The 144,179-nt window shown below is 34.8% G+C and overlaps 1 long non-coding RNA gene and 1 pseudogene across 1 annotated transcript; both read right to left on the minus strand.

Moving 5' to 3' along the window:
- Positions 1-15,972: 15,972 nt before the first annotated feature.
- Positions 15,973-16,702, minus strand: LOC122124777 (annotated as a pseudogene).
- A 23,833-nt stretch (positions 16,703-40,535) lies between these two features.
- Positions 40,536-80,392, minus strand: LOC122124779. The gene is made up of 3 exons (XR_006150650.1): positions 80,344-80,392; positions 57,670-57,813; positions 40,536-40,598 (listed from the first exon to the last, which is right to left on the minus strand). It is a non-coding gene; the product is annotated as an uncharacterized LOC122124779 (long non-coding RNA).
- Positions 80,393-144,179: the final 63,787 nt, after the last annotated feature.

Consider the following 144,179-nt stretch of genomic DNA (forward strand, 5'->3'; position numbering starts at 1 on the left):
TTTTCCACCTAATGAAAATTTTTTTTCAATTTTTTTTCTTTTCATTTTTATTTCAGTTGTGTGGTATTTTTAAAATTCTTTTTACTCTTTTTTCTTTTGATCTTTTTGGTTTTTTATGCATGACATAATGTCTTTTGTATTGATCCGCAGATATATACCATCTTTTATTATTAGGTCTTATCCTTCATTGTGTGGATACTTAATTCAGATACAGTAACTCAATTCACAAACCCTTGGTTTTATTTTTTTACACACATAATTTTTAACTGTATAATTTTTAGAGTTTGTATAATTGTCATGTTTCCTTTTTCTTTCTCTACCTATATAATTTCCTCTATTGAATCCCTCACACCATCCCTGTCCCCGTATTTCCCTAATCTTATTTTCTCACAATTCTCCCTAAACCTATTAATTTTGGTCTGCTGATTCCTTTGATTTTCTTAGACCCTTGATTCATACTTGTTTGTGGTTGAGATAGATTGTACCTGTTGAACTAGAACGCATTTATATTCATTTTGACTGTATCAATCAATCTCTGCAACTATGGAATTTTAGTTGATACTTGTCTTAAAATATGGTACTAGAACATAATTAGTTTTCTTTTCATATCTATATGTAGTATGTGATTTTTTTTGTTTATATTTTATACACTTATCCATTGTGTAACCCCAGTTTTCACTGTATTTGATTCTGGTGCCCTGTATCTTCTGTATACATTTTCTAATTTGGGGAAAGGAAAGGAGATAACAAAATGATTAAATAAGGATACAGGTTGACCCATTGTACCAATGGCATGTACAATTCACCATGTTGAAAAGGAACTTTACAACCTCGGGAGTGGGGAGGTGTGCAAAGAAGATATGTTAGAGGGGGAAAAAAGGAGGTGGTAACAATGCTCAATAGGAAATCTTCTCATTGCCTTATTCATGGAAATGTAACCCGTGTGTAGAGAATTTTTATGACATACCCTAAAAGAGGATACGTATATACAGATATATGTGTGTGTGTGTATGTGTGTGTGTGTGTGTGTGTGTGTGTGAGTGTGTGTGTGTAATTGAAATAGGAATTTGTACTTCACTAATCTTACTTCCCAGCAACTGTTTGTACCCAAGATTTTTCGGGTGGTGTGTGTATGGATGGATAAATTGACTTGGCTGAAACAGTAGGCTTGCATGTTCAGATATATAGTGGAATTTATTAAAGGGAAGAAGGGAGGAAGGAAGGGAGAGAGGAAGGAATGAAGGCTAAAGGATGGAAGGAAGGAAAGAAGAAAGAGAAGCAAGAGAGCACGATCCATATGCAATGGCCCACATATATGTTAGGTAAAGGTAACAACAATAACAACAGCAAAAATAAAAACCAGGGATTGTTACACAGGAGAATATTGAGTTTAAGGAAATCTGGGCTACTTGAAAAGTTGCAGATAAACCTGGCCTATGAATAAGACCTTATTAACCGCAAATTATAATTGAATACCACTGACTGGCACATATAATCCAATTTCTTTGGAAGCCTTAGAATGGAAGGATGAAAGTACAATGCCAACCCAGACAGAAAAGTCTATGAAACACGATCTTGTCCAAGAGAAACTGGAATTAAGGGCTTGTGAATATCATCCCAGCAACAAAAAGGAAGCCTATAACATATGATATTGTGGTCACTAGGCATATGCTTGGATATCAAGCAGAATGCTCTCAAAAATAAATAGAGTATTGGTCCATCACATTATAGAGAGTTTGGCCAAAGAGGGAAAATTTAGACACCTTGGTTATGGAGAAAGATATGAGCACTTGCGGGTGTCCATAGTACAGCAGCAGCAGAAGTGCTGTGGCCACCATATCAACAGAGAGAGCCTGGAACAAAGAAAAGAGACCAGGTGTGCAAGCAGAATCTACTCACTGCCAGCAAGAACTGACAAGGAGCAGAAAACTACATTCTGATTATTGAAAACCATGGATGGCTCAGGAATCATGTGACTGGTGTGAGTAACCCCAAGACATTCTCATTCCTTCTCAGGTAGCAGCTGTGGGAATGTAACCCTCCCCAACTAACGGAGAACTCCATCTTTGATAGTGACAAAAGCCTGGTCTAACTCAGGCCTTGGAAGAAAATGAAAGGGGCTATTCAACAGGTCACAGGAACTTGATTTGCTCTTCTCAGGGGAAGTTGCCCTTCCCAGGCAGATCCACCCTCAGAGGAGTAATTTTCTTCACTGGTCAATCAGAAGTAGAGGCTGCGCCTCCACAATGCAGCCTAGGGCCACAGATTCAGCAGGAGGGGTAAAGGAGAAAAAATTAAAATCAGTGCACACAATTCCTAAGAATGGCTCCAAGCTAAACACTTTGAGTGCCTCTGGAGCTAGCCCCTCAGGAAAAGCTACTGAGTGCTGAGAGGCCTCAACACTTCCCTCACCACAGCTACTCCAAGTTAGAGGAAACAGCCATCTACCTCTTTCGTGATACCCAGTACATCTCTCTTCCATTGAGCTTGCCTGGGATGATTATCAGAAAGTCTTTAGAAAGGCAGAGCTGTCTACCTTCTCAACGAAACCTAGTTAGGAAACCAATCAAGCCACACTAAATCCAAACAACACAAGCAAACCAGAGACTCCCCCAAGACACTGATTAGAGACAAAGCAGAGATACATGATCTCCTTACCCGCTCCCTGCAAATAAACTCAAAGAACTTTTTTTGCACCTAATTGTTTTATGTATTTTTAAAGAAATGTTTTCTATGTTTTTCTTTCACAAAGGTTACTTTAGGTGTCTCTGTGTGAGATTTTGGTTTTGTTTTTGATTTTTAAATTCTCATTTAAAATTTTACTCCTTTTTTGTGACTGTTCTGCTCACCACTAATTGTATCAATTTTTAGAACTTATTCTTCATTGTGTCCATACTTATTTCAGAAATTGATTACTGAATTTACAACTTCTTAGGCTTAACTCCTTCAATAGATGTAGAATTTCTTTATGCTTTTACATTTTTAAGTGTTCCATTTTAAACTTTTTATTCTTCATTTTTTCAGTTAATTTCTGTCCTCTCATTCTATCCTCTACTTCTATCATTATAATTTCTGTATACTTACATAATTATGTGTTTCATTTTTAATTTTGTTTTTTATGGTTATTGTTTCTTTTTCTTTCTCTCCTCCTTTCATTCAGTTATGCCCTTTTCATCTCTGAAATTAAACATTGGTTAAATCCACTCTTTCCTTTTATCTCTACACATTCCTCTAATCCTATTTTTCCACACAATTCTCCCTAACCCTATTAATATCGACTGTGCTGAATTGCTCTTTGACATTCTTAGACAATTAATTCTTTGATGTTGAATTAGGTTGTATATGTTGAAACAGATTGTATCTTCAGCCATTTTGAGTGCAACAGTCAATCTGCACAACTACAGGACGCTAGTTGATGCTGGCCTTAACATTGTTTTGTAGCATGAAATTGGTGTTACTTTCACACCAAATGGGCAAGACAAGTCTGAGAAACACAAGGAAATTGGCAAACCCAGGTATCTCAATTCCCACTCAAGATAATCATGTGACAGAACAGTTAATAAATGTTCCAGGCAAGAATTCCCCAAAAGCTCTACAAAGACTGGTGAATATGGTGAATGATAAGGAGAGATACAAGGCTATCCAAAGATTAACACAGGAATTTTTCGAGTATAATGAGGATAACCAAAAATTAATACAGAAATCTCCTGATTGTGAGGTAGCTATTGAAAGATTAATACAGGAATTTTGTGAGGAGACTGAGAATGCCGAATGAGTAATAAAGGAATTTTATGAGACTGAGTAATCTAACCAAATGCTAATACAGGAATTGTGCCAGGTATGAGAATAGACAAAGATCAATGGAGGCTTTCATCCATAAAGAAGAGCTGAAGGAATCCAGGGAGTTCATAAAGGGAATGAATGCTGAATAGAGCTGGGCAGAAGGCAAGGGAGCCCAAGGAAACCATAACCAATCAATTAAATGATGTGAGGATAAAACTAAACACCAAATTAAGGAACTAAAAAGTTCATATACAATGTAAACAAAAGCTGCAACGAAGATTTTGAAGCCACCAAAGCCAAGCAATTAAAAGAAAAGGAAACTAAAAACAAAGTAGAAGTCTTGACAGTAGGCTAAACCATGAAAAAGATCAAATCTCTGGGATTGAAGGCAGCCTAGACATTATAGAGAGAAACACAAAACAATCCAAGAAATATCAAGAAATACGGTAAATCTACTCAATATTTAGAAGACCCTGTCAGAAGGCCTAATATGAAGATAATGGCTGTAGAGGAGCACCTAGATACAGAACCTGATAAAAACCAAGACCTATTCAGATAAAAGAAGCTTTTAGAATGCCAATTAGACCAGAACAGAAAGGATATCCCACTATCACATTATAATCCACACAGGATCAATTCAGACCAAGGAATGTATCCTAAAAATTATCAAGGAGAAAAAAAATGAACCAACTAAACAAGGAAAACAATTAGAATAACCTCAGATTTCTCAGCAGAGACAAGAAAAGGAAGCAGAGCCTAGAATGATGTATGCTACCAACTAAAGACAAACAACTATCAACCAAAAATACTGAGCCGAGTTAAAGTCTCCTTCATAATGGAAGGTCCCATAAAAACCTTCCATAGCAAGGAAAACAGAAACAATATATATGCACCAAACCAGCCTTATAAAGGATAATTAAAGATGTCTTAAAAATAGAAAACCAATAAAAGCACAATAAAAGCCAACAAACAGCACGTAAACTGCGAATCCAAAAGCCATAGAAAGACCTCAGTTTTAACAGTCCCCAAGAGGGTGAATTATATGGCAGGAACAACCAAACCCTGTCTTCTTACCCTCAATATTAACAATCTTTACTCTCCAATTCAGTGACCTAGACTGGCTAGTAGGATTAAAAATCACGATCCTTTTATTTTCTGCTTTCAAGAGTCACACATTGCCCTTAAAAACAAACGTATTCTGAAAGTGAAAGACTGGAATAAAATTTACGAAGCAAATAGACCCAATAAACAGCTGTGAGTTCTAATCCTAATATCAGATAGACTTCAAATTAAAAATAGCGAGAAAACATAAAGAACGTCACTACATATTAATTTAGGGATCTCGCCTTCAGCAGGACATGACCATTCAAATTACGCAGCAAACAACGGACCACCCAAATTGATTCTGGTAATATACATGTCCCTGAAATCGCATAGATACAAAGATATTAATTATTGGGGACTTTCACACACCACTATCAACACTAGATATACCATCTTGGCAAAAACTCAAGAGAAAAACCACAGATATAAACAACTGCAGGGATCAATTAGATTTAAAACTTGTACCAAATATTTCACCCAGCAGCATCAGAATACTCGTTCTTCTCAGCAGCACATGGAACATTTTAAAAAATAGACATATTTGATGTCACAAAGCAAATGTCAAAATTCAGAAACATTGAAAATATGTCCTGCATTCTCTCAAACAACAAGGGAATAAAATTAGAATTCATCACCAAAAGCCAGAAAATAAAGCAATGTAACACAGGGGGCTGAACCACTCAGTGTTGAACCAACATTGGATTATGGAAGAGTTTAGAAAGGAAATTGAAATGGTTATGATATTCACCAAAAATTAACACAAAAATTATCAGCTCCGTTGTGACACAGCAAAGGCAGTACTCAGAAACAAGTTTATAGCTCTATGGTCCTACATCAAAAAATTGGAGCAATATGAAACAAACAATTTAGCCAGACATCTGAAGCTCCTTCAAAATGAGCATCAAGCTAAATGCCAATCCTGTGGATGGAAAGAAATAAGTACAGTTAACCATTATCGAATGAATTCAAATCTAAAAAGAATGAACAAATGAAAGAGTTGATTCCTCAAAAAAAATAATTAATTCATAGACCCTCAGCAAATATTATTAGGAAAAGAAGAGAATTCACCGAAGGAAACAAATTCAGAGATGAGAATGGAAAATCACCACAGAAAAAAACAAGATACAGAACATAAAAGCGAGTACTTCTAAAATATTATTGAGAATTTGAGAAGGAATAGACCTTTCCTAGCAAGTATCGACATGCCGAAACTAACCAAGATGAAGTAAAAGAAAAAAAAACCAGAACACACTAATATCAATCATCAAAATAGAAACAACACTAAGACACCTCCCACCTATGAAAACCACAGGACTGGATGGATTTATAACAGAATTCTAAAAGGCCTTCAAAGCAGAACTCACACCAATACTTCTCCAATTCTCCAATGAAATTTTAAGAGAAAGACCACTACCAAACTCTTTCTATGAAGCCATCATAACCCTCATCCCAAATCCAGACATCATCAGACCCATCAAATCCAGACTCATCAAAGAAAGAGACCCATTTCTTTGATGAGTATGTATGCAAAATTTCTCAAATACATTTTGGGCAATCGATGTCAACTACTCATGAAAAAAAATCATATATCTTGATCAAACAGGAATCATTCCAGGAATGCAAACCTGGTTCAATATACCCAAATCAAACAATATAATTCATCAAATTAACAACAACAAAGATAAGAACAACATGATTATCTCAAGAGATGCAGAAAAAGCATTTGACGAGATCCAACACCCCTGTATGATGAAGGCTCTGGAAAAATTAGTAATCTATGGAACATTCCTCAAAATAATAAAAGATGTATATGACAAACCTACAGCCAACATTATACACAATGGTGAAAAGTTGAAGCAATTTCCTCTAAACTGAGGAAAAAAAACAAGGAAGTCCATTCTCTCCAATTCTCTTCAATTTGTATAAGAGTGCCCAGGGACAGTAATAAGACAACATGCAAACATTATCAGGATCCAAATTGGGAAAAAGAAAGTCAAACTCTCCCTCTGTGCAGATGACATGATCTTGTTATTAGAGAATCTCTGGGTACTTTGACCAAATTCTTCAGCTGATTTGAAATTTGGGCAAAAGAAGGGTTTAAAATTAACCCTCAATAGTCAATGGATTTTCTCTATGCCTACAATGAGAAGAGTGCACCTAAAATCAGGAAAGCAACTCCTTTTCTAATAGCCACACAAAAATTAAAATAACTAAGAGTTAACTGAATAAATGAAGGACATTTAAGATGAAAAATTTTAAATCCTGAAAAAGGAAATCAATGCAGAAATTAGGAATTAGAAAACCTCCCATACTCTTGAATAGAAAGGATCAACATTGTGAAAATGGCAATACTTCCCCAGGCTATGTACATATTAAATGTGATACCTATCAATAATCCAAACTCATTCTTCAATGAAATAGAGGAGGCAATCCAAAAATTCATGGGGAACAAAAGAAGACCCCAAATAGCAAAAATGATCCTTAACATAAAGAACATGCTGGAGGAAATTCAATACCAAATTTCAAACTCTATTATAAAACCATATAAGCAAAAGAGCTTGGTCCTTGCTCAAAAACAGATATGAGGACCAATGGAATAGAACTGAAAACCCAGAAAAGAACCTGAAGATCAAAAGCCACATAATCTTCTATAAGTGAGCTAAAAAATATAGAATGGAAGAAAGATAGCCTCTTCAGTAAATAGTGCTGGCAATTTGGTAATCACCGGTAGAAAACTTAAGCTAGATCCTCATGTGTCACCCTGCAACAGCATCAAATCCAAACCGATCAAAGATCTTGGAGGCAAAGCAGACACCCTGAGAACATTACAGGAAGAAACAGTAGAAACTCTAGGGCTCCGTGAAACGAGGCAAAATTTTCTTAATGTAGACCCAGAAACACAACAAATCAAAGAAAGTTTGGGCAAATGGGATTGCATGAAGCCGCAGAGCTTCTGCAGGGCAAAGGACATAGCTAGCAAGATCAAAAGAAAGCCCAAGAAGTGAAAGAAGATCGTTACTCCATACAATGGACATGGGTCTCATAACTAAAATATATTTGGAACGCCAAAAAGTAAATCCCCCCAACAAGTCCTAAATGAAACGACTGCATGATAAACAAATGAGCTGCTAAAAACTTACAGAGAAACTTCTCTGAAGAGGATATAAGAATGGACAATAGATACAAGAAGAAATGCTCAATCTCTCTAGACACGAAAGAAATGCAAATCAAAACATCGAGATTCCCCCTGACCCCCATTAGGATAGGTATAATCAAGAAATCCAATATCAACAAATACTGGAGGGGTGTGGCACAAAGGGAAGCCTACTGCATAGTTGTTGGGAGTGGAAACTTGTTCAACCACTTTGGAAAACAGTAGGTAGTTTCCTCCAAAGGATTACTAGTATAAATTTTTGTCTTTCTATTTCCTATAGACTTTTTCCCAATAGACTCTATGTAGCACTCTCCTATGACCCAGAAATCCCACTTTTGGGCATTTACCCAAACAACCACAAACAAGGCCATACTAAGGCTAACAACACAGCTATGATTATTGCAGCATTTTTTTTTTTTACCATAGCTAAGATACAGAATCAACCTAGATGCCGTCAGTAGACGAATGGATAAAAAAATGTGGAATATATGTAAAACATGCAATTGTATGCAGCCATCAGGAAAAATTGCATTGTTCCATTTGTTAGGAAATGGAATTACTTGGAAAAAATTATATTAAGTGAATTAAGCTATGCTCTAAGAATCATAGGTCCCATGGTTTTCCTTATTTACAATAACTAGTATTTGTTTAGGACAAGCAGAAAATGACAAAAGCTATGTACATATAACCATATAAGATGATGTTAAGCTAAATGAACTCCAAATAGGTACACAAATATGTTTTTCATTCTTGTTATTGTTTCTATCGTATTTATAATATACTATGCAAATTTTGTCGTTTTGTTTTTTCCTCCCCCATGGCACAACCCCTATTTTCACTCTAAATGATGATGTTGTCCTACATCTTGTATATACACTTCTCTAATACTGGAGGAGATAGAAAAAAATGTTTAAGTAGGATACAGGATGACCCATCGTAACAACAAGATGTACAAATCACTATGTTAAAAACGAACTTTACAAGTTTAGCAGGATGAGGTTGGAAGCGTGGGGGGGGGTAGTTGTGGAGTTAGGAAGGAAGGGATAGTAGGGGAAAAACAAATGAGGGGGCAACAATGCTCTAAAAGAAATATACTCATTACATTGCTCATGCACCTGTAACTCCTCTGTATAGTATTTCTTAGAATAATGTAGGTACCAAACAAAAATTAGAAAAGCATAGAATGTGAGCTACCTCAAAAATAAGCAGTTGAAAAAGATGTTTACGACATGACTGAGCATATACCTTGAGAGAGTGGTAGACTACTAACGAATTAAGTGTGAGGCTTTAATTCCAGACCACAGAAGCACCAAAACCAAATAAAAGAAATCAGAGACACGCTGTAGAATATCTTACAAATTTGATGAATTTCACCATTTCACATTATAGTATAATTTTTTATATTGCTAGTTTCAATAGACTTTTAAACAATCATGTCATTAAGTTGTTCAGCATGTCTTCCATTTTTATGTAGGTCCTTCAAGATGAGTAACTACTAGAAAATAAACCCATCATACAACTTGTCAAATTATGCAATGATCACCACTTAGCAAATAATACTGTCAAAAACCTGGACAATATTGTATACATGTCTAAAAATTTTAGAGAACACGTTCATTCAATTTTGTGTTCATCTTGTGTTTACACTATATATATATATATATATATATATATATATACACATATATGAAATGTGTATTACTCTCTCTCTAAATGTATATATATGTTCATACATATATATGTGTATATATGCATATGTGTATAACAGTATATAACATATGCGTATATGTATATATGTATATATATATGTTTATATATGTATATAAATATAAGTATATATACATGGAAACACTAGAGGATGTTAAATATTATAATGATTTATTTGGTATTAAAATGTAATACGTAAATTGAAGTATACTAATAACTGGTAAAAGCTAATCTCGTGACAACACTATGATGATGTTTAACGTACAGCAGAGCATACATATATTGCACTGATTTTATTTTATTCTATTTTGCCCTAATTTTATTAAAGGTCCTTTACTCTTACATTACAATTCCTATTAACAATGAATTGTTATTCTGAGAAAAAACAAAAGAAGCTTGGCTATTGCTTTGGAGAAATTTTGAAGTACTTTCTCTGGTTCATTGAAAATGAGAAGTATGCTCTTTCAAGCAGTTCTTCAGATTTACCAGGTGGAAAAAAAATATTCTGGTTTTAGTCATCACCTATTTATTAAAACTCAGTTTTGTAAATGCAAAATGCTTGTAAATCATGTGCAACTTTTGGACTGGAGTGGTTTTTGGAAAGAAATACGACAAAAGAGTATGTATATATTTTCTTTGAAAAAGACCTTAACATACCTCCAGTAAGCTGGAAATAACTAACAAGGATACTCATAGAGATATCCGAATTTTAAAGATAGCATTTAGCTAAGTAGACTAGAATTCTTATTTTTCTTATTTTTTAATTTTATTGTGAAAATACTATACAGAGGGGTTACAATTACGTAGGCAAGATAATGATTACATTTCTTGTCAATCATTGTCGTCTCCTTCTTTGTTTCTCCTTCCCATGTCTTCCATCCTCCCTCAGTCCCCCGACCCAATTCCTCGCCACCAAAGTTGTAAAGTTCATTCTCAACATAACGAATGGTACATCTTATTGCTGCAATGGGTCCACCTGTACCCCTATTTAACTGATTTATTTTTTTCGTTCTCGCTTTGTCTTGTATATCAAAAAAGGTGCTAATTGCAAAATTAGTACTCAAAGAAATATTAATGGATATTATAAATCTCATCCATTTCAAAATGAGTTGAATATGTGAAATGGAACACTAGTCATTCCACCATTTTTATAATTTAGGTCTACCTCTTATTTTTTATTTTTATATTATTGCCATGGTGAGATAGAGAGTGGGAATAGTTAAATAAGAAAGATAAAGAGTAACACTTGAGAAACATGTTACTCCTTCATTTGTATTTCTCTTTCCCATCCATAATACCCTTCTCATATATTACAGGAGTCATGGTTTCAATCTACTTTTTCCAATTTAATGTTATGGTGAAGACGCAGTCTTTGCAAATTTTTATAACACTTTTGAAAATATAACTCATTCATCTCTCATACATTGCATACCTCTCATAAATATTTCCAAAATTATATATATATTCAAAAAACTTCAAATTTCATATGTTCAAAAACATTCAAAACTTATGACAGGATGTGATACAAAAATACAGTAAAATTTACTAACTTTGGAAGTAATTAATTCTTGATTTTATACATATTCATTAAATACAGTTCCATTGCTCCTTTCCTAATCTCTTGCTTATCTCAGTGTGATGTGATTTGCATTGTTTTATTGAGAAGACTAATATGAATTAATTCAAGAATTAAACTCACCTTTGCAAAACATTAAATTAATGTAATAAAAAATCTTCAATTCAATAACTAAAGAAGTGTCATTCATAATGTTGCCCCTATGTTCAAACCAAGATAACTTTGATTCCATTAGAAAATGTGAAAAATGCAAATGTTTGGGAAGTAATAATAGTCACAGAGTGTAGTGTCATTAGGGAAAGTTTCAGAACAATCCCAAATAACTAGCTATATTTCATAAATATATGAGTGTCACATGTCTGTGTGAATAGTTCAATTCTACAGGGCAATCATAGTATTTTCCGGACTGGCTCCTTTTGAAAAATGTTTTATCCTATCTGTATCTTGACAACTCTTGTGAATGGGGACATCGATATTTTCCAAACGCGCAGATGATGAGCACTTAGTGGTTATCGATGAGGTGATGGGAAGGCCATCGTGTAGGCTGTAGTCTTGTAAATAATCCTTTATTGTAGATATTATCACAAGGTTCCATATGCATTTACCTGTTTTTGGGTTAAAGCCATTAAAATCGTCCATGATTCCCTAATTAATATAAGAAAAGTTTTTGTTTTGCAAGTAAGGAGGTATAAGTTGAAGCAAGATTGCACTGTATCAAAACAAATATTTCAGACACAAGCATAAGACAGATTTACATAAATAAATTGGCATAAACATAAAAAGGTTTAGTATACAAACATTTACACAGTTCATCACTAAGAAGCAAAATACTGATTTAAGCAGTATTTAAACAGAAAACAGACAGGATTGATTTGACCTCTATCTTTTCAAATGTTCTCTCAACACAAATCTCTAGATTACTCTTATTCTTCCCTCACAGCAAATTATTTTCAGTTTGAGGTTTAAAGCTTTGTGTTATCATGGAGTAATTAAATGGTGTTGGCTAAGTTTATAACTTGGAAATTTCCTATTTTGACATGAACAAACCTGGAATGTTATCTGAGGATACAGTATATGAGTATAACTATTAATTATTTGAAGTTCTATTTTAGATATGAAGATTTCCCAAAATTTCTGGAATATACATTTTGACCTTAAAAGTCAGTACTGTTTCCAGAATTAATTCCATGCTGTTAATTGGGTATATGAAGGAGAAGCAGACAAATTCAGATAAATATACAGATGACATTTACAATCAACATTTTTAATAAAAATTCACTTCAATCTATGTATTACTGTATATCACAGTAAAAAATTATGCCTGAACATTCTCTTGAAGCCTCTGAAAATGCATTATAACCATGCATTTTCTTTTTTTTTTTTAATTTAATTTTATTTTATTTGAGAACATACTGTACAGAGGGGTTACAATTACATGGGCAGGATAATGCATACATTTCTTACCAAGCATTGCAGCCTCCTCCTTTGTTTACCCTTCACCTCCCTTCCCAGCCTCTCCCCTCCCTCCCACCCAATCCTTCTCCCCCTCCCCCCCCCACACCGACATTGTAAAGCTCGTTTTTGACATGACATTTTGTACTTCTCATTGTTGCAACAGGTCCACCTGAATCCTTAAACGACTTGTTTGTCCCCATCTCCTCCACAAGTTATACTGACATCAAATATAGTGAAAGCGGGGGTTACACTGTGGGGGAGAGACATACAAAGCAACAAAGAAATAATCTTATAAATGCGTTAGAAACACATGATAACCATGCATTTTCAGATTGACAGATAATGTCAATTTTCCAAAGTATAATTTAATAATTACCTATATTAATCACTGCTAGGGAACATGGCTAAAGAGCTTCCTAGCAAATATTACAGTGTAAATTTGGGGAGATCATGGAATATTGGGATAGAAAATTAGTGTTTCATGCTATCATTCCATGATTGTAACAATGCTTCAGAGTGTAGTGTTCTGGCACTTCAATTAAACTTAGAAAATATGACATGACCAAAACTTGTAGGAAGACATCCACTGATATTTGGAAAAGCTCTGAATAGGAGTATTGTTTAGATCTAAGAATAAAAAGAATAGCAAACGTTTAGAGTCGGGAAGGGTAAAAAGTAATGTGTGCACATTAAGGTATTTGCTGAAGTTAAGTAGACTCCCAAAAGACAACAGGAAACCTTTCCATCAAATAAACATCTCATTTGCAATATCTCCTCTGTTTGGGACCATACTTAATGTAACACTGACATAATAATTTCGCATGAAGGAGTTCGGGTACTTCATCACCACATGAGTTGTGTCAGTTGAAATGCTGCTTCAGACCCAAAGACTGAATGGAAGATTCTATTCTTGAGTGGAATGATTTTCATCCTACAATTCACTGGAATTTTGATAGGCTTTGGTAAAAGTGTGCTGCGGTGACTTCTTTGCATCTAACACCAGAACTACATTGGCACTATTTATAACTACATAGAAATTACATTTTATCTCTCTTGTTTCGATGGTCTGTTTTATCTAGGAAATTAAAATTTATCTCTTCAGTGAAAATAATCCCAGCAAATAATAATCACTGAATTATATTTCACCTACTGAAATGGGGTTAATGGAGGGCAGAGTACTTTTATCCTTAATGAAATTTATCTAGCAAGAAATGGCACAATTTCTATCAAATAGAAATATCTTAATAAACTAATCTTCGCTTAACAAGTATTTTACACCGTGTAATATATGAAACAAAGTATATAAAACCTGTGTCTTAGAATATGACATGAGAAAAATGATATCAGATTGTGGATGTAAAACTCTGTTCTGAAACATCGCTAATCCCTCGGGGATTTTCTGAAAGCTACTAAGGAATTAGAATATTTAAAAACATCAAAATGTATGAAGTTCTAATTATAGATTTTTAAATTATAGTAAATTGAACAAAATAGATATATTATGGCAGTTACTTTTCATATATTTCCACGTCTAGAATGTATCACCATATTCTTTAGACCTTCCCTTGATAACATGTTACAGAAGGAATTAATTCACAATCATATCTCAAATTGTTGGAAACACATTTTCTCAAATATTTACTGATGTGTGATAACGGTTAGCAGTTAATGTCATCTTTTATTATTCCTGTTTTTGCAACTGGCAAATGCTGATAAATCCTAGAAAAAAATTTGGATATGTCATTTTGTGTGAACTCATGGCCCTTTCTATATCTCTAAATCTTTTGTTCATTTCTATTAATTTTAACCACTGTAATGTTTCTGGTGTTCTAATGGTTAATTGCAGAGAAGATTTTAAAATACTTTAATTCCCTTGGTGGATTTGGCCAAGCATCCTACAGTCTCAGCCACCTATGTAACTAGGATTGGAGGTTTCAGGCACCAACACTCAGCGACGAAATTTTGCACAAGAATATCTTAATGGAAATTTTTCAAGGAACAAAAAGAAAATTTGGGAACAGTAACAGTGGAAACAGTTCTTAGAACTCTATGTTAAATGGAATCAAAAATTCCTAATACACATGTGCAGTGATTCTGAACCATAAAAGTAAGAAATATGAATATTTGTGTGTTCAAAACGATGACAGGAATATCAGTGACTTTTGTATTTAAAGTTGCTTGATAATGTAGTGTTCTAAACTGATAGGAACAGAGCATGCTGATGCTGCTGCACGACGAAACTTTCAATTTTGAGAAAATATGAGGAAAGCATGGAAAAAGACATGGAAAATTGAGACAAAATGAAAATATATGTTCATTATTGCATAATCTAGAAATATCCAAAAGCGGAAGGTGGAAAAATATGGTATATCTTGGTTGATATCTCATAAAGCAAATCAGAGTCCTGAAAGTAAAGCAGAGCTCTTCCATAAGAAGGAAGAAATCATCCTCACTAGTTGAGTTTTTAACCAAAACTTGTCACCTTTTAGACTGTCTCCCTTGACAGAGGTCTTTGTTATTGTTATAGGGCAAAAAATGCGCAATTTTTGTTCCTGACACCAGGACTCTCAGACCAACTCAAGCTAGTGTCAACTGAAACAGATAATAATGGCACAGATTACGTGACAGGATTTAATATCCTTCTACTATACTTTCATGTAAAAAATTTTATGATAATTATGGTAGTATTTGGAATACTTGTTCCTTGGTGCAATTTTCTGTATTCTGCAAACTCTCCAAATGGATATTTTATATTTCTTCTGATTATTCATATCTTTTTTTAATAAAAGAAATTGTATTTACTTAGAAGCATTCAGAATGTCAACAAAACAGCTGCAACTTTTTTTTTTTTGCAATTACAGAGTGGTATTCAGTTAACAGAACAATTATTTCGTATAAGCTGCATCAGACAACTGAAGATGAAAAAACTACCATCCCCATATATAACTAATTTGTGCTGTGCACCAACAAGAACCTGCTTTAAATTTCCATGCCAATTACAATCCCCATACCATATCAGGCAAGGTTAGTGGCTATTGAAAATACCACCAGGACAGGGCTATCTAAAGACACATTAGGTAGTGTGTAAGCTATACAAAAAAAGACACTGTACAGTTTAAAAACAAGTGTTACACAGCCATAAATTTCAAATTTTTTTCTTTAAAAGGAGTCAGTTGTGTACAGGGTTGTTAAATGCTTTATAGACAAGAAAAAAAACTGTGCTAGAACCAACTTATTCATCATTATCCTCTTCATCTTCATCCTCATCCTCGTCATCTTCCTCCTCTTCTTCATCCTCTTCATCTTCCTCATCTTCCTCCTCTTCCTTCTTCTTCTTGCTCTTTTCAGCCTTCACAACTCCTTTTTTTTGCTGCATCAGGCTTTCCTTTAGCTCGGTAGGCAGCAATATCCTTTTCATATTTTTCCTTCAGCTTCGCAGCCTTCTTTTCATAAGGCTGCTAGTCATCTGCAGCAGTGTTGTTCCACATCTCTCCCAGTTGTTTTTGCAACATCACCAATAGACAGGCCAGGATGTTCCCCTTTGATTTTAGGGCGATACTCAGAACAGAACAAGAAGAAAGCCGAAGGAGGCCTCTTGGGTGCATTGGGATCCTTGAACTTCTTTTTTGTTTCCCCTTTAGGAGGGATGTAGGTTTTCATTTCTCTTTCATAACAGGCCTTGTCTGCCTTGGACATATCTTCAAATTTCCCTTTCTCTTTAGCAGACATAGTCTTCCACCTCTCTGAACACTTCTTATCAAACTCTGAGAAGTTGATGGAAGCATCCGGATGTTTCTTGTGCTCCTCCCGGCAAGTTTGCACAAAGAATGCATATGATGACATTTTGCCTCTCGGCTTCTTAGGATCTCCTTTGCCCATGTTTAGTTTTTCCTCCGTGAGGCACAAAGTCGCTCAGTGCCCGTCCGGCTCTCACTTGCCCCTGCGCTGTCTCTGTGGAGCTCAATGTATTGCAATGGCTGTGAGAGCGGGAGCCAGACACAGCCTCCTCTGATTATTCATTTCTTATGGGCATATAACACTCTTTCATTCTCTTCCATTTTATGTGTAGTAATAAAAAAGGAAGAAATTTTTCAATGTGTATTTCTCATAGCCACAAATATAAAATAAGTATGAACATATAGTTTGGACTCCAAAAAATGTATGGAGATTGACAATCAATAGACAGGTCTGTTGACGAGAATTGCCAAATGACAGTGTCAATATTCAATAGGCCCTAAAGTTTTAGTAACTCTGGATGCTGTTTGAAGTCGTGAAATTCTCTTATGTGAATTCAAGTCTGATTGGTCCAAAACCAATTGACTAAGGGACAAAAACATTGTTTCATTCATTGCAGTAAGAAATAATGAAATCTACAATGAATGAAAAAATGTAAGTGTAACAGAAAAGCAGAGTAATTGCTTTTTCTTATTATAGATTCATAGGCAGGAATTTGAATGTATCTATACTAGTGTTTCAAATTCTCCTTTCAGATATTCTTCTTTTTTTTGCTTTTTATAAAACAAATTTTTAATGAGAAAATATAATAAGAAAAAGCAATTACTCTGCTTTTCTGTTACACTTACATTTTTTAAGAACTCAATTTTTACATAAAATGAAAGATTCACAAGATAAAGGAACTGTCAATAAATTTTCTGCCATAGAAGGGATATTCTAATATGCCATTTAAATGCTCCATTCTAGTCATTGGGTTTAAGCCAATCACTGTCTGCTAGGCACAACGAAGAAGTCCCTTTGAGTTTTCCCTTTTGGGTTTTGTTTTTATTTGCTCATTGTGTGCTAGAGTTGAGAAAACATGCATTTAAAGAATTTGTTAGCTCACTAAACTTAGACTGTTCTTGTAAATCAGAGTCACGGATCTTTATATATAAAACCCTCAGAGCCATAAATACATTAGAACCTTAGGAAATTCACTTTATGTATATATCTTTGTTTCCAATAGAATCTAATATGATGTCTTAATTTAAAAACGTGATTCTACTGTAATTGCTATAGAAATATTTGAGCAGAGACTTAAAAAAAACAGAAGATTAATCTGTGTCCAGAAATGACTTTTAAAACTAGTTAAAGGACCCTTGGGATATCTAATTTCATCTATTTGGTGAGTTTAACTGGGTAGTGGCTATTTTGAAATATAATATATTAGATATATAATTAATATATATTATAATATATTATTCAATATATAATATCAAATATAATATATTAGAGTGAGGACACAAGTCAGTAAACAGAAGACTGTACAATGTGATAGTTGCTTTCTAACACTGTCCTAAAAAAAGAAAAGTAGCCTAAGAGGCAAACCTAATTTTAGATTCACACATTGTTGAAATATAGTAACAACTAATTAACAACAATGACTACCACAGCTTAAATTCCTTTAGAGGAGTAATGGAGTAAAGGAAGTATTAGGTTAAGTATAACAATATTAATTTTATTTTTAAGTGACTTTATTTTCCTATTCATTTCTAAAAGAGATTCTTCTTTTTTTTTCTTTTTGCTTAATTAGAGGTCACAGTCATCAGGGCCAATACTCTGAAATATTTGTGAACATAGTAATTAAATCATAAAGAAAGAATGGAAATTGTTTATTGAATATTAACAAAATATGCCAACACAAAAAAGGATGACATATCAAGAAGAAAGGGAGTCAGGGAAGATTCTATCATTCTATGCATTTTAGAGTGGGACAAGAAACAAATATATATATGATTTTATTTCAAATAAATGCATTGATGCATTTCCAAATATCTTTCTTCAGCAGACATTTTTTTTGGGTCAATTTATCAATAGAAATGAAAAAAATAAACTTCTTTCTTATAATTTCTACATTTTTTTCCAAAAGTGTACATTGCAGGAAAATAGGAAGCTATATATCATGAGTAGAAGAATTATCAATAAAAACACTTTGTGACTCTATACTACGTCTTGTTCAGGAACAAAACTACAAGAATCTGAATGTCAGTAGAGTCATTGAGAATTATATGCACACCTCCATTTTAGAGGCACCATCATTTCTTTATCATCAATCAATTCATGGATGTTTACCTCAGAATACTGTGATTAGTGAGAATAGTTTTTGACAGTGTCATAGAGTTTCCTGTCATTCTCAGTATGGTGTTGCCATGAAGGAAAATGTTCATTAAATTATTGTCCCCGTTTCTAGGCTTGTGTGCACATTTTGACCGAATGTTCATTGTTCAAATTGTAAATATTCATAAATGTTTAAATGTCACCTTCTAGAATACAACTTCCAGTTAAAGTCTACTCCCTCGTTCTAAGTACTTAATTCCTTCATATCTTGTTTCTAAACTTATCTCGATTACTTGTACTTAAATATGTTGTTAGAAAAAGTATCTTGTATATAGTAGCCTACTTGAACTCAATGGAAGGCAGAGTAAACACTGCTCTTTTTATATAATGAATGTGAATCTGGAGCAGTATGCATGCTGAGGAATAACAGGAAAATTTCCAAGTAGAAATCAAGTGTACTGAATGTTAGTATAATTGAAATGAATTGTAGTTCATTTAGGTGTCAGAAGGAGTTGGATAGTATACTATAGTTTGATTAAATTGACAGAAACACAAGAGTCCTAAGAGTCCTAAGGTCACTATTCTTACATGAGCACTTTTTGTCATATACCACGCATGATGAGCACACATATAATAGATACTTGGAAAAGTTGATCATTACTTTTCAGAAGCCTTCTGAAGGGAATCGTTTCTACTACTTCAGAGAGGTTTCCTGCTCTGCTTTGGTGTGCCTAATTAACTTCATGAGATATCACGCACTCCCATATTATAGTATATTTTTTATCTGTACCTGTGTCCATTTTCTCCTTTTCACTTGGAGACATTGCCAGATACTCCATTTAAAGACAAATTATATATTTTTATTTGTTCTTTTCCATGTCAGTTTGATGCAAATTTCTCAAACCACGTTATATTATTCTACCCATGGAAATATTAAACTGCTTCAGCTCCTCAGGAGTCATAAATCAGCAAATGTAATGACCAATTTGTAAACCAAGTATCCTGTGCCTCATTGCTGTATCACCAAATGCTGTAATTTCCACTCTATTGTTCTTATACACTAGTGATATAAGAAGAATGTTCCCACAGAGATTACATAATTTCAGCATCCTTAGTTATGTCTCAATCCTCTCAAAGTTTCCTGAATATATACCCAAAATCTTTGGAATGTTCCTAATTTATTTTGATTTTGGAAAATAATGATATGCACTGTACATAATACTAGAAAAGTGACAGATACTATGCACCACATTTTATATATCAGTACATGCCAATTCAGCTTTTTAAAAGTTTGTGTAATTACTTCATATTTTTTCAAACGTAACTGAATTTCATATTCTAGGATTTCTCAAAGCATCTAGTCGCAAACATAAAATAAAAAGAGCAAAAGGGAGACAACTGCCCTGAAGGATTTTTTAACATTCATATATCATACATTTCTACTGATACATAAACTTGTCAGACTCTTGAGTTGAAAATTATATAATCATATTATATTCCAGGAAATTTGCACATATTTTATATTTGCACATGTCTGTATCATTACGTAATGCATATATTTATGTATATGAACCGACAGACATTTCTCTCTATCTTTAATGATTGTATTTTATAAGATATCATAATGTTAATATTTGTAGCAATAGAAATGTATGATATGTGAATGTTAAAAAATCCTTCAGGGAAGTTGTCTCCCTTTTGCTCTTTTTATTTTATGTTTGCGACTAGATGCTTTGAGAAATCCTAGAATATATTTAATCTTACTTTATATGACATTAATAGAAAAAGATTTAAAAGATATATACAAAGATCAAGAATGTCTACAAGCAAAGCGAAGTTTCATTTTGGCAGAAGGTGAATAAGTTCTAGAAATGTCTTTGTTAAACACTATCCTAATCTAAACACTGATGAGTAAGGAAACTAAACAAGTGAATAAAGAATCATAATACTTAAAGATTGAATTATTTGACTATAGAGACCATAGAAAGTGTCTGGTTGACTAGGGAGAACAATTTACAAACAATCAGTAATTGGTGACAATATGAAAAATATGAGACATCCATTCACATTCTTCCCCTACTTAAGATTTGCACTTTTCTAATATTGTGTCAATCACCATTTCTATGTGTATATAATTCGATATAAGTAATCCATGTTTGAGTAAACATAGACCAAAATTAAGTATATGTGTACCTTACTAAAGTTTGATATAAACTTTTATGGAGAATGGCGGTGGTTCCTCATGAATCAATTCATGTCAAACCAAGAGTTTGAGACCTGTGTATTACTTTTTGATACCAGTCCAGGCAGGGAATCACAGAGACCTTTAACTTCATTCTCAAAGGAGAACAGAGAGGAGATGCTATAGCTAAAATTTTAGAAGTCTAGTGCTCTGCAAAAGCAAGCAAACCGTGGTGAAAAGCCCTACAATAGACATCGTGCCCAAAGTAGTGTAAAAAAATAAAATTTGAAAATATTTTTTACATTTGAAATTTTGTTACACAGAATCATCCTGATATTGCTTCCAAATTTTCCACATGTTCCTTTAATGCTCGCCACCTGGTTCCACAAGAGCAACTCTGTAAACATATCAAAACTTGTATGGACAAAACTTCCCTTGAAGATGATGTGGGTAAGCCTGATATCTAAGATACAATCTATATCAATGTAGGCCAGTTGCATTAGAATTGTACTCTGATCGTAGATTTCTGTTTGCTTATAGTGAACATCACTTGGAACCAGAGAGAAGACAAGAGTTCTGAAAATGTGTGGCAATGTTTCTTCTGAGGAAGACTGGGATAAAAGTAAAGAGGGTGTTGATTTTTCTGTATTTTCTGTGATTGAATCTCAACTAATCTACAGCTAATGTATGATTTCTTCCTTAAGAAGGAAATTAAAAATCTGTGTTCAACTTGAATTTTTTTGCTATTCTAATATCAATAACATATATGAACAAATGCAACCCTAAATGATTAAAAACCAAGTCAAACATCAAAATGATTTGGGGTTTTTTGGAACAATTGGTAAGAATCCAATTTTTCAATGTTTACTACCCACCTAAATCATTCTTGTAAGACTCTTTAGTCCTTGAAACTTATTATTATTCTTTTTTAATGTATAATTTTAGAGACCATCAAATGTAGAATGCCAACCACATATGTGTTTCCCCTTTGGCAGAATCGTTGGAACATCCTAGCCCAAGTTTGGTTTGGGGCACAATCAAATCACCTGGAAACAATAGATAAAGAATATGCTGTTTTTCTTCTCAACAAAATTTTGGCCAACCGACTTCAACAATTCATCCAAAAAATCATACACCCCGATCAAACAGGATTCATTTCAGGGATGCAAATCTGGTTCAATATACGCAAATCATTTAATATTATTCATCACATCAACAGGAGCAAGAATAAGAACCACATGGTTATCTCAATATATGCAGAAAAAGCATTCGACAAGATCCAACACCCCTTTATGATGAAGGTTTTGTAAAAATTAGGAATCCACGGAACATTCCTCAATACAATAAAGGCTGTATATGACAAACCTACAGCCAGCATTATACTTAATGGTGAAAAAACTAAAGCCATTTCCTCTTAACTCAAGAACAAGACAAGGATGTCCATTCTCTCCACTTCTCTTCAATATAGTATTAGAATGCCTAGCTACAGCAATAAGGCAAGATGCAGACATAAAGGGGATCCAAATAGGGAAAGAAGAAATAAAATTCTCCCTCTTTGCAGACGACATGATCTTGTATTTAAAGAATCCCATAGACTCCACTCCCAAATTACTCAAGCTGATTCAAAACTTTGGCAAAGTAGCAGGTTATAAAATTAACCCCCCAAAATCAATGGCTTTTCTGTATGCCAACAATGAGAAAAGTGTGGTTGAAATTAGGAAAGCAACTCCATTTGTAATAGCCCCACAAAAAATAAAATACCTAGGAATTAACTTAACCAAAGAAGTGAAGGACTTCTATGATGAAAACTTTAAAATCTTGAAAAAGGAAATCAACAAAGAACTTAAAAAATGGCAAAACTTCCCATGCTTCTTGATTGGAATGATTAACATCGTGAAAATGGCAATACTTCCCAAGGTTATCTACAAATTCGCCGCGATACCTATCAAAATTCCAGCCTCATCCTTCAAGGAAATAGAAGAGGCAATCCAAAAATTCATATGGAACAATAAAAGAGCACGAATAGCAAAAATGCTCCTCAACGGAAAGAACACTGCTGGAGGAATATCAATACCCAATTTCAAACTCTACTATAAAGCCATAGTAATCAAAACAGCTTTGTGTTGGCATAAGAACAGACCTCAGGACCAATGGAATAGAATTGAAAACCCAGAAATGAACCTGCAGATCTATAGCCATCTAATCTTTGATAAGGGAGCTAAAACAATAGAATGGAAGAAAGACAACCTCTTCAGTAAATGGTGCTGGCAAAATTGGTTAACTACTTGTAGAAAACTAAAGCTAGATCCTTATATATCACCTGCACCAGAATCAACTCTAAATGGATCAAAGACCTCGAAGTCAAAGCAGACACTCGGAAAACATTACAGGATGGAATAGGAGAAACCCTAGGTCTCCTTGGCTCAGGCCGAAATTTTCTGAATAGAGACCCGGAAACACAACAAATCAAAGAAAGGTTGGACAAATGGGATTGCATAAAGTTGCAGAGCTTCTGCATGACAAAGGACATAGCTAGCAACATCAATAGAAAACCCACTGACTGGGAGAAGATCTTTACTAGCCATACAACGGACAAGGGTCTCATATCTAAAATATACTTGGAACTCAAAAAATTAAATCCCCCAACAACAAATCCTCAAAGAAACAACTGCCCAATAAATAAGTGGGCAAATAACCTAAAGAGAAACTTCTCTGAAGAAGAAAGAAGGATGGCCAATAGACACATGAAGAAATGCTCAACATCGCTAGCCATAAAAGAAATGCAAATCAAAACAACATTGAGATACCACCTCACTCCATTTAGAATGGCAAAAATCAAGAACTCTAACAACAACAGATGATGGAGGGGATGTGGACAGAAGGGAGGCTTACTTCATTGTTGGTGGGAATGTAAACTTGTTCAACCACTTTGGAAAGCAGTATGGAGGTTCCACAAAAGACTTCACATAGAACTCCCCTATGACCCAGCAATCCCACTATTGGGCATTTACCCAAATGATTACAAAAAAGGCCACACTAAACCTACCAGCACAACTATGTTTATTGCAGCATTATTTACCAAAGCTAAGATATGGAACCAACCCAGATGCCCCTCAGTAGATGAATGGATCAAGAAAATGTGGTATATATACACAATGGAATTCTATGCCTCCATCAGAAAGAATGACATTGCCCCATTTGTTAGGAAATGGAAAAACTTGGAATAAATTATATTAAGTGAAGTAAGCCAAGCCCAAAGAAACATAGGTCCCATGGTTTCCCTTGTTTGCAATATCTAGTATATGTATCAGTCAGCGGAAAAGGTCAGATAATGTGATGTTAGGAAAATGAACCCTTAGATATGTATTTTAATGTTTTTTTTCTTTTATGCATGTTTTTCTAATGCATGTATAAGATTATTTCTTTGTTGCTTCGTATGTCCCTCCTCCACAGTATAACCCCTGCTTTCACTATATTTGATGTCAGTATAACTTGTAGAGGAGATGGGGACAAACAAGTCGTTTAAGGATACAGGTGGACCTGTTGCAACAATGAGAAGTACAAGTTGTCATGTCCAAAACGAGCTTTACAACGTCGGTCGGGGGGAGGGCGGGGAGAAGGATTGGGATTGGGGGGGAAGGGGGCGGCTGGGAAGGGATGTGAAGGGTAAACAAAGGAGGAGGCTGCAATGCTTGGTAAGAAATGTATGCATTATCCTGCCCATGTAATTTTAACCCCTCTGTACAGTATGTTCACAAATAAAATTAAAAAAAAAAAAGAATATGCTGTTTTCTTATGATGTACTCTGGTGTGTCAAAATTGAAAGTAAAGAATAAGAATTAATGAATAGCCATCTTTCTGTTCTATATACATATAATTTCTTAGCTAAAAATGAAGTTTGGATTGTACACTGACCTGGTGACCCTTTGATTGGTGGTAAAAGTCAAGTAGAGTTTCCTTAGGACAAATGATATTTGCAATCACCTAAACCACTTCAAATCATAATTCCTCATCTAAATGTTATTCTCATTCTTTTATGATCAATTTAAATCACGGAATACATACATAATAGTGTTTTGGTAGACCAATCCTTTAATTTCTGTTTTCAGTGTTTCAGGATTTACTTGTCTCATCAGTTATTATAGTGTAAATGGGAGTATCTTCTACTAATACTTGATAAATTTATACACTTTTGGGTGGGTATCATATCTTCATTCTGAAATTGATAAATGAATATTGCAGGAATACTTCCTGGTTTGAATTGTCTCCCTTTATTAATCTAAAATGTTTGAGGAGATCCTTTAGATGAATTATACTTTGCATTTGGGGAAAATATATATTAATGAAATGTATTTCTCCTATATTTCAACCAGCAATACATACATGGATTACATGGATTTCAAATTTCACATTCTTGTATAAAGTAGGAAAACATATTAGATATGGTATAGATAGGAAAAGGAAAATATGTAACTACAAAATTTGTAACTACAAAAGTTATTGTATACCATAGTGAGTGTTTATGAGATTCATGAAAGAATTGTATGAATTTGTCCTTCTATCATCACAAAAGAGTTTGTACTTTTGATTTTATGGAATGGGAAACCAACAAGTCTCTCTTAGTGACATTCTAAAGTGGCAAATAAGAGAACAAATGAACAGCAATGGGGCTTCCTTGGAATTGTTCCTAAGCATTTAATCCATTTGGAATCATGTAATTTGTTTCTTGGTAATATGGACTTCATTCGTTTTAAAAGTGAGACAAATGATTCTAGATGTATCGATATTTTCAAGTATTTACCTTACTGATCAGTCCTGACAAAAACAAGCTCATTTAACACAAGACCAAGTTGTATTTACGGAGCCTCTCATCACAGTCCATCCTCATATATTCTTCTTGTGAAAAGGCTGTAAGCATACTGGAAATTTAATGGTATGTGGAGGATGTATAGGCAGTTTATATAGTGAAGATAGTCTGATGTCAATTTTCTAATTCATGATGATTATAGAGAGGACCAAAACTCATACTGATTTCAAACTGATCAGTATTTGATCAACAGAATACGTTTATTCTTGTGGTTAGGGAGTTTCTCATCCTCTGTCATGCAGAAGAAATTTCATAGGTCATATTGATTTTGGGGGATGGAAAGCACACTTGAACCAGGCCAGGTGATAATGCTGTTAATTCTAGCATAACACACATTTCACAGATGAGGATCTCATTACAGATTAATGAAGTCAATTATTTTTCTCAGATTCATTTCTGCAATTAATCCCTCAAAATGAATAGTATTGAGGAATATCTTTAGTGTAAATAATAGTTACTCAGAGACCTTAAATGTGCATGAATGTCAGGAATAAAACCACAGAAAAATCATCAACAAATTCTGGATAACAGAAAAGAATCTTGGTACATGTCGCTTAGGAACTTGTTGGAGGCTGAGATCTGAGGAAAAGGTTCAAGGCAGCGCAAGAGAAGCCATTGTCACACTCTCTTCACCAAATAACCTCGTGAAAACGAGAAGAAGCAGTGTTGATTAAGTGATAGAGAATTAGAGCTCTGAAGTGTGTATGGACTGTGTCTAAACCCAGAGTTCAAGCCCAATGACAAACAACAATAACCAAAGACAAGGATGTAATGCAATATTCATCAATATTGTCCCATACACACAGGTATTTTCAAAATCTCTGAACTATTTTCATTCACATAATAGCCAGTTAGATTTTATTAACCCCTAACTGGTACTATCTTCCATATTCTCTTTGATATTCAGAGACTAAAGTTTGATGGGGCAGTGACATTTTCCTAACTTCATCGGTCCTTAGAAGACTTAATGTGATTCCATGGTATTAGTAATCCTTTTCCTTTATGCTGTTAAGATTTATTTATGGAGTCAAAATTTTTCTAGCTTCTAAATAAAGACAGTAGCAGAGAACCTGTGAATTGATGAGAGAATCTTTGACAAAGTAGGATGCCAGGTTACTTGCTGATTTGTCTCCAAATTTATCCAACCTATCTTTCTCATTCTCTTTCTCTCTTTCTCTCTCTCTATGTGTGTGTGTGAGAGAGAGATAGAAAGCAGATTCTCATGTGAATAGGTATTTCTGTTACCTTTCCACTTGTAGATGCAAGTTTTGTGTGTGTGTATGTGTACAAACTGTAGTGGTATTACAATTTTTTCCCTAAAGTGTTTCAACATACCTAATGTGAATCAGGGCATATTACTATTATTTTTGGAATGTAAAACTGAGATTTGTGCCTGCTTTCAATTCTTGATTTTACTGTATCATGATAAACATTAATCACAGGTCTTCCTTGGTAATGAGGATTGAATGACTGATTGGATCATTGATTGCCAATTCTGTTACCCTGGGCTTGATCCTAGACATGTATTCCAAAAGTTTGTGTGTCTTTGGTATAGAATTATCATAACCATACATATTTGAGAAAGTAAGTTAGTGGCAATTTTCAGTGTTCATTTAAAGTCAAATATTTCAATGTTCTTACTGAAAGGTGACATGCATAAATTTCTAAAATTTTAATTATTTCCCCAGACTGCTGAATACATTTAGCAGGGACCACTTCACAATATGACTCTCACTACAAAACAGCATTTGTTATATGCACACATAAAAGAGAAAAATGTTTAATTGTTTGAGCCATGGCACAGGTCTTGTAATTGTACTTGAAGGATTTTGCATTTTATACCTTCATATTTTACTTCCTTACTATTAGGCATGTATCCTTTGGTTGGATACATTTTATGAAATATGTACTCTGTGCTTTTTATGAATCCCTTCACAAATTTTGAAATGGAGATAAAATTATCCTGTTGATTTAAGCTGATTGCAATAATGTTATGAACTAATTCCACTATAGATTTTTTCTTTACAACTATATGACCTATTTCATCTTATTATACTGGATGCATGGTATAACCATAAGTAGTGTATAAGAGACAAATTTCATAACTTGTGCCCATACATAACTAAGACTGACTGGGTGACATTAGATTAAGATTTGCAGAACTGTACCATAATTGTTAATGCAATAGACTGATTAGAGTCACATTTCAATGTTCAATGAACTTTGAATGTGTTAAGAGAATGTCCAAGCATAATTTGTGGGAAGGTTTTTATACAATGATCAAGTTTGAATGGAACTAGAAGTGGAAGCAAGCATGAAAAATGTTTAAAATTACTGATGATATTCTTTTGTTAGTTTTTGCATATCTCATGAAATACTGGTGAAGTTTCTTATTCATAAGCAGAATACAGAAAAAATATATTTGGGTCTTTTCCAGAGAAAGTAAAATAATATTGTTTTCTCTTATTTCTTTGCAGGAATTATTAGTGAACAAATCATGAGTTCAAATAATTTCTTATTGTTTTAGATGCATCTTACATTTATAAATGTATTGTGACAATTCATTTTGATTTCTACTACCTGTTCACATTTACCTTGAACCCAGAAGTAAACCCAGGTGTTTATGTCTTCATTGGAATTCACCATGTCACTATCCAGATAGACCTGGTAAACTTGGAGTATGAAAATTTTCGTCATCACATTTACATTTGTTTCCCTTCCTAGAAAAAAATCATATATCTGTTTTTACTGTCCATTTTATGTTGTTCTAAGTTTAGAGCCTAATAAATACATAACAAAATTGCACCATTAGATTTCGTAAACAAATCCTATATCAGCTATCTATTCCATACATAATAGTCTTGAAAATTTCAAAAGAATTTTTTAACCAATATTCTGACATATATTTCTTACTATATAGGGCTTATCCATGTCAATGATTTCCATGTGTATTCTCATCTGAAGAAATTATGAGAGTTTTTTCCAAAAATCTGTGGCAAGGCAAAACCAGGTTATTCTGTGTGTACACAAAATAACAGTCCAAACGTATGCTTTTGAGAGGGGGAAATGCAATTTCTGAGGATAGAATAATTTTGTGTCTCATTATAATTACTGTATAAATCACCTTGACAATAAGATTCAAATAGGGTATTGATACAAATACTTATTTTAAATTTCCTATATTTACACATCGATATGACATGTGTTTATAAATATGTTCTCTTTACATCCATACAGGACTACATTTTGAAGAAAGGTCTTCTACTGCCTCATATTCACCCTGTTTTGGGTCTAAATTAGAATACATGAATTTCTAATTTCCTGTTCTTACGCAAACTGTCATTTAAAAATAAAAAATTGCACTGATCATTAGTGCACCAATCAAAGAAGAGAGAAGCATCGATACAAGCAAATTGATATAATCATTAGGATATATAATCAGAAGTATATATGAATTCAAAAGGGTAAAAAATCCACCAAGTTTTCAATTCTATTGAAACATAACATAGATCTCAGGAAATCTAAAAGGGAAAATATAGAACATGCTAATCTGGAAGCAAGTGACCATTGTCATTGAAATACCTACTTGACGTTATCCCTTCTCTTTCCAGCGGGTAAGGTTTCCTGCTCTGCTTGGTGTGTACTTTCTTTGACAAACATCCAAGAGTCTCCATTTATTTTCAATCTTCTATCATGTACTAGCTTATGCTCTTCATCACTTTCTTATACATATATACCATACTTTATACTCAGTTTCTCTAAAGTCAGTGGTTTGTCATACCACAAGTTCAGTTTCCTGTACTATTTCCTATACGTAACTCCAAGCCAGAATACACTTAAGATATTTTCCACCTGTGGAACTACAGTTGAAATCTCTGCAAGTGATTCTCAATATTCCCTCAGTTCTCCCACACTTATAATTTAAATCTCTTGTAAGAAACATATAACAAGTCATTCTTCTATCTATTAATCAAGTTACAAGTCTGTGGTATAATTTGGGTAAATGACATGATACTGTTAAAAGCACCTTCATAGATGTACTGATCCACAGTGGGTAATTGAGAATTGGGGGGAGGGGTGCTGTAATTTTCAGTTGTTTAATGCTTTCATCCTTAACCTAGAAATGTTCTACAAACTTCTGTTATCAAAATGTAAAGTGTTCAGTTTTTCATTTGAATGAGAAAATCAGTTGCATTGAATCATGTTGACATTTCTATCCATATAGCTGTTTGTTCTCTCAGTATTCACCAATGAGTTCCATGGAATGAAACAAATAAGCATACAATATATTCTATGAAAGATTGTAATTAGGAAAGTATAGGTAAGCTTCATTTGTAGCACAAGGCCTACAACAAGGTCAGCTCTTTAGACCGTTTTAATACTTGATGTATTCTCATTGCTCATGTAGTCAACAGTACAGGGAACTATGACAATGTGTTTTCTCTTAGGATGTCTGAGTTTAGAATAAACAATTCCTTTAGTTTTCCATTTTTTTCATGCATAAAACTCACTTCAATAAAGATGACATCTTTTTCTGTCATTGTCAACCATCAGATACTTTACTCAAAAGTTTTATCCATATAAGTGCAGTTATTTGAATCCTATCCAGCCTATTACTTGAAGTCTGGATATTCAAAACAAAGTGAACAAAACATGTCTAAAAGAGTCAGTTTTTCTTCTTCTTGATGCATCCCAATTTGTAATTATTTATACTTTGATATTTAATTTCTTTAATATATCTCTTTATATATTGTTGAAAATAAAATATGACAGTGAAGATCAGGAACTCAGACCTCATCTAACACTTAAAATTTGTATCTGCAACTCACATAAGAATTATGGTTGGGTATATTCTAGACCCCAAATTTGGGGACACAATCAAATACTGTCCCAACAGGCACCGGAAATACAGTTTTCATCTCGAATTGATTTACTATCTGAAAAAATAATAAACAAAGGATATTCACTATCTAACAAGCATACTATTCACAATAAGGGGCTTCCTTCCTATCTATAAACACCATATTGTATGGAATTCTGATATTAATTGAAGAAAAATTACAAATGGGGTGATAATCACTACCATCAGAAGCTTTTAAATGGAATGAGTAGACCAAATATCCGTCTCATTCTGGTTTGAACAATTTCTGTTATGAACAGGGAATATGGATATAGTCTTACATTTTAAACTCTACACTTTTAAATTTTACTCAATCAACTCATGCTTTACACAAAATGTGTATACCCAAGTAAACATGGAAATATTTTTTGATGAATACTTTTACTTTATCAGAATCAATGCAATATTGGTCATATAAATTTTGACATGAATTACTGTATATTTCAATTAACAAATTTCAATGCCTTCAAATGTAAATGATAAAAGAATTGCATTGAATGAGAAAATTTTCACATGAACATGATCATCTCAAAGGAATATACACTTTTCATTTTGTAATGTAAAGATTCTAAGTGGAAGTATATTATAGAAACATTGGAAGAAACACCCTGGAGATTGTGGAGGAAGATAATGTCTGAGGATTACTCTTCATTTTCTCATTTGGCGATTATCAACCTTTCATGGATCAGTAAGTTGAGCATAGCACATAATTCTTTGAGGATATTTGTCAGTGTCATTTTCAAATTTCACATTTCTTTGGATTTACCCATAAATATTTGGGTTATTTATTTCCAACTAGAGAAATGTATTTGACATTATTGTAGCAAAAAACTTAAAGTAGGACATAATTGAATTACTTTCTGGAAAGGCAGCCATTTGAAAATTTTACCACTGATTTTAATGTGTTTCTAATTGCCTCAAATACAATTTAAATAAGTTTATGCTGAATACAATCAGGGGAATTGTTTTTTTTTTCATTTTTACTAATAACTCTATCCAATTTATAATGAACATCTATCATTTTATATGTAAGTATATAGTTAATTATTCTTTAATTGTTCCTATAGGCACAAACACCTGCAGATATTTCTTTATCAAAATCATCCGTTTCAGCTTTTCATTCATAGTTTAATATGTTAGGAATTACTAACAAAATTATCAAAACGTATGCCTGATTTGTTATATGGTAAACTCCATCCCATTTATTTTATTAAGTTTTGTCCATGATAAGGATGCTTAATTTTGTGTATGCATCCATCCTAGAGCATGAAATAAATAATTAGGATATTTGATAACTCATTAGAATTTCATATGGATCTATATGTTCCATAGATAAAGATGTACAGTGGCTGTTGCATGGTAATTTTCAAAACAAGTTCTTTTGTGCAAAATTAATTTAACAAAATGATAAGAGAACTGATGTATGTTTGCTAATGGTTGTCTACACTGATCAATTACACCATGACACCTCTGAAACCCGGCCTGACCTAAAGCAAAATTCTTTCAAGTCTACAGTGGTTTTGGAATACAGTAAGATTGCATGGTCTTAAATATATGTCCAATTTTATTAGGTCAAAATTTTACAACAGCTCGAATGGAATCAAGGTGTATCCTTTTATTTCATTGTTCTTGTTGTACTAGAGTGGAGTAAGTTTAGTGTAAAATATTCAAAGTACAAGAGGATGTTAGGGAGTGAATAAAATACTCTTCAAGGTCAGATTCCTTCCTGGAGAAACGTGTTAGTAACACCCTGCATAGTCTATTCATTGGTTTAGTGTGTTTTTTGGGTGGGGCAATGTGAGTGTGTGTGTGTGTGTATGTGTGTGCGTGCACTCATGTGTGCATGTTTGCACACCAGTGTGTATGACTATCATATTCCAATCAGAAAATAGGTGGTGAAACTATACTAAAATCTGTGAACAGCATAATTGATCATTTGGTATAATTTTTATAGGTTGGCCTTAAGAATAGACATTTGTGACTGGAAAGATGACTCAGTAGTTCAGTGCTTGCCAAGAATGCATGAAGCTCTGCTTCTGATTCCTTACACCACAGAAGCCGAAAAGCTGAAAGTGTGGTGCTGTGTCTCAAGTACTAGAGCACAAGCTTTAAGCTGAAGAACTGAGGGACAGTGCACAGGCCCATAATTCAGGCCCAATGACAGGCAAATATTATTTTTAAGAAGGAAAAATCTGTCAAATTCTACCATTAAGTACTGGTCTTTTTAATAACTTCCTCATTATCATTACCCACTCTAATTAATTTGGCATCAGGTAGCTTTATCCAGTTTCCAAGATGTAAAATTTTTTATACATGGTACTATGGACTATGCCAAAATGTACTTACCTAGCAGGGTTGGTTCCATAACTTAGCTAGAGTAAATAATGAGGCAAGCATCATAGTCATGTTGGTAGGTTTATTGTGCTCTATAATGTGATCTTTGGGGTCAATGCAAAGGAAGTGGATTACGAGATGATAGAAGAGCACTCTTTTAAATATATTGGAACTTGAGAGTTTTTTCAGAGGTGGTTGAAACATGTTGACATTCATACTGCAGCCTAGCAATATTCCCATTTGGTCACATACATGCCAGCTTCTCATATCATTTCTTATCAAAATATGTCCTATTTTAACAAGAGTAAGTAGGAATCTCAGTGTAGTTTTCATTTGCATTCCTTTCCTCCATGCAAATTCTTTCAAATTTGCAGACAAAATGGATGTTATTACAAGGAAGCTCCTTTATACTTTATTAGCAATCGTTGCCGTTTTGCATGATTCATCTGCTACATGAGCAAGCTAATATATTACCAATGCTACTAGAAACATTGATTCTTTTTTCCTTATTAGTCATTTGTATATTAAGAGCCACATTTAAGAAAACAGAATATATCAACAAATAGGATCACACATTAAAAACTTAAAAGACAATATTAATATTAAAAATATAAATTTCAAAAATGACACATCAAATAGGACACATAAAATGTATTCAGAAAGCATCAACTATGAGGATCGAATATTTGTCAGCCATTTTATTCCAGAAAATGCCCTGGAATATTGGGTTGAACAAATAGATTAGCAAAATTCAAAGAAAATTATTCAAAGAGACTAGAAGATGCCTCACTATAGCCATGTGTCTTAAAGCCTTAAAACAAGCTCATATTTCTTCTCAGTTTTTCTGTATAGAAATTCATGCTGCTGATAAATATAAAGCTTTTGATGTGCACAGGAGTTATGTTCATTACTATTATGACTAGAAATATTGAATATTTCTTCATACAGGTATTGATTATTCTTATTTCATACCCAGAGGAATCAGTTGTATAATGTAGCACTCATATAAATGGAGTGGTTGTTTCCTGGAGAATTTGATTTTGTGGTGATTTAATTTTGTGAGCTCTGGGGCCCTTGCATGTAGTATTGTTATATCATCAATACATGGTCTCCCAAACTTGGTTTTTTACTTTTATTTATCTTCCTTTCTCTGACTATTGCCAATCAAAGTTCTCTCATTGAAAGCAATCCCATATATTCAGCCCTCCTTTGATTCATTGTGACTTGATATTTATTATTTATTTAGTAAGTTTTCCCCTCAGACTCCAAGATGATAGGGCACCCCTTATTTTATAAAATCATATTTCATGATACTTACACCTACTTTGAGGTCTTTAATCCGTATGGACTTGGTTCTGGCCCAAGTACAAATATAATAATCTCTATTAATCATACACACATAGCTATTGTTATATGCAACATTTTGAAGAGTCTTCCTTTCCTCTATCTTATGATTTTAGCACCTTTATCAAAATTCAGGTGGCCATATGTCGCAAGGATCATTTATGTTTTCAAATGCTTTTCCTTCTAGCATTAGACCTATGCATGTGCGTGTACTAAGTAACTGATTAATAATCTAACTTACTGTGTGTTTGTGTGTGTGTGATTGTGTTTGTATTGCCTTGTTTCTGTGTTTTTTAAAAATCAATTTTCCACCTAAAATACATCTTTTTTTATTGTGAAAATACCGTAGAGACGGGTTACAATTACCTGGGCAAGATAATGAGTTTGTAGTGCAGTATTACATTTTCCCTATGTTTTCCCTGCTATAGGTTGCTTTCTGGTTCTTCTATATTTTCGTGTGACTTTTTAAATTACTTTTTATCTTTCATTAAATAATGTTTTAGGGATATTGATCAGTACCGCTTGAATTTACACGTAGCTCTGGGTACTATTCCAATTTCTCGATATCAATAATTAGAATTCAGCAGCGTGTGCTGGATTAAATTTAATTAAATTAAAGTATTTTTTAATTTCTACTTTCCGATGGTAAATATGTTCCTGGTAGAGTTTCTTCACTTCTTATGTGAAATCCTGGTATTTTCTTTTGAAGGGTATCAGGAAAGAAGTTGTTTTTGTGGTTTAATCATCATTCTTCTTATTTTGGGAATAAAATGCTGCTGATTTCTCTGAGATCATTGTAAACTGTTATTTACCAAAAGTTTAGAACAGCTACAGGGAATTACGATTGCAGCTTTTCAATACAGGATCAAATTCTTTGAAAAGAAGTAGATATTCATTTCTTCTTTCCCTATTTTCTATCATTTTGGTTAGACTTACAATATTAATTCAGCTAGCAATTCCAATTCTATAATGAAGATAAATACAGAGCAGGAATTCATTCTCTCCTCTCTAATTGTAGTGGAAATGGCTTTCTTTGTTCAGCATTGTGTAAGGAAACTGTAGGATTGTCACATGCAATCTTTATTTTATTGAGGACTATTCTGTGGGTTTCTATTTTCTCCATAGTTGATGTAATGGGCATGGATCTTGTGTGATTAATGTGCTTCTTCCTATTGACGTATTGAATTACATGGATTGACTTGCATATATTGAACCAACTTTACCCTCTGGTATGATTCCCCTTTGGTGAGAGTTTGTGGTTATTTTATTAACTTTTTATATCAGCGCTCCAGAAATTATTGAAAAGTTTGCACGGATGGTCAAGCAAGAAATGTTTCTACAGCTCTTTCATTGATGAATCCATGGTAAGTTTGGCTTGGACAAAATGATGAACTCGTACAGCAAGTTCACTGTGAGCATTTCTTGTATGTTTCATTAAAGATTTAAGTATTATTACAGAGGGTTGTGCTTTGAAGGACTTCCAGAAATCACCTATGAGCCCTTGTTTTCCTGGACTTTATTTGTTGGGATTTCCTAACATTCCCTTATCCTCATGAATTTTGACTCTGTCATGAGATTAAATATCTCATCTCTAGTTTCACTCATTTGGGTACATTCACTCTCTGTCTCTATTCTACAACTCTCTCTCTTTTCTCAGATTAGCTAAGGATCTATCAATTAATGTTTATATTTTCACATAACCAATAGATTGTTTATTAAATCCATGTTTGTTTTTAGGCTTTCGTTTTTAATTCTAATTTAATTATTGTCGCTTCTATCCAAGAAAAATTTGGTGTATGTATTTCCTGTCCTATTGCTTTTAATCTAGACCAGAGTACTTGAGTATATATAAACAAGGATCATTCTAAAATTTCGTTCAATTTCTTCTCTGTAAACTTTATTACACTTTGCTATTGCATATTGCCTCCCATAAAACAAATTATTTCTTTTGCTATGACTGAACGGTGCTGCAATTGTCCACTGGGCACAAGAAAGAGTTGGTTGACCTCAAAGAAACAACTGCCCAATAAATAAGTTGGGTAATGACTTAAAGAGAAACTTTCTTAAGAGGAAAGAAGGATAGCCAACAGTCACATGAAGAAATGCTCAACCTCCCTAGCCATAAAAGAAATGCAAATCAAAACAACATTGAGATAACACCTCACTCTAGTTAGAATGGCAAAAATCAAGAACTCTAATAAAAAATAGAGGCTGGAGGGGATGTGGACAGAAGGGAACCTTACTGCATTGTTGGTGGGATTGTAAACTTCTTCAACCACTTTTGAAAGGGTTTTCCTTTTTCTTTTCTTTTCTTTCTTTTTTTTTTTTTTTTGGTCATGGGGCTTGAACACTGGGCTTCGACGCTCTCCCTTAGCTCTCCAGCTCATGGCGACTCTAACGCTTGAGGCACACTTTAAATCCCTAATTTTGAATTTGTGCCAGTTATTACATTTTCAAATTCATTATTTCATATTACAAGGAATCAAACACTTTTGTGTCGATTTAGTCAATTGGTTTTGAACCAAAGAGATTTGAACAAACGTTCAAGTCTTTATTTTAATGATTACCAAAGAATAGGAAACAACGTATATCAAAATCCGTAAAATTACGTAAAATGAATGATCTTTCAATCTTCACCCAACCTACATGATGGTTGTAATTGGGCAGGTAATAATTTTATGTGAAGTAATTATGCCTGAGCAGCATATACTGAATGCATTTCTTGAAGCTGGTTTTCACTGATCTTAGTGGACTGCTGTAGTAAGTTTCCAAATACTCTCTGTGTCCCTTTTGTTCAGATTATTTGGAGTGTGGCTTCTCAACCATCCAGAAAATCCTTATCATTTATTTGCAAAAATTAGTATGTGTTTAAGATAACCTGTCAGATGAACAGAAAAGTGCTAAAGCTCTACATACCTATTTATGTACATATATGCATATATGTATAGTACTATATAGTAGTACATATTAATGTACATACATGTATAAATATATAAGTATGACATATGCTGGTAAGTGAAATTAACCCAAAGATGTTGATTCAAGAGGGTTACCGTTATTGTTCTTGCTTTCACTGTGCTATGTGAGTTTTTTTGTTTCTATTTCATTTTCCTCCTCATATGTTTGATCCCTGATGTCACTGTATTTGATTTTGATATCTGTCACCTTGTATAAATATTTTCTTTACTTTGGGGAGTGGAAAGGAAATAACAAAATCCAGAAAGAACACCCGATGACCCATTGAATGTTATGAGGCACTGTATTGGAAATGTACTTTAGAACTTTATGGTTGAAGAAATATGTTTAGATGGAAGAAGGAAAGAATAGTGGGAGAAAAACAAAAGAAGGCATAACAATGTTTGACAAGCATTTTACACATTACATTAATGTTTCAATTGTAACTCCTCTACATAGTATATATACAAGAAAACATATTTTTAAGAAGGGACTAAAAATCAGAAGAGAACCCCACAGAACTGATCATGGTATCCAAATGTCCTATAAATAAGTATGTGGTAGAGGTATGTGCAGCACAAATATTTTTTGCATCGTGATTTATTTCTCTTTTCAAGTTCTCAAAAAGAAAATAACATTTCATGAAAGATATTTAAAATATGAATAGGATATAAGAATTGATATATACAATATACTCTTTGACTTTAGACTCTATTACTTCCTAAATGCCAATTCAAACACACTTTTTTAAAGAATAATGAATTTTTTTTGCTCTCAAGGGTGAAATTCGATTGATATAAGCAAAAAAGTGAAAATCAATTAAACTGAAATCAAATATAATGTTTACCACATATTTATGGATATAGCGAATGACTTTATTGGGACTGTGAAGGTGGCTCAGTGGTAGAGAGCTTGCCTTGCAAGAATGAGGCCCTAGGTGCGATTCCTCAGCACCACATAGTCAAAAAGAAAAAAGGCCAGAAGTGGCTATGGCTCAATGGTAGAGTGCTAGCCTTGAGCTGAAGAGCTGAGGGAGTGCCCAGGCCCAGAGTTCAGGCCACATGACCAGAACCCCCCTCCCCAAAAATAAGAATGACTTTACGCACGAAAAAATTCTTGTCACATGTATTGATTTGAAATGAGACGACAAGTGGCATATAGCCATATTATGGTTTCAAAATGAAATATTGCTAAGGTAATAAGGATAACAAAAACAAACAAGAAAAGAACTACAAAAATATTCAAAGATCACACTATGGTTTAATATCCAGCCATGATAAGGAATAATTTATCCCTTAATGTAATTGGTAAATATTTCAAGTGACAAAAAAAGGAGAGAGAGTAACAGGGAGAAAGAGAGTTGAAAGTGGGATCACTTCTTAGCTAAGCGAACTTCTCAGCAACTTTGCTTTGTGTACCATTGTTTTGATTGGTGTGCTTGTTGAGGAAGGTGTAACTTGCCATATGTTGAAAAAAGCTATGGAATAGTTTCTAAAATGTATGAATTTTAGCATATCAACACAGTATAATTTTATGTATTGCTAGGTCCAATACAGATTTTAACACATCATACTCATAAATATTTAGCATGTGTTTTCTCTATTTGTAGCTCCTTCTTCAAAACCAGTAACTACTCCAAACTAAAGCATTCATGCTACTTTAATCAATTAACATACCTGGTAAAGAATGATTTTTTCACAACTCTGTACTGTAGTGTATTTATGTGTAAAAATTTCCTAGAAATTTCTCGTTGAATTGTGTGTGTAGCCTTGTTCATGGAGCATATATATTCATATGAAATTTCTATGCTACCAAATTTGAAATGACTTATTTGGTAATCAGAAGAAGAACATTAATTAAACCAAATTATTTACTGATAATAGATAATCTAGTAGCAACACTAGGATGATTTTGGCCATAGGCCAAAGCATACATGTATTCTGGTAATTTTATCGAACATTCCTTACCCTTACATAAAAATATCTATGAACAATGAAGTGACTTCGGAGGAAAATATTTAAAAAAAAAACTTGTCTGTCCCCCTTGAAGTGAGAAGCATGACTTTCCACAAATTGTTCACATTTAATGAATAGGGAACTTAAAAAATTTTTTCTATTTTTTTAGTTTTTGGTGGGCCTGTCGTGGGGCCTGAACTCTGGGCATGGGCGCTGTCCCAAAGCTCTTCAGCTGAAGGCTAGCGCTCTACCACTTGAGCCACAACGCCTCTTCTGGCTTCTTTTTCTTTTTGCTTACGTGGTGCTTAGGAATCGAACCCAGGGCCTCAGGCATGCAAGGCAAACGCTCTACCACTGAGCCACCTTCGCAGCCCAACATTTTTTCTTTTTTTTAAGCTTTTTATTGTAAAAATATTGTACATAGGGGTTATAGCTACATGAGTAGGGTAATGATTACATTTCATAGAGAGCATTTTACCTCCTCCTTTATTTTACACATACCATCATTTCCCTCCCCATGTCCCCAAATTGTCAAGTTCATTTTCAATATAGTGTCTGGTATATCTCACTGTCACAATGGGTCAGTCTGCATCCTCATTTAAGCATTGCTGCAATATCCTTTCCCGTCCACAAATTACAGAAATAAATATACAAGCTGCAGAGCAGCAGCATCAAATCTGTTAAAAACAGCAGTTACCATGAGGGAAGAAGATACAATAGAAAAAAAGAATCATATAGTGCATTGTAAGTACAGTAAAAACACTACCAAGAAAGATAAAAATCAAAAACTTCTGTGTACCTGTCTTGGGGAATATTTTGCTTAACATTATCTTCGATGGTCATATGTACATAGCCTTTGACCTACTCTTTTTTTCCTAAAAATGTACAAGTCACTGCAAACAAAAGAAATGATGGGACCTGTTTCTTTGGGACTGGCTTACTTCACTTAATATGATTTTTTCCAAGACTTTCCATTTCCAAACAAAAAGGCTGTCTCATGTTTATGCCTTCTGACGGAGGCATAGAATATAGATAGATAGATAGATAGATAGATAGATAGATAGATAGATAGATAGATAGATAGATAGATAGATAGATAAATAGATAGATAGATCTATAAATCTATAAAATCTATAAATCTATACATATAGACTTTGTGATCTTTTTTTAAATGCCCAAAAGTCGAGTTGCTGGGTCAAAAGGCAGCTCTATATGGAGTCATTTAGGGAACCTCCATACTGCTTTCTACAGTGAACAAGTTTACAATCCCACCAAAAATACCTTAGCATTACCTTTTGACCCTTCCCCTCCCGCATCTGTTGTTATTAAAGTTATTGATTACAACCGTTCTACGAGAGGGTGAGGTGGAAGCTTAGTATTATCTTGATTTTCATACTTGTATTGCTAGTGAGTTTGAACATATCTTTGTGTGACTTTTGACCATAATTGTTTTCCCTTCAGAGAAATCTCTTTTTCAGTCTTTAGGCCATTTGATAATCAGGCAGTTGATTCTTTGAGGATTTGTTGTTGTGGAATTAGTTTTTTGAGTTTTAAGTATGTTTCATATATTAGACCCTTGTCCATTGAATGGTTAGTGAAAACTTCTCCCAGTCTGGGGCTTTCTGTTGAACTTGCTAGCTATGTCCTTTAGCTTGTGGAAGTTTTGCAGTTTCTTGCAATCCCATTTGTCCAACTTTACTTTGATAAGTTGTTCTCCCAGTTTTCTACTGAGAAAATTTTGCCCTGTGCAAATAGTCCTAGAGTATCTCCTATTCCTTCCTGTAATTTTTTCATTGAGTCTGCTTTTCTTTCGTGGTCTTGATCCATTTGGAATTGATTCTGCTGTACATGATATATACGGATCAAGTTTTATTTTTCTACAAGTGATTAACCAATTTTACCAGCACCATTTACTGAAATGTCTGTATTTCTTTCATTCTGTTTGTTTAGCTCTATTATCAAAGATTATGTGGGTTCATTTCTGGGTCTTTAGTCCTATTACATTGGTCCTCAGGTGTTATCTTTTGCCAGTAGTAAGCTGTTTTGATGACTATGGCTTTGTAGTAGAGTTTGAAGATTGAAATTGATATACCTCCAGGGCTGGTATTGATAAGTTGACAACAATTTTTAAAATGAATCGGTATTTACAAAGACATAATATCCTGCAGTTCAATTATAATATACACATGACTGGGTGATATTAATATATTTATGAAAATAAACTCATTCTACATCATTCTATATCTTGCCTTATTATCACTACCTAATTTGACAGTTATTACTTTTGCATGTTTCACATTTCTTGATGGAAACAAAGAGTCTCTGATTAAACATAGGAGCAGTGTTATGTATGACACATCTTTTGTAATTATATTGAAATTCAAAATCTATTGATTGTTTTTATAATTCTTGAATACAATCATCTGACTTCATCCAAGAATATACATCGTTCACAGTGATGTGTAAGAGTTTAGGAAACAAAGAGTACAGATGAGTACAAATAATGAGTACAAATGAGTACAGAGGTACATAAAATCATGGAAATAGAACTTCCAAAGATAGTAAACTTCTATTGGATTTCTTTATCACATCCTCACATGGTTGGTGAATGTTTGTAATTCCTGACAGTACACTCAGGTTTACCAATGAGATGTATTTCCAAAAGTTTTATAAAACTTTGAGGAAGCTTGTGTGTCCACATGGCAAAATTTGAAAAGTTAAATCTAAACCATAGAACTTATTCAATGGCTACTGTGAAAATAAAATTATAAGATAAATGACAACAAATGTAACAGCAACACTTACAAGAAATGGGTGTTAATGGGGAATGGGAAAGAGAAAGAGAAAAATGAGAAACGTGTAACAATTTCAATAAGGATTGTACTCACTACTTGTGTAACTATACACCTGCACCAGGTCACTATGAAAATTAAGTAAAAAGAAAAAGAAAATAATAAATCATAGAACTGATGGAATGACTTATGTTACATTTCACATATCTAACTCACTTTCAAACGGATGATAATGACAATATCTGTTAATAATTCTTGAATTCTAATTTTGCAATTAGCTCCTTTTTGTATATACAAGACAAACAGAGCAGAAAAAATTTTAGGCTAAATAGAGAAGTTCTGTATTTACAATTCTGGTATCTCTATGAATATCCTTGTCAATTATTTCCAGATTACAGAATGTTTATTAAGGCCTTTTGCACAGAAAATATATATTCTTTTATTAACAGTGAATATAGTATCTTCCATTTATGTATTATTTTTTGTACCAAATAAATCATTACAAAATTTGATATTTCATAGAAATTTCATATGATAGGAATGCTCCATACATAGGGTCACACATGGATAATGGAACAAGAAGTTTCAACAGAATTTTTAGACATGAATACACTACTGTCAGAATATTGGGAGACTCATTCTATCACAGGTGATCACTGAGTAAATAGGTGAAAATAGCCTGAAGGCTTAAGATTGCAGTACTTGCTCCTACTGAACAAGAAGCTACAAAGAAATAGAACACATGCAGATTACTTTAGAATGTGATTTGTCAAAGATTCTATTGACCGTGATATATATATATATATATATTATGTGGGGAAATTAATAAATTTTGGAAAATATTCCACAGCCTGTTGCAACTGTGGGCAAGTTACACCTCCACCTCTCATACCACCCAAAAGTATGAAACACAAAGCAAAGTACTTGAGAAGTTCGTTTAGCCATGTATAAATCCTAATTTTAACACTCATTCTCTGTTACTTCCTGTCATTCTCTTGTACCTTGGAAGAATCACTCCTTATATTAAAGTTGATAAACTATGCCTCCTTATGCAGTATAATAAAAGAGTGGCATTGTTCTTATTATTTTTGATTTTGTTTTTGTTTTTCCTTAGGGCACTTTCATTTGGAAACCCCAGCGAAAGCTTCTTATTTCAAAATATTTGTTTTCTTATTTCAAATCAAATTTTATTTTAGAAGAAATTTTCTGTGGACTAAATCACTCTGAATATCAATAAATATGACATTAACATTATATATACTTCAGTTTAATTGCTTTTCATTTTTCTGCATAAACACTTAAATTCCATTCTTGAGAATAGAAAGATAGATGATGATTCTTTAACCCAATTTGTTCAACTTAGCATATAGGAAGTATGCAGTTTAATGTCAAACATTATATTGTCTATATCAACTTCACATCCTGCTTATAGTTTTGGTATCATTAAGGTAATGTTACTTTTCCTTGAGAGCTTAAAAAGAGCAAAAAACTCACAATGACATCAAAGTCACATATGATAAAACTACTTTCAGCACAAACAGAATAATAGGACATTTTAGTTCCATAATCAGGTTGTTTTGGTTTTCCATTCTTACTGTGTAGCCTCTTTCTTTCAAAATTTTTCCCCCCAAAGATGCTGTATGGATTTACAGTTACATACGTATTGAGTACATTTCCCTCGAGTATTGTTATCCCCTGCTATTTTTTCCCCATACTTTCCTTTCCTTCCTGAACATCATCACTCCTCTTCCACACCAAAGCTGCAACGTTCATTTCCCACATAGTGTTTTGTGAATATCAATATACCAATTGGCAGGTCTCCTGCCCTTCTCCAAAGTAGAAAATTGATTAACAAAATGGTACCAAAATCAAACATAGTGACAACAGGAATATAGCATATGAAGAAAATATATAGTAGAAACAAAAAATAATATAGCATATTAACATCAAGAAAAACACAAAGAAAACACCTGTTTTTACCTTAGGTTTCATTTCACGTGGCATCACTTTATATAGAAATATATTATCAATGTCTATATCCATCTATCTATCTATACCAAAATATTTAGCTTTTGAGTTTTCTGCTTATCTGATAGAATTACCATAGACATTACTAATTATAGTATAAGTCTATTATAGTATATGTCTATATATTAATAATCAGTTTTGTGTTAATTTGTTTGAAGGGACAGTCCAATTAAGTCTGAACAAATGGACACAAACAGGATTTTCTAACTGACTACACAAGTCACACTATGAGGAGATAAAAGTTATCTCGAGAAATACATTCAATAGATACTGCTAAGGCTCAGTGAGATAAAATGATTACCTGATCAATTACAACCATTATATAATTTCGTTGAAAAATGCAAACATACTTTTTGACCTATTTTCATGTATTTTGACATAATTTGTCTCCTCTCTTTTGGGGATGATTAAAAATGGAGGTCTGAACATTTTTTCAAGACCAGTTGACTAAGGGGACAAAAACATTCAACTACACTTAGTTTTGCTTGTTTTCAGGTGATAGTCATCAAGCCAATACTTTCAGATTTCCCCTACCATAATAATAAAAGCATAAAGAAGAGATGAAAATTGCTTATTAAGTATTAACAAACACTGCCAACAAATAAAATGCATGAACTATACAGAAAGGGAGTCACAGAAGGTTCTGAACCTTTCTTTTTCAGAGAGCAAGGTGTGGTTTTTCAAAACTATTTGTGAGACTTTTAGAAAAATCCTTTTCTTCATTTTTCCTCACTTTAGTCAAACAAAATTACAATCTTTTGTGTACAATTTAGGTAAATGCTTAAAACTTAGCTAAGTACTTTGACAGTACTGATGTGCAATAAGTACAAGATACAAAAGTTCATCAATTTTAACACATTTATACATGAGTTTAATCACTAATTAATACTTTTTTTTCACATAGAGTCTTTCATTGTTCATACAAATCAGTGTTATAGTTACCTTTTTTTCTGAAAGTATAATTTATTTTAAGAGAGATTTGCACATGAATAAATAATTCACTGAAAGTATTCCTGTTGGTAATTGATCTGCTTCTTCAAGAATATTTTCTGAAGATCTACCTTGTGAAAGAAAGTTGAAACAGTGTAGTTACAGCAGAGGTTATATAGGTGAATTCCAAAGATGATCATCAGACGTGGTGGTTTTGAAAACATTTTGTTTCTGGTGATGCGCATATTTAGAGATCCGTATTTTCCCTCTTGAATTATATCAAATATTGGCTACAATATTTGAAGCAATCATTGATCTTGCATACAATTCTTGGGATTGATTCAACAATACTTATATGAAATCCTGAAAGATCCCTCTCTCCTGCTGTTTCTTCTCCTCATCTTCCCATTCTTTTCCTCAATTGCACCTTCTTTTCCTCCTCCCCCTCTTCTTCCTCCCCTTCCTCCTCCTCTTCCTACTCTTCAACCCCATCATCCTACTTTCTTCCTTCTTTCCTTCCTTCTTTCTATCCTTCCCTTTCCCTTCTTACCTTCCTCCTTTCCTTTTACCTTCCCTCCTTCTCTACTTTTCTCCTTCCTGCCCTTCTTTCCTTCCTCTTTCCCTCCCTTTCTCTCACCCTTTCTTCCATCCTTCCTCCATTTCTTCCTTCCTTCCTTCCTTCCTCCCTCCCTCCCTCCTTTCCTTCTTTCCTTCCTTCCTTCATTCCTTCCCTCCCTTTTTATACTTCGTTTTTCTTCTGACTCTTGCTTACAATTTATTCCCTAGTGTCCATCCTCATAATATTTCCTGTTTCGTTTTCCCTTCCCCTCAGTGCGCCATCCATGCATGAAGACCTGAACTTCAACTCATGCCCTCAGATTTACATTGCTGCTAGGATTAGAACTATTGGCTGGGCATTTAACTCAAAAGCTATGACTTGATCTCTCGAGCTGGAATTTGAACTCATAGCCTGGGTCAGGGACTCTGGGCCTGAGCCTTGAACTCACAACCTTGGCTTTGAACTCAGGGCCTCCATTTGATTTGGGGGGCTAGGAATAGAATTCACAACCTCATCCTAGAACTAGCTCTTAGGACCTGAGGTCTGATCCAAGGCACTTAAATCATAGCCAGGATTTGAGGTCAAGTGTAGGTATTAACCTCACAGCCAGGGCATTGAACACACATTCTGGCATTTTAACTTCGTATCATGAATTGAATAGGGGCCTGGGATTTGGTCTGGAGTCTTGCCTTGAATTCAGTGCATGTGACTTGAACTCACGGGCTTGGCCTTGAATTAGTTGTGTGGATTTGAACTGACAGCCAGGTCCTTGAACTAAGTGCCTTTGCCTTGATCTTGGGAATAGGGCCTTGAACTCATTTCTGGGCCTTGAATTGTCCTGGACCCTGACTGTGAGGCCAGGGATTGATCTCTAGGGGCCTGTGGCATGTACTCAGTTCTGGGCCTTGAACTAGGTACCTTGCCTTGAAAATGGGTCCTGGGCCTTGAATTTGGAAACTGGACAATGTTGCTCTAGGTTCTCTGTGCTCAAGGCTAGTGTTCATCCTTTCGAGATATGTGTATGTGTGTGTGTGTGTTCCACAGAAGGAGAAGAATTGTTATTTTGATATTTGATTTTTGAATAACTAATTCACTTTTATTCCAAGAAAGAAATTGCATCTGGTTTCATGTTTCTCACCTTTTGTTTGTTTATTTGCCCTTTATATAGTAATATTTCCCTTTATCTGAAAATAGAGGCGCTGGGCTGGAAGACAAGTAGTGTAAGGTGTGTGGGGTGAAGCTGTATACCATGGTAGGCTTCTTATGGAAAGCCAGGAGTGGGATGATGAGGGTTACCAGCCAGTCAGGGTATAAGTAAGTAGAAAGAGCGCAGAAGAAGTTTGCACAAAAAAAGAGAGGCAGGGCAAAAGTATAAACCACACAGGCACACAAGTGCATACACACACACACACACACACACACACACACACACACACATACACAGGGCTTAGAGATGGTTCTAGAACCAGGCCCAGCTTTGCACAAAGTATTCCTTACCATGCCAACTCCTTTATACTCCGGCTTCGGGTTGGGGGATTGAAATTATTACAGACCACTTCCAGGTAATCCTCACAACGCCACAAATCCTCTACCCCTTGTTCAGAGGCTTGCTTGCCCAGCTGTGGGTGCAAGATACAGCTACACAGAATGAAAATATTTTACAGGATTTGTTCATTGTTGCAGATTGCCTGTTTGTTCTTTCTCAAGAAAAACAAGGATGAAATACAAGATGGAAATACTCCACAGGATTTGTTCTGTTGTTATCGTTTACCTGTTTGTTCTTTCTCAAGAAAGACCATGTATTCTAGTGACAAGCCCTTTGTGAGGTTTCTTTTTCACCTTCTTCCTCTTTTTCTTTCTCTTTCTCCTCCTCCTGCTCCTGCTCCTCCTCCCCCTCCTTTTCTTTTTCTCACTCTCCTTTTCTCTGTCTTCCTGCTCTCTGTGTGGGAAAGCCTCAAGATGATTGTTGGTTTGTTTTTTAGAACTATTTGTTTAGAACTATTAGAACTATTTCCTAAGCTTTTGATTCTTGTATGGAGCATCCAGATTCCTCCCTTGTGGAAGCTGAGTGCATAGGGAAAGCCGATGGTGGCAGAGCAAGTTTATTCTTGGGGGTTCCCTTCCATGGCATGGCCAGGCCTGGCTGGATTGTCTCTCCCTTGCCTAGTGGAAGGGAGCATCAGGGAGAGGGGATGACAAACCCAGTCATGAAGATGAAAGGAACTGAAGGGTTACACGTAAAGCAGGAAAAAAATTGGGGAGGGAAGATGAAGGAAGAAAGTTGTAGGGTAGGGAAGAAGGAATATTGAAAGGGGGAGAAGAAGGAGGGAAGGGATCCAGGAGGGTGAGGAGAAAGGAGACTCAAAGGGAAAAGAAAAGGAAGGAAGGATAGAAGGAAGGAGGGAAGGGAAGGGGGGACAGAAAGATGTAAGACAAAAGGAAGGAGAGACCAGCTACGAAGGAGGAGGGAGCAAAGGGTTAGGGAAGGAAGGAAGGAAGAGAGGAAGAATGAAGGGGAAAGAAAAGAAAAAAAAAGAAAAAAGGGTGGAGGAAAGGTTGTGGGAAAAAGGAAAGAAAGAAGGAAGGAAGAGATGAAGGAAGGAGGGAAGGGAGAAAATAAGGTAGAAGTGAAGGACAGAAGAAGGAAGGAGGGATGAAAGGGAGAAAGAAGGAAGAGTGCTCGAAAGAAAGGGAGGAAGGAGGGAAAGAAGGAAGAGAGAAAGGGAAAAGCCAGGCAGAAAATGAGGAAGGTAGGGAAGTAGGAGGGTAGACAGGAGGAAGAAGGGGATGAAATGAGGGAGGAGAGAAGGAAGGAAGAGGGAATGGAGGGAAGAAGGAAGAGAGGAAAGAGGGAAGGAGAAAAGGAAAGGAACAAGGAAAGTAATAAAGGGAGGAGGATAGTGGGTAGGAAGGATGGAATGAAAATGAGAGTGAAGAAGGAAAGAGAAAGAAAGGAAGAGAGGGAGAGAGGGAGGGAGGAAGAGAGGGAGGGAGGGAGAGAGGGAGGGAGACGATGTGGAAGAAGAAGGGTAAACTGGAAGTAAGGAAGGAATATAAGGAAGGATGGAGGATTTGATAATGGCTCACTGAGGAGGAAGCATTTTAGTTCAGAGCCCTCACATTTCCCTCTATGGTAGGTTTTCTGAACCGACTTGGAATCCTTCCTAAGTTTCTGGCCATATGGATGCCCAAGGACCTGGAATCTGACTTGGTATGGGAGGGGTTAATGCCTGGAAAACACCTGTAATACCTGTAATCCTGTGTAAGTAATGGGGAAATTGAAGGCAAATGGATCTCAATTTTGACTCCACCCTATTCTGCATTGCCAGTTAAAGGCCTGCCAGTGCTTGATCCAACCTGGCACCCTATCTGGGCCAGGGGCTAGGCAGGAATAAATTTAAACAAATGACAAGGAGAAGGAAGAGGAAAAGCTGGTGGCCAGCGTTTGTTGATTATCTTCTCCACAGTGTGCTCTGAGCCTTATCTGACTTATCCCCAGTGCTCCAGGGAGGAATAGGAGACGGAAGGACATGGGACAGCTGCCCTTCTCCTCCTCCTTTACTTCCATTGCCTCCAACGTGGCCATGACTCCCACTGGATTACCATTATAGAAAGGCCAATTCCATGTTGAAGACTGTTCAGCCAAAGATCACCAGGAAGCCCTGCCACCAGGATCAGGATGCCTTGGGGAAGAGAAAGTGAAAGCAGTAGGGAGCAAGCAGTGAAGGTAAAGAGATACTTGTCAGTCACAGGAGTGGAACGAGATTTAGACTTTGGGTCCCAGGCGAAATTCCATGTGTGATGAACACTGGTGCTTTGAAATCATTCAGAAAAGATGGGTTGGTCGACTGGTGGTTTTTGTGTGTTATTTGGGTGGTTGGTGGGTTGATTGTGTGGTTGATGGGTGACTTCGTAAGTTGGTTAATTAGCCAGAGCAACACTTCTTTTCTCATTTAAGAGTTCATATAAGAGTCTCTGTGAAATCTGTGTCCAGGCTCTATGAAAAAAATGATACTCATATCTCAATCTCCTTCATTGACAGGATTTCATGCATGAAGAACTAGTACGACTTCCATGATTTTCTTTAAATCAAACTTTAGAAACATACATATATTCAGAATTTTGGCCTCTGTTTACTCAAATAATGTTTACTTATATATACTTGATGAATGAATACAAAGGATGATAGGAAAGATATTTGTAAACATCCCAAATATGGCACCACGGGGTGTTCTTTACAAAAGGAAAAGGCAGAAACTGTGTCTGTCTTACAGCTCTAGAACTTATTGTAACAGTATGAAATTAAGAACAAAAACATTTTTCTAAACGAAATTCTGTCAACCTTCAAATATTGAGGTTTATGATCAAAGAGGAATTTTGTAATCAATACTGTAGATATAGAAAAAGACACTGACTCTCTCCATGTTATCAGTTTATAACCATGGCCTGAAACAGAAATGATACAAGTTAAATTCAGGTCATATGATAATAAAGTGAAGGTCATAATATATTAAAAATTAACCTTTAAAAATGTCAGTAAATTACATTTTTGCCATTAGGCAATGGTGAGTAAAAGGAAACCATATCCAAACTTTGTGGGATCTGGCAAAAAGAGTATAAAATACTTGTCCATCCCTAAGCATCTTACCTGTGCTCTGCTCTAGAAATACACAAAATGAAATACCACTATCATAATTTCCTTTTCATTCTGCTGAGATTACAGAAGAAATAAAGAAGTCTCTCCAAGTCATTTCTTCCCCAAACTTCTCACTTCATTCACATATTTTTCCAACATTTACCTTAAAAATAAACCCAAGGGCTGGGAAGGTGGCTCAGTGGTTAAAGCGCTTGTCTTGCATGCCTGACGCCCTGGGTTCAATTCCTCAGCACCACATAAACAAAAACAAAAAAGCCGGAAGTGGCGCTGTGGCTCAAGTGGTAGAGCGCTAGCCTTGAGCTGAAGAGCTGAGGGACAGCGCCCAGGCCCAGAGTTCAGGCCCCATGACTGGACCCCAAAAAAAACAAAAAAACCCAAATTTATCTATGAACTGAAAACTTCATGTGGTACCAACATTTTCCAATGAAACATTAAATTTCTTCATATCACTAGATGATATGGGAACTGGCACAGCCTGGTTTTATGATTTTCTCATAGGGATTCTGCAAAAAAAAATCTCAGGATCCACAGATTCCTCTGAAAATGAAAAGAAAATATTTTCGGTAAAAAGCAATATATTGGGGGAAATAAAAATCTTTGCTATTATTCCTTTTATGACCTACACACTGTCTTAAGAATCCATACTAGGGGAATGAAGATTCAAAAAATGACAAGTGTATTACTGTGGGAATTACCTTCTGATGTACTCTCACTTCTCTTTATATAGTAATTACTTTTTTATATTATGAATATATACATTCTATTTATATTGAGTCAATTGGCATTGTTACCCTATATTATCTTCTGAGAGTTTATATTCTCCATAGAGGGCTCATGACTTATCTACATTTTTACAATTCAATTAATAAATTCCCATAATTTACTTGCTTTCTTATATTTCAATCTGGCATATAAAAACTCATAGCTAAAATTATCAGCATGTCTACATTTTCAGAAACCATCAGGACTAATAATATCTACCTTGTTCTTTCAGCACCTGTGAACATATCTTCTGTGATGCAACCAATGAAGTATTTAAAGTGAACTCGACCAGGTAAATAATTTCTAAAATCGTGTACCTTCCTCTATGGTGACAGGCAGGTAAATGTCACCAATCCTTCGCTGAGAAAAATTATCCGAGAAAAGTCATGACTAAATACTTCAAAATCAGATGTTTTAAATGTTGTGATTTCTTTATTGAAATGAAAAGCAAACAGGTCAAACATATTCACCTCTAAATTGTGTAAATAAACACATGTCAAATGATATACATTGATTTCTCTGTCTACCCCACATATTACGTTCAGTTATATTAAGCAATATACTTGTAGAACATTTGAAGTCAACAAATTCCATATTTTGAGTCATATTTTTCTTCATCATACAAAACCAGTAGAGGAAAATATGTCATGACAATTTTTGAGCGCATTTGAAAAAGGTTTTCTGATTTATGGATGTCTGAATTAACAAATTCCATGTACCCATTTTCAATTATCAAACCCCTTTTAAAATACACACTCATCTGTAGGAGGATTTGCCATTCTTCTACATCTATCTTGATTCCTACTAGGATTAGAAGATCAGTAGTAAGAATGATTTAGATAACTGCTTCTTAGAGAAAATAAGTACCAAACCCAAAGGAATCATTGTGAAACGTAAGAGTAAAATCTGATATTTGGGCTGTAGTAAATTTCTAGAGGCCATGAAGCAGAAACAGAAGACATTGAAATATAGGACCCACATAAATGTAACGGGAATAGAAGAAAGTTTCAACAACACCAGAATGGAAATATTTGTTTTCTGAAGTGTGGAGAAGTAAGTTATTTTGTTTCTTTTATCTAAAGAACAATTGCACCTACTTGGAAAAAAATAGTAAATATGTCTTGGGATATCAGGAGTAGAAAGAAAAAAGCCATTAAGAGAGAAATATCCAAATTTTGTCCAAGAGCCAAATGGATAATGTGTATATGTAAGATGTGGAAGAAGGAAACTAGGGAAAGGAACTTGTCTCCTAAGTTAACTGGATTCACCAATTTCAGTATCCCTTCCTCCCTACGATGTTTAATATGCAACACCAATCGATAACTTCTGTAGAGAGTCTTAACTGGGTGGGGCCATGGTTACTGTAATGTAGCCAGTAATCTTCACTTCTGTTTAACGAACTGAGGAAAGTCAGCCCTACTTCCATATATAAAAATAGAAATAGAAATGATAACTGCTAGCCTGTCCCTGGAAGACAACATGTCACTTTCCCCTACTGTGCTTTGTTGTATTAAAATTCTGTGGAATAGAAACGGGTGAGGATTCAGGAGTCGAATACTGTGAATAGATTGCACACACACACACACACACACACACACACACACATGCAACTAAGTATGTGTATGTATTAAAAAGGTATTATAGAGTGTTGTTCCAGTTACATGAGCAAGGCAATGTATCCATTTCTTATTGAACAATGTTACCCATCTTGTTTTTTCCCCTACCATTGCTTTCCTCCCCAGCTCTCCAATACCTACTTCCCACACACAAACTTGTAAAGTTTGTTTTGAACATAATTTCTAATACATCTTGTTTTTAATATGGGTATTTGAACATTTTGTTTCCTTCGCTGCCACAAATTTGACAAATATATCTACAAGGTGCAGAACACCGAAATCAAGTACAGTGATAATAGGCATAATGCCATTAAGGAAGAACTTGCAAAGAAACAACAACAACAAATACACATGCTATATACTTAAAAAGAAGAGCAAAAATGACATAATCTCTAGTGTCCCCATCTTCGGGATCATTTCACTTAGCATCTACTTATATCGTCATATGTGCATAGGTTTTGACCTCTTGTGCTTGTCCTAGACATATTGTATGGAAACCATGGGACCTATGTTTCTTTTGGTCTGACATACTTGATTTAATATAGTTTTCTCCAAATATTTCCTTTCCTAACAAATGGGACCGTGTCATTCTTTCTGATGGAGGCACAGAATTCCAAAATATATATACATATATGTACGCTTGTTATGTATGTATGTATATATCAAATATTTGATTGATTAATCTGCTGAGGGGCATCTGGGTTGGTTTCAATATCTTAGACATGGTAAATAACATAGTTGTGCTGGTAGCTTCATTGTGACCTTGTTTGGGTATATTTGGGAAAATGCCTAAATGTGGGATTGCTGGGCTATACGGGTGCTCTACATGTAGTACTTTAAGGCACTTCTATACTGCTTTCCAAAGTGGTTGAACATGTTTAAACTCCCACCAACAATCCAGGAGTGCTCCCTTTGGGCTTATCCAATCCAGCACCTGTTTATATTAGATTTCTTAATTACAGCCATTCTTAAAGGGATAAGGTGGAATCTCATTGTTGCTTTTTATGTTTCATGTTTAATTAATTTTTGATAAATACCTTTTATTGAAAAAAACCTGTACAGAGTGGTTACTGTTAAATAAGCAAGGTAATAAGCCAATTTTTTATCTATCATTATTAGCCCCGCTTTGTTTTTTAATTACCATCCCTTTCCTCCCCATCCTCTAATTCATATCTCTCCACCCACAGCCAGCAAAGTTGGTAAGTTCATTTTGACTATATTGTCCTCTACATCTCTTTGTTACAATGTGTCATCCTCTACACTTATTTTAGCATTTTGTTATTTCTCTTCCCTTCCCCAAATCAGAAAAAAAAATCATGTACAAGTTTCAGGACACCAGTATAAAATACAGTGCCATTAATGTTGAGATTTTTTTATGGCTAAAGAAATGGACCAGTTCTTTATGTATTTATTAGCCATTCTTTTTTCCTCTTCAGAGAAGTCTCTCTTTAAGTCTTTAGCCCAGGTATTAATCAGATGATTGTTTCTTTAAGGATTTGTTGTTAGGAGCTTTAATTTTTTGAGTTCAAAATATATTTTATATATGAGACACTTGTCCATTACATGGCTACTGGAGATCCTCTCCCAATCCGTGGCCTTTTAATTGAACTTGCTTGCGATGTCCTTTGCCATTCAGAAACTCTGCAGTTTCACACAATCCCATTTGTCCAAGATTTCCTTGATTTGTGGTGTTTCTGGGTCTTTATTAAGAAAATTTGGCCTGTGCCAAGAAGCTTTAGAGTTTCTCATATTGCTTTCTGTAATGTTTTCAGGGTGTCTTTTTTGACCTCGAGGTCATTGATCCATTTGGAGTTGATTCTAGCGCAGGGTGATATATAAATATCTGGCACTAATTTTGTACAGGTGTTTAACAAATTTTGCCAGCACCATTTACTGAAGTGGTTGTTCTTCCTCTGTTCTACTTGTTTTGATTCCCTGATCGAAGGTTAGGTGGCTATAGGTCTGTGGATACATTTTTGTGTCTTCAGTTGTTTTCTATTTGTCCTCAGGTTTGTTCATGTATCAATACCAAGGTTATGTGATTTCTATATCGTTGTAGTAGAATTTGAAGTTTGGTATTTGTATTCTTCCAGCGCTGTTCTTTCTTCTAAAGATGTTTTTGCAATCTAGGTTTTGTTGTTTTTTTTTGTTCTATAAGAATATTTGGATTAATTCTTCTATTTTCTTTTTTTTATTGTGAAAATAGTGTACAGAGGGGTTACAATTACATGGGCAAGATAATGAGGACATTTCTTATCAAGCATTTTAGCTTTCTCCTTTGTTTACCCTTCCCATCCCTTCCCATCCTCCCTCCCCCCGATCCAATCCCCCCCCCCACCAAATTGTAAAGTTCGTTTTCGACATGACAATTTTACTTCTCATTGTTGCAACAGGTCCACCTGTATCCTTATTTAAACCACTTGTTTTTTCCCTTCCCATCCACAAATTATACCGACATCAAATTCAGTGAAAGCAGGGGTTATACTGTGGGGGAAGGACATACAAAGAAATAATATTATAATTGCATTAGAAACAAATGCATGAAAAAAACATTTAAAATACATATCTTAGGGTTCATTTTCCTAACATCACCTTATCTGACCTTTTCAGCTTGACTCATACATATACTAGATATTGCAAATAAGGGAAATCGGAAAGTTCTATTTTCTTAAGAAATGAGGATGGGAATTTAATCGGTATAAAATTGAATTAGTAGATAGGCCTTTTCACGATATTAATCTTTCCAATTGTGCAAAAAGGAGAGTTTTCCACTTCCTAAGTTATGCTTTAAGTTCCTTTTTTCAGGTTTTTAGTTTTCCTCATCAAGGTCCATCAATTCTTTACATAACGCCTAGTATTTTGTTTTTTCCCAACAATTTTCATCTAGACATCAACTACTCCTTCATTGTAAGTGGTTCTGCCTAAATATCAACATTCTTTCAAATGTCCATGCAGCTCCAATAAATCGAATTTTATGCCATATTTTTTTCACTTCCTTACTTTCATTATTTTCTAGTAATAGCTAGGAAAAAGTTGAAAATTGATATTTGAGTCACAATCAGGCAGATTTCGACTCCAAATTGACGGGTTATATTTGTACACTGTTTCTACATAAAAAGTTTCCTACACATTCTCAGTCACCATTCTGACATGAAGGTGACAACCTTGTTCAAGCATTATTGTCTCCTGTTTAGTATTCAACATAGTGTCTTGTACATCTCATTTTTACAATGGGTTAACCTGTATCCCTGTTTAAACAATTTGTTTTGTCTCTTGCCCTCCCAAATTATACCAACATCAAATACAGTGAAAAGAAGGGTCATACAAAGCAATAAAAAAATCACATGGTATCTTAGAAACAATAGCAAGAAAGGAAAAACCACTTGTCTCCATATACTGGGGTTCATTTTGCTTAACGTCATGTTTTCTGAACTTTTCTGCTTCTCGCAGACATATACTAGTTTTTGCAATTAAGGGAAGATAGGCGACCTATTTTTGTTTGGGCGTAGTTTACTTCACTTAATATAATGTGGTAAGAAATGTATAGATTACCTTGCTCATGTAACTGTAATCCCTTTCATAAAAAAAAAGTTATTATAGAAAAAGATGTTGACAACCTTCTACTAAGGAAAAAATATGTCAGAATAATAGTGATTATTTTCCAGACTATCAGTATCTATGTGTTTATGAGAGAGTACTTTCAAACCAAGGTTTTTTTTTACATTATTCAATTTCTGACACAAATATTCCTTTGCCCCCTTGTACATATGTTTTATCTGTATATATCTTCATAATTCATATCTTAAATTCATATGATATAAAGTAACAATAAAACGGTCTAAAATTTCTCAAAACAAGTTCTAGAAAATGTTAAATAAAAAGAACATGAAAGAGAGTCTCCCAGAAGGATTTTTATTTATATATCATATATTTTTATTACACAAATAGTATTGTTATAATATAATGTATAAATAAACGTAGAATATATAGAGACATATCTGTGAATGTGTGGCTTTATCTATATACATACAGGCTTTTTCAGTTAAATAACATTTTATCAAAATTATATAAATTATTTACAAATAGGTAGAACATAAATAATAATTGCATTATTATATATTTTAAAAATATTTTACAGAGGGATTACACATTCATGAGGATGGTAAAGATTTCATTTCATAAAGATCATTGGCACCTCCTCCTTTGTTTTCCCCTTACCATCACTTCCTTCCCCACTTCCCCAACCCCTCCGGTCACCCCAAACTCCAACATTGTAATGTTCATTTTTATCATAGGGTATTGTACATCTCGTCATCATAATGGGTCAAGCCGCATCTTGGTTTAAGCCTTCCCCAATATTACTTCCCCTCCCCAATTTACAAAAATGTATATGCAAGTCGCAGAACACCAGCATCAAATCAAATGAAACAGTAGTTTTACCATAGGGCAAGTATATACAAAAGAAACAAAAAATCACATATTGCATTGTCAGTACATAAAAAACATGAACTACTTGTCTTGGGGTACATTTTGCTTAGCATTACCTCATGTGGTCATAGGTACATATCCTTTGAACTTCTCTGCTTGTCCTACACTTATACTAGTCATTGCAAACAAGGGAAGGCGTGGGACCTATGTTTCTCTGGGTCTGGCTTACTTCATTTAATATAATTTATTCCAAGCCTTTCCATTTCCTAACAAATTAGGCAAAGTCATTCTTTCTGACAGAGACATAGAAAATCATTATATATGTGTATATAGAGTTAGGTTGTGTGTGTGTGTGTGTGTGTGTGTGTGTATCGAGGTCGGTTCCATATCTTAGGTATGGTAAATAAGGCTGCAATAAACATGGTTGCGTTGGGCACTTTTGTACTACTTTGTTTTGATGGCTTGGGTAAATGCACAAAAATGGGATTGCTGGGTCATAAGGGAGCTCCATGTGCAGATATTTCAAGAACCTCCATACTGATTTCCAAAGTGGTTGGACAAGTTTTCACTCCCAACAACAATGCACTAGGTTTCCATATTGGCCACATTCCCTGCAATATCTGTTGTTACTAGTTTTCTTTATTATAGCCACTCTTACAGGGGGGAGGTGGAATCTCAAGGTTGTCTTGATTTGCAATTCTTCCATGTCTAGAAACGTTGAGCATTTCTTCATGTGTCTATTGGACATTCTTATTTCCTTTTCAGAGAAATGTCTCTTTAAGTCTATAGACAATATATTATTTGGGAAGTTGTTTCTTTGAGGATGTGTTGTTCGGGATTAAGTTTTTGAGTTTTAAGTATATTTTACATATGAAACCCTTGTCGTTTGTATGGCTAGTGAAGATCTTCTCCCAGGCTGTGTGGGCTTTCTGTTGATCTTGCTAGCTATATTCTTTCTATGCAGAAGCTCTGCAGCTTCATTAAATTCCCTTTTTCCAACCTCTCTTTGGTTTGTTGTGCTTCTGGGTCTCTATTAAGAAATTAATGCCTGCTCCAAGGAGCCCATAGTTTGTCTTACTCTTCCCTGTAATGTGTTCATTGAGTCTGCTTTCATTTCTAGGTCTTTGATCCATATGGAGTCCATTCTGCTCCAGCGTGAATTATAAGGATGTAGTTTTAGTTTTTTACAAATGGTTAACCAATTCTACCCACAACATTTACTGAAAAGGCTGTCATTCTTCCATTCTCCTTCTTTAGATCCCTTGTCAAATATTAGGTGGCTATAGGTCTGTGGGTTCATCTCTGGGTCTTCAATCTTATTCCATTGGTCCTCAGGTTTGTTCTTGTGCCAAGCTATGGCTTTTTAGTAGAGTTTGAAATTTGGAATTGATATTCCTCCAGAGCTATCCTTTCTACTATGGTCTGTTTTTGCTAATCAGTGTTTTTTTCTTCCCATTGGCATTGTTGGATTGCTTCTTATATTTCATTGAAGAATGAGGTTAGCATATTGATAGCTATCACATTGACTTGGCATATAGCATTTGGCAGTATTGTCATTTTCATGATGTTAATTTCCCCAATCCAGGAGCATGGAAAGTTTTACCACTTGCTTAGTTCTCTTTAATTTCCTTTTTCAGGTCTTTAAAGTTTTCATCATATATTTCCTTCACCTAGATTGTTGATTGCTAAGTATTTTCTTTTTAGTGGGGCTATTACAAGTGTGGATGCTTTCCTAATTTCACTAATGCTCTTCTCATTATTTGCATACAGGAAAGCCATTCATTTCTGAGGGCTAATTTTATACCCTGCTGCTATGCCAAAGTTTCCGATCAGTTCAAGTAACTTGGGAGTGTAGCCAATGGGATTCTTGAAATACAAGATCATGTTATCGGCTAAGATGGAGTGTTTTACTTCATCTTTCTCTGTTTGGTTCTTCTTTATGTTTGCATCTTGTTTTATTGCCCTAGATAGGCCTTGGAATACTAGTTTGAAGAGGAGTGGAGAGAATTGACATCCTTCCCTCATTCCGGAATTTAGAGGAAATGGCCTTATCTTTTCAACATTAAGTATAATGCTGGATGTAGGTTTGTCACAAATAACCTTTATTATATTGAGGAATATTCAATGGATTCTTGCTAGTGTTTTGAATGTACTTTCAATGCAGTAGGTGATACTTTTGTTTCTATTGTATGTTCTTCCCCCATGGTATAACCCCTGTTTTCACTGGATTTGATGGTGCTGCTCTGCACAATATACATATAGTTTTTAATTTGAGGAGAGGAAGTGATATAGCATAATGCTTAAATGAGGATGTAGGCTGACCCATTGTGATATCTAAATGTACAGGAAATTATATTGAAAATGAACCTTACAATGTAGAGGTGAGGGGAGCAAGAGACATAAGGGAGATATGGAAGGTAGTGATGGTAGGGGGATAATAAAGGAGGAGGTAACAATGCTCGCTATGAAATGCACTCATTACCCTACTCATGTAACTGCAACCACTCTGTTCGACACTTAAATATTAAAATTTTAAAAAGGTGCACACAGGCTGAGTACCAGGTAAAATGATTTAATAAAAAATTTCCTTTGTCGTAATACTAGAGTAGAAATGACAGTCTACTATCTGAATCACTATACCAAAATTGATCCTCACAAGTCACAGTTATCTCATGTAAATATCCATAAACTGATATGTTATAGGGAATTCGTGGACCCTCTAAAATCAAGAAGTTCATCTGTTCCTTAACAAAAGCTCTGGCATTCAGTTTCTTGTAAAGGTGTTTTATACTTGGACAAAATTTTAGCACAGAGTCTGAAAATGTAGTCATGAATAACTGGTCTACCCACCACAAATAGGCTTCCATTTCTTGCCAGGTACACTTGAGGAAAAATGTGGAAATCTATGAGCAAGTACTTGTTTCTTAGTGTATGTTGGTTATTGTCTGGAAGGGCTTAATACTAGGCTATGATCAGGTCTATGATTTAGGTCTACCTTTGGTTGATTTTTAATTTTACAGTGGGGGTATCATTAAATGAGTAAGGGACTGAATAACATTCTTGTGATACCAGTTACACTCTTCCACATTTATCTCTGTTTCCATCCCCAATATCTGACCTCCCAAGTTGTAAGGATCATATCCAACATATTGTCTTGTGAGTATTGATGTTACATATGCTGTTTCCCTATTGTTGTAACACTAATTGTTGCATGAATTCTATTGTTTAGGTCTACTTTTCAAAGTTAGTGTTATGGTGAACACAAAAGCCTCCTCAAAAGTTCATAGCATTTTTCAAATACATCTCATTCATATGCCCAAGTGTACTATCGATAATTACTGACTTTGGAAAATTATGTCAGGATGTGATATAAAAATAAACTAGAACATTGCTAAATTTGGCAGTCCTTTATTCACGATTTTAGGCCTATTCTCCTTTCACCATTTCTTAAACTCTTGCACATCAAAGTGTGGATGATATAGATTCTTTGTGAGAAGAGTGACATGAATTGACTAAAAAATTATACAACCTAATGCAAAATTTTGAAGTGATAAAATACAAAGATCTTCAATATACTTACAAAAGATACGTCATGCATAACACTGTCTATGTTTTATCACAATTTTTTTTTCCTTTAGGATGTGTGAAAATACAAATGTTCATTGTCACCATCATAATACTTAGTGACAATAGGGAAGATATACACTGATATAAAATTAGCTATATTTTCATAAATATATGAATGTCACCTGTCAATGGGAATATTGCAACGCAACATGGCAATCTGAGGAGTTTCTGAAGACTGATTTCTGAAAGGGGACATCAATATTCATAAAAACTACAGATGTTTGAGGACATAGTGGTTATCCTAAGTGTATGAAATGAAAACAGTAATTTAAGGAGCAGTTAAGCAAAAATATAATTTATTTTAAATATTATTGAAGGTGCCATACTTCGCATACATATGCTTAGGTTATTCTTATTACAATAAGGAGAACATTGATGCTTCTCTAATTAATGTAAGCAAAATTTAGTTTTTGAAACCAAGTAGTGATAGGTTGGAAAAAGATTGCATGATGTCCAATCAAATACTTCAAGACATAGACATACAAATATTAACAGAGTTTATCACAAAGAATTAAAACATTGATTTAAAGAGTACTTGTGACAAAACAGAAAGTATCAGTTTGGCTTCGATATTTACAGTGGCTCTCTCAACACAAATCTTAATTTTTATTCTTCCTCCCTAAAAGAATTATAATTTAAACAGCCAATGATCTTCCGTATGAAGTTAAGATATTTGAGTTATCATGGAGTCACTCTCTTCAGACGGATTTAAATATCTGAGAAGAGTTTTGCTTGAACTGGTACAATATCATATGCCTCGATGTCATATATTATAGCAGAGATTTTACATACTTTATGATATGTCACACTGTGTAATGTATTTCCTAACTTAAGATACATTTATTAAGACATTTTTGTATTTTTATTTTTTTATGGTGAAAATAACCTACAGAGGGGTTACAATTACATGGGCAAGGTAATGAGTATGTTTCTTATCAAGCAATCTTGCCTCCTCCTTTGTTTCCTCTTCCTATCCCTACCCATCCTCTCTCACACCTTTTCCACTCCACCCTCCTTCCACCCCAGAGCCAAAGTTGTAAAGTCTGTTTTTCGACATAACATCTTGTACAAGTCATTGTTTTAATGGGTCCACCTGTTTCCCTATTTAAGCGATTTGTTTTTTTCCCCTTACCCTCCACAAATTATAGCAACATCAAATACAGTGAAAGCAAGGGTTATACCATGGGTGTGGAAAATACAAAGCAACAAAGAAATATCTTATGAATATGTTAGAAATAATAGCAAGAGAGTAAAACCTTTTGAGTCGTTTACTGGGGATTCATTTCCATTAACTGACATACACAAGTAATTGCAAATAAGGGAAACTACGGTATCTTTGTTTCTTTGGGCCTGGCTTACTTCAACTAACATTATTTTTTTCCAAGTCTTTCCATTTCCTAACAAATGGGGCAATATCGTTCTTTCTGATTAAGGCATAGAATTCCATTTTGTATATGTACCAGATTTTCTTCATCCATTCATCTACTGAGAGCTATCTAGGTTGGTTCCACACATACATCATTCCTAACTGGATCAAATTCATTAATTAAAAAAGTATACTCTGCCCCAATCACCCTATTTCAGGGCCTGAAATATAACAATTCAGTTTGTTGTTCTTGCTGTTGTTTGCTTGGAATAGTTCTGGGAAGAGAAAAATTCTGTAGAACAAACAAACCACATGTAAATGTAAAGCAGTTTTATGTAGGTATAAACACTATGGTCCTAGTTCCAATGAATTAGAAGTCAAGAAAACACCAACAGGACCATTCTATTGAAGCCTAGCCGAATTCCAGTGAATTTTATGATGAAAATCAGAACAATGCAATCTTCCCTTCTGTCTCTGAGCCAGAAGAGGGTATTTCACTTGTCGTAGGCTGGCTTCCTGATGAAGGACCTGAGATCATGAATGGGAAAATGATTATGTTACTACAATTATTGGCATCCCACGTAGAGGAGGCACTGGAAATGACCACTGCAAATAAAATGTGTATTTGAGAGAAGAGCTTCCTGCTTCCGTTAGTGAGTCTACTTATCTTTAGCACACAACTTAATTTGCTCATATCAGTTATCAATCTTCCTGATTACGTTATTCATTTTAGTCTTGGATCTAAACATTACTCATATATAGAGCTTTTTAAATATCGGCTGGTGTCTTCCTAGAAGGTCATTTTCCCATCCGATTTTCTACACTTGATTGAAATAAGAAGCTGCTATACATTGAAGGGTAGTATTGATTCTATCATGGAATTATAACAATAATGGCTATATATCTTAGCTTATTTTCTATCAACCCCCAATTTGAACTTTAATCTTTGCTAGGAAACACTTTAGAAATATTTCCTAGCAGTTATTTTACCCTGCAGATAATTAGCAAATCATGCTTTGGAAAAATTATATTATCCGTGCACATGACCTCTTCCTTAAGTATAAATTTTCAGTATTTTCCTGAGACTCTTCAGGCATAATTTGAACTGTAATCTAAAATGTAAATATTTTATTAGAAATTTGGGTGTAAATGTCATCAGAATATTTCTGTGAAATTGGCTCCTTACCATTCCTATTCTATGCACCAATTAATACCACTGGAATAATTAAGCAAACATTACTATATTTTATGGTCAAAATTTATATAGTATTAATATTGAAAAATCTTCATATCTAAAACAGGATTTCAAAAAAATTAGTACTCATATATATGCACTATGCATTGAGAGAGTATTTCAATTTTCTTCATGTCAACCAATGGAGACATAACAATGCCCTTGATTTGAAGAAAAAAGGAAAGCATTTAAACTTCTACAATACTCAGTCCTGCCAAGCTTGTAGTAACCATAGGGATAGAAATCCAGTAGGCAAGCACATTTTCTGAGAATCCTGTGGTAAATAAAGTGGAAAATGAAAAAAGTAGCACATTAGGAACAGTATTGAAGAAAATAATCAATCAGTTGACATTGAGTAACGTTTCATAATCGCTTAATTTGTGAAAACTTACTTAGTCATCAATAAACATATTATCAGTGACAATCTAAAAAAGGAAACATGGTTCATGAATAAATAGCATTTGAGAAACAATGTCCAAAATAATTTAGCGTTAACGAAAGATTGGAAAATTGGTACTATTTTTGAGTTCACTTAATTATTCATTTGATTAATATATTGCATGTGAGAGGGTACTGATTAAGAGGATATCCTCCAATATAATTGCTTAGGATATCACACACACTGTTGAGATCATATTCCATAGGATCTATATTTCTTGCAATTAATAGAAATTATACTCACATATTCTGTTGTGTTATGTGCATCTGACTTAACAAGAAACACTATGTTGGGGATATATAATATATATACATAATTATATGTAAGTTTATATAACTATAAATAAATTTGTTTCTATATATTTACTAATATGTTTATATATTACTGTATGAAAATGACATGTAATTTTCATAATTTCCCAATTATAAACATTATATAATTAAACATATATAATTACATATAATATTATAACATTATATATATATAACTATATACATTATAACATTATATATATTAAATATTTAATTATATGTAACTGTATTTAATATAAAAATATATAATTATATATATTATATATTAAAGTGGTAAAATATGCATTCTTTTGGATGGAAATTACTCTATAATAAAAGTGTCATGATGTTGTTATTAGTTTTTGTTTTGATTTTTTTTTGCCTTAGGACACTGTAGTTTTAAAATCACACACACACACACACAAACACACACATACACACACACACACACACACAATGGAATTCTATCCCTTGATCCAAAAGCATGATATTGTCTCATTTGTTATGAAATTGAAAGAGTTGGAAAAAATTATATAAACTCTAGCATCAGTTCATATAGTAATATATTATCTGTATATCTATGTATTTACCTATTGATCTATCTATCTACTACCTATATATAGCAATCTTTTTAATTTTGCCATTTTTCTGCTACTCTGATAAAATTACCACAGACTTAATCTAATTATATCAAATAAATCATGTGTTGTGTTGATCATTTGGGAGGGAACTATCCAAATTACTCTGAAGACAAAGGACATAAACAGGATTTTAAAACTTAATATACAAGTCAAACTAAGAAGACATTCAAATTATTTCGAGAAATACATTCAGTAGATACTGCTGAAGTTTAGTGAGATAAAATTATTACCTGCTCATTTAAAACCATCTTATAATTTGGCTAAAGATTGCAATATCATACATTTCAATGTATTTCCATGCATTTTGATATCATTTGTCTACTCTTCTTGTGAGAGGATTAAAATTGGAGATCTGAACATGTGTTCAAAAACACAAGTGACTAAAGAAACACAAACATTGGTTGATTGTATGATGAGATACTGAATTAGGCAGTGTAATAAATGGCATGAATTCAAATCTAAAAAATCTGTAATAAAAATTCAAATTTTCCTTTCAACTAACCTTAGTTTATAATCATCAGGGCCAATAGTTTGAGATTTCCACTGCTGTAGTAAGAAAAGCATGAAGAAGAGATTGAGATTAATGATTGAATATTAAAAATATGCCAACAAAAAATGCTTGAGCTATGAAGAAGAAACAGAAGCACACACAGCTCTGTATTTTTCTATACCTTTCAAAGAACGATGGAAAAAGTATATATCCAATATCATTTCCCTTCAGATGAATGCAATTTTCAACAATTGTTCATTTTGTACTTACTTGAGTTAAGAAAATGTGCAATCTTTTTGTGAACAATTTGGATAATGCTGGGAACTCTCTTAGCTCTGCATTGTAAAATTACGGATGTGAAATAAGCACAAGTTACCCAAGATCATATCAATTTTAACAATTTCACAAATGAGTTTGCTCACTAATACATATTTTCCACATAGAATCTTTCGTTGGTCATTAAAAATGGTGTTCTGCTTACCTTTCTTTCTGAAAATATAATATGTTTTGACAGTATTGCACATGAATAAAGGATACACTGAACACAATCCTGTTGCTATTTGAATTGGTTCTTCAAGAATATTTTCTATATATCTACCTTTTAAAAGAAAGTTGAAAAAGTGTAGTTAGCATAGAGTTTAAATATGTGAATTCAGAAGATGATCAGCAGAGATGGTGGTTTTGAAAAAAAGATTTTCTGTGGAGTGCACATTTAGACAGCCCTATTGAATGATATCACACATGACTACAATATTTTATGGAAAGTTTGAACTTGAATAAAATTCATAGAGTTGAATCAACACTAATACATGAAATCCTGAGACAGATTCCTCTCCTCCTCATGTTCCTTCTCCTCACAACTCTTTCCTCTTCCCCCACACCCTCCTGCTCCTCTTCTTCCTCCTCTTCCTGTTCCTCCTCCTCTTGTCCCTCCTCCTACTTTCTTCCTTCATTCTTTACTTCTTCCCATCCTTCCCTTTTCCTTCTTTCCCTTCTTCCCATTCTTTTTAATTCACTACATCCCTCACTACCTTCTTTCCTTGTCCCCTGCCTTCCTCCATTATTCCCTCCCTCCCTTCATTTCTTTCTCCTTTCTTCCTTCCTTCCTTCTTTCCTCCTTCCTTCCTTCTTTCCTCCTTCCTTCCTTTCTTCCTTCTTTCCTTCCTTCATTTTTCTCTTCTCCCCTTTCACATTTCATTATTTTTTCCTACTCTTATTTAACACCTATCCACTAGCATCTATGCACACATTTTTCCTAGTTTAATTTCCCCTGCCCCTCCCTGCTCCACCCCAACATAAAGATCTGAACTTCAACTTATGGTCTGGGAATTGAAATTGGACTGGGATTGGAACTAAATTGCCTGGACCTTTAATTCAAAGGCTGGTACTTGAACTATCATGCTGAAATTTGAACTCATATCGTGAGCATGAAATTCTGGGCCTGAGTCTTGAACCCACAACCTGGGATTTGAACTCAGGGTCAGCTCTTGATATTAGGGTCTGAGAATAGAATTCACAGCCTGTTTCTTGAAATAATGTTTAGGACCAAATCTCTAATTCTAGGCATTTAGGATCAACAGCCAGCTCTTGAAGTCAGTTATAGACCTTAAGCTCAAGCCTAGGCCTTGAATTCACAACCTGACACTTCAACTTCTGATCTGGGATTGAACTAGGGATCTGCGACTTCAACTGTGGTGCTTGTCTTGCATTCAGGTCCTGGGACTTGAATTCACAGTCTGGGCCTTAAATTTGATTCTGGTTCTTGAACTCACAGCCTTGGCATTTAACCTGGGTCATTGAACTAATTGTCTAGGCCTTGAACATGATGACACTGCCTTGCACTAATTTCTGGGCATTGAATACATGCCCTGGGCCATGACGGTGGGGCCTGGGAATTTAACTCACAGTCTGGGCCTTGAGATTGAAGCCTGAGGCCTGGAGATTGAACCCAACTCAGGGCTTTCAATTCAATGGCTAGGCCTTGAAAAAGTCTCCCAGGCCTTGAATTGGGACACTCGACAATGTTCTTGAGCTTCTCTGTGCTTAAGGTCCATGCTCAACCCCTAGAGACAAGGCTGTTTTTATGTGTTTTTTAAAAGTTGGAGAAGGATTTTATTTTACTTTACTTTTTTGTTTTGGATTTTGAATCACGAATCTACTTTTTCTCCAAGAAAAGAAATTCCATCTGGCTTCATGTTTCTTGCATTGTGTTGATTTGTTTGTTTCCCTGTTACATTTTAGTATTTCCATTTATTGAAAGTGGAGGGGTAGGCAAGAAGATAGGAAGGGTGTAATATATATTTGTTAAGGCTGTGTACAATTGCATGCTTTCTATGGAAAGGAAGAAGAATGGATTTTCAGGTTTTCCAGCCCATTGAGAGATAACTAGGTGGACAGGGTACAGAGGCAGGTGTGCATAGAAAAAAGAAAAAGAAGCTGTACCAAAGTATGTACCACAGAGAAGCATAGAGGTGCATGTGTATGCACACACAGGGGTGAGGGAAGTTTCCAGAACCATTCCTGGCTTTGCACAAGTTGTTCCCTACCATCCCAGCACCCTTTTCATCTGTGTTGTTGTTGAACTATTTAAATTGACCTCAGACCTCATCCATGTGCACCTCATGAACCTCCTTCCTTATGTTGAGACGCCATAGTGCTCTGCTGTGGGAATATCAAACAGCTCCCAAAAATACATGACAAGATTTGTTCTGTTGTTCTTGTGGTTTACCTGTTTGTTCTTTCTCAAGAAAGACCATAAGTTCTTGCAATAAGCCTTTTGTGAAGTGGAAGTATCTCCTTCCCTTTTGTAGCTTTTTTGTCATCGTCGTCCTCCTCCACTTTCTCACACTTCTCCATGAGTGTACTCTTGTTGTGAGAAAGCCTCAACAAGTTGTTGGTTACTTTGTTTGGATCTGCTTTCCTACCGATTTGCTTCTTGCATGGAATATAATATTTCCTCCCTTGTGAAGCTGAATGAATAGAGTAGCCAGTGTCGACAGAGCAGATTTATTCTTGGATGTTCCTTTGCATTGCATGGGACAAGCCTGGCCAGGTTGCCTCTTGCCTAGCAGAAATGGAGCCTCAAAGAGAGGGGATGAAAAATCCAGTCAGGAAGAAGAAAGGAAGTGAATGAATGAGAAGGAGGAAAGAAAAGCAATAGCAAAGAGGGTCAGAAAGATGAAGGAAAAAAGATGATAGACAGGGAAGGAGGGACAAAGCTGGAAATGGGAGGGAAGGTAGGATGGGAGCAAGGAGGCTGGGGAGAAAGGCTGTCAGAAAGGAAAGGATAAGCAAGGAGGGTGAGAAGGAAGGAAGAAAGGGAAGGTGAGGCAAAGAAGGAAGACAAATTAAGGCGAGAACAGGCTAGGAAGGAAAAGGGTGCAAAGAGAAAGGAAAGAAGGGGAAAAGTACAAAGGGAAATATAAAGGACAAAGAAGGAAGGGAGAAGAAAGGACAGAAGGAAGGAAGGGAGGAAGAAGGAAAGATAGAAGAAAGGTAGAAAAGCAGTAAGAAGGGAAGGTCAGAAGAAGGAAGGAGGGGAGGAATGGAAGATGAAGGAAGATGGAAGATGAAGTATTAGGGGGAGGATGGAGGGAATGAAGAGAGGGAGGAAGTAAGAAGGCAAGTAGGAAAAAAGAAGTACCGAGACAGGCAGGAGGTTAGGAAAGGAGAAGGGAATGAAAACAGTGTAGAGACAAGGAAGGAGAAGGAAGGAAGGAAGGCAGGAAGAAAGGAAGGAAGAAAGGAAGGAAGGAAGAAAGGAAGGAAGGAAGGAAGGAAGGAAGGAAGGAAGGAAGGATGGAAGGAAAGAAGGAAGGATGGAAGGAAAGAAGGAAGGAAGGAAGAAGGGAGGAAAGAATGAAGCGAGGAAAGAGGAACGAAGGAAAGTAGGAGAAAGGAAGGAAAGAAATGTGAAAGAAAGACAGGAAACAGTGAAGGAAAGAAAGGAATGGAGAATGAAGGAAGAAAACAAGGATGGAAAGAAGGTAAGAAGCGGAGTTCCGGGAAGATGGTGGAGAAGAAGCTGGAGGCTAAACAAGTTCTTGCATAGAAAGCAGTTTTAGTATTCCATTGGAGAGTCCTAGGCCAGAGAATTACACAAAGTATTCCATCAAAGTACAGAGAGTTTGGGCAGAGAGGGAAAATCCAGGCAAGGAGACAGATCTGAGCACTTGCCAGCAGGCATGTTTGGGGCTGCAGTGGCGGCAGCCTTAACCCCCATACAAAGGACAAAGGTGCCAGATGCAGTGAATGAGCAGATTCTACTCAACAAGAGAAAGAACTGAGAAGGAGCCAATATTTCCATCCTGCATATCTACAGAGCAGAGATGACCCACTAACAAACATTCCTGTGAGAGTAGAACACAGACATCCTCACTCCTTCTGAGGGAGCAGAGGAGGGAAGACCAACCCTCCTCCCAACCCGAAGATCTCCATCTTTGATTCTGACAAAGTCACATCTGAGCAGCTAGCTCCAACCCAGGCCTTGGAAGTAAACAAAAGAGTCATTTAGCCCATCACTGGAACCTGACATGACCTGCCAGGCTCAGCTCCACTCAGGTAAAAGTCACCCAGCCTAGAGAGAGAGCTCTGCCCCCAGAGGAGAGCCTTCCTTCGCTGGGTAAACAGAGCCAGAGGTGCCCCTCCCTACAGCAGCCTAGTCAATCAATTGAAATTCAATTAAAATAAACCTTGAGAATGGCCCCAGGCTGGGCTCTGAGAGTATCTCAGAAGCTAGCCCCTCTGGGCAAAGCAACTGTTTGCTGAAAGGCCAACTCTACTCAGAACATAGCCTCATCACATTTCCAAACTAGAGGAACCAGCCTTCTCCCGCTTTTGTGATTCTCAAAGCAGTTCTTCCTCCTACTGAACTAGCCTGGGAGGGGATCACAAAATACTGGGTAAAGCAGAGCATTTTTCTGCCTGCCTAAACTGACTTAAGAAACCAACCAAGCCACAAGAAACCAAACACCACAACGAGACCAGAAACTCCACCAAGAGCCTGGTTACAGACACAAGGGAGATACAGGATCTTCCCATTCACCACCCCCCCTCCCCCAAAAAAATGAAAGAGCTTTTTCTGTTCCATTTTTAAATTTTTAATTAAAAAATTGTTTTCTATTAATCTGTTTTTTTTCTTCCACTTATAATTTAAATTTTAGATGCATATGCATGTGGGTACATTTTTATTATCTCTATTGACCTTTTGTTCCTTTTTTTCTCCTTTCCTTCTCATTCTTTTTACTTTTTCTTCTTTCCTTCTTTTTTATGAGACTTAATTGCAGTTCTGCTCATCCTCAGGTATACACGTCATCAATTATTATACCTTATCCCCCATTTTGTACACACTTAATTCAGAAATTTATTACTCAATTATAAAAATCTTAGGCTTACAATCCTTAATAGCAGTATTATCTCTTTATACAGATATAATATTATAAGTAGTTTTATTTTTAAATTTTTCATGCTTCCTTTCTATCCATCCCCTCCTCTTACCTTATCCACCTACTTATCTCAATATTAACTTTCTAAAGGTGCATAATTTTGTTTCTTTTTTAAATTTAAATTTTTGTTCTTCCATTTTTCTTGCCTCTTTTTTTCTCCTCTTTCTCATACCATTCTGTCCAAACCATTTTCCACTTTGAGATTAGGACTTGGTTAATTTCACTCTCCTTTTACTATTCCACAACACTCTAATGCTATTTTCCCCACATTTCCATCTAAAACTAATAATTTCTGGTGTGCCAAATTCAGCTTTGCTATTCATAGCCCATTAATAAATAGCTGTTTGAAGTTGAATAGATTGAATCTGTTGAACTACTTGTATCTGTAGACATTTGATTGTGCAACTACAGGACTTTGGTTGATGCTTACCTTAAAATAGTGTTCTAGCAAAAAACTGGTGTTACTTTCATACCAAATGGACAGAAGAAGCCGTAAAAACACAAGATAAAATGGCAACTCTGGGCATATCGATTCCCAATCATGATAATCAGGTGAAAAACACATAATGAATAATCCAGAGGAAAGTTCGAAAGCTCTATAAACACTACTGGTAAACATGGTGAATGAAAATATTGAAAACCTGCAAAGGACTCAGTGTAAGTGTGAAAGGGAGACAGAAGAGGCCAATCAAAGGTCAGTTCCGGAATATTATGAGTGTGAAGAAACTACTCAAAGATTGATACATAAAGAAGTTGACGACACTCCAAGACAAATAAAGGAATATGTGAGAAGGCTGATAACAGACAAAGAGATACGAATTACGTGAGCAGGCTAAGCACAGACAAAGAGAAATTCAGGAATGGCATGAGCAGGCTGAAAAAAGTCAAAAAGAACTATAGGAATTGCATATATGTGAGGAGGCTAATCGAACAGTAATACGGAATTGACAGAGCAGGATGAGAATAGACAAGAATCAGTAGAGGCATTCATGGGATCCATAAAGAGACAGCTGAAAGATGTCAGGGAGACCAAAAAGGGAATGCTGAATGGAGCCCCACAGAAGGAATGGGAATCCAAGGAAATCATAAAAAAATAACTAAGTGTTTTGAGAATAAACACTGTACACCAAATTAAGGAAGTAAAAAATTCATGCAAGATCTAAAAAAAGCTACAACAAACAATTTGAAGACATCAAAGCCGACTAATTAGAAGGAAAATAAATGTACAAGCAAAATAGGAAGTGTTGACAGTAGGTTATGCCATGCAGAAGATCGAACCTTGGGGATTGAAGACAGCCGAGATATTATAGAGAAAGAATGTACAACTATCCAAGACAAATCCAATAAATATGACAGATCCATTCAACATCTGGAAGACACCATCAGAAGGCCTAATCTGAGGAAAACGTTTATATAGGAGCACCTAGAGATGGACGATAATGGTCTAGGAAATTTGTTTAACAGGATTCTAGCAGAGAACTTCACAAACAAGCAAAAAAGATAGACCTATTCAGAAAGACCAAGTTTTAGAATCCCAAATAGACCAGACAAGAACCTGACATCACACTGCCACATTATATTCTACACAGGATCAATTCAGACAAAGGAAAAGTTCCTGAAGTATGTCAAGGAGAAAAGATCAATCACCTATAATGGGAAACCAATTAGAATCACCTGAGATTTCTCAGCACAGACAATTAAAGCAAGAAGAGCCTGGAATTATGTATGCCATGTCCTAAAGACAACTATCAACCAATAGTACTGTACCCAGTTAATCTCTCCTTCATAATCAAAGGTCAAATAAAAACCTTACATAGCAAAGAAAAACTGAAACAATATATCTCCAACAAACCAGCCCTACAAAAAATACTTAAAGATGTCCTACATACAGAAAACCAATAATACCATAAAGAAAGGCCAACAAACCGCAACCAAACTGAGAATGCAAGAACCATAGGAAAAACCCAGTTGCTGCAGCCCCAAAAAAGGTGGATAAAATGGCAGGATCTCCCAAATACCTCTCAATCCTATCTCTAATATTCACAGACTTAACTCTTCAATAAAGCAATATAGACTGTCTATTTGGATTAAAAAGCAAGAACCTTTCATCTGCTACCTTCAGAAGTCACACCTTGCCAATAAAAACAAATACATTTTGAAAGTGAAGGGATAAAGATGGTCATTACATACTAATTAAGGGATCTTTCTTCCAGGAGGATATTACAATTTTAAATATCTATTTGCCAAACAATGGAGCACCCAAATTTATCCTAGAAACACTACTTTCCCTCAAATCTCACATAGATCCCAAAACATTAATTGTTGGGGATTTTAATACACCACAATCCTCACTAGATAGAACATCTCGGCAAAAACTCAAATTAGAAACCGCAGATCTAAACAATTGCAGAGATCAACTAGATTTATCAGACATCTATTGAACATTTCTCCTAGCAGCATCAGAATACACGTTTTTCTCAGTAGAAAACTGAGAAAATTGTGGAACATTTCCACAATACATCCCATTTTAGGTTATAAAGCAAACTTGTCCAAATTCAGAAAAATTGAAATTATACCTTGCATTGTCTCAGAACAAAGGGAATAAAATTCGAACTCAATACCAAAAGCCACCAAAGAAATTCCTTTAACATATGGAGGCTGAACAACACACTGTTGAATCACCAGTGGGTCATGGAAGAGACTAAAAAAAAACCCTCAAATATTCATGATATTCAACAAAAAAGAGCACACATATTACCAGCTCCTCTGAGACACAGCAAAGGCAGTACTCAGATGCAAATTTATAGTTCTGAATTCCTCCATCAACAAATTGGAGAGATCTGAAAGCAACAATTTCATGAGATATCTGACCCTTCTTGAAAAAGAGCAGCAATATAAAACACAATCCAGTAGACAGAAAGAAATAATTAAAATTAAATCAGAATTAAATGAATTAGAATCCCCCCAAAAACATAGAAAGAATCAAGAAAACACACTGTTCTTCAAAAAAATTAGCAAAATTGACAGACCCTTAGGAAATCTTATCAGAAAAACATCACACCCAAATATGTAAACATCACCACAGAAACAACCAAGATTCAGAACATTATAATGGAGTACTTCTCAAAAAATTTATGCTAATAAGTTTGAGAACTTGGCAGCAATGGTCCTTTTCCTAGCAAATATCGACATGCCAAAACTGAACCAAGATGGGTTAAACTACCTTAACAGGCCCATATCAAGCATTGAAATAGAAACTGCAATAAGACACTTCCCATCTAAGAAAAGCCCATCAATAGATGGATTTACAGCACAACTCAACAAGGCCTTCAAAGCAGAGTTCACACCAATACTACTCCAACTCTTCAATGAAAATGAAAGAGAAAGTTGAATACCAAACTCATTCTATGAAGCCATCATAACCCTCACCCAAAAACCAACCAGGGACTTATCAAAGAAAGAGAACTATATACCCATTTCATTGATGAACTATGATGCAAAACTTCTCAATAGAATTTTGGTCAATTGACTTGAACAATTCATCCAAAAAATCATACACCACGATCAAACATGATTAATTTCAAGAATGCTAAGCTTGTTCAATATATGCAAAGAAATTAATTAAATTAATCACATCAACAGGAGCAAGGATAAGAACCACGTGGTTATCTCAACAGACCCAGAGAAAGCATTTGACAAGATCCAACACCATTTATGATGAAGATTCTGGAAAAACTAGGAATCTACAGAACATTACTCAATACAAGAAAGATTGTATATGACAAATCGACAGCGAGTATTATTCCTACTGGTGAAAAACTAAACCCATTTACTCTTAACTCAGGAATGAGTCAAGGATGTCCACTCTCTCCACTTCTCATCAATCTAGTTTTAGAATACCTAGGTACAGCAATATGACAAGATACAAACATAAAAATGATCCAAATAGGAAAAATTGAACTAAAACTCTCCCTCTTTGCAGTTGACATGATTTTGTATTTAAAGTATCCCACGGACTCCACTCTCAAATTACTCAAGCTGATTTAAAACTTTGGCAAAATAGCAGGGTATAAAATTAACCCTCAAAAATCAATGGCTTTTCTGTATGCCATCAATGAGGAAAGAGTGGATGAAATCAGGTAAGCAACTACATTCGTAATAACCCACAAAAATTAAAATAACTAGGAGTGAACCAAAGAAGTGAAGGGAGTCGATGATGAAAACTTGAAAAACCTGAAAAAGGAAATCAAAACCGAACTTAGAAAATGGCAAGACCTGTCATGCTCCTGGAATGGAAGGATCAATATCATGAAAATGGCAATACTTCCCAAGGCTATCTACAAATTCAATGCAATACCGATCAATATTCCAACCTCATTCTTCAAGGAAATAGAATCAAAGACCTCTATCAAAGCAGACACTCTGAAAACATTACAGGATGGAAAATAAGAGGCCAGAGGTCTCCTTGGCACAGGCCAAAATTTTCTTAATACAGACCCAGAAACACAACAAATCAAAGAAAGATTGTACAAATGGATTGCATGAAATTGCAGAGCTTGTCTATGGCAAAGGATATACGTAGCAAGATCGATAGAAAGCCCACGGATTGGGAAAAGATCTTCACTAGCAATACAATGGACAAGCATCTCATATCTAAAATACACCTGGAACTCAAAATATTAAATCACCAAACAAGAAATCCTCAAAGAAACAACAGCCCGAAAAATAAGTGGGCTAAAGTCTTAAAGAGAAACTTCTCTGAAGAGGAAAAAAGGATGGCCAATAGGCACCTGAAGAATTACTCAACCATTCTAGCAATAGTAATGCAAATCAAAACAACATTGAGATACCACCTCACCTCACGTAGAAAGGCTATAATCAAGAACTCTAATAACAACAAATGCTGGAAAGGACGTGGACAGAAGGGAACTTCACTGCATTGTTGATGGGAGAGTAAACTTGTTCAACCACTTTGTAAAGCAGAATGGAGGTTCCTCAAAAGTGTCCACATAGAGCTCTCCTATGAACCAGCAATTACACTTTGTGCTTTTACCCAAATGATCACAAACAAGACCATACTAAAGCTACCAGCACATCTATATTTTTTGCAGAATTATTTACCATAGCAAAGATATGGAAGCAACATAGATGTCCCTCAGTAGATGAATGGATCAAGAAAATGTGGTATATATACATAATGGAATTCTATGCCTCCATCAGAAAGAATGGCATGGCCCATTTATTAGGAAATTGAAACACTTGGAAAAAGTTATATTAAGTGATGTAAGCCAGGTCCAAATAAGTATAGGTCCAATGGTTTCCCTTATTTGCAGTAGCTAGTATATGTCTAAGACAAGCAGAAAAGTTAAGATAATTTGATGTTAGGTGAAATGGAAGCCAAGATAATTATTCAGATGTTTTTTGCTTTCATGCAATTGTTTCTAACATATTTATAACATGATTTTGTTTTTGTTTATATGTTCCTAACCAACGATATTACCCCTTCTTTCACTCTATTTGATGTTGGTATAATTTGTGGAGGGGAAGGGAAAAAACAATCGTTTAAATAGGAATACAATTGGACCCATTGCATTAATGAGATGTACAAATCTTTATGTCGAAAAATGAACTTTACAACTTTGTTGGAGTGGTGTAGGGGGGGCAAGGAGATATAATGGGAAGGGACGGGATGGAGAAACCAAGAGGAGGCAACAATGCTTGATAAGAAATGTACCCATTATCTTTCCCATGTAATTGTAACCCCTCTGTATGGAATTTTCAAAATGAAAAAATAGTAGAAAAAAATAAGAAAAAACAGGAAGAAAGAAGCAAGCATTTGTTTCTAACACATTTATAATATTATCTTTGTTGCTTTGTATGGAAAGTGTCAGTTTGGCTTCTATATTTTCACAGGTTCTCTCAACACCAATCTCTGGATAATTTTTATTCTTCCTTCCAAAAAGAATTATAATTTAAACAGCCAAGGATCTTCCGTATGAAGTTAAGGTACTTGAGTTATGGAGTCAATCCTTTCAGAGTGACTTAAATTTCTGAGAAGAGTTTTACATGAACAGGTATGATATCATATACCTGAATGTCATATATTATGGCTCAGATTTTAAATATTTTTATATGACACACTGTAAAATATTTCCTACTAAAGATGTCTTTATTCAGATGTTAATATTTCCTAGCACATACTTCATTCCTTCCTCGATAAATTTCGTTAATTAGAAAAGTATACTATACCCCATTAACCCGAATTAGGTGCCTGACATATAACAATATAGTTTCTATTTTTCTAGAAATGTTGTTAGGGAAGAGAATAATTAATTCCCTAGAACAAATGAACCATGGAAATAAGAGTGATGTAAAGCACTTTTATGTAGTTATAAACATTATGGCCTTATTTCAAATGAGTTAAAGGTTAAGAAAACAACAGCATCACCCTTCTATTGAAGCCTAACCGAATTACAGTGACTTTTATTATGAAAATCATAGCACTTAGTAATGGAACCTCCCCTTCTGTCTCTGGGCCAGAGTGGGTATTTCCATTGAGGTAGGCAGCCTTGCTGATGACGGACCTGATATCATGAACGGGAAAATGATTATGTCAGTACAACAATAATTGGCAACCCACATAGAGGAGGCACTGGAAATGACCACAGAAAATAAAATGTGTATTTGATGGAAAGGCTTACTGCTATCGTTGCTGAGTCTACTTATGTTTAGCAGAAAACTTAATGTAAGCACATAAGTTATCAATCTTACCATGTATACCTGATTATGTTATTCATTTTACTCTTGGATTAAAATATTACTCATATTCAGAGCTTTTCTGAATATTGGTTGTTGTCTCCGTAAAAGTTCATTTTCACATTTGATTTTCTAGGTTTGATTGAAATACCAGTCCAGGGCTGGGAAGGTGGCTCAGTGGTAGAGAACTGGCCTTGCATGACTGAGGCCCTGGGTTCCATTCCTTAGCACCACATAAGCAAAAAAAAAAAAAAAAAAAGCCGGAAGTGGCACTGTGTATCAAGTGTCTGCGCACTAGACTTAAGCTGGAGAAATGAGGGACAGTGCCTAGGCCCAGAGTACAGGCCACACGACTGGACACACACACACAAAATTGTGAAATACCAGTCCACGATACACTGAAGTATAGTATTGATTATATTATGGAATTATAACAATAATGCATGAATTTCTAACCTGATTTTCTGTCAACTCCCAAAATTTAAAAATTAATCTTTGGTAGGAAGCTCTTTAGAAATATTTCCTAGCAGTTATTTATACTCGGCAGACACTTATCTAATAATACTTGGGGAAGATGATATTATTCAACTGCAAGAATTTTCCTTTAACTTTACATTTTCGTATTTCCTGAGAATTTTCAGGCAAATTTGAACTGTAATCCACAGTGTAGAAATGTTTAATGACATCCATTAAAAATGTAAAATTTGAAAAAATATTTTATTAGAAATTTGTTTGTAAAAGACATAATAATTTTCCTGTGAAATTTGCCTCCTTATCCTTCATATTCTATGCATCAAATAATACCACTGGAGTAATTGAGCACAAATTATTAAATTTCACTTTTAAAATTTATATTGAATTAATATTGGGAAATCTTCATTTCTAAAAGAGGATTTCAAAAATTTAGTTCTCATATATATGTACTATGCCCTGAGAAAGTATTTCTATATTTTTCATGTCAAGAGATTCCAAACACAGACCTAGTGAAGACATAGCTATGACCTTGATTTGAGGAAAGAGGTAAGCATTTAAACTTCTGAAATAATCGGTCCTATCAACTTGTAGCAACTATGGTGATAGAAATACAGTAGGCAAACACATTTTCTGATAAAGTGGAAAATAAAAAAGCACAGACGGAACAGTAATGAAGAAAATATCAATCAGGGTTGATACTAAGGTTTTCCAATTACCTATTTTGTGAAAAACCTAACTAATTATCAATAACCACATAGTTATTGACAATTCTGAGAAAGGAAACATTTCATAAATAAATACCAATCGAGAAACAAATCACAAAACAATCTTGTGTTAATTGAATATTGGAAAATTAGTGACATTTTATATTACATCTGTACTATTTGGAATTATTTATTCATTTAATTAATGCATTGCATGGGAAAGGACAATGATTAACTGGATATCCTACAATGTAACTGCCCTGGGAGAACACACGAACTATTCAAATCACATTCCATAGGATCTAGGTTTCCTGAAGTTAATGAAAATTATACTCATATATTCTATCTTTGGTTGTCCGTGTTGTGTGCATCTGACTTAAGAAGAACATCACTATGTGAGTGGATATAAAATACTCCCGATTTTCTCTCTGAATTTCCTAGAGGGAGAATCCCCAAAGTCAGTTTGCTTGGGATTTTATATGTGTGTGTATAATTATATATTATATATATTTATATATAATATTTATAATTAATATTATTTCCCAATTATAAACATAGCCCACACTGTTTCAAGTGACTCCAAAATATTCAAATATTTTAACCTCACATCGAATATAACTGGCAGTTTAAATTATAGTTATTTCCAGAAGGAAGAATGACAATGGTCTAAATTGTTAAGTGATTGTGTGAAAATACAGTGGCCAAATTAATTCTTTCCTTTTTTTCAATTATTGTTTGAATCATTGATTTGCTTTTATTTCCCCTTTCTTTAACCTTGAATATTTTTTAATTTATTTTTTATTGTGAAAATATTGTACAGAGGGGTTACAATTACATGTGCAAGATAGTGAGTATATTTCTTATCAAGGATTGCAGTCTCCTCCTTTGTTTACCCTTTCCAACCCTTCCCCACCTCCCCAGCCCCCCACTTAATCCTCCCCACCACCACCAAAGTTGAAAATTTGTTTTCGACATGACAACGTGTATTTCTCATTGTTGCAAGGGGTCCACCTGTATCCTTATTTAAACGACTTGTTTTTCCCCTTCCCCTCCACAAATTATACTGACATCAAATACAGTGAAAGCGGGGGTTATACTGTGGGGGAGGGACATACAAAGCAACAAAGAAATCATCTTATAAATGCTTTAGAAACAAATGCATGAAAGAAAAAGAAACATTTAAATACATATCTTAGGGTTCATTTTCCTAACATCACCTTATCTGACCTTTTCTGCTTGACTCATACATATACTAGATATTGTAAATAAGGGAAACCATGGGACCTATGTTTCTTTGGGCTTGGCTTACTTCACTTAATATTTCCACTTTCCATTTCCTCACAAATGGAGCAATGTCATTCTTTTTGATGGAGCCATAGAATTCCATTGTGTATATATACCACATTTTCTTGATCCATTCATCTATTGAGGGGCATCCGGGTTGGTTCCATATCATAGCTACGGCAAATAATGCTGCAATAAACATAGTTGTGCTGGTAGCTTTAGTGTGGTCTTGTTTGTAAACATTTGGGTAAATGCCCAAAAGTGGGATTGCTGGGTCATAGGGGAGCTCTATGTGGAATTTTTTGAGGAACCTCCATACTACTTTCCAAAGTGGTTGAACAAGTTTATACTCCCACCAACAATGAAGTAAGGTTCCCTTCTGTCCACATCCTCTCCAGCATCTGTTCTTATTAGAGTTCTTGATTTTTGCCATTCTAAGTGGGGTGAGGTGGTACCTCAATGTTGTTTTGATTTGCATTTCTTTTATGGCTAAGGAGGTTGAGCTTTTCTTCATGTGTCTATTGGCTATCCTTCTTTCCTCTTCAGAGAAGTTTCTCTTCAAGTCTTTAGCCCACATATTTATTGGGTAGTTGTTTTTTGAGGATTTGTTGTTGGGGGATTTAATTTTTTGAGTTCCAAGTATATTTAGATATGAGACCCTTGTCCGTTGTTTGGCAAGTGAAGATCTTTTCCCAATCAGTGGGCTCTCTATTGATCTTGCTAGCTATGTCCTTTGTCATGCAGAAGCTCTGCAAATTCATGCAATCCCATTTGTCCAACCTTTCTTTGATTTGTTGTGTTTCCGGGTTGATTTGCTTTTTTTGTGAACTGTGTTAATGTATGTATACTTAACACTTTCTCTGTCTGTGTCAATTTCTTCGTGTAATTCTCTCTTATGCATATTCTCTCTTATGCACATTTCTGAAGTATTTGATTTGACATTGTACAATCTTGTTTGAACTTCTGCCACCTAGGTTGAAAAACAATATTTTTCATACATTACTTATGGAAGCATCCATGTTACCATTATTGTTATATGATTAACCCTAATATTCATATGTGCAGCATGATTCCTTCAATATTTAAAATAAATCATTTTTATCTGACACTTTCCTACACTCCTCTCTTCTTATCATGCAATTAGAATAACCACTAATTTCCCTAAAACCTAGAGGGTTCACAAATATTGATGTTCCCTTTCAGCACAGTTCTGAAGACACAGATAAATCAAAAAGATTTTTACCAGGAGTACCCTACCCTGCGATGTTCACGTGAACAGTGATATTAATATTTTTATGAAAAAATGGTTCTTTCTTCCTATATCTTTCCCCATTATCACTACATACTGTGACTGTTATTACTTTCCAAACATTTGCATGTTTCACACTTCTTGGTGGAAACAGCAATTCTCTGATTACACAAAGGGGCTGTGTTAAATATGATACATCTTTTGTAATTATGTTGAAGATTTTTGTAATATAGTACTTGAAAATTTTTGAATGTTCACATAATTCTTGAATGAATTCATCTTAGCCTTCTCATCAAAGAATATACATTCCGTCACAGAGTGATGTGCAGGAGTTTAGGAAATGAACAAAGAAGTACAGAAGTTATATATAATGATGAATAAAGTACTTCTAAAGTTAATAAAGTTCTATTTTATTTCTTTATCATAATCTGACATGAGTTTTGAATGTCTGACTTGCTGATAGTACACACATGTTATCCATGTGATGTATGTACAAACTTTATAAAACTTTGGGGAGGCTTGTGTGTTCACCATGAAACAAGGTTTGAAAAGTTAAAAAAGATAAAATTATTGCCTGCTCAAATAAAACCATCACATAATTTGGCTGAAGATTGCAAATTCATAAATTTCAACATATTTTCATGCATTTTTAACATCATTTGTCTCCTGTTCTTTTGGAAGGATTAAAATTGAAGATCTGAACATTTGGTTAAAACCAGTTGACTAAAGAGACACAAACATTTATTGATTGATTGATCATATTATGAGATACTGAATTTGACGATGTAATAACTGGCATGAATTAAAATCGTTCCAATTCTCATTTCAGCCACACTTAGTTCATAATCATCAGGGCCAATACTTAGGATTTCCACTCCCATAGTAAGAACAGCATGAAGAACAGATGGAGATTAATTATTGAATATTAAGAAAATAAGGGAACAAACAAAATATATGAACTATGAAGAAGAAAGATGTCATGGAAGATTCTATATCTTTCTATCTCTTTCAAAGAGCAACAGGAAAAAATAAATACCAAATATCATTTTCCTTCAGATCAATGAAATTTTTGTTTTTCAACAATGGGTCTTTTTTTGTTAGTTGAATTAAAGAAAATTTACAATCTTCTTGTGTATAATTTGGATAAATGCTAAGAACTCTATTAGCTGTGCATTGTAAAATTACTGATTTGCAATAAGTACAAACTACCCAAGATCATATCAATACATGAAATCCTGGAAAAGATCCCTCTTCTTTTTTTATTCCTCTACCCCCCAAATATTTTCCTCCTCCCCCACATCATCCTGTTCTTCTTCCTCCTCTTCTTCCTTTTCCTGCTCTTCTTCCCCCTCCTCCAACTTTCCTCCTTCATTCCTTACTTCTTCTCTTCTTCATTCCTTACCTCTTCCCATCGTTCCCTTTTTCCCTTCTTTCCTTCTTCCCATTTTTATTCCCTTCGTCCATCTCTACCTTTTCCCTCTCTACTTTCTTCCCTCCTACCCTGCCTTCCTCATCCTTCCCCTCCCTTCCCTTCATGTCTTCTTTCCATCGTATCTTCCTTCCTTCCTTCCTTCTTTCTTTCCTACATTCCATCCTTTTCCCTTTTCTCCCTTTTTAAATTTCCTTTTTTTCCTACTCTTATTTACTATCTATCTCCTAAAATCCATGCACCCATCATTTCCTTGTTTTATTTTCCCTGCCCCTCAATATCCCACCACACCATGAAGATGTCAACTTCATCTTATGCCTTGGGACTTGAAATTGGGTCTGGGATTGGAACTAATGTCTTGTACTTTTAACTCAAAGACTAGGACTTAAACTCTTGAACTCATATCCTGGGCATGATATTCTAGACCGAGATTTGAACCCACAAACTGGGCTTTGAATCCAGGGCCTGTACTTGATTTCAGGGTCTGAGAATAGAAATCACAGCCTAGTGAACTAGTGCTTATGACTAGATCTCTGATCCTAGGCATTTAATTCACAGCCATTTGTTGAAGTCAGCTATGGTCCTTAAACTCAAGCCTGAGCCTTGAATTTATGTCCTGACATTTCAGGTTCTTACCTGAGATTGAACTAAGGGCTTGTGAACTGGGGTGCTTGCCTTAAATTCAAGACCTGGGACTTGAACTCACATATTGGGACTTTAACTGCAAGCTGGGTCCTTGAATTAATTGCCTATGCCTTGAACATTGGGACAGGATCTGGCACTCATTTCTAGGCCTTGAATTTATGGCCTGGGTCCTGACAATGGGGATTGGAAATTGAGCACACTGTCTGGGCTTTGAACTAGGTGCTTGGTGTTTTCACTCAGTTCAGGGCATTGAATTCAGTGACTAGGTCTTGAATAGGGGTCATGGGTTTTGAATTTGGAGAATGGACAATGTTCCTGATAGTCTCTGTGCTTAAGGTTTGTGCTTAACCACTCCAGACTAGGCTGTTTTTTCTGTTTTTCTTCCATGGTGGGATATGGACTTTTATTTTTTTTATGATAAATCTCCCTTTTCTCCAAGAGAAGAAATTCCACCTGACTTCAGGTTACTTGCATTTTGTTGGCTAGTTTGTTTCCCCTTTACATTTTAGTATTTCCATTTATTTGAAATGTATATGTGTGTGGAGGCTGTATACACTTATATGCTTTTTATGGAAAGTCAAGAGAGTGGATTTTCAGGTTTTCCAGGCCCTCTGTGGTTATAAGTTGGTGGACAGGATACTGAGGCAGGTGTGCACCAAAAAGAAAAATAGGGATAGCCAAAGTATGAACCACACGCAGGCATAGAGGTGCATGTGTGTGTGCACACACACAAGGCAGAGAGAAATTTCTAGAACAAGGCCCAGCTTTGCACAAAGTGTTCTTACAATGGCAGCTCCATTTACTCCGTGTTGGGGTTGCTGTATTCAAATTTTCCCCACACATCCTTCCCCATATCGAGAGGCCTGATTGCCCGGCTGTAGGAAGATCAAATAGCTCCCAAACATACAATCCAGGATTTGTTCTGTTGCTGTGGTTTACCTGATTGTTCCCTCTCAAGGAAGACCATGGATTGCAGTGACCAGCTCTTTGTGAAGTGGAAGTATCTCTTCTCTCTTTACTTCTTTTTTGTTGTCCTCCTCCTCTTCCTCCTCATGAATGTTGTTGGTTTGTTTGTTTGGAATCTTTCCTAAGGAATTACTTCTTCCATGGAGCATCAAAGTTCCTCACTTGCGGAAGAGAAGTGCATAGAGGAGGCCAATGGTGGTATGGCAGATTTATTCTTGTATGTTCCTTTGCATGGCATGGGCCAGGCCTGGCTGATTGTCTCTATCTTGCCTAGCTGGAATGCAGCCTCAGGGAGAGGGGACGAAAAATCCAATCAAGTAGAAGAAAGGAAGAGAAGGAACGAGAGTCAGAGGAAAATCAGGAGCAAAGGGGATCAGGAAGATGAAGGAATAAAGGATGAAGGACAGGGAAGGAGGGAGGAAGGTGGAAATGGAAGGCAAGAAAATTTGGGAGGAAGGAGGCTGGGGATTAAAGATGCTAGAAGGGAAAAGAAAAGCAAGGAAAGAGAGAAGGAAGGAGGGAAGCGAAGGAGAGACAAAGAAGGAAGATGAAAGGAAGGGGAGATCAGGCTAGGAAGAAGGAGGGTGCAAAAAGAAAGGAAAGGAGGAAGGGAGAAAATACAAATAGAAATAAAAAGGAAAAAGGAGTGAAGGGACGAAGAGAAAGGGCAGAAGGAAGAAAAGGAGGAGTAAGAAAAGAAGGAAGGAAGGAAACAAAACGAAAGGAGGGAAATGAGGAAAGAAGTAAGAAGGAAAGGTCAGAAGAAGGAATGTGGGAAGGAAAGAGGATTAAGGAAGTATGGAAGTATTGGGGTCAGGAAGGAGGGATTTTAAGAGAAGGAAAAAGGAAGAAGGAAGGAAGAAAAGAAGGAAGGGAGAGAAGAGGGAAGACAGGATGAAAGGGAATGAGGAAAGAGGAGAAAAGGAAGGAAGAGAGGAAAGAAGGAAGTAGGGAGCGAAGGAAGGAAGTTAGGATGGAAGGAATGAAGGATGGAAGGAAGAATGGATGGAAGAAAAGATGGAGGAAGGAAGGAAGGAAGGAAGGGAACAAAGGAAGGAGAAAGGGAAAGAAGGAAAGAAGGAAGGAAGGAAGAATAAAGTAGGGAAAGGAAGGAGTAAAAGAAAGGAAGAATGACTTAGTAAATGAAGTAGTCAAGTAAGAAGAAAGGAGAGAATAAAAATGGTAGGGAGAAAGGAAAGAAGAATGAAAGGAGGGGATTAAGACGTGGGAGAAGGGTAAGCTAGAAGTAAGGAAAAGGGAAGGAAGGAAGGAGGGCACAATTGTGATTATGGCACACTGTGGAAGGAGTTATTTGGTTCACAGCCCTCACATGTCCCTCTGGGCTGGGGCTTGTGTTCAGACTTGTTTTTCTCCTGGGTCCCACTAGCCTTATGGATATCCAGAGAACTGGATTGTGACTTAGGGTGGGGGCCTAGTATCTGGCAAATACCTGTATTCAGTCCCTGTATATGTAGTAGGGAATTTAAAGCCTAAAGGATAACAAGTTCGACTCCAGGCTATTTTGCGTTAACTCTTGAAGGCTAGTTAGTGCTTGATGTAGCCCCAGAAGCTTTGTAGGCCACGGGGTGGCTGGGAATAAATTTACAGAAATGATAAGGGATAGAAGGGGAAATGAGCTTGCTGGTGGTCAGCATGTGTTGTTTATCCCTCCACAATGTGCTCAGGGCCTTGTCTGCCATCCCCAGGGCCACAAGCAGGATATGTGGAGAGAAGGATGGTTAGAGGGCAACTGCCTTCCTCCACCTTGTCCTTCTGTTCCTTCTTCACCTCCATCGTCCTCAACTTGGCCATGGACTGCCACTGAATGACCAACTGGGAAAGGCTCAGCTCCATGTGGTAGATAGTTCAGTCATAGGAGACCAGTACCAACAGGACACTCTGTGACAGTATGAGGATGCCCAAAGGGAGAGGGGGAGGATGGAGTTTGGTAGATATTTGTGAGAGTACGAGATACATGGCAGTCATGGAATGGCACAATATTTAATGTTTTGTATTCCATCACAGGCAAGATTCTGATAGTGATGAACTCTGGTGCAGATACAACCTCACTCACAAAAGATGGGTTGTTCAGTTTGTTGGGCGGTCGGTTAGTTGGTTGTTTGTTGCGTTGATTGGGTTTAGAAACCAATGTATCTTTAGTATATTAACCTCTGTTTAATCAAATTATTATTATTCAATATAATATATATTATATAATTATATTATATTTTAATTCATTATAATTGTGATTAATTAATTAATAATATATATTTGATGAATGTATACAAAGGGTGATAGAAAAGGATATTTGTATAATCCCTAATACGGTGCAGGTGGCTCACGCCTGTAATCCTAGCTAGTCAGAAGGCTAAAATCTGAGGATCACATTTCAAAGCCAGCCTGTGCAGAAAAGTCCATTACATTTTTTCTTTTAAAAAAAATGTGAAAATACTGTACAGAGGGGTTACAATTGCATGGGGAATGTAATGAGCACATTTCTCATCAAGCATTGTTACCTCCTCCTCTGTTTCCCCTTCCCATCCCTTCACATCTCCCCATATTATCCCCCCCTCACCTATCCTGGTACCAAAGTTTTAATATTCATTTTTAGACATATTATCTTGTACATCCCATTTTGGCAATGTGTCCATCTGTATCACCATTTAAACAATGTGTTTTTCTCCCTTTTTCTCCACAAATTATACCAACATCAAATACAGTGAAAAGAGATGTTATATCATGGGGGAGGGATATAAAGAAGCAACAAAGAAACATCTCCTAAATATGTTAGAAAAAATAGCAAGAAAGAAATTACATTTGAGTCCTTACCTTAGGGTTCATTTCGACTAACATCAACTTATCTGGCTGTTATATTCTTATGTCCAAAAATCCACTAGAAAACAAGGAATGGCACTGTGGCACAAGTGGTAGAGTGCTTGCTTTGAGGTGAAGAGCTGAGGAACAGGACCCAAGCTCAGAATTAGGGATTCAGGTGGACCTCTTGCAGAAATAAGGTTTACATGACATTATGTCGAAAATCAAACTTTACAAATTTCCCTGGCGGGGCTGGGGGAGAGGTAAGAAGTAATGGGAAGGGGAAACAAAGGAGGAGACAACAATGATTGTAAGAAATGTGATCATTGCATTGCCCATGTAATTGTAACCACTCTCTACGGTATTTGCAAAAAAAAGCAAAAAAAAAATTCAAACTCCAGCACCGACAAAAATAGAAAGGAAAAAAAGGAAACCTCCCTTATGGTGGGTCATCACAGGTGTCTTCTTTATAAAAGACAATATGTACATCTCTAAAACTTTTGTAGCAGTGTTAAATTAGGGAGAAAATTTCTACACACAGTTCACAGTTCTTTCATACATCAAATATTGTGAGGTTTTTGATCAAATGAAGAGAAATTTTACCCTAGATATAGAAACAGAAACAATGAATCTCTCCATGATACCCATTTAAAAGTGTGGCCTGAAATCTAAAGGATTGATGCTGAATTCAGGTCATATGATAATAGTCTTAACATATTAAAATTTTACTTTAAGAATATCAGTAATGCCGAGTGCCGATGGCTCAAGCCTGTAATCGTAGCTACTAAGGAGGCTGAGATCTGAGGACCACGATTCAAAACCAGCCAAGGCTGAAAAAAAAAAGTCAGTGAGAATCTTATCTAAAATAATGCACTAGAAAACCAGGAGTGATGCTGTGGCATGAGTAGTATAGCGCTCACTTTGAGCTAAAGAGCTGACGGAAAGTGCCCACACCCTGAGTTCCAGCCTCAGGACCAAAATAAATAAATAAATAAATGAAAATAAAAAAGAAGGTGAATAATTTACAATTTCGCCATTAGGCAATGGTGAATAAAAGGAAACTGCCTCCAAAGTCAGGGAAATATGGCAAATATAATAATTGTGCAACACAAACACCTTGCCTTTGCTCTGTTCTAGAAATACTCAAGTGGAACTTCCCCTGCCATAGTTTCCATTCTGCTGAGATTTCAGAAGAAATAAAGGTCTCTTCATGACATTTCTTCCACACACTCTATCACATCATTCCCATACTTTTCCAACATTTACCTTAAGAAAGATACCCTAATTTATCCAGGAACTGAGGACTCTATGTGGAAACAAATTTTCCATTTTACCAAATTGTTTGGGAATCTGCAGGACCTGATTGTGTTATTTTTATCAAAGAGACACCGCGAAAACCTCTCAACATCTACAGATTCCTCTGGAAACGAAAAACAATACATTGGGGAAAAAGGAATATATTAGGGAAAATAAAAATCTTTTCTGTTTTTCCCTTTAAGACCTATACAGTACATTGGGTAACTCTATTAGGAGAAGGAAGATTCAAAATAGGACAAATAGTACTACTGCGGAAATCACCTACTGATGTGCATGCACTTCCTTTAGATATTTTTTCCTGAAATGAAAATATTCATTCTAGTTAAATTATTATTGTTTGAGTCAATTGGAATTGTTACCCTCTATTTTTTTCTGAGAGTATGTAACCATGGAGGGCTCATGGTTTACCAGCATTTTTAATATTCAATCAAGAAAGGACCCATGATTTACTTGCTTTCTTACATCTAAATCTGGTATATAAAAATTCAAAGTTAAGAGGAAACATTTGAGTCCTTATTAGGACTCAATTTCTTTCTTTCTTTCTTTTTCTTAATTGTTAAAATATCGTATAGAGGGGTTACAAGTACATAGGCAAGATAATGGGTACATTACTTGTCAAGCTTTGATTCCTCCTCCTTTGTTTACCTTCCCATTCGTTCCCTAGCCCACACACCCCAACCCCCTGGAAAATATTGTAAAATTCTTTCTTACCATTGTTTATAACATATTTATTATAAGATTTATTTGGTTGCTTTGTGTTTCCCTCCCCCCAGGGTACAACACCTATTTTCACTGTATTTGATGTTGGTATAATTTGTGGATGGAAAGGGACAAAACAATTGTATAAATAGGGATACTGGTGGACCCATTACAAAAATGAGATGTACAAGATGTTACTGTGAAAAATGAACTTTACCACTTTGGTGGGGAGGAGAGGTGGGAAGGAAGGGTTGTTAGGGAAACAAAGTAGGAGGCAACAATGCTTGATAAGAAATATGCTCATTATGTTGCTCATGTAATTGTAACCCCTCTGTGTGGTATTTTCACAATTATATATATATATATATATATATATATATATATATATATATATATATATATATATATATATATACTCCCTTCCATTGTGACAGGCAGTTAAATGTCAGCAAATCTATGGGAAGAAAAATTCTCAGGGAAAACTATGATGAAATACTTCAAAATCAGATGTCTTAAATGTTGTGATTTCTTCAGTGACATAAAAACTAAACAGGTAGAACATATTCATTTCTAAAACATTCTATAGTTAGACGCACCACAACTGAAATACATTGATTTCTCTGTCTACTTCACAGATTAAGGTCACTGATAGCAACCAGTACAAAAGTACAACTTTCGTTCTCAACAAATTCCACAATTTTCAGGCAATGTTTTTCTACATCAAGAAAACAAAAATATGAAATCATGTGCTGACAAGTTTTGAGTGAATTTGAAAAATGTATTCTAAATTGTGGATGTTGAGTTACACAATTCCACATACCCTTTTACAAATATCAGGATATGCCATTATTCTACATTGATCTTGATTCCTATTAGGGTTATAAGATTAGCAGGAAAAATCATTCAGATAACTGCTTCTTAGAGAAGATATGCACCATGTGAATCACATGTGAATCATGAGAATCAAAGTTTGAGATTGTACTGTTGTTCAATAGGTAGTAAATTTCAGTATAACTGTGTCCAGTGGCCATGAAGCAGAGCCAGAACACATTTAACCATAGGACCCACATAAAAGTGATGATGGGAAGAGAAGTAAATTTCAAGATCACCAGAATGAAAATTGTGATTTTCTGAAGTGGGGGAAGTAAATTATTTTGATTTTGTTTTCCATTGAACAATAGTGCCTACTTGGAGAAAATGTTAATAAATGCATCTTGGGATGTCAGAGATAGAAAGAAGAAAAAGTCAAAAAGAGAGAAATGTCCCAGTCCTGTCCACAAGCCAAATAGATAATGTTGTATACAGAAATAGATAATGTTGTATATAGAAAATATTGAGAAAGGAAATCAGGTCAAGGAACTCTTACCTATCCTAAAGTTAACTGAATTCACCAAACAAGTTCAATATCCCTTCCTACCTATGATGGAAGATATCTCATTCATAGGTTGTGCACAGCAATTGAAACTTCTGTGTAGAACCTTATTTGGATTAGACCATAGTTACTGTGATGCAACCAATAATCCTCACTACTGTTTAACGAACTGAGGAAAAGTCACCCTTACTTCACTGGATGTAAATGGAATGCTTAGTGCCTACCTGAAACCAGAAGACATCACACTTTCTTTTACTATGCATTGTTGGACTATAATTTTGTGGAAGAAAAAATTGTGAGCATTCAGTAGTCGAATAGTGACTTGATTATCCACACTTTTCTTATGTGTGTGTGAATGTGTGTGTGTGTGTGTGTGTGTGTGTGTGTGTGTAGTAAGATAATATACTGAGGGTATACTGTTATGTGAGAACGTAATGAATCCATTTCCTATCAGGCATTGTTAGCCCTCCTTGTTTTATCCCTATTATCCCTTCCCTGCAAACCACCACAACTCTTTGCTCCCCCACCAAAATTGAAAGTTCATTTTTAACTTAGTGTCTTATACTTCTCATCGTGAAAACAAATTATTTATAATTTTGTTATTTCCCTTCCACTCCCCAAATTAGAAATAATGTATATACAAGTTGCAATATACCAAAATCAAATACAGTGACAACAAGGGCAATGCCATGGGGGAAGAAAATACAAAGAATCAAAATAAAATCGCATGGTACATTATAAATACATCAAATAGAACAGCAAGTAAGATAAAATCTTTTGTATCCCTATCTTGAGGTTCATATTACTTAGTATCAGTATATAATATGTACATAGATTTTTACCTCTTGTGCTTATCCTAGTCAAAAAACAGGTATTGTGGATAAGGGAAACCATGGGACATATGTCTCTCTGGATCTGATTTACATCACTTAAAATAATTTTTTCTGTCTTTCTATTTCCTAGAAATGGGACTATGTCATTCTTTCTGATGGAGGAATAGAATTACTGAATCATAGAGAGAGAGAGAGGTACACACACACACACACACACACACACATATATATATATAAGTATATATATATATATATATATATATATATATATATGACATTTTGTTGACTAATTCATGTATGACAGGTTATTTGGTTTGTTTGATGGTTCCATATCTTAGTTATGGCAAATAATGCTGCAATAAATAGAGTTGGGCTGAAAGCTTTAATATGGCCTTATTTGAGATTTTTGAGGAAAATGCCTAAAAGTTGGATTGCTGTGTCGTAGGGGAGCTTTATGTGTCGTCTTTTGAGGAACCTATATATTGCTTTCCAAACTGTTTGAACAAGTTTACAATCCCACCAACAATGTAGTAATGTTTCCTTTGGCTCCATCCCTTCCAGAATCTGTTAATATGATATTTCTTGATTATAGTATAGCCATTTTAACTGGGGTCAAGGAAAATCTCATAGTTATTTCTTTTAGTTTTTTTTCTATTTTCTTTTAAATATATACTTCTTATTGAAAAGATACTATACAGAGGGGTTACAGTTACATAAACAAAGTAATGTCCATTTTATATCGATCATTTTAAACTTTCCTTTTCCTCCCACCATTCCTTCCCTTCCCACTGCTCCAACTTATTTAAATACTCCACTGTTGTGATTAGTCTTCTTCCACTTCCAGGTCTTGGATCCATCTGGACTTGATTCATGTGCAGGGTAATATATAAAGAATTAGCTTTAGTTTTCTACAGGTTTTAAACCAATATTTCCAGCACTGAATAGGTTTCTTCCATTTTATTTTTAAGTTCCCTTATAGAAGATGGGGTGGCTATAGGTCTGTGTCTTCAATTTTTTTCTCTTGGTCTGCACATCAGTTCTTGGGCCTGTACAAATCTCTTTTGACTACTATGGATTTGTAGTGGAGTTTGAAATTTGGTATAGGTATTCTTCCAGCACTGCTCTTTCTATGAAGTATTGCTTGTGCTATTGAGTTGCATTTATTTTTCGATACTAATTTTAGCGATACTCCTATTTTCTTGACGGATGAGGTTGGTGTATTGATAGGTATCACATTTAATTTGTAAATAGCCGTTTTCATGAGGATAATCATCACAATCCAGGAGCATGCAAGGTTTTCTACTTCCTTGTGCATTCATTTCCTTTTTCAGGTTTTTAAAGTTTTCATCTTAAAGGCCCCCTACACTCTCTAATTAACTCCTAGGTATTTTATTTTTTTGTCCCACACTTTTCATCTAGATATCAACTAATTTTCCTTTGTAAGTATTATTTGTAAATATCAGCATACTTTCCAGGGTTCATGCAGCTGCAATAAATCAGTCCTTAAGTATTATTATTGTCTTCACTTTTTTATTGTATTTCCTAGTGATAGCTAGGAAAAGTTAACAACTGTTTCTTTGGGAAAGAAATAGGCTTCATTATTTAGGCTTTTGTAAAATGCTCATGTTCATGAATGTTGCCTTCTCAACAGTGATGCGAACACATCACAAATATATCTTTCTGGTGCAACTTTTCTATTCCAAATTAATTCAGGTTTCACTTGTAAGCTGTTTCTACATAAAACTTTCTTATCCATTCTTGGTCCCATTCTGAAACGAAGTTGACCACATTGTACTGAAGAGGAGTTTTGTATCTAAATGTGTATTTATTTTGCTGTAGGATTGACAAGTTTATTAGAGGGTAATTTCAAAACAAGGCACTTTCACAAGTTATTCAATTTCTGTCCAGGTGTTCCTTTGCTTCCTTGGAGATATGCTTGATCGTTGTATATAATTTTATAATTCACACCTTAAATTCATATTGATTCAAACTAAATAAAACGGGTTAGGCTTTCTCAAAACAAGTACTAGCAATGAATAAATTAAACGATTAAATAATGAAAGATTTTTCCAGAAGGATTTTAAGTATTTATCACAAATTTTTATTACACAGATATTAATGTTACTCTCATGTAAAAACTAAACATAGAGGGGCTGGGAAGGTGGCTCAGTGGTAGAGTGCTTGCCTTGCATGTATGAGGCTCTGGATTCGATTCCTCAGCACCACATAAGCAGAAAAAGCTGAAGGTGGGGCTGAGGCTCAAGTGGTAGAGCACTAGTCTACAGCTGAAGAGATGAAGGACAGCGCCCAGGCCCCGAGTTCAGGCCCCACAACTGGCAAAAACAAAAAACAAAACAAAAACAGAAAATAAACACTAAACATAGAATATATAGAGACATAGCAGTGAAGGTGTAGGTTATTTATATAAATATATATATATAATATTATATATATAGGCTTTTTCATGAACGTTATATTTAATCAACAATTATAGAAATTACTTACAAATATCCTTGAACATATATAATAATAGCATAATTTTTAAGTCAATACTCTGTTGACAAATTTATGTTTAAAATATGAAAGTCAATTAGGTATTAATAAAAATATGATATATTTATTCAACCTTTCAATATTGGGAGTAAAATATATACTGTCATATAGAAGGTGTTCTCTAATATATTTCACTCTTCTAGTACTAGGTCCATTGCCTATCATTATTTTTTATAAGTACAAAGCAATTTTATTTAAAAATCTCCAACCAAAGCTCTTTGGGTTTATACTGAGAAATCTTTGGGAATATGGAGAATTAAATATGGATGTTGGAGATATGTATTACTCAGTGGCCAATTCCTTCATGAAATAGAGTATTTGAACAAAGAAATGAAAAAAAAAGTATTTGTTTCTACAATAATAAGGACAGAATATTTGGGGCTTACAAATCTGCCTCTTTGGAATTACTGTTTTAAGAATCATGAGGAACTGAAGCATTTCAATATTGTTTTGCATAGAACAACAGAACATGATTTGAAAGGATTTTAACCAGACCAACATGGAAGAGAAAAACTAGAAGCCTGTGTAGTCGTTAAATGAAGAATCTGGCAACATCCCTGAGCAATCCTAATAACATGGAAATTTAGGTTCTGATAAAAGAAGGGGTAGTTTGGCAGTGCTTGATATCTCATGAAAAGTTTCAGACACAAATCAGATGTCCCTCTCTGATATACAAAAATGGTTTCTATCAGAAATCTTTTCAGAAGCAATGATCAGATTTTGTAACTCTCTGTTTTGAGTATGTTCATCATTCTTGTGATATAACACAGACAGCTCAGGTAAGAATCAGGATCTCAGAAAAACCTGTTCAACAATTGATACGGTCAATTGAGTCAACGTATAACACAATGCCCAACTCCTCCTAATGATGAGATGAACTGCAATTCAATTCAAGTGTACTCAAATTCATTTCAATTGATCCCTAGATGAATTCTCCCTGTTATTGGCAATCCTGAAATCTTTTCCTCGTTCTCTTTCCTTTTGCTAACCAATCACTGTTTACTCTGTCTTTCATTGTGATTCATCAGTGTCTTACTTTCAACTTATTTTTGGTAACACTATTTTCCCAACAAGTAATAGAGATAAATTTAGAAACAATGCACCACATTGTTGAGATGGAGATGAATTACACTGGTTTTCTGTATGTAAGTTGCCTTTTTATAGCAATAACTAGAAATGATTAGTTCACATTATATTTCTTGGGAAAATATAACTTGGTATGAGAGTGTGACTCATGAAAAAAACAGCAAAAAATTCACTGAATTTGTATTCTAGTCAGTGAAAATTATGTGTTTATGAACATTTGGAATTTGCAGGAAGAACATTCAGTCAATGGTTGCACACAGGCAGAATAACAGGGAAAATGATTTAATAAAATTTTCTTTCTTGAAATACTAGAATCAGAATGACAGGCAATTATCTGAATCACTGTCATGAAATGGATACTCACAAATCATAGTTTTCTGAGATACACATCCATAAACTGATTGGCAATAGGGAATATTTGTATCCTCTAAAGTCAAGAATTGCATCTATTTCTTAATGGTTATACTGGCTTTCCATTCGTTGTATCATTCATTATGTATGGAAAAAGTCTAGCATAGTTTGAAAATGTAGTCATTGATATTTGGTCTAGCCACTTCAAAGAATAGTCCATTATCTGCCATAACCACCTATGGAAAAATGTAGAAATATATGAGAAAGTATCTGTTACTTAGTTTATGTTGGTCACTGTCTGGACAGGCTGAAATACTCAATCTCTTTATATTCTCTCATCTTTCCATTTTAACATGCCTTATGAAAATTTTTCCTTATATTGATTCCTTGAGATATCGATAGACGCTACACGATCCAAAATGAGTACAAAATGCTTCAGTTTACCTGTAGACTCTCTACAGGATTTCACTGAGTATTAGGATTGAATTAGCCACAGGAATTGTACTCATTTTCAAAGGTTTCATCAAAGTGTGCATCCATTATTTTATAATATTCAATAGGAAAAATAATGGTATCTGAATATGCATATCACCAGAATCAACCTGTTTTTCATATTACCATATCTCCTAATTATCATCTGAACTCAAATATCTAACCTAAATGCTAATTACAACTTTCCAACTTTCTTTCACAATGTAGAGTTTCAGAAAATATGTCTGAAAAAACAGTCCAATTAACAACGGGAATATTTTAATGTACTATTTATTGATGTGTAATATAGTCTGAAAATGAAGCATAATTTTTTTGGGTCTGGTTGGGGGGCCTGAACCTTGGGCCTGGCACTGTCCCTCAGCTCTTCAGCTCAAGGCTAGTGCTCTACCACTTGAGCCACAGCGCCACTTCTGGCTTTTTTTATTTTGCTTATGCTGTGCTGAGGAATTGAACCCAGGGTCTCAGGCATGCAAGGCAAGTGCTCTACCACTAAGCCACCTTCACAGCCCCTAAAAATAAAGCATAATTTTAAAAAGAAGAATCCATATCACATCAGTTTTATGAATAGTAAAAGACTTTATGTGAAACACAAGTACTACTTAATGATTGCACTCATTTGTAAAATTGAACTTTAAATTGATAAAAACTGGGATAGCCTTTGCTTAAGGCACATCACTGCTTTCCAAATGTGCTGGAAGTAAATGTGCTAATTCTGTAATAGAAAACTGTAATTTAACTTTGACTCAAGTAAAAAAAATGGTTAAAATCATCAGTCTAAAATTCTCTTGAAGAAGTATTTTTGAAATCCCAATATTGCATTGATTTCAAGAAAAATCATGTTAAATATTTTTGCTTCCCATCACTCTTTCAAAGAGGTAGAAAGATAGAGGATTTTCCTTGACTCACTTTCTTCTACATATTTCATGCCTTTCATGGCTTACTTGGTTAATATTCAATAGGGAATTTACATCTTTTCCCCATTATTTCACTGGTGTAGTGGAAATCTCAAAACAATGGTCATGATGACTTTCACATGAAATTAAGCATGAAAAATTATATTTGAAAGGAGAATTTGAGCTATGAATATAGATCCTTAATTTTGAATTTGTGCTTATGATTACATTTTCAAATTCATTATATTATACTACAATGTATCATTACATTTTTCTAATTGGGGGGGGTGAAGGGAAAGGTCTAGACTTCTACAATTTTAGCCATTGCACATATTCTCTCTGTTCTCATTTCATAATGGAGATAAGAATGTTTTTGACAACCCTACATAGGCTGGCATCAAAAAAGGTACAGTGATCTCTAACTCTAAGGTTAATATTTTGTCGTTCATGAGGAACCAGTGCCAGGCTCCAGAAACTGTACATCGAACTTTTGAAATATACATATATACTCAGTTTTGGCATATGTTTACTAAAATATGGGTTATTTATATACAATTATATACAATTTATGAATGTATAGATAGGGTGATTGAAATTTTATTTGAAAATATCCAAAAATGCAGGGTCCTCACATGTGTCTTCTTTAAAAAATACAACAGCAGAACAATAAGTTCTAGAACAACATTTCTAGAACTTATTGTAGCAGTGTTATATGAAGGTAAACAATTTTCTACCTACAATTCTGACAAACTTCAAATATTGTAGAATTTTTGATGAAACTAAGCGCAATTTTGTAATCAGTACCCTAAATATAGAAGAGACACACGGTGCATCTCCCATGTTATCAGTTTATAATCATGGCATAAAAACCAAAGTATCCAAACTGAATTCTAGGCCCTATAATAATACAGTGAGTGCATTAACAAAATAATTTAATGATTAAGAATACCATTGATCTACATTTTGGCGATTAGGCAATGGGGAGAAAAACGAAACCACCTCTAGTGTTTGTGATAATTGCACACACAGTTTGATAAAATTGCCCCCACAAAACAATTTGCCTTTGTTCTCCTTTGAATAGAGATCTAAAAATACATCTCTAGAAATATACTAGTTGGACTTCGATTAACTTACTTTCCATTATATGATGCAGAGATTTCAGAAGAAATACAAAAATCTCTCCATGACATTTCTGCCCAGAGTCTCTCTCACATCTTCACATACATTTCCCACAATTTATGTTAAAAACAATATGCAAATTTATCCATGAACTAAAGAAATTATGTGGTCTGAGAAGATGGTTCAGTGGTAGAGTGATTGCCTTGCATGCATGAGGTGCTGGGTTCAATTCCTCAGCACCACATAAGCAAAAAGAAAAAAGCCAGAAGTGGCACTGTGGCTCAAGTGGTAGAGTGCTAGCCTTGAGCTGAAGAACTGAGGGACAGTGCCCAGGCCCAGAGCTCAGGTCCCACGACCGGAACCAACAACAACAACAAAAAAAATAAGTAATGAAACGGTTCTTTCTACATTTCACAAGATGGTATGGGAATCTGCATGATCTGATTTTTATCATAGGGACACTGCAATAACCTCTCAGGATCAACAGATTCCTCTGCAAGAGAAAAAAATACTTTGGGAAAATAAATATATTGAGGAACATACAAGTCTTCAATATTTTTTCCCTATGAACTACATCTTAACTCAAGAATCCCTTTTTGGAGAATGTAGATTCAAAATATGACAAAGAGTATTACTCTGGAATTTAAGTTCTGATGTATTCTCAGTTCCTATTATGTACTTCTTACTTTTTAGTATTATGAAAAATATTCATTCTACTTTTAAAAATATTGATTTGAGTCAACTGAAACTGTTAGATTGTGTTATCTTCTGACAGCATACATCCATTGAGGGCCCCTGATTTAATTGCTTTCTTACATTTCAATCTAAAATGTGTTCATAATTTACATCCTTTTCACCTTTCAATCTAGCACATCAAAAATCAAAGTTATAATTTTCATAATTTCTGAAGTTGCAGATTCAATCAGAAGAAATCCTACTATCCTATTCTCTCTTCTCCTGTCAATATACTTTGTGTGATTCCAAAAACGAAAAAAAAAAATAACGTGAACTAGAGCATTTAATATAATTTCCCAAAACAAACACGTAAACCTTTTTCCATTGTGACAGGCAGATAAAAATCAAGAAGTCCTGTGGATAGAAAAATTCTGTGAGAGAACTCACATATTTTAAATATTGTGATTTCCTCAGTGATATGAAGAAGAAACAGGTAGAACCTATTCATATCTAATACTGTTTGTTGCTAGACAAACGTGAATTGAAAGACACTGATATTTATCTACTTCACATATTAAGGTCACTTACAGCAAGCTATAAAAATGTGTAACTTTTGAACTCAAAAAATTGTATATTTTTCAGACTTTTTTCTTTATCATATCAAACAGTGGATGATGCATCATGACAACTTTACACATATTTAGAAATGTTTTTCTAAATTAACAAATTCTGAATTCTTTCCCAAATATTGATACCTATTGTAAATATGCACTCATCTCAAGGAGGATTTGCTATTTTTATAGATATGTCGTAATTCCTGTTCAGACTATAAAAATCATTATGGAGTATTATTCAGGTAAATTCTCCTTAGAGAAGAAATGTATCACAAAGCAAAGGAAACAGATAAGTGAGAGTCAAAGTTTGAGATTGGTGCTGTCATTCAATAGGTAGTAAATTTCAGTAGTAGAGTATCTAGTGGCCATGAGGCACAGCTAGAAGACATTAAACATATGATTGCTTTGATGCACAACAAATTGACAGAGGTAAAAGTAAATTTCAAGTTTGTCAGAATGTATATAACTATTTTCTGAATTCTGAGGAAGCAAAGAATTTTCGTTCTTTTACCCATGGAACAATCCTCCTAGTTGGAGAAAATTATAAGAACTACATTTGGGATGTCAGGGGTAGAAAGTGAAAAATGTCCCAGTCACATACAGGAGCCAGAAAGATGATTTACATGTCTAAGACATAGAAGTAGGAAAAGAGGACAAGGGACTGTTACCTGTCTCCTTTACTTAACTGGATTCACCACACAAGTCAAGATGTCTTCCTCCCCAATACAGACGTTTTCCCACTAGTAAGTTTTCCACAGCAACAGCTACTTCTGTATAATGACTTCACTGTGCGGGCCACAATTATTGTGATGTATCCCATAAATTTCACTTCCGTTTTATGAACGAATGGAACTCAGGCACACTTCCACATATGACAGCAGAAGAGCTGACATCTGGTTTGATCCCAGAAGACAAAGTCCTACTTCCTTTTAGTATGCATTGGTGGAATCCAATTCAATATAATAGAAATGTGTGAGTATTCAGTTGAGGAATAATATGAATGGATGCGTCACAATTTTCATGTGGACATCAACTACTGATTCTCTGTAAGTTGTTCTGCAGAGACATCTGTTCACTTTCTATGATTTATATAGCCACAATAAATCAATCTTTAAGTAGTATTCTTGTTTACTTTCCTTACTCATCTATAATTTACTTTAGAGACAGTTTCACAAAAAGACACTTATAAAACTTAATCACCTTAGGCGAAAAACGTTCCTTTGCCTTCCTTGTAGATATGCTTGATTTTTGTACATATCTTTTTAGTTCACAGTTTTTATTCCTATTCATGTAAAATAAGATAAATGTACTCTAGGATTTCTCAAAGCAACAATTCACAAATATTAAATAAAAACAGCAAGAAAGACAAGTTTCCAGATGAATTTTATTTATATATCATATATTTTAATTATACAAATACAAATGCTACTATATACTATAAACTATACACATAGAAGATATAGAGAAATATCAGTGAATGTATGGCTTTTTCTTTATATATATACACACATATAGATATATGTATGCATATATATATATGTAAAACAGTCTTTGCATTATTTAATTAACAATAATATAAACTACATGCAAATTTCCTCCAACAGAAATTAAGGTAATAGAATTTACTACTCAAGAATCTATTGAGAACCGGGGGGTTCATGCCTATAATCCTAGCTATTCAAAAGATCAGGGGGTCGTGATTCAAAGCCAGGCATGGCAGGAAATTCCGTGAAAACTTATCTCCAATTAACAAATCCAAACCTGAAAGTAGGGCTGTGGTCCAAGTGGAAAAGCGCTCTTCTTGACTGAAGAATTAAGGGATAGGACCAGGCCCAGAGTTCAAGCCCCATGAATGACCAATAATTAAAAAAGTAGGAGAAAAAGAAAAAAATATTTGAATATATATTAACAGCAATGAATGATTAGGATATTAATAATGTCTAATCAAGCAACTGGTTTTTGAAAGCTCCCTATCTGAAGTAAAGAGCAAATATTCTGCACAGAGCATGTAAATTTATATATTGAGAGCTTTCAGCTTTCACATTCATCAAACTAAATGACACACTAGCATTTTTTCCTTTGTCTTAGATGAGCTTATTAATTTTACACTATATTTTATATAGTAAGATGACTTTTACATAGGAATCCTCTATCTCTATATTGTTGTCTGTCCCTATAAAGAAAATTGAAAAATTGCTGCATGTTATGTTTTAAACTCTGATTGGATAGAGAAATAATTTTAGAAAATTTTTATTTCATTCAGTCCTTGATTGCTTGTCCGTTGTTCCTTTCATATGTTTGATGCCAATTAACGTGATTATCAGGAAGATCAGTTTTACTGTGTTGAATGAAGTTTTTCAAAAACAAGTTAGAGAACATTTCAGTGGGCTCTCATAACTTGGTATCTTGTAGTTCTGATAGTGCCCCCACTCTACTATGACCGTCTATCTTGACTAAATTAGGTCGTGAAAAAATGTACATCAACACACTGTGATGCTATCATAAAGATCTGAAAGGCTAAAATATATCACTGCAAATATGACAGCTGCCAAACTAAATAGAAAGCCCAGACAATAGATGAAGATTGTTTTACCAGCTACACATCAGACAAAGGCCCAACACCCAAAATATACTTATAGCTTAAAAACATAACCTGCCAAAAGTAAACCTGCAACAAAACAATAACGTGATTCATAAATGGGCTAAAGAATTAAAAAGAGATTTTTCAGAAGAGGTAAGTACAAATAATAAATAAATGAAGGAATCTTCAATTTCTCACGCCTTAAAGGAAATGTAAATCAAAACTATATTGAAAATCTAACTCACCCCATTAGAATGGAAAATAATAACAAATGCTCACATGGATGTGACCAAAAGATAAATCTAGTACACTAATAATAGGAGTATAAGCTCTTCAATAACTCTGGAAATCAGTACAGAGGTTCCTCCAAAAACTGAACATAGAGCTTCCCTATGACCCAGAAATTCCACTTACAGTTATTTATCCAATATTAGCACAAATAAGGCTACACTAAAGCTACCAACACAATCATTCACTCCAGTATTATTTACCATAGCCAATATATAGAATTAGACTAAATGCCCACAAATGAACAAATTGTTCAAGAAAATACAGTATATATTCATCCATCAGTAAATTATATTGTACCATTCCTAGTAAAACAAAGACTTGAAAAATATTATTTTAAATGAATAAATGAGACCCAGATAAATATAAGTTGCATGATTTTCCTCATTTGTGGTACACTGAATGTGCCCATAAATATACAGATAAAAACAATTCATGGTAAGCAAGGAATTATGAAGAGTAACAGACACATGGACAGCACAAATATTAAAATTCTTCAAAAAGCCCAAGCCAAGCCTAACGAAATACATATTAGAAACTGTGTTCTTGCAAGAAGGGAGGGTGGGGATAAGAATAAATAGGCAGTAGAATGAAGGCTGATGGGGTGAGGGTGCAGGCAAGAATTGATTGCATGCACCAGAGAATTGGGAAATATAAAGGAAGGGATGAATTGAAGGGGCGTGAAGATGTTAATGTAATGATACAGATCAAGATGCATTGTACAAATAAACTATTGTTAAGTGGCATAACAATCAATATATAATCTATAATTAAGTATTGGAAGGGGTACGTTAGGTGAGCAGGGTAAGAATGTTGAAAGGGGTGACATAAATCACAGTGCATTGTCTTTTTAAATTCCTTTAGTGAATAGCAATTCTTTGTACAACTACTTAATAGTAATGAAATATTCATAAAAAATAGAAAGTTAAATAACACACGCAGAAGAAATACTATATTGTTTTTGTATGTATACATGTATCTAAGTGGCACAGAATAGTCACTTGATGTAGGACATTAAGGTAATCAATAGATATGGTACAGAACTATTGTCTAACATTTTGTTTTTATTATTTTGGATGGGGCCTCATGTTGCCTATGTTGGCCTTGAGCCTCTTGATGTAGCCTCCCAATTTGAGACATGCACAAGTTCATCCAAATAATTTATGCATTTTATGAATATGGTAAAATTAATAGTAGAGATGAACTCTGAAATATGATGAAACATTGAGTACAATAGACACCCAAAGAACTAACAAAAATATCTGTTATTATCAAGTAGTCATGGGTCATAATCACATGTACAATAGTGTACAAAACTGGAATCACCATGGTTTAATTAATACTGTCATCATCATAAACTTCTGAATCTTCTTTAATGTATGATGTATAATGTATGATGCTGTGATGATGAGTGTGACACATAATAGTGGTTAGCCTTATAGATGTGGCCCTTCATGTAATAAAACATTGTAAGGGGCATGTTTGTACTTCCTCAAAGGAATTTAACAAATGTATGAGTACTAAAATAAATGATAAACAAAGATTCAAAACATCATTAGCTTTACAAATCCAGTATTTATTTGTCCATCAATATATGAGACTGTAACATTTGATAGAATTTTGATAGAATGTAAAAACTTGAGACACATACAGATAAAGGAAAATATTATTTATTGCTATTGAGAGCCCATTTCCTTTCTTTTCTTTTCATTTTTGTAGTTCTGGGAATTGAACTCTGGGAGAAGACACTGTCTCTGAACATTTGTTGCTCAAGGATAGTACTGTAGGAGTTCTGGGAAAATGGCAGAGGAGAAGCTGGAAGCTAAACAAGCTCTCACATAGAAAGCAGTTTTAGTGTTCCAGTAAACAGTCCTAGGCCAGAGAATTTCACCGTGTGCCATCACAATACAGAGAGGGAAAAATCCAGGCAAGGACACAGATCTGAGCCATTACTAGCAGCAGCGGCTGTGGCAGCAGCCGCAATGGTGGCCATAGCCGCCATACCTACAACACAGAGAGTCTTTGAAAAGACGCCAGATACAGGGGGTGAGCAAGTTCTACTCAAAACCAGCAGGAACTGACAAGAAGCAGATATCTTCATCCTGCAGCTTGCCGACCAGAGACAACCCAGGAACCAAGACTCTGGCATGAATAGAACCCTGCCATCCTTCTCAGGGAACAAAGGAGGGAAGATCACCCATCCCCCCCCCCACCCCGTCCACTACAGGAGATCTTCATCTTTGATACTGACAAAGGCCTGGCTGAGCAGATAGCTCCAACTCAAGCCTTGTAAGAAAACAAAAGAGTAACTTAGCAGGTCACAGGAACCTAGCCTTACTTGCTAGGCTCAGCTCCACCCAGGGAAAAGTCACAGAGCCCAGGCAGTGGAAAATCTTCCCCAGGAGTGGCTTTCTTCACTGGATAAACAGAGCCAGAGGCTGCCCCTCCCTAAGAAGCCTAGACAATCAATTGAAACTTAGTAAACATAAATCCTGACAATGACTCCAGGCTGGGCTCTGTGAGTATCTTAGAAGCTAGCCCCTCAGGGAAAAGCTATTGTTTGTTGAAAGGCCTCAACTCTACCCAGAACCTTGACTCATCACAGCATCTCCAAACTATAGGAAACAGCCATCTACCCCCTTTGTGATACTCATAGCAGATCTACCTCCCACAGAACTTGCCTGAGAGGAGGACCACAAAATCCTGGGTAAAGCAGAGTATTTCTCTGTCTGCACAAACTGACTTAAGTAACCAATCAAGCCACAGGAAAATCAAACAGCACAAGCAGACCAGAGACTCTACCAAGAGACTGGTTACAGACACAAGGGAGATAAAGGATCTTCCAATCACCGCCCCCCACCCCCGCAAAAAAAATCAAATAACTCTTTTTTTAACCTTTATACTTTTTTCATTTTTTTAAATTTTTAATTAAAATTGTTTTCTATTATTTTTCTTTTTCTTCCTCTTATAATTTTGATTTTAGGAGTATATATGGGAGTGCTTTTTCATTACCTCTGCTGAACTTTTGATCCTTTTTTTTTCTTTCCTTCTCATTCTTTTCACTTTTTCTTCTCTTTCATTCTTTTTTGCATGACTTAATTGCTGTTATGCTCATCCTCAGATATACCCATCGTTGATTATTAGCCCTAATTCCCAATTATGTACACACAATCCAGAAATTTATTACTCAATTCCTAACCACTTAGACTTAAATTCCTTAATAGCAGTATTATCTCTTTATACCCATATAATATTTTAAGCATTTTTTTAGTTTTCCATGTCTCCTTTCTATCCATCCCCTCCTCTCATTCTATCCCCATCCTTCTCAGAATATTACCTCTTTAAACTTGCATAATTTTAAGTGTTTCACTTTTAATTTAAAATTTTTGTTTTCAATTTTTTCTTGTGTCTTTTATCTTTTTCTTTTTTTCCTCTCTCTGCTATCATTCTGCCCAAACCATTTCCCTCTTTGAGATTAGGGCTTGATAATTTCACTATCCCTTTACCTTTCCACATCCCTCTAATCCTATTTTTCACCACAATTCTCCCTAAACCTAGTAATTTCTGGTTTGTGAAATTCTTCTTTGCTTTTCTTTGATGTTGAATAGATTGTATCTATTGAACTATATTGTATCTGCAGAATTTTGACTGTGTGAACTTTGGTGGATGCTTGCCTTAAAATAGTGTTCTAGCACAAAACTGGAGTTAATTTCATCCCAAATGGGCAGAAAAGGCTGGAAAAACACAAGATAAATGGCAAGTCCGGGTATCTCAACTCCCATTCATGCAATCAGGGGAAAGAACACATAATGAATAATCCAGAGGAGATTTCCTAAAACCTCTACAAGCTCTAAATGGTAAACATGGTAAAAGAAAAGAGTGAAAACCTGAAAAGTACTCAGTATGAGAGTGATAAAGAGAGAGAGGAGGCAAATCAAAGATTAATAAAGGAATGTCATGAGCATGAGAAAGGTACTCAAAGAATGATACAGGAATTGTGTAAACAGCTTGAGAACAAATAGAAAAAAGGAATTGTGTGAGCAGGCTGAGAAAAGACAAAGAGAAACAGGAATGGCATGAACAGGCTGAAAATACTCAAAGAGAACTACTGGAATTGTGAGAATGTGAGGAAGCTAATCAAAGAGTAATACAGAAATTGAGAGAGCAGGATGAGGATAGACAAAGATCAATAGAGGCATTCATGGAATCCATAAACAGAGAGCAGAAAGAAGTCAGGGAGAACACAAAGGGAATGCTGAATGGAGCACAACAAAATAAATGGGAGTCCAACGAAAACATAACCAATCAGGTCAGTGATTTGAGAATAAACACTGAACACCAAATTAAGGAAGTAAAGAAGTTCATACAAGATCTAAAACAAAGCTCCAACAAAGAATTTGAAGCTTTCAAAGCCGAACAATTAGACGGGAATGAAATAAAAAAAAAGTAGAAAGTCTTGAAAGTAGGTTAGTTCATGCAGAAGATGGAATCTCAGGAATTGAAGACAGCCTAGATATTATAATGAAAGAACATACAACCATCCAAAACAAATCCAAGAAATATTATCGATCTATTCATCATTTGGAAGACACCATCAGAAGGCATAATCTGAGAATAATGGGTGTAGAGAAGCCTCTAGAGACAGAAGATAATGTTCTACAAAATTTATTTAACAGGATCCTAGCAGAGAACTTCCCAAACATGCAAAAAGATAGGCCTATTCAGATACAATAAGCTGTTAGAACTGCAAACAGACGAGTCCAGGACATCCCAATGTCACATTATAATCCACACACAATCAATTCAGACCAAGGAAAAGTCCCTTAAAGCTGTCAAGAACAAAAGATCAATGACCTATAAAGGGAAACACCAATTAGAATCACCTGAGATTTCTCAGCAGAGACAAAGCAAGATTAGCTGGAATGATGTACGCCATGACCTAAAGACAAACAACTATCAACCAAGAATACTGTACCCAGCTAAACTCTCCTTCATAATCAAAGGTCAAATAGAAACCTTCCATCGCAAAGAAAAACTGAAACAATATATCTTCACCAAACCAGCACTACAAAAGATTCTTAAAGATGTCCTACACATACAAAACCAAACAAGACCGCAATAAAGGCACAGAAACCACACCCGAACTGAGAATCCAAGAACCATAGGAAGAATCCAGTAGCTGCAGTCTCCAAGGAGTTGGATAAAATGGCAGGAACCTCCAAATACCTCACTGCCCTCTCTCTCAAGATTAACGGACTTAACTCTCCAATTAAGCGACATAGACTGAATAGTTTGATTAAAAAGCAAGATCCTTCTATCTGCTGCCTTCAGGAGTCATACATTGTCCCTAAAAACAAACATATTTTGAATGTGAAAGGCTGGAACAAAATCCACCAACCAAATGGCCCCCATAAACAAGCAGGACTTGCACTAATAATATCAGATAAAATAGACTTCAAATTAAATCTAGAGAGAACAGATAAAGAAGGTACCTATATATTAATTAAGGGATCTATCCTTAAGGAGGATATTACAATTCTAAGCATCTATTTAGATAAATAAATAAATAAATAAATAAATAAATAAATAAATAAATAAATTCAGAGATGAGAATGGAAACATCACCACAGAAACAACCAAGATTCAGAACATTATAATGGAATACTTCTCAAACCTGTATGCTAATTTGAGAACTTGGCAGAAATGGACCTTTTCCTAGCAATATCGACATCACCAAACTAAACCAAGATGAGTTAAACCATCTTAACAGGCCTGTGTCAAAGAATGAAATAGAAAGAGCAATAAGAGACCTTTTAAGAACAGCCTAGAACCAGATAGTTTTACAACAGAATTCTACAAGGTCTTCAATGCAGAGCTCACATCAATACTGCTCCAACTTGTCCATGAAATTAAAAGAGAAAGTTCGCTACCGAACTTATTCAATGAAACCATAATAACCCTCATCCCAAAACCACACAGGGATTCATCAAAGAAAAAGAACTATAGACCCATTTCTTTGATGAACATTGATGTAAAACTTCTCAATAGAATTTTGGCCAATCGACTTCAACAATTCATCCAAAAAATCATACACCATGATCAAACAGATTCATTTCAGGGATGCAAAGCTGGTTCAATATACGCAAATCAATTAATATAATTCATCATATCAACTAAGCAAGGATAAGAACCACATGGTTATCTCAATAGATGCAGAAAAAGCATTTCAAGAGAGCCAGCACCCCTTTATGATGAAGATTCTGGAAAAATTAGGAATCTATGAAACATTCCTCAATACAATAAAGGCTGTATATGACAAACCTACAGCCAGCATTATACTTAATGGTGAAAAACTAAAACCATTTCTCCTTAACTCAGGAACGAGACAATGATGTCCACTCTCTCCACTTCTCTTCAATGTAGTATTAGAATGCCTAGCTACAGCAATAAGAAGACAGAATGCAAAAATAAATGGGATCCAAATAGGGAATGAAGAAGTAAAACTCTCCCTCTTTGAAGATCACATAATCCCTCGGACTCCACTCCCAAATTACTCAAGGTGATTCAAAACTTTGGCAAAGTAGCAGGGTATAAAATTAACCCTCAAAATCAATGGCTTTTCTGTATGCCAATAATGAGACAAGTGTGGTTGAAATTAGGAAAGCAACTCCATTCATAATAGCCCCCAAAAATTAAATACCTAAGAATTAACATAACCAAAGATGTAAAGGACCTTTATGATGAAAACTTTAGAAACCTGAAAAAGGGAATTAAAACAGAACTTAGAAAATGGCAAGAATTCCAATGCTCCTAGGTTAGAAAGATAAACATTGTGAAAATGTCCAAACTTCACAAAGCTATCTACAAATTCAATGCTAAACTTATCAACATTCCAACTTCATTCTTTAAGGAAATAGAAGAGTCAATCCAAAATTTCATGTGCAACAATAAAAGACCTTGAATAGCAAAAACGATCCTTAACACAAAGAACAGTGCTGGAGAAATGTCAATACCAAATTTCAAACACTACTACAAAGCCATGGTAATCAAAAGAGCTTGATACTGGCAGAAAAACAGACATCAGGACCAATAGGATAGAATTGAAAACCCAGAAGTGAACTCAAAGACATACAGCCATCTAATCTTTGATAAGGGCACTAAAAAAATAGAATGGAAGAATGGCAGCATCTTCAATAAATGGTGCTGGCAAAATTGGTTAACTACTTGTAAAAAACTAAAGCTAGATCCTAATGTATCACGCTTCACCAGAAATCAACTACAAATGGATCAAAGAACTCGGAGTCAAAGCAGACACTCTGAAAACATTACAGAATGGAATAAGAGAAACCTTAGGTCTTCTTGGCACAGGCCCAAATTTTCTTAATAGAGACCCAGAAACACATCAAATCAAAGAAAGGTTGGACAAATGTGATTGCATAAAATTGCAGAGCTATTGCATGGCAAATGACATAGCTAGCAAGATTAATAGAAAGCCCATGGATTGGGAGAAGATCTTCACTAGCCATACAATAGACAAGGTCTCATATCTAAAATATACCTGGAAATCAAAAAAATAAATCCCCAACAACAAATCTTCAATGAAGCAACTGCCCAATAAATAATTGGGCTAAAGACTAAGAAACTTCTCTGTAGAGGAAAGAAGGATGGCCAATACACACATGAAGAAATCCTCAACCTCTCTAGCTATGAAAGAAATGCAAATCAAAACAACATTGGGATACTACCTCACCCCAGTTAGAATGGCTATAGTCAAGAACTCTAATAACAACAGATATGCTGCAGGGGATGTGGACAGGAGGGAACCTTACTGCATTGTTGGTGGGAGTGTAAACTTGTTCAACCACTTTGGAAAACAGTATGGAGGTTCCTCAATAGACTTCACATAGAGCTCCCCTTTGACCCAGCAATCTCACTTTGGGGCATTTACCCAAATGATCACAAGACCACACTAAAGTTACCAACACAACTATATTTATTGCATCATTATTTATCATAGCTAAGTTATGGAACCAATCCAGATGCCCCTCAATAGATGAATGCATAAAGAAAATATGGTATGTATAAACAATGGAATTCTATGCTTCCATCAGAAAGAATGGCATTGTACCACTTGTTAGGAAATGGAAAATCTTGGAAAAATATATATTAAGTGAAGTAAGCCAGGCCCAAAGAAATGTAAGTCCCATGGTTTCCCTTCTTTGCAATAACTAGTATATGTCTGAATCAAGCAAAAAGGTCAGACAAGTTGAGGTTAGGGAAATGAACCCCAAGATAAGTATTCAAATGTTTTTTGTTTGTTTGTTTGTTTCCTTTCATTCCATTGTTTCTTACATATTTATAAGATTATTTCTTTGATGCTTTTTATGTCCCTCCCCCACGGTATAACACCTGCTTTCACTGTATTTTATGTTGGTATAATTTGTGGATGGGAAGGGAAAAAACAAGTCATTTAACTAGGGATCAGGTGGACCCATTGCAACACTGAGATATACAATTGTTATGTCGAAAAATGAACTTTACAATTTTGGTCGGGGGGGGGAGGATCGAGTAATGGGGGCACGGTGGGGCATGGGAAGGGCTTGGAAGGGGAAACAAAGTATGAGGCAACAATGCTTGATAAGCATTGTACTCAATTTTACGTGTTCCAGAATTATTAGTGATGAAAAGGTCCAAATATAAGTTTCCATTTTGTTTATTTTTAGCTAAGATCACTTAAACTAATTTATGTTTAATGTTTAAAATTGAGTATACTTTCCTATGCAGGAGCATTGCTGCGGCATTGGCTCCTATTCCAAGGCTAGGGTTCACAGCCCCACAAATAACTAATCCTCAACACTCAGTCTGTAAAGAATGACAGAAATAGACTTGATCAGTCATTAGTATAACTGTAGCCACTTGACAAATTTTCCTGTTACTGGAAAAAGAGTAAAATTTATCAATCAAATTGTGAAGAGAATTTTCAAATAAAATGTTGAAAAGTTAAAAAAAAAAAGAAAGAAATGTATTCATTATCTTGCCCATGTAATTGTAATCCCTCTGTACGGTATTTTCACAGTAAAAAAAAAAAATTCACCTAAAAAAAAGGATAATACTCTACCAATTTAACCACAGTGTTACTTCCATCTTTTTCAGTGATTAGTTGGAAAAAAAGAGTCTCATGGACTTTCCGGACTGAGCTGGCTATAAACAATGATCCTCACATCTCTGCATTCTGAGTAAGATAATGGGTATGAGCCACAAGTGCTTGGCTGAGAGTCCATTTCTATACACTGTGTTCAGGCTAGGTTAACCATATCTGTGGTACAGCTCTTATATATGTACAAGAATGTGGATGATTAAAATTTGGACAAAATGCCTTCTCCTTCAGAGAGTAAAAAAGGCCTTCATGTAGTATAAATCACTTAGGATTCAACACTCACTCTGGCAATTACTTACTCTAACATTGAAATTATAAATTAACTCAAGTTGCTTCAATTTTTCTTTCTGAAAGTTGGGGATGTACAAGAGAGCACACTTCCAATACCTGAAAATAAATGTACACTTAATATTTACTAGATGTATTTCTACAAGAGGACAGAAAAATAAAGCACTGCAAATACTGCCTACTTTTGTGAGAAGAATTCAGAGGAGAGATCTTGTCAATTCTGCTGGGATATGAGGAGACGTTATGCTAATGGAAATTAATACTATCATACAGATAAAACTCAGTGCAGTGAAATGCTGATTTACCATTTTTTTCAATGTTCAGCATAATCTGGGTAACTATATTCCAAATAATTTAAGGTAGTATTCAAAGTGTTCTTTTTCTTTTAATTCGGGAATTTGGAATAAAGCAACAATTAGATCTCATTTCAAAGCTGATGAAAATTTAGAAATAATGTATATTAAGAGACACAGGTGGGACTGTGGTCAGTGCTTGCCTTGCATGCCTGAGGCCGTGGTTTCAATTACTCAGCACCATATAAACAAAAAGCTGGAAGTGGTGCTGTGGTCAATCAGTAGCGTGCTTGCCTTGACTAATGACTAAAGACAGAGAGAGAAGAATAGACAGAGAAAGAGAGAGAGGAAGAGAGAGAGAGAGAAAGAGAGAGAAACACAGAGCAGTTTGATACGTGATCTATTATCTTAGCAATATTATTATTTTCAGAATTGATCAGAATAATATTACAAATAAAGAACAAATTGAGTTGCTCTATAGACCTACTAAACAATTGAGCAAGCAAAAGACAGAATTCAATTTTTATTGATTACATACATAAAAATAATCATATCTAAAATATAGATGAATAATGAGTAAAAATGATAGTTGATAAGGGAAAATTTATACTACAAACTGTTAAAAAGTAAATACATTTCTTTATGCCAACATTTATAACTATATGAGAAGTTTTCTTTAAAAAGCAAGCATAATAATAAAAAAGTAATATTTTTCTAGTTGTACTACTACTACTACTTGTACACCCTACTACTTGAGACAAATTTCCAGGCTTTGCGGCTATGAATTTTGTTTTCCAACCAGCGTCTCTTAGTTGTAGGACAGCTGGCATAGTCCAATATTCTTCTACCTTCCACATAGGTCGGTTTATAGGCATGCATCACTAAACTCAACCAGGAGGAAGGAAATATTTTAAAAGAGAGAACTGAAATTCAAATTCATATCCAATTTTATAAGATATGATAGGAATAGAAAAGAGAGCCTTGAAGCACAGTACGATTGGTACAGTATGAGGATTGTCTATTCCTGCTTACTCTTACACAGGCTCTTCACATTTTTATAATTTTTCCCTTGGTAATATTTAAATATAAAAATGCATATTTGAATTATAGAATGTTAGTAGTCTTGAAAACTAAAATGCATATTCTTATATACAGAGTTTCAAAGAAGAAATGTTATTTAAAGAAAACTTACCATATTATTTTTATACCTGTCTATCTATTCAGGTAGCTACTTATCCATCAATAGTGGAAGTAAAGCTAAAACACTACCTTTAGATAATTAGGCTCCATGTAAATGCTCTCAGATGTTTTTATATTTAGAGCAGGTGTGGACATTAGCATGTGTCTTTATGCCCACAGAAGTAAACTGGATCAGGCCTGAAAGATACTTTATAAACTATTTTCGGTTAATTTTGACTGTGGCCCTGATCCTTCGAATCACCATCTGCTTCAGTGTTCCTTGTTATCTTTGCATGACTCAGATTAAAAGAGAAAATGGTAATGAAGAGAAATAAATTAGGAATCCATTAACATTTTGCGGCTTCCTCATTTAATTTTTGAGATCCTATCTTTTTTGTAACTGTACGAAAGGGAAGGTAATATGTACATTTCCTATCGAGCATTGGATATTCATGGCTTTAAGAATATACCATGCTAAGTAAAGGGTTATTTTACACAAAATAGTTAAAAGTTCATACAGATACATGTTTACAACAGATCATAGTCCAAATAAATATTTTCTCAGTCTCAGGTTTTTTTCAGATGGTTCTTGTTTTCACATCTCTGTGTTCTGTCTAAGGTGTTTGTGAAGACATATCCAGCCTCTGAACTAGATTGTTCTACTGAATTATGTGAGTTTATTGGTTACCTAAAGATCATGGAATTAGCCAGTGTAATTTTAGATTAGGCTATTTAGACAAATGATTGATTTTCTTTGTATATAAATTCCCTGAGTTTCTGACCTATGATTTGGAATTAACCACATGGAATTCAGTCATGATTACAAGACTCTAACTTATTTTTTCTTACTTGTATTTAAAACATAAGAAGATTTTATCTTATAGCTCCAATAAAAGTAATTAATTTTTGAGCTGTAGAAAATGGACTTCAATTTGCATCTCTGCTGTATATCTTTCCATTTGTATAGCCGCACACATTCTACTAACCTATAATAATGAGGGATAGAGAGAGGTTGAGAGAGATGGGGAAAATGATTAAAGAATGATTAAGATTAATTGTATTCATGTAATATTTTTTGAATGGCAATTCCTTTGAACAGTTATTTAAACATAAAAACAAAAGAAAAAGGACCAAAAAAAAAAAAAAACCGTGTTTGAAATTATGTGAAATCAATTCTCTCTAATAGGAAAAACGAAACTTGAAACTGGGATGGGGAAATATAAATATGCTGGGAAATTGGCTGAATGAAAAATTGGACACCATGCATAGGGTTATAAGAGAATATGATGAGGCCAACCATTATCTAACAGATGAATTCATGGCTTACACAAATGAAAAGATATAGGAACTCCAGAAGCGTGAGAAAGAATCTAATGAAAATTTAGAAACCAGATAAATGTGTGGAAAGAGAAATCTGAAAACTAACTGCAGGAAGCAAAGCAATCTATTCCAGAAAGCCTTAATAAAAAGCTGTCCACCATTAAGAAAGACCACCAAGAAGGAAAGGAGATAAACAGCAAAATAAAAATCCTTGAAAGCAGAATGGAGAAGAATATCGCAGTCAGAAGACAGTTTAGAGTCAGAAGAAAATATCGGCGGCAGAAAACAGTTTAGAGAGGCTGGGAAATTGGCTTAGTGAAAAGTGTTTGCTTCACATGCATGAGTCCCTGGGTTCCAATCCTCAGCAGCACTTAACCAGAAAAAGCCAGAAGTGCTGTGGTGACTCAAGTGGTAGAGCACTAGCCTTGAGATGAAGAGCTTGAAGTACAGCAAGCAGGCTTAGAGTTCAAGCCCCATGACAAAAAAAGAATACTGTTTAGACTCCCTAGACAAAGAGCACACAAACATTCATAAAAAACTGAGAAATACAAGAGACATTCAGAAAGTCTATTTGAGATTAATAGGTGCACAATAGGACCTGGAGAGGGAATTCAATGGATTTGGAAATATATTCAGCAGAATCCTAGCAGAGAACACTGCAAATATTAAAAAAAAGAATAAACCAATCAAGATACTAGAAACTTTTAAAACCCCAGACAGACCAGACCAGAACAGGTTTTCCCACCACCACATTATAATCCGTACAGATCAATAGAGCAAAGAATTCTTAAAGCTTCCAGGGAGAAGAGAACATTTACATATAAAGGGACCCAATCAGAGTTAGCAGACACCATAAAAGCAAGGATGGACTAGAAAGAGGTATGCCACAATAGTAGTCAAATGGTAGTCAAATAACTACCAGCTGAGAATAATCTACCCAACTAAACTCTTATTAATAGCAGAATAACAAATAAAAACATGCCACAAGGAAATCTGAAGCAATATATCGCTACCAAACCAACTCTTTAAAAAAATCTCAAACAGGTTCTAAATATAGAAAACCAACAAGAACAGAATATAGGAAATAAAGCAGTACACAAAAAGAGAACTACATAATCAGGAAAGAATAGCCAAGGCACAGAACACCCCCCTCCCCAAAATACAAAAAGTATGGACAAACAAACACCTCTCATTCCTAATGCTTAATGTTAATTAAGCAACAGACTATTCACTTTGATCAAAAAGAAAGATGCTTCTATCTGCTGTCTTCAAGAGACACAACTTGCCAACAAAAATGAACATATTCTGAAAAAGAAAGTCTGGAAAAAATCTACCAAGTAAAAGGCCCCATAAACAGGTGGGATTTGCCATCCTAATATCAGATAAAATAGACTTCAAATTAAAATCAATGAGAAGAGATAAAGAAGATCATTATGTACTAAAACTAAGGGATCTCTTCTTCAGAAGGATATTACAATTCTCAATACCTACTCACCAAATAACGGAGCACCCAAATTTATCCAAGAAACACTACTTTCCCTGAAATCACACATCGATCCAAAACCAATAATTGTGGGGGAATTTAGCACACGACCATCCCCACTAGATAGATCAACCCGGCAAAAACTCAACAAAGAAACCTCAGATGTTAACATTTGCATAGATCAACAAGACTTCACATTTGCCAAATATTTCACCGAGCATTATCAGATTAAACCTTCTAATCAGCAGCACACGGGAGATTCTCCAAAATTGTCCACATTGTAAGCCAGAAAGCAAATTTGTCAAATGTCCTGCATGTCTCCGACTTCAAGGAATAAAATTAGAATTCAACCAAAAGAGAGCAAAGGAAATCGTGCAACACAGGCTGAACAACACACAATTGAGTCACCAGTGGGTCATGGAAGGGATAGAAAGGAAATTAAAATGTTCATGATATTTAATGAGAATGAACACACAAACTATCAGCTCTTCTGGGACAGAGCAAAGGCAGTACTCAAAGGCAAGTTTCCACTGTGCATCTGTATGTTATTTCTTACTTGTGGAAGAAGATGGGAATGTAGAGATGCTCAATATAGATATATAGCTCAATATAAAATGAAGCAGGTTTTCAAATTCTCTTTTTGTTTTTCTAGAAACCGTGATTCTCAGGTGGCTTTTCATCCCTCCTGTTTCAGTCTTATGTAGTACAAGTATAAAAACCCTGATCAGATAATAATTTTTGATACACATGCTGTTAAATAACATTTCCCACTGTTTGGTTTGTTATTATTTATAGTTTTGACATAGAAAATTTAACCTTAATTTTTGTCTGAATTTATTTAAATACATCTCACTATCCTAAGAAAATTTTAATTTCCAATTGATAACATATGTCAGCCTTAAAGTTTCCACTTACCATGACATTATATAATAGGGTCGATAACCATCTAGTCATTTCTATCATGACTTAGGAAATTAAAGCATAATGTTTAAAAAAGTGCTCTTGAATTTTTTTTATAGGCAATAGTAACACAAGCTGTGATGTTATTAGCTATATAGAGTTAAGGTAATTTTTCCAGGGTTCTTTATTGCTCACCTTAACTGTGTCCATTATTTAATAACAATGTAGATATTATAAATACATGAAGTTTATATTGAATATCTTTTGGTCGATTGATGTGTTGGAAGTTTTTTTTTTCTATTAGTTTTTAGAAGCCTTGTCTAAGGAATGCCATTTCTGGTAAATCTTGTTATCATAAATAAATGAACATCAGAGAGAATTCAAGGAAAGGATTTCAAGTAATTTTAAGATCAGATAGAGACAAAAATCATATCATCATTAACCAATATTTCCCAAACTGGCTTCTCCATTCTTGAAGAAACTTTGCGAATATCAAGCTTTAGAATTTCTTGATATAATCATTTCAATTTGTATCTACTATCCCCTGGACACATCCTAATCTATAGAGAAATCTCAAAAATCCTTAATATATCACTTGATAGACAGAACAATACAAATGAGTATAAAAAATTTCATGAGAATCTAGGACTTTATGTGTTACAGTAATGACAAAGAAACTAAGTTCTTCTACCGCTACATGAATTTTTATAAAAGAATTCAGATATCACCTTGACAATTAAAAAAAAATCATTTGTTTAGGAACCACATTTCAAAAGTTTGAAATAAGCACCAACTTTCTATAGGCAGAAGTTGTAAAATCGTACATATAGCTTAGAGAATTCTCGACAGGACTATTGAAGACACATTAGCCAATTTTTATTGGGACTACTATTTTTATTGTGCTTCTATTTATTCTGGGACGTTCTGCTCAGAACATTTAGAAAAGCAATAATTTAATTATGGAGGTGGGAGGGATTGGATGCGGGGAGACTGGGGAGGAGGCTCAATGCTCAGTAGGGTGGAGACTCATTGCCTTGTTCATGTATTGGGGCCCCTCTGTACAGCATTTTTGCATTAAAATGTACAGATAATAAGAATGATAACTATAATAATTAAAAATACTTTTTCAACTTTCAGTCCTAATTAGCTCAGCCTTCACCAATGAACACAAATATATTAGAGTTCATTATTATTATTACCTATATTTTTACAGCACATTAACCTAAATGATATTTAAATTCTGGGGTTTTATTTTAATCATCATTATTGCAGCTTTCCAAATACCAGTGGCTGTAGATTACTGCCATGAAAGGCTTATTAAAAGTAGAACTGGCTATGATGTACTGTAGGACTTAACTTTCAGTTAAGGTCAAAGTTGTTCATTTCATGAGGTTAGTTAGGATCTCATTTAATGCAGCAGAAAGGCAATGACATCAGTATAAAATTATGAAAAAGTACAGAATTCTTCTTAGCATATACCTTGAAGAAACACTTCCTAACATTTCTTCATTTATTTATTATAATTAAAATAATCAGTATTTTTGAAAATTGAGCAGCATTATAATGTTGTAAATGCATTTAATTTAGAATGCAATCTTCATGTGTTGATGATGTGTTGAATATTCTATTTCTAATTTAAAATATATGTTGAGTGGTTTGGGTAAATCTATAAGTTAAAAATCTATGTAATATACATAAAATACAATCTCTTGGCTTTTATATCTCCTCAAAATTGTTTTCAGTTGTCTCTCCCATTTTTCAGTGAGCTCTACTAAACTCTAAAATACCTAATGGGCATATCCTTCCACATAATTCTTAATGATTAACATTTCTTTCGGTCATTAGCCCTTTTAAAGGGGCAAAATACAGATTTAAATTACAAAGCTAGCCAAATGAAAATATAAAACAAACAAAAAAGAGGCTTTTGCAGAGACTTGAAATAAAAAAGGACAGTTCTTGAAATTAATGACTCAGATAAAATCACTGACCATTTCTTCATATATTCATAAGCAGTGTTCTCTTTTTATCTACCTGAGGTCAGCTACAACATCTGAAACATTCCAGTAACAATGATCTATAGGATTCACTGTTTTATTTTCATAAGCATGTATTAGTGCTCATACCTATAATTCTAGATTATTCAGGAGACTGAGATCCAAGGTTTACTGTTTAAAGCCCACTCTAGTAGAAAAATGCATGGCAATCCATTTGAAAAATATTAATCAGCAAATGCAGGGATAGAGGTGTAGCTGATGTGGTAAAGCACCAACCTAAGCAAGAAAGCTGTCAAAACTGCTATTAATGCAGTGGCTCATACTTGTAATCCTAGATACTCAGGAGGCTGAGATCTAAGGATTACAGTTTAAATCCAGCCTGAGTAGAAAATTCCCCAACACTCTATTTCAAATTATTCCCAAAAAGCCAAATTTGGAGATGTGTCTCAAATAGGAAAAAATGGGCTTGAGAACAAAAGGCTCTCACAGGCCCTGAATTCAAGTTCCTAGGATTGTACAAATTTGAAAAAAAAAAAAGATGATTTCTTTCTATATCTAAGGGACAAATAATTTATAAGTTATACACATACAAAAAGATACCTGGGTATACATGTACACAATAATATACACGATCTGTCTATGCTTCATTCATCTGAGGTTTTATGACTATCCTGGAAACAAATCCTTTGCAAAGATTTAAAAGAGGATTTATTTTCATACATATTTTACCTAATTCTACATAATTGCTTTTCTTTCTACCTTGTGTTCATGTTCATTCCAATGGAGAGTAGTCTTGGTTATATGAAAGCAACTCTGGGTTCCCAATAAGGAATTACCTTAGATATTGTTCTGTCTTGATGTGCATTACAATGAACTTTTATATAATGACTTTGTCAATGACATGTGTCTATGACCTGAACCAAATGGCAACTGGTCTTCAGGCATGCAGTCTTCACTAACACCAAGAAAATTCAGCTACAAAAATAAATGTCCAGTGTGGAGAGCTGCAGGGGCCGCGACCAAAGATGGTGCTGGCTTCCGCCTTCCGCCCTCCCGATGGTGAGTGCTCTCTGTGAAAAACAACTCCTTATATGGCTATGGCTTGGCTACTGGCTTGCTTCCGTGTTTGCCACCCTATTAGTATATGCGGCGTGGCACCTCGGGATTGGCCATCCAGGAGGCTTATAACCGGAGTGCGGGGGTGCGGGGGGAGAGAGAAGCTAATAATCAAGGTTCCTGAATAAACTGCTTTGAGAAGAATCCCGGGTCGTGTCTTCCTTGCTGGTCAAGGTGGTTGCAACAGTCCAGGAAAAAAAAATGAATGAAAAATTAATTTAATAACAGATATCAATGTAGAAGTGATTCTCTAATTGCTTAGACATTGCGTGATGCCAAGGGTGGTGAATGTTATTTGTGACTCATTAATCTCAGTGGGAAAACATATATTTAGCTATAATAGTAAAAATGCAATTGCATCTATCATATATATTTCAAATATCAATCACCTAAAATATGAGTACATTTTAAAAAGAAAGGGAAATAATAAGGGAATACAAGTTCCAATACTTTTGAATACCACGCTAAATACTTCAGTGCTCCATTTGCATTAAAAATGTGTTTTACATTTGCTCAAATGTACAGTCTATTAAGTAAATTTATTATTCAGTACAAATTTCATGTTATTTTCACACATAATTCACCTAATTGAGTTGTTACATCTATATAATAAGCTTTGTAAAATATGCAATTGTTTCTAATACATTTATAAGATTACTTCTTTGCTTCTTTGTATGTCCCTCCCCCACAGTATAACCCCTGCTTTCTCTGTATTTGATGTCTGTATAATTTGTAGAGGGGAAGGGAAAAAACAATCATTTAAATAGGGATAAAGGTGGACCCATTGCAATTGTTATGTCGAAAACGAACTTTACAACTTTGGTGCGGGGTGGGGGGCGCGGGGAGGTTTAGGTGGGGGGATGGGGGAGAGGATAGGAAGGGATGGGAAGGGGGAAAAAAGGAGGAGGCTACAATGCTTGATAAATGTTCTCATTATCTTGCCCATGTAATTGTAACCCCTCTGTACATTATTTTCACAATAAAAAATCAGTAATCATTTTCAATAAAAATATTTCATAGTCATAGTCTAGATTATTTATTTATTCATTTATTTACTTGGTTATTTATGCCAGTGCAAGCGTTTGAACTGAGGACCTATTTCTTTTCCTTAGCTTTTATGTCAACTTTAGAGCTCCACTCCTTGAGCCACATCTTGGCTGACCTTTTCCTGGTTATTTGCAGAAGACTCTTTTGAATTCCAATCCTTCAGAATAGCTAAGATTATAGGAATAAGCTACCCACAGAAAGCTGTAATTGGTTTTAAAATTGCTTTTCCCTTGATTCCATGAAATTTGTCCTATTTTCTTTTGTTTCAATCGAGGAGAATACATTTCTAAATAGTAAAGCCATAATAAACACTAATGAGGAAAGGGAACTAAAAAAGTCAGAAAGAAGTATGGGAGAACACAAATTCTCTAAATGATTTCATGGCTTCTCTTTAAGGATAAGTGCATTTTTTATGACAGGCAAATATTACTTTAGAACCTTTTCAGTCTTTGAAGAATTATAACAAATACCAAAAAAATGAAAATTTTCGAAATAAAAATTAAAACTACAGTATTAATTAAGTATCTAGATTAGTAAGTAAATGTCTGAAAGCATTATAAAGAATAAGTCCATAACTCAGCACCAGACTACATCTGCTAAATGCAAGAAGTAAAGATGTACTCTAATTGAATCTCATTTTATTTTATCCTGTTAATATATGCTTGGGAGGGAAAGACATACTGTACACCTTATATTTTCTTTACATTAACAATTGATTGAGTGTATCTTAATATCTCAAAATGAAAATGCATTGAATACAATAGAACTAGTTGATTTTATTATTAGTTGAACGCTGAGTTTCTTGTAAAGTTTGCACAAAAATCTGTACAATCTTCCTTATATGTGTTCTGAATTGCTATGATTTGTTCACAAATTCTAACAGTCATCTCTTTAACACAGTGAGAAAAGTTTTCCTGACCAAAAGCCTTTGTATATCAGTTGAATATTTATTATCTTATATTCCTTTTTTTTTTATCAGACTGTAGGTTTCTCATTCATTGAAGGCAGAAATAAATGTACAAATCAAAACCTAGTTATTAATTATTGCAAATGATATACAAAAAATATCATAGTTTGTTCTTGAGAGGTGTGTGACCCAATTGTCAGTGATTTTATATAGATCAATCTCATAACCATTTCAGCATGTACTTAAATGCTAAAGCTTGCATTCCCATAATTACTCATAGTTAGTACAAAAATATTTAAAATTTATGTTTCTAGTTATGTTGTGGACAAAACTATACACTTTATAGCATATCAAAAAGCTGGGTGTGTTTAAACCTCAACAATCCATTTGCTCCTCAGTTCAGGAATATGAAAATGAGCAATAGTTGGCAGAAACCACGGTATTTACATTCAAGAATATAAAATGGGAAACTTTAAGTAGTTAAATGTATTTACTATATTCATGAATAAAACTGGACAGGATAAAGCAATTATCAGAATATGAATATCAGTTAAATGGACAAAAGCTTCTAGAGTATCTATGGCCTCACAAGGTAGCATCTATACTAAGTGACAAAAAACAATAAAAAAAAGAGGAGAGACAGAGAAAAAATAACTCACATGAAATGTCCAAGAGTCTTTCTAGATATTCATATAGACAATCGTATTTCTGTTACAAGGCAATGGTAATTAAAAAAATAAATCCTCCAAAAACAAATCGTCAAAGAAACAAATGCCTGACAAACAAGTGGTCCAAAGACTTAAAGAGAAACTACTCTAAAGATGAAGTAGGAATGGCCAATAGACACATGAGGAAATGCTCAACCTCTTTAGCCATAAAAGAAATGCAAATCAAAACAAAAATTGAAACTGGGCACCAGTGGCTCAAGCTTATAATCCTAGCTACTCAAGAGGCTGAGATCTGGGGATCGTCGTTCAAAGCCAGCCTGGGCAAGAAAGTCCGTGAGACTGTTATCTCCAATAAACCACTAGAAACTGGAAGAGGCACTGTAGCTCAAGAAGTAGAGCACTCACCTTGGGCTGCAGAGCGCAGGAAAAGACCCCCAAACCCAAAATTCAAGACCCATGACCAACCAAAACAAACAAACAACAACAAAAAAAAAAGAACAGATATATTGAAATTCCATGTCATCCCAGTTAGAATGGCTATAATGAAGAACATATGACCATATAAGATGATGGTAAGCGAAATGAGTCCTAAGATAGGGACACAAATATCTTTTTTCTTTCTTGCTATTGTTTCTAACGTTTTCATAATGTACCATTTGATTGTTTCTTTGTATGCTCCTCCCCCAAGGGATGACCCCTATTTTCACTGTATTTGATGTTGGTGCCCTGCATCTTGCAAATACACTTCTCTCATTCAGGGAGAGTAAGGGAAAAAATGCTTAAATAAGGATACAAGTTGACCCATTTGAACAGTGAGATTTACCGAACATTATATTGGATACTAACATTAGAACTTCAGCAGCGGAGGGAGGGAGGGAAGTGGTAGGCAGAGGGTAGTTTGTGGAGATGGGAAAGAAAGAATGACAGGGGGAAAACAAAGGAGGAGGCAACAATCCTCAATAAGTCATGTATTCATTACCTTGCTCATGTAAGTGTTACCCCTCAGTACAACATTTTTACAGTAAAAAATGTATAAAAATCATATGAGGCCTCTAAACCTGAACACATTAGACATTTTTATAAGCCTTTGTGATATTTAGTAGAAATTAATTTTTAAAAAATTATCAACACTTACCTTTCATATTTGTTGTGGTTTTAAATCATTCCATATAGTCCCTGGGTAGCTTATCATTAATATTGAATTAACAAACAGTTTTCAAGTGAAAATTAAGCCTGTTTTGACTTACTTGCTCCATTTGTATTGCAGAAGGTACAATCCAGGCATAAATTGTATAGGGATCATTTTTTCTTTATACTATGAAAATAGATGTGTTTATTACTTAGTGAATTAAATACATTTGAATTAGTTAGATCACACAGACATTTTGAGTGGCTGACCAAGGCAATTGGATATGTATAATTGTTATTTTTCTTCAATTTTTTTTATTGTGATTAAGGACTATTTTCAAAAGTTATACTCTCTAAAGAAAAACCCTGATAGAAATGGATGCATTTCTAGAAAAATAAAAGTTGCCCAAATTGAGCAAAGAAGAAGTAAATGAACTAAATATGCCAATATCTTACAATGAGATACAGGAAACAATTAGAAGTCTTCCAACAAGGAAAAGCCCAGGACCAGTTGGATTCACAACAGAATTCTATAAGACCTTTAAAGAACTAATACCCATACTCAAGTTCTTCAGAGAAACAGAGAAGGATGGAGCAATCCCAAACTCATTCTATGATGCCATTATAACACATCCTCAAACCAGGCAAAGACCCATCCAAAAAAGAGAATTACAGACCAATTTCCTTGATGAACACAGATGCAGAGATCCTTAACAAAATTCTAGCTAACAAAGTCCATAAACACATAAAAACAATCACACACTACAACCAGGTAGGCTTCATCCCAGAGATGCAGGGATGGTTTAACATATGTAAATCAATAAATGTAATCCAATGTATCAACAGGTCCAAGGTCAAGAACCACATGACTATCTCCACTGATGCAGAAAAGGCTTTTGATAAAATACAACATTCATTCATGTTGAAAGCTCTGGAGAAAATAAGAATAGAAGGAACATTCCTTAAAACAATAAAAGCCATATATGACAGACTAATAGTCAATATTATACTTCATGGGGAAAGACTACAACCAATTCTCCTAAAATCAGGAACAAGGTCCTGTAGTCCAGGAGTTGTGACAGGGGTCTGGGTCAGGGTGTGGGGGTTTCCACCAACGATGGTGCTAGTTGTTGTATTTGTGTGATGTAGGTTGCTGGTTGCTGCTGCAATAAGAGTTCAGTTGAGATGGTTGTGGACTGGGCCAGGCAGTGGTGGCTCTACATTTTTCTCCTCTGTCTCTCCCTTTGTTGTGTTCGGGCCCATGCCACAGGATGAGCCTCTGGCCTCCAGCCGAGGATTGGGGGAGAGGTCTTTGTGCAGGTTTTGAGCCCTGGGGTTTGTCTTTGTTTGCACTCTCCAAATCAGCACCAATATCTCCAAATCTTCTGCCCTGGCATTCTATGAGCAACCCTAGTAGGTCTGGGGTTCCCACCGAGTGCATTTGGCGGGAAGGAGCCTCTCTGCTAGGAGAGTGGGATCTTTGTGCAGGCTCCCGGGTTGGAGGTTTCTCTGTTCTTTGCAATCAGCAGTTCGACACTGGTACTTCAGGCATCTTCTGCATGGGTGATTTGCAGATGACCCCCTGTGTCTCTGGGAATTCTGGCAGCCCCATTGGGCCAAGGTGTACACCGATTGGCGTATTGCCCCTCAGCCAGAAAAGGTTGGGAGAGGAGTCTTTGTGCTTCTCTGTTGAGAAATTCTTCCTTTTTTTGTTTTTTTTTTTCTCTTCTTCTGTTTTTCTCTGGGTGTTCGTCTTTTTTGTTGTTGTTGGTTTCTTGAAGAAATTAAACTAGGGACTCACACTCTCTTTTTGGTTGGCGAGAGCAGTAGCATTTCCCTAATGCCCCCTCACTATTTTGGTTCCCCCTCTGTATAATTGTTTTCATGAAAGTTTCATATCTAACTCAAGAAAGCAGTATTTGCAATTTTAATGGTTATTATTTTTGTAATTAAAAGATGTTCAATGCATAAAATATATCATAAATTTTACTTTATGATAGTACAGTGAGAAATATGATGATTGTAATATTTCTCTAGAAAATGACAACCTATTGCCTCCTACCATATAGTAGAGTAGTAGCAACTCTACTCTGGGATATAGTATTAAAAATTGTGCCATCAAAATACTAATACATGCAGTATTAGGAAACAAATATTCAAAACAGGAAGGAAAAATATGTTATTTTTCACTATTTCCATTTTATAGATTTTGCCTCAACCTCATTATATAAAGTTTAACTCTTTTTTACCCTTTTTAAATTTTTTTTATTGTGAAAAACTCTACAGAGGGGTTACAATTACATGGGCAAGATAATGAGTACATTTCTTATCCAGCATTGTAGCCTCCTCCTTTGTTTCCCATTCCCATCCCTTCCAATCCTCCCATCTAATCCTCACCCCACTCCCCACCAAATTTGTAAAGTTGGTTTTCAACACGACACTTCTCATTGTTGCAACAGGTCCATCTGTATCCTTATTTAAACGACTTGTTTTTCCCCTTCCCCTCCACAAATTATACCGACATCAAATACAGTGAAAACAGGGGTTATACTGTGGGGGAGGGACATACAAAGCAACAAAAAATAATCATATAAATGCGTTAGAAACAAATGCATAAAAAATTTAAATATATATCTTAGGGTTCATTTTCTTAACATCACTTTATCTGACCAAAATGTCAGTAGCTAATATGTCTTTTATTAAAATGGCCATGAAATATATAATATTCTCTTGGTGACTAGTCATATGAAATGTCTCTGAGCAGTGAAAAAAATCCAAAAATCTTAGGCACTTACAAATCTGTAGATTTGTTGTTCTTAAAACAGGAAGTTTCAGTTAGCACGAGGGCTATGATGGTGCTCCTGGAAGAAACACCAATCATGTGAAAATTAACTTGGCAAAAATAGGGTCTGTACGTTGTATTGTAAAAGCTAAAAGTAGTTTGAATGGAAAAATTGAGAAAAGAAGTGGTCACTTGAACTCAAAATGTCTTTGAGTTATACTAAAGGAATTGGTAGAAACAAAACACATGAATATCTCATTCTTAAGGAAGATAAAAAATGTAAATAAAACAACATTGATATCCCACCTCACCTGAATTAGTTTGGCTATAATCAAGAACTATAATAAAAACAGATGCTGAATGGGATTGTGGCAAGAAGGGAATCTTGTTGCCTTGTTGGTGGGAGTGTAACTTGTTCAAACACTTTGGAAAGCAGCATAGAGGTTCCTTAAAAGACTCCACATAAAAGTCCCTATGACCCAGCAATCCCATTTTTGAGCATTTATCCTAATGATCACAAAAAGACCATACAAGAACTACAAGGACAACTATAATTATTGTAGCATTATTTACCATAGCTAAGATAAGGAACAAACCCAGATGCCCCTTAGTAGTTGAATGGATCAAGAAAATGTGATATATATATATATATATATATATATATATATGTATATTCTATGCCTCCACCCAAATGACAACTCCCCATTTGTTAAGAAATGTCAAGACTTGGAAAAAATCATATTAAATGAAGTTAGCCAGGCCCAAATAAACATAGGTCCATGGTTTCCCTTATTTGCAAAAACTACTATATGTCTGGAAAAAGCAGAAAAAGTCAAAAACTATGCATATATGACCATATGAGATAATGTTAAGCAAAATGAATCCCAAGATAGGGACACGAGTTTTTTTTTTCTTTTTCTTTCTAGATATTATTTCCCATGTCCCACGTACTTATAATATAATTGTTGTTGTTGTTGTTGTTGTTGTTACTTTTTATGTACTGGTAACTCCCCTGCCACTGTATAACCCCTGTTTTCACTGTATTTGATGTCGGTACCTTATCTAATTCTGCGAGGGGAAGACAAAAAACCAAAATGCTTAAATAGGGATACAGTTTGACCCTTTGTAACAATGAGACGTAGAAGACACTCTGTAGAAAAACGAAATTTACAATTTAGTCAGGGAGTGGTGAATGTAGTTGTGGATGTCAGAGGAAGGGATGGTAGGGGAAAAACAAAGGAGGAGGCAACAATGCTTGATAAGAAATGTAGTCATTAGCATGTTCATGTAACGATAAGTACTCTACACAGTATTTTTACAATAAAATGTGTATTTAAAAAAAAAGAAAGATACAATAACTTTCACAAGAAGGTCAAGAGTTCTCATTTCAACCAACATTTTAAAGCCCTCTATGGAAATATAAAAAATACAAATGAGTGGGTTCACCATTGAGGAATATTGAAATCATCTTCTCTGATATCTTTCAAGGTGCACTGATTTTGTAAGCAAGACCAAATTTGAAAACCAGCTGCTAGGAAAATTGTTTACAGGACCCATTTTTGTCATGGCAGTTCTCTATGTGGCATCATCACATCAAGACAGCAGACCTTGAGGAGTGATGGATTTGTTCTATAAGTGCCTTAATTCGGCATTAATATGTGGATAACTAATTTTTTAATTTTTCTTGGTTTAAGGCTGGCCTAAATTACATCACTTAAGAGTATGAAGGCATGACATTTTGCCCAGTTTAAATAAATGGTAAATGAGTTGAAGATATGTTAGACGTTAGCTGCCAGTTATTATCTGTCATTATTTCACCAATATTGTTACTAGTTACACAAAAGGTATTGTTCCCATAGTTTCAATACTGTGATGATATTAAACACAAATTTGTATAAAAATTTATTCAAAAAAATTTAAAAGCTACCATTTGCCAATGCTACTTTGTTGCGAGCTCTGTCATATGGTATATTCCCTCCCATCTTTGTGGGTAGCCATTGTGAATATTATGATTAACTTTATGTATCTACTTATGTCTTAGATTTCTGAATGAAAATCTTGTTCAAACTTTTCTATGTGAATACTAAAGATTTAGGACTTGAGCTAAAAATTGTTTTACGATAAATGAAAAATGCAAAATCAATCACCTAAATAGTAAAAATGCAAACCATATATAATAAATGTGCAACCTAAGCTGAGTATTATTCAAAAATCTTAGTACTTCCAAATATTCACAGTGTATATTAAAGTGTTTTAAAAAGGAGACCTAACTTAAAGATTTTTCGGTAAAATATGTAAAATAGTGTCATATCTAGAGGCTACAATATTAGTAAAACTGTTCAAAATTTGTACTTTATTCAGGACCTTAATTTTGCAGTTTCTATTCCAAAATAACTAAATTGAAAGTCCTCAAAATTAAAAAAAAATCATAAGTTAGAAATCATGTAGTATTACTTTTCCCATCTCTCTCCATCCTGCCCTACATGTGAACCCTTCCTTTGCCCAGCATTTGAAGGCTATAGACACTACAAACTGTTAGTCACTTAGCAATCTTTTCAGTGAAGTAGTCTGCAATGTCTGTGTTCACATCACTGTTACTATAGTTAGTTGTGATCCAAAAATGAGTATGATGCTGGTAATGGCATCAAACAAAACGTAATTGATATAAATGAAAAGGTGAAATATTTGACATAATAAAAAAGTAAAATAAATATATTCTACGGTTGCTAAATTCCATGACAAGAAGAAGTCTTCTGCATGTGTTTATTTAAAGAAAGAAAAGTAACTTTTTTGCAAGAGTTTTACATAGTACTAAACTATAAGCATAGTGGAAAGGTGGTTATTTAAAAGGAAAAATACATAAAATTTTGGGAAGACAATCAGTGCTGATAGGAAGCAATGGGTTATTGCGTTAAACCAAAAAAAAAATAGTTATTCCCATTGTATCACTTCAAAGACACCTTTGTATACTAACAAATTCACACCTACTTGGAACCCAGATCCCCAGAATGAGCAAATCAGGAGGACCCATTTTCAGGCCAACTTAAGCTTAATCTTAACAAGATTCTTTTTCAGTAAATAACTGAAACATGTTTTCTAGTTTTTAATCTCAGTTACGTGGAAGTATAAATGGAAGAATGATAATTCCTAACAGCCCGAGCAAATAGTGTAACCCTTGTAAAGTTAACCTAAATTAAGGTGGCTGAAGTTACAGAGAGTTCAAGGCCACAAATTCAAACATTTAACCAGGAAGTTATGTAATTCACATACATACACACCCACATATGCAGATATATATTACGCACACAATACATTTGCACAATAAATATTATATATTTATATGTGTGTATGTATACTTGTAAAATAAAAGAATCATTGGTAAAGAATAATAAATTTAAAGAGGAGAGATCAAATCCATGAAACTTTTATTACAATATTTATTTGATCTATCTACTGTCGCTCGCTATTGCTAATCACTTACAACATCGAGTTTTATTGTGTGTATGAACAGAAAACAAAACATTCTAAGTTTCTTCTTTTAGTTAAGAAACAAAGGCTCCATCCCTACTAATGGATTCAGTCATTGAAAAGTGATTGGATCATGAAATTCTGGCCTAATCCGTGTACTAATCTACAAATTGATTCATAAGTTGATGTAACGTTTGAGAGATGAAGGAAAGAAGTAAAGAAAATATGTCACGGGATTTTTTTTTCTAAGGGAGCTTCTTCTCTCTCTTTCCTTCTGCCCCTCTAGCTCTTCCTTTCCTTCTCCCTCCACATTTCCCTCTTTCTATTCTTCTTTCTACTCCTCTTTCTACTTTTTCTCTGTTCTATATGTACATAGTTCTGCACTCCTAACCCTTCTTCCATGTTTTTCTGCCTCACTGCACATAGATCCTGGAGAGACATGCACTTACTGACAGTGAAACAGTAACTCTGAAGATATGAGCCAAAATAAATCTTTTCTCCTTTTAAATTGTTTCTCATAAGTATTTCTCACAGTAATGAAAAGTCTGAAGAACACAGTAGGATTTGAGTACCTGTGCTAAAAGATGCCTTGGAAAGTTTCTCTCTCAGATAAGTATGCATATAAGAAATTATTGGTAGACAAGCATAGCTAAAGAAAATGTGACTTTGTATGTAGCATAAGCAAGAAAATAGACTCATAACATAAAATAGACTCATTGATATTACAGTACTAATAGTTTTTTACAGCCAGGTGCCAGTGGCTCAATCCTGCAATCTTAGCTACCCAGGAGGCTGAGATCTAAGGATTTCCGTTGGAATCCAGCCAGGCAAAGAAAATTTGTGATAGTTTTATTTGCAAAAACTCACCAAGGCAGAGTTGGTGCTATAACTCAAGTGGTAGAGCAGTAGCCTTGAGCTGAAAAGCTAAAGTACAGTACCTAGGACCAGCGTGTAAGCACTAAAACAATTCATCAAACCATCAGTCAATCAATGAATAAAAGTTTATTCCTTAAGGCAGCAGAGTGAAGTTGTATATATCAATAGATTTATAGATATATTAACTAAGCTTTTTCGAAGGAGAACTGTGAAAACAGTGCATACATGTGATGAAATTTGTGGAAATTAATTGGTAAGTTAGCAAAAGTACTCTGAGTGTAGGTCTGACACACTTCACATGTAGAAGTAACAGGAATTAGTGGCCACCTAAGAAAGCTGACTGCATATTTCTGGCTTATATCTGAAGGCATTATAGGCTGAAACTTCTAGTCAACACATATAGCAAGACACTTTCCTCTAATCCTACTTCTTCAGGAGGCAGAAGGATGGAGGTTCTTGGTTCAAAGCTAGTTGGAATAAAACAATTCTGTGAAATTTTCTTTCACATTAACTAACAAAATGTCAGGTTCGAGGTATAGTTCAGGGGGTAGAATTCCAGCTGTAAGACCCAACGGCTCTGAGTCCATGCCCTGGCACACTACAAAGAGAGAAGAAAAAAATACCCCACAAATCACACTGATACAATATCAGGTTTTTGAACAAAATGAATCCGTCATTAGAAAAATTACATTTGGGGAACATATAGCATATCTGGAACAAATTATAAATGAATGTTTGAAAATATGTATCTGGAACTCATGTGAAACAGTCTACACAAATAGTAACTTTTAGGTACTAGTAACACCTAAAATTGATGACATGGATTTAACACGAAGGAGAGTTATTGGACAGCACACTGTTCCAAATTGGATATGTATTATAGTTCAATGTTGTATCTTTCATTAATTTTACTCATTTTTTACATTCTTTTTTGTTGTGGTTGTTTTAATTGACTATATTGAGGTTTGAGGAGAGGAATTCATGTTTGCTTAGCTTTTTATTGCTCAGTCTTGTCATTCTTCCACTTGAACCACATTTACCTACCTGCTTTCCTTCTTTCCTTCCTTCCTTCCTTGCTTCCTTTCTTCCTTCCTTCCTTCCTTCCTGCCTGCCTGCCTGCCTGCCTGCTGCCTGCCTGCCTTGACTCCCTCCCTCCTTTTTTTCTCTCTTTGTTTCTCTATCTCTTTATCTCAGTCTCTCTCTTTTTTTCTTCTTTCATTCTTTGTTTCTTCTCTTTCTTTCTTTCTTTCTTTTTCTGTACCTTTCATTTGTTCAAACTTGATTTGATATATGATACTCAGCACTCACCCTCAAAAATAGCTAAACTAGAAGTGTGAACCACTGTCTTACATTCCTTAATAGTGAGCTGCTAGCTATTCAGTGTCTCCCAAAGGAATGTTCCTCCTCAGTGACCCTGATGTATACAGACAGACCTACTTGTTTCAGTTCTTAGGAGAAGGGAACAACAATGATTAGTTTCTGTTATACTAAATCAAAACAATTTGTCTAGAAAATTAGCTGCTTGGATGAAGGTCAATATTCTACAATCTTTTCTTTGATCAAAACAGGAAGTGTGTGAAAACATGGAGAACGATAAAGAAAAATTCTAAGAATTATACTGTGAACTATTTAAGAGAAGTTATACACCTAAAAGGAATAATGGTACCTGGAGTTGGGGAACATATTTCATGAACATAGTAACTGAAATTAGTAGAAAAATTGAAAGTAGGATTTCAAAAAATATTGTAAGTTGATGAGCAGGGGGGTTACAGTTACATAAGTAAGGTAATGAGTACCTTTCTTTTATACTGTTACCCCATTAATTTCTCTCCACTCTGCAACATAGTGTCTAGTGTATATCATTGTTGCATTAGGTCATTCTTTGTCCAGGTGTTTCTGTGTTTCCCTTTCCTATGAGAATAGTATTTAAACATCCTATATCTAAGGTAGAATTTTAGAAGGAAGCACTGGAACAAATATAGTACAATAAATTATATAGGCTTAAAAGATACACACTGCTTTGCAATTCATGCTAAAGAAAATTAATCAGGAAGCATTAGTAGCTCTCTCAAGGTCTAATATGAAAAAAATCTTGATGAAGATTATGGATAGAGGAATAGAAAATTCATGATATACTACACAGTTAATAGGAATACTATTGATAGGAGATATGGGATAGAATTTCTAACTGAAGACAAAAATGGGTGAGCTAGCAATGGTTTCATAACTTGGAAGAAGGGAAGTATAGGAGTGGGCTCTTAACTGTGGATTTTTTTTTATTTTTTAGATGATTTATTCATTTACTAGAACTTCCAAGAGTAGGCTGTCAACTGGATGTCTTAAGTCCCAACATCAATAGTGTAAGCAGTTATGACTAAGACAGAGTATGTAGCTGAAACAATAGAACTGTATTGTCTCAAAGTTCTGAAGCCTATACTTCTGAGAAAACAAGGCTGACAGAGCCATATCGTCTCTACAGGTGATAGAATCAGTTATCACCTACTCCCAGCATTTTAGGCTCGTAATTTAAAGCAGTATAAATTCAATCTTTATAGTACACACTTGCATGTACACTTCTTCGAGTGCAGTTTTACTGTTGTTTACTGTTGTTATTTACTGTTTTTTAAAAAGCTACTTATTAGTTTTAAGAACTAACAAACTCTAATATAACTTCATATCAACTAATTTCTAATCACATTTGAGATCATAATCAGGAATATTAGTTTTTAGGATTGATTGTGTGAATATTGGGGCTTACTCAACTCCAAACAAGTGCTGAATAATGGCTGTGAGAAGAACACAAAAGATAGGGAAAATAGGATGAAAAATTCATGTCTTCTTGTTTTTTGTGATTGATTTGTTGTTTGCTTTTCAAAGTCAGTACATTAAATAAATCCCAAGTATGAAAAACCCACCAGGGTTTTTTTTTCTATCTTGGCCGGATATATCCAGCATGGTGATAACATGAGATTTTAAATTGTTCAACTAGCTGAATGGTGCACATCTGTATCTATCACATACACATGTACAATGTACATCTTTACATACACTCAAAGTGGGAAAACTACACTAAAATGAGTAAAGTTAACAGACAAATGGACAAATATAGACCAGTTAAAAGCATGCATATAACGTGTGTTTTGTGTGGAGTAAAAATATGTAGTGATATGAGCAATGACAAGAAAGAGCTTGAAAATATATGGCAACCTTAAAACTGTCTTCAGGCATACAGGAAAAAAAATAACAACATCAGCCAAGATAAAATAGGTGTGAATTGTACTGAGGAGCATTTGGATTTTAAATATCTAATAACTAGTGGCTGGGGATAGCTCAAATACTAAAGTAATACTGCTTGCTACTAAATATTTAGAAAAAAGTCCCTATTTCCAGATAACTTGTATTTCAAGGGTTGCTTTTATCGAGCAAGAGGGACATTTTTTTCTAGGCCATGAGTCCCAGGCATATCATCTCTAATAAGAATCTTGCACAGATAACGTTCTTACACTTGTCATATCTAATCCATCCCCAACACAAATCTACTATGGGTCTTCATTAGTTGGATCCTGGCTTTAATATAACATATGAAGTTTAACTTCAGTAATTTGGGATTTAAATTGTCTTTCCTTGGGGAAGCTTATGTTCCGTTCTAAAATATTCTAAGCTTCTCAGCTGTCAGATCAGCTACTCATTTTCTCACTATCAACTGTTTGAATATTCAAGGGTCATTTATCAAATTTCATATAATGAGCAAATGATGAAAATATTTACAAACTATATGCCTTCCAACAGCCAAGTATACACATTTACTTAAATCTTAAACATTAATATGTTTAGCAGTGATGGTGTAATTTTTTCATGGAAGTAAATTTTGACTATTTGAATTATTATCCCATGATATTGATTACCATCATGGCTTAGATGACAAGTATAATCTTATATGAGATGCCTTTAAAGTGTGGCAGCCCATAGCCCTGTTAATCACTACCTTCTAGCAGATTTCCTCTTAAGAAACTTACTTATTAGCTTGATGCTACTTGCTTATGCCTGCAATCTCAGCTGTTCAGGAAGCTGAGTTCTGGAGGAGTTTTGACTCAAAGCGAGCTCAAAGAGAAAAGTTTTCCAAACTCCAATTAACCAAAAAAAAAAAAAAAAAAAAAAAAAGAAACTGAAACAAAAAAGGATAAATAAAACAGGATGGAGTATATATTAAATGGTAGAACATCAGCTTTTAACAAGTAAGCTTAACATGTGCAAAACATTCAGGCAAAAATAAATAAACAGGTCAGTGCTTGGTCAGTTTAGGTAAGGTATAAAGACAATATCTTTTCTTCAAGATCTAATGTCCTCAACTTCTTTCATCTTCCTTTCACAACTGAAATCTCACAAACTAGATTTGAAAGCAGATAAGAGAAAAAACGGACCAGTCTCCAGAAACCACCATAAATTTAGAATAGTTTGGGTTAAAATTTCATAAAAAGAATTCTGTGGGAGGAGCAGAGCATTGATGGAAATATATGAATTGTCTTAAAATACAAATATGTTAGAAATAAGTTATGGATTGAGGGCTTTGAAAATGACATTTTCCAAATAACGTTGATAATTAGAAGTTATCAGTAAATTCTGAGACACATAAAAATCACAAAATATTAGTTCTTTTATTTTTGTTTTTGTTCGAACACTGGATTTGAACTCAGGTCTCAGCAGCATTCTTGAGCTTTATCTATTCCAAGGCCTTGCCCTTCCACTTGAACCATTCCTTCACTTTAGGCATTAGTGGTTGTTACTTGTAGGTAAGTGACTCAGAAGTTATCTAAGCCATGCTGGCTTTGAAATTCAAACTCTCAGATCACATGCTTCTGAATTACAGTCATGAGCCACAGGTGATTGACTCTAAGTTCTATTGTTATTCACAGAATTTTTCTATTTCACAGAATTTAATATTGTAATTATTTTTAAAGGCTAATGTTTTAGAAAGTCTGCTCCTTATGTTCATTTCTGTCTAGAAAAATACTTGTTTCTGGGTCCTACCTTTTTAAGATTCTGATTGAGTAATGCTTTGGTGGGACCTAGTACCAAGAAGTTTGGCATGTACTCTATTTGGTTCTAGTGAATGATCAAGTGCAAGGACAGAAGAAGAAGAGCTAGTCAATACTTTCTTCATTCTCAGTGATGACTATGGTAGTTAAAAATAGGTCATTAAACAATTTAATAATATAATAATAGACAAAGATTAGTATATTCATCAAATAGTTATATCATTGTATGAAATGAGCCTCATTATTTTTCTTTACTTATTGGAGAATTTCAAATTAAAATGAGAGATTTTATTATTTATTCATTAAAATGTTTGAGAGAAATGATTAATTCTCACTTCTGTCTAGGATATGAAAAATATCTGTACCTCCTATTGTTGGTAGAAATGTAACATGCACTTGATTATTAGCTCTTTTTAATAAAACTAAAAATACCCTGTCTAGGACAACAAAAGAGGGGTAACAATACTTAATAAAACGTGTTCATTACCTTATTCCTATAACTGTAAACCCCCTGTAAAGCATCTTTACAATAACATTTTTAAAATTCCTCTGAAATCTAATTTATAACAATGATATAAGAGAAATTTTCTTTGAAATAAATTTGTAAGTGACTGTTTAGAACAATTCTAATATTTGCTAAAAACAAAAATGGAAATATTCCTTCAGCCAATGTTCAGGATAAAACTTGTAATGTGGAAGGCTACTGATTGAGCAACAGAAGACTGTGGACGGTCATTGCACAAAGGAAATTACAAATCCATTAACCTGTATATGAAACCACAACCACTTATATGTATGAATAATTATATACATAAAACAAACATTGAATTTACATATAGCTATTTTGATAGGGCATTTTAGAAAAGGGAAAACTGTAGAGATGGAGATGAGATCAGAGTTGTAGATCTTGGAGGCACTGACAATCATGATAGTGATAAAAAAAAACAACAAAACCTTGTGATTCCAGTGGGAAAGTAATTTCTATATATTCTAATAGCCTTTGATGTGTTCTTCAAACCCACAGAACTTTAAACAAAAATGGGGGTTTGTATATGCTACATATTTTTAAATGATATCCAGACAAAATATCCCATCTACTCTTTTTAAGGTCAAACTTTGTTTTCTGTGGAGGGACTAGGACTGGCACTTGGAGGTGATTTGAATTTAGTAAGTAATTATACTGAATGCATGAGTGATTAAATGAATTTTAAAAACTGATATGAATTTATATTTCTTAATTTCTATGCTATAATTAAAAATGAGTTGAGATATAATCTACTCAATTAACATTCAAAACGATAGAATAATGAATCAAGATACAAAATAAGTGTCAGTAATTAAAATCTATTTAATCTAGAGCTTATTAAACAGACAGCTATACTCAATGATTAAAAGTGTAGATTTTACTTGATAATAATGTAATCACTTTTGTTATGTATTTCAAAGCTCCTAGACTATTATACATCTGTTAAATTGCAATATCTGACATTTTTCCTGTATACAAACAACTATATACTTTTTCACAGCATTACTTAACCTGTGGGTTTTTTTTTAATTTACTAATCTAACAATAAAAATGATTCTATTCTGCTTCTCTGTCAGTCGGTACTGGATGTTCTACTAAGGAGTAAATGGATATGGATAATTTAGATGAGGGCCGTGTGTGTGTGTGTGTGTGTGTGTGTGTGTGTGTGTGTGTGTGTGTGTGTGTGTGTGTGTGTGTGTGATTGAATAAATAGAGAATAACAATAATAAAAATAAAATTTTGGACTGACACCTTCCCACTTAATTACTCTGCATCATTGTGAAAATGTGAAATCTGACTACATCTTAAGGACATTTAGAAATTGAAAGGATGAATTGGACAATTCTCTGCATCATTTTTGATCTAGAATTCTCATTTGTACCCTAGCAATGGATATATGAGCTGTCTGACCACTCCTCTATAGGAAAATGTGATCACATGGTCACATGTATGTAATTTATACTGAAGAGAAGGAAGCGGTGGAAGGGGAAAGGGGAAGAACCTGGAAGAAAGGACAGGTATGTAGAAAAGGTGGGAGAAAGTGAAAAGAAAAAAGCCTTCCCTTTTGAAATTTGGAGCTTTGAGATTTTAATTGGGGGTGAGGGGACTGGTGTTTTGCAGACCAATTAATAAAGGGCAGGATTGCCCATTGGTGGTCTGTGGTGGTCGAAGCTGCTCATGTCTCTGGGTATCTAGTCCAGTACGAGGTAGTTGCAGGTCCTTTTCTATTGTAAATAAATTTGTTTATTATCTTAAATGTGCCTCAAATGATTGTCTTGATTTTATGGGTCATAATATTCAAGTTCATATGGACCTTAAAGTCCCAAAGCCCATGAATTTTCTAAAATGTTATAAAGTCATAATATTTGTGAAAACCCAATGGAATACAAATATCATAATGGCAATATTATATGTCATGATTAGGTATTGTCACAATTATTTGTTGATGTCATAATATTAATATGTAACAATAATTTTGTGATGTCCCAATGGTTGTCTCAATTCCAATGAGTATATGAATTCAGAAGGCGATTGTGAGGTCTCCAAAGACATGTGCTGGCAGGAATGTGATGAATTCCTAACAAGTTTATGATGGTCAAAATGTGGCAAAATGGGCACAACCTCTGACAATGTTATGTCACAATTTTCATGAGATCACAATATTTTTATAATATCACATGTCATAACAAATATTATGTGGTTGGAAAAAGATTATGAGCTCACAAAGGGCCTAAGTATCATACCATCACACCAGCCGCATTTCAAAAATTATGAGGAGGGGAACAAGCTTGTGATGTGATAGTGGTGATGATGTCACTAAGGGTTTCTGTTGTTGCAATGGAAGATCTGATGTTAATTGTCCTTAGTCCACAATGAGGCTATAAGTAAATAAAGAGACTTTGATGTCATAAAAGGGGCCATGTGTTTTTTTTCAATGTTCTGAGAGGTCATAACAGGGTGAGATGGCACAATGTGGTAATGATGTCACAACAGCAATGTGATGTCACAATGTTTTTTTGATATCACAGTGGTAATGAAGTCAGCAATAGGATAATGAGGTGACCACATTTGTAATATTACAATCATAGGTCTGATTTCAATTGCTACTATTTTACAATGAGGATCTTGCTTAAGGAAGGAGAAGTCCTAAAGCACATCAATTTTCTAAGATGTGATGGGGTTATAATAGGTTTGTGAAAACAAAATGGAACAATGTTATCATAAAGGAAATATGATGTCATAATATTATGACATCATGTTTTGATATAAATAGTTGTTGATGTCATAATTATGATGAGGTCACAACAGGCTTATGAGGTCACAATGGGATGCTGAAGTATTACTGTCTCATGGGGTTTTCACAAACCTATAATCGTCACAATGTGATCGTGATTTCAAAATAGCAATGTGATGTCATAATGGGTTTGTTACATGAGCGGGATGATGAGGTCAAATTGTGTTTGTGATGTAAAAAAATGAGATTGAAATATCACAAGCACTTCTTCAATTGTATTTGTTCCTAGTACAGGAGTACAGGAGTTCAAGGAAAGAGCTGGGAGTCCCAAAGGCCAGGAATTTTCTAAAATATTATGAGAACATACTAGGTTTGTGAAGACACAAGGGGACAGTGATATCATAATGGCAATGTGATGTAAAAATATGATGTCATAATAATGTTTTTATGTCACAATTAGTTGATGGTGCCACAATCAAGTTGAAATCACAATACATTTTTGAAGCCACAATTAGTTGGTGATGCCACAATGAAATGCCAAAATTCAATTGTCATTAATGTACCAGGAATATATATGTTCAAAAAAGGGCTGTGAGCCGGGCGCTGGTGGCTCACGCCTGTAATCCTAGCTACTCAGGAGGCTGAGATCTGAGGATCGCGGTTCAAAGCCAGCCCGGGCAGGAGAGACCGTGAGACTCTTATCTCCAATAAGCCACCAGAAAACCGGAAGTGGCACTGTAGCTCAAGTGGTAGAGCGCTCGCCTTGAGCTGAAGAGCTGAGGGACAGCGCCCAGGCCCAGGGTTCAAGCCCCACGACTGACAAAAAAAAAAAAAGGGGGCTGTGATGTCTCCAAAGTCATGGGCTATAAGCAAAGTTATGAAGTGCTAACTTATTTCAATATATAATATATTGTAAAGATATGGTCCAAAGAGGTTTATTTTATTCATTTATTTATTTTTATTGTGAAAATTCTGTACACAGGGGTTACAATTACATGGGCAAGTTAATGAGTACATTTCTTACCAAGCATTGTTGCCACCTCCTTTGTTTCCCCTTCCCATCCTTTCCCATTTCTCATCCCCACTCCCTGACTCAGATCTCCCGCCCCACTTACACCTTCCCACCGTCTACCTCACCCCCAGTCCTGGTAAAAGTTGTAAAGTTCATTTTTCTACATAACATCTTGTATATCTCATTGCAATGGGTCCACCTGTATCCCTATTTAAACATTTTTTTCCTTCTCCTCCAGAAAGTATACCAACAACAAATACAGTGAAAACAGGGGTGATGTCCTGAGGGAGGGACATACAAAGCAAAAGAGAAATCATCTTATAAATGTGTTAGAAACAATCGCAAGAAAGAAAAAAAAAACATTTGTGTCATTATCTTGGGCTTCATTTAGCCTAACATTAACTTATTTGACCATTTCTGCTTCTCTCAAAAATACACTAATTATTGCAAATAAGGGAAAACATGGGACATACGTTTTTTGGGCCTGGCTTATTTCACTTAATATAATTTATTCCAAGTCTTTCCATTTCCTAACAAATGGGGCAATGACATTCTTTCTATACCCAAAACCACAACGAATCAGAGGTTTGAGTTACATGAGTAAGATATTAAGTACACTGTCTATCAAGAATTATGACTATAATACATATAATATATATGTATATATACCTATATTATATATATATTATAGGTATATATACCTATATAACCAATATTATATATATAGTATATAATACAATAAATATTATATAGGTATATATGTAACATATATAATATATGTGTATGTATAATATATAATATTTATTATATAGGTATATTGTATAATACAATAAATATTATATAGTTATATATGTAACATATATATAATACAAAACATATAATATGATATATATAATATGTATATATACATATATTGCATATATCATATATAATATATAGGCATATATACAGATATACATATATAGGTATATATGTTAATATGAAGTAATGTATACAGATATATACATACAACATTTAGGCATATATACATAGGTATATATATATAGGTGTATATATATTATATATAATATATCTTACTATATTATTATACAATATATATATTAATATCATATATATCAAATATAGCATAGTATCTACATTTATATTATATAAATATATACTATATATTTATATTTAATATATAAACCTACATATACATACAATAAATATACATGCATATTATATATATGATTATATGTATACACATATATATTATACATTGAAATAAATATATATATTGTATGTTCTCTCTCTCTCTCTCTCTCTCTCTCTCTCTGTAGATATATATCACATTTTCTTGATCAGTTCATCTACTGAGGGTTTGGGGATTGTTTCTAAATCTTAGCTATGGTGGATAATGCTGTGATAAACATTCTTATGCTGATAACTATTTTATGGCCTTGTTAGTGCTAATTTGTGCCAATGGCCAAAAATGGGAATGCTGCATCATGTGTGAGCTCTATGTGCAGTCCTTTGAGTAGTTTCCATACTGCTTTCAATGGTAGTTGAACAAGTTAATACTCCTACCAAAAATGCTCTAGGATATCCATTTGATCACATCCCCTCCAGAATCTGTTGTTATTCGATTCCTTGATTATAACCATTTTAACTGAGGTGATGTGGAATCTCTATGTTGTGTTGACTTTCATGTCTTTTGTGGCTAGAGAAGTTGAACATTTCTTCATGTGTCTATTGGCCATCCTTATTTCCTCTTCAGAGAAGTCTCTTTTGAAGTATTTTAAAATATTTTTTATTGTAAGAATACTGTATATATCTTAGCTATGGTAAATAATGCTGCAAAAAATCATAGCTGTGCTGGTAGATTTAGTATTGCCTCGATTGTGATCATTTGGGTTAATGCCCAAAAGTGTGACTACTTGGTCATAGGGGAGCTCTATGTGGAGTCTTTTGAGGAACCTCCATACAGCTTTCCAAAGTAGATACTCCTCAGTAGATGAATGGATCAAAAAAATTTGGTATATATACAAAATGGAATTCAATGCCTCCATCAGAAAGAATGACATTGTCCCATTTGCTAGGAAATGCAAAGACTTGGAAATAAAATATATTAAGTGAGGTAAGCCAGGCCCAAAGAAAAATAGATCCCGTGGTTTCCCATATTTGCAGTACCGAGTATATCTGAAACAACCAGAAACATTCAGATAAGTTGCTGTTAGGTGAACTGAACCCCAAGATAAGGACCAAATTGGTTTTTTTTTTTCTTTCTTGCTATTGTTTCTCACATATTTATAGATATTTCTTTGTTGTTTTGTTGGTTCCTTGCCGACGGTATAACCCCTGTTTTCGCTGTATTTGATATTAATATAATTTGTGGAGGGGATGGGAAAAACAAATTGCTTAAATTGGAATACAGGTGGACCCATTGCAACAACGAGATGTACAAGATACTATATCGAAAAACGAACTTTTCAACTTTGTCACGGGAGTGGGGGGGGGAGGGGAGATGGGTATGGGGGTAGGAAATGGGAATGGATGTCAAGGGGAAACAAAGGGAGTCAACAATGCTTAAGTAGAAATGTACTCATTTCATTGCCCATGTAATTGTAACCCCTCTGTACGGTATTTTCCCAATAAATAATAATAATAGTAATACTGTACAGAGGGGTTACAGTTACACTAGCAAGGTGATGAGTACATTTCCTATCAAGCATTGCCTTCTCCTTTGTTTTTCCCCTACCATCCCTTCTGCCTCCACGACTATATTTCCCTCCTCCCACTTATTGTAAAGTGCATTTTTCAACATAGTGTCTTTTATATCTTATTGTTACAATGGGCAACCTGTATCCCTATGTAAACTTTTTGTTTTTTTCCTTTCTCTCCCCAAATTAGAGAAGTGTATACACAACATGTAGGGCCCCGACATCAAATACAGTGAAAACAGGGCTTATACTGTGGGGGAGGAACATACAAAGCAACAACAACAAAAAAAAGAAACAGTTCACAGGGTTCCCCTTATTTGCAATAACTAGTATATATCTGGGCAAACAGAAAAAGTCAAAAGCTATGTACATATGACCACATAAGAAGATGTTAAGTGAAATCAACATCAAGGTAGGGACACAAGTGGTTTATTCTTCCTTCCTATTGTTTCCCTGTAATTCTTTAACAAAATTATTAATGGGGTGGCAGTCTCTTTAAGGATTTGGTGGTGGTGATTTCAATTTTGTGAGTTCTAATTATATTTTAAGTATGAGACCCTTGTCTGTTGGATGGGAAATGAAGATGTTTTCCCAATCCCTGGGCTTTCCTTTGATCTTGGTAGCTATGTACTTTCCCATGCAGAAGTATGAAGTTTCATGAAATCCCATCTGTCCAACCTTTTCTTTGAGTTTTTGTGTTTCTGGGTCTTTCTTCAGAAAAATTTGTCCTTTGTCAAGGAGCCCTAGAATAGATCCTATTCTTTCCTGTAATATTTTCAATGTGTGTGAAAACTTTGATCCATTTGGAGTTGATTCTGGTACAGGGTGATATATAAGAATTTAGCTTTAGTTTTTTGTTTAACAAATTTGGAAAGCAGCATTTACTGAAGAGGCTGTCTTCCATCCATTCTATTGTTTTAGCTCTCGTATATAAGTTTAGGCAGCTACAGGCCTGTGGGTTTATTTCTGGGTCTTCAGTTCAATTCCATTGGATCTCAGGTCTACTCTTGTGCCAGGAAAAAGCTGCTTTGATTGCTGTAGCTTTGTAGTGGAGTTTGCAACTTGGTATTGATATTCTCACAGCACTGTTATTTCTGCTAAAGATAGCTTTTGTTATTCGGTGTTGCATGTGAATATTTGGGTTGTTTCTTCTATTTCATTGATGAATGAGGTTGAAATGTTGATAGGTATTGCATTAAATTTGTAGATAGCCTTTGCCAGAATTGTCAAATTATAGTTTTTCAAATCTCCCCAATTTGTTGGTGGCTGAACTCAGAGCTATAAACTTGCATCTGAATACTACCTTTTGCTGTGTCCCAGAGGAGCTTGTAATTTGTGTGTTCATTTTTGTTAAATATCATGAGCATTTGAATGTCCATTCTAATGTGTTCCATGACCCACTGGTGGTTCAACAAGGTATTTTCCAGCCTCCATATGTTACAGAATTTTCTTGGATGGCTTTTGGTGTTGAATTCTACCTTTATTCCCTTGTGGTTTGAGAGAATGCATGGGATAATTTCAATGTTTCTGAATTTGTACAAATTTGCTTTGTGACCTAAAATGTGATCTATTTTGGAGAATGTTCCATGAGCTGCTGAGAAGAACATGTATTTGCATGCTGCTGGGTGTGATATTCTGTACATGTCTGTTAAGTCTAGTTGATCTATGCAGTTGTTTATATCTAAGATTTCTCTCTTGAGAT

The sequence above is a fragment of the Dipodomys spectabilis genome, unplaced genomic scaffold (assembly GCF_019054845.1).
Source record: "Dipodomys spectabilis isolate Male_0828 unplaced genomic scaffold, ASM1905484v1 ptg000244l, whole genome shotgun sequence".
NCBI lineage: Eukaryota > Metazoa > Chordata > Mammalia > Rodentia > Heteromyidae > Dipodomys > Dipodomys spectabilis.